The sequence below is a fragment of the Lytechinus pictus genome, chromosome 2, assembly GCF_037042905.1.
Source record: "Lytechinus pictus isolate F3 Inbred chromosome 2, Lp3.0, whole genome shotgun sequence".
In the NCBI taxonomy this organism is placed as follows: Eukaryota; Metazoa; Echinodermata; class Echinoidea; order Temnopleuroida; family Toxopneustidae; genus Lytechinus; species Lytechinus pictus.
This window is the reverse complement of record NC_087246.1, coordinates 32,562,067-32,690,000: the sequence shown is the minus strand read 5'-3', so window position 1 is coordinate 32,690,000 and position 127,934 is coordinate 32,562,067. Positions and strand designations below refer to the sequence as shown.

At 36.4% G+C, this 127,934-nt stretch overlaps 5 protein-coding genes across 6 annotated transcripts in view; 3 read left to right on the top strand and 2 right to left on the bottom strand.

The window, feature by feature from the left end:
- LOC129254387 (glutathione hydrolase 1 proenzyme-like) overlaps window positions 1-9,708 on the top strand; it is a 27,115-nt gene extending 17,407 nt beyond the window's left edge. Inside the window, exons 7-11 of the mRNA XM_054892850.2 lie at window positions 1,433-1,569; window positions 2,552-2,739; window positions 3,325-3,565; window positions 4,049-4,162; window positions 5,858-9,708. Coding sequence (XP_054748825.2) covers window positions 1,433-1,569; window positions 2,552-2,739; window positions 3,325-3,565; window positions 4,049-4,162; window positions 5,858-6,004 — 827 coding nt within the window. The 3' untranslated portion in view covers window positions 6,005-9,708. The remainder of the gene's footprint in view (window positions 1-1,432; window positions 1,570-2,551; window positions 2,740-3,324; window positions 3,566-4,048; window positions 4,163-5,857) is intronic.
- Window positions 9,709-16,118: 6,410 nt separating this feature from the next.
- LOC129272657 (glutathione hydrolase 1 proenzyme-like) lies at window positions 16,119-27,561 on the top strand. The gene is made up of 11 exons (XM_064115488.1): window positions 16,119-16,469; window positions 17,124-17,297; window positions 18,239-18,462; window positions 18,859-19,057; window positions 20,701-20,861; window positions 21,228-21,374; window positions 21,791-21,927; window positions 22,131-22,318; window positions 23,332-23,572; window positions 24,233-24,346; window positions 24,900-27,561. Exons 1-11 carry the CDS (start codon window positions 16,387-16,389, stop codon window positions 25,047-25,049), a joined length of 1,818 nt encoding a protein of 605 aa, XP_063971558.1. The 5' UTR covers window positions 16,119-16,386; the 3' UTR covers window positions 25,050-27,561.
- Window positions 27,562-34,729: 7,168 nt separating this feature from the next.
- On the top strand, window positions 34,730-54,759 carry LOC129272666 (glutathione hydrolase 1 proenzyme-like). The gene is made up of 11 exons (XM_064115487.1): window positions 34,730-34,848; window positions 37,958-38,098; window positions 39,953-40,176; window positions 40,718-40,916; window positions 43,300-43,460; window positions 44,933-45,079; window positions 47,166-47,302; window positions 48,007-48,194; window positions 49,927-50,167; window positions 50,479-50,592; window positions 51,330-54,759. The coding sequence occupies exons 1-11, from the start codon at window positions 34,841-34,843 to the stop codon at window positions 51,477-51,479; spliced, it is 1,710 nt and encodes a 569-aa protein (XP_063971557.1). The 5' UTR covers window positions 34,730-34,840; the 3' UTR covers window positions 51,480-54,759.
- An 18,540-nt stretch (window positions 54,760-73,299) lies between these two features.
- LOC129254388 (very long chain fatty acid elongase 6-like) lies at window positions 73,300-85,987 on the bottom strand. Its single transcript, XM_064115476.1, has one exon. It carries the CDS (start codon window positions 85,550-85,552, stop codon window positions 84,641-84,643), a length of 912 nt encoding a protein of 303 aa, XP_063971546.1. The 5' UTR covers window positions 85,553-85,987; the 3' UTR covers window positions 73,300-84,640.
- A 12,826-nt stretch (window positions 85,988-98,813) lies between these two features.
- Window positions 98,814-127,294, bottom strand: LOC129254389 (TRAF-type zinc finger domain-containing protein 1-like). Of its 2 annotated transcripts, none has more exons than XM_064115474.1 (15): window positions 127,227-127,294; window positions 123,778-123,868; window positions 121,083-121,218; window positions 120,434-120,487; window positions 119,269-119,788; window positions 118,107-118,370; window positions 114,965-115,044; window positions 114,359-114,510; window positions 112,443-112,563; window positions 109,630-109,840; window positions 108,596-108,727; window positions 107,298-107,423; window positions 105,579-105,966; window positions 104,780-104,915; window positions 98,814-104,197 (listed from the first exon to the last, which is right to left on the bottom strand). In XM_064115474.1, the coding sequence occupies exons 2-15, from the start codon at window positions 123,810-123,812 to the stop codon at window positions 104,156-104,158; spliced, it is 2,397 nt and encodes a 798-aa protein (XP_063971544.1). In that variant the 5' UTR covers window positions 123,813-123,868; window positions 127,227-127,294; the 3' UTR covers window positions 98,814-104,155. The 2 variants fall into 2 exon arrangements, with proteins under 2 accessions (XP_063971544.1, XP_054748827.2); XM_054892852.2 differs by having other exon boundaries at window positions 105,579-105,948.
- Between the last annotated feature and the right edge of the window lie 640 nt (window positions 127,295-127,934).

Here is a 127,934-nt window from a genome sequence, read left to right as displayed (position 1 = left end):
ACAATTTCTGTAACATATTTACTTATCAGCCAATCAGATCGAATGATTTCAGTAGCTTTTAACTTCTAGTTTTAATTTGTTATTATAACGATAATGAAGTGGACCCCTGATCTTTGTATATTTAAATTCTTGATGTTAACAAGTGTCTAAAATGCAAATTTACTTCTTTTTTTTTTAATTTGAGTTGCATTCATTGGAAATTCAGACTTGGAGCCTGACACGTAAATACTTATATTATTAGAGTAGCTTCATTAAATTACCATAGTAAAAGGGTTCTGCAGTCAATCACAATTAAAGGGGAATCCTACCCAAATAAAAACTTGTTTTTATAAGGAAAAGAAAATCAGCCAATTTGATAGGTGAAAGTTTGAACAATATTGGACAAACAACAAGAAAGTTATGAATTTTGAAAAGTTGTAATCACTATACCAATGGAGACTTCAAATTGGCCGCATATGGGATGTCATAGTGATGTAAGGCAAGGACTACTCTTCCATGTACTCCAATACATATTATGGCCAAAATGTCATTTTTCCCAAAAGTTTTATTTCAAATTATATTTTTCTTTCATGAGGACATAAAACAATATACTACCTGTGCTATATTTAGATTACTGCCCCAGGGTAATGGGTACTTAGGAGAAAATCCCTGGTAATAAAGTACATGGCCTATGGGAAAGTTGTCCTTGCCCCTTGTCATAATTTACTTACCCAGTTGCCAATTTGAAATCTACATAGAATTTTAAAGCAGCTATAACTTTCTTATTACTTGTCCGATTTCTTTCAAACTTTCACCATTCTGTTTAATTGATTTTTCTCCTTCCCATCACAATATTTTATGGCCAAGGCTGGATTCCCCTTTAAGGTTTACATAGTAGGTGGAGATAAGTAGGGGGGCAAATTTCAGTCAATCACCATTAACACAGCAGCAACTGAATATATATGCAATTAGCTTGTCTGAATTCATTCTTCCATATTTGTGCAGTTTGATTTGCATTCAAGGTGTAGCTACATCTTTCTGGAACTAGATAAATACAACGCAGTTTGATTCACAATTGAAGGACAGACTTCCATGTGCAATCTTCAAAATTTCCTAAAATGTCATTTTTCTCGGAAGATTGAAGGTGATTTTACCTCTGCACTCGATATACCATCAGACACGTTATTTCATTCATGCTTCACTGAAAAGGATATTTCAGTTATGAACCTTTGAGAATTTATGGAACTCACATGAGAAAATTGGGCAGCTGCTTCACATGAGACGTCACAAAAGATCCGTAACTTTTCCTTTGATGTATTTTTGTCAAACTCTCTTCTAATAATATGTAACGCTAATTTTTTGGCATCTATTAAAATCAACTTAATATAGAGTTTGCTCCCCCTTTAATCTCCTGCGATCTTATGATATGCCTCCACCCCCTCCATGTTCACAGGGTATGATTTCACCCCAGAAAGTCTACAATCCATTGGAGATGAGACTCTTACCTACCACCGAATCATTGAGGCGTTCAAGTTTGCCTATGCCAAGAGGAGTGCCTTGGGGGATGAAGACTTCGTAGATGTTGCAGACGTAAGTATCAAAGGGTGACTGAGCTCTAGCACTTGGTGAAACTCCAAGACCCGAATTTACAAAGGTGGTTTTTTAAATCATCGGTTGAACATATGGTTTATGCAGATTTCCTGTATGAATAACGCTTATTTACCGTGTATATTTAAAAATGTCCAATGCTGATGCGCGCTTTTGTCACAGTGTGCCAAATTGACGCCTCTTGCCTTGGTTAAATACGCTATTTTCTTCATGAGTCTTGGTTTGAAGAGTGGACTCATTAATTCAAAACAGTGGACTCATGAATAAAATAGCGTGGATAACCACAGCAACAGGCGTCAAATTGGTGCACTGTGACAAAAGCGCGCATCAGCATTGGACATTTTTAATATACGCGGTAAATAAGTGTTATTTATACAGGAAATCTGCATAAACCATGGGTTCAACTGATGGTTTTAAAAACCACCTTTGTGAATTCGGGCCAAAATGCCTGTGTGTTTTTTGTACTATAGATCCATATATCTTCTGCAAAAACAATCAGAGCTACTAGTACATGTGGGTCCACATTGTCTTTTTTTGTTCATTTTGAAAAAACAAATATGGCAATGCAATTATTGTTCTAAAACTTTCTACTCAAAGATTTATAATAATCATGGTAATAACTTGGTGAATACGGGGCAATTTTTATTATTTTATGATTGCAACATCTGTCACAAAAGAGGGGATGCGTAAATGCATATTGTAACTCGTATTCTGTACATTTTGGGGAGCAAAATGTGTTATGAAAATAGAGTGGAAAAAATGTGCTGATGCACAGTATTGCTTTTGCTCTGTCTACTAAATTTTGTTGTTTTTAGTATCAAGTTTTCTTTTCAGTTTTCCCCTCAAATTGCATTTTCAGTTGAGTTATTCTTCAATTCAGTTAAATTTGTGTGTATTCTGGGTTGCTAAAAACTGGGTACTCCTTATAATCAAAATTTTCTTTCACCTCCTTTCCTTCATTCAGCTTGTAGTAAATCTGACATCCCAAGATTATGCAGATAGTATACGTGCCAGGATAACTGATGATCGCACTCACGATACAGATTATTACGATCCGTCGTTCAAAATCGTAGAAGATGGCGGTACCTCTCATATTTCAGTCGTGGATCAGTTTGGAAATGCTGCTTCAATTACCAGTACTATAAATACATAGTGAGTATGCTGCTTCCAGCAGCAATTCTTGCTCTGTTTTTTTCTTCCTCCTTCTCTTATCCTTTCCCTTTCTTTCCCCCCTCTCTTCCTTATCCTCTTCTTCCTCCTTTTTTTCTTATGCCTCATTGTTCCTTTTCTTCTTTCTCTTCTTTCTCTTCTTTGTCTATGTTCTCTTCTTCAGTTTCTCCCATCCCCTTCTTGTTTCTTTTCTCTTCTCCCCTCTCCTCTCCTCTTCGATTTGCTTTTCTTTTCTTTTTTTCTTATAAAGTGTCTCCCTCTTTGTCAATGTTATTCTTGATCTTGTTATTTTTTTTTCTTTAACTTCTTGCTCTTTTCCTTGATCTCTTCCTCTTTTTGTCCTTATCATCTTTCCTTCGTTCCCCTCCCTGTCTTCTTCTTCTTCCTCATTTTTTCCCTTCATAATCTTCTTCCTCTTGATCCTAACTCTTACAATTTATTCCCATTATTGATTTCCATTTTTCACCAGAATTCTCAGATATATGGTACATTAATATTCCCACTCATATACCTATTCTTGGAACATGATATTCCTAACTCTTACGACATTCTCACACCCACTTCCAGTTTTGGCTCCAAGGTGCGAGGAAACACTACAGGGATAATCTATAACAATGAGATGGATGACTTTTCCAAGCCCGGAGCTGCCAACTTTTACGGAGTGCCACCGTCCCCGTCAAACTTCATCATTCCTGGAAAGCGCCCTCTTTCTTCAATGACGCCAGTAATCATGGTTGATGGGGAGGGAGATGTTCAATTGGTTGTGGGAGCATCTGGAGGAACCAGAATCACCACAGCAACCAGTCTGGTAGGTTTTCTTTTGTGTTGCGGATGTAAATTGATCATTCATAACTTTCCTTGGGTGTACCTTGCCCCATTTCCAAGCATCATATATGTTAATCTATTGACTGAAAGCGTAAGTTATTAAACCAAATTTGATGTCGTTATTTTGCATTCAGTTGCAACTCACCTTTTTTTGCAAGAACCTATAAATACGCTTGATTTGGGGACTTACACTTGATTTCCAATTGAATGTGATTTTTCCATTTCGTTAGACATATATGTAACTGATTAATCTTTTGTTTCCTTTGGCAATGGGTTGTAGTTCTTGTAGTTCACTATGACACTCATCCAAACTTTACTGTTCGCATTAGAAAAAGCTGTTTCACGATAGATGGAGCCACATAAATGCTATGATATTAGTATTTATTATATAAATGTCAGAGTTTTTAACCAAAATTCAGGCATTTTACAGGTTTTACATAGGGCATATCTTATTCTTTTCTTCCAGGTTACCATGGAAACACTCTGGTTTGGCTCAAGTCTTGAAGATGGCGTCGAGAGGAGACGTATTCACAATCAGCTAATTCCCAATGCCACCCGATACGAAGTAGGATTCCCTCAGGTGGGTGTATGTGTTCTTGGAAAAAATATATGGGTCTGGGCGATTATTCATAGTTAACCAACTTTTTTTTCATTTTCTGTAGTGGTAACATTTTTTTTCATTTGGTTGTTTTCAAAAGGTCTGCAAATTATGAATGAGTAGATAGAAAAATGGTGATAAAGCAGGTTAAATGATGCAAGGCCATGTGCTTTTTTTTTAGTTCATCTTGCTCTCATTTCTTTATTTCTGCATCAATTGTGTTCACACTTGGTACAACTGATCCTTGGGTAATACCCAGACGTGCCAACCTCTGGGAATGAAAAATCGTATTCTGTGATAAAAAAACTATTTTTCCCCCCAAAACTGTATTTCATTATAAAATGCATGCCGCGCACGCTCATCGCAGCAAAGCTGCATGCAAGCTAAAATGCGCACTGCTCTTGGAGATGAAATAAACAAACATTGAAACATGTGTATATCTCATCCTGGTTTTAACAAAATGATTGAAAAAAAAACAAGTTACCTGAAATTACATTGATCCAATAACCATATTTGTGTCAGTCTTATGAAATAGAGACATATAGAGATGATTTTTCTCAATAAATTACTATTTTGTAAAAAAAAATCATATTTTTAAACAAAAAAACTCACTTTCGTATTTTGGTTGCAAAAATGTACTAAATACGCCAAAAACGCACTGCTTGGCAGCTCTGTGTACCAAATGTGTGTTCACGAGTATAAAACCCCTTCTTAAGCATGGTATGGGCTGAAAATTCAGGAAATAATCTGTCAGTAGCTTTCTAATATCCAATTACAGAATATAGAAAGTAAGCAATCAATGGGCTATGTCAAGCAAAATAAAAGCATTGCCGAGAGAGTGCGCTAGGTGCCAAATTAAAATCCTAGGGGCTGAAAAATGCCAAATTTGATGATAATAATAATTGTAAATCTGACTCATATAGTGCCATAAATCCACGCTGTAGAGTGCTTTAAATTATAAGGGCTGAAAAACACATTCAATGACTTCTACATTTGAATGCAAGACGATACTGGAGTATGATCCACATACAGCGGTGCTCAAAAGTGAGTGAACCGCACCATAAAATGCACTCCTTCATGCTGCGTTTTGAATGTAGACCACATCACCAGAATTTTCGGCGAGCCCAAAGCAAAGCAACAAACTTTATTGAATGTAATATTATTATCACATGACTTCACAATTTTACATCTAAAACATGGCAGAAGTTGGAACACTTTAACTATGTTCATTTTCTGGTGGGGTTTCTAACTTTTCTAGCACCACTGTAACAGACCCTTTAGCAAAGCATTGGATAGGCTGTATTAACCAGATACAATGGCCCGTATTCTGAAGCCGGGTTTGATTTAAACTCTGGTTTTAGGTTTTGGTTTAACTATGGAAAGCCATTCGTTACATAAATCTCTAACAGTAGAGGTTCAATGTATCAGCTCATTTGGCTCCCAAAACATTATTAACTGCCTGGGAAGGATAAGTATGACAGTTGTCTTCACCATTTAAGAATTAGTAAAGAGCACAGTAAACATGAGGAGCAATCACTGTAAACAAAATTTTGAAACATTTGGTTTCCCATAATTTTAGCACAGAGTTGGACCATGGTCTAAGTGAAACCCTACTTCAGAATATGGGCCAATGTAATCTATGATTGATATTCTTGAATTCCTTCTGTTGATCTGCAGGAAGTTGTAGATGGTCTGGTCTTGAAAGGGCAGGATGTGGAGGAGAATTCAGGCATAGCTGTTGTCCAGGTGATCCATCGTCTGGAGGATCAGTGGTTGGGTGCTTACTGTGATAGCAGGAAAGATGGCAGACCTTCTGGATTCTAAATCTGGACCTCAGGATGGGGGGGGGGGGCACTTCCATCGACAAGTGGATATCGTGCATATCTCACGAAACGCGTATGATAAATGGTATCTATTTTGAGATACGGCATGTTACGTTTGGAACGTAGTATGGGTGTCAAAAACATTAAAATGCTGAAAAAAGGGTAAATATTTTCGTATGTCAATTACATGATTAGGGTCTGATTTGCAATGGTGAAAAAAGACTATAATGTGATTTTTAAAAAGGATGCAAATTTTGCGCCAGTATAATGTGTTGAGGGTCCGATCTTCACCTGAGCCGATTTTACAAGTGATGTACTGTATCCCAATACTCCTTGCAAGATGTCTACAATTATAAGGGGGAAACCTTGTTAAGGGTTACATGTATGTTTCGTTCCCATTAAAAGTGGGTTCTGGAGCTGATACTTGGTTACTTGTTTGTAAGGGCAGGGTTTTATATCCAATACTTGTTAAGGGTAGGGTATTACCCGACCCTTCTTGTTGAGGGGTGCATTTTCAGAGTTTAGAAAATATGTGTGTAGGGCCGTGCCTTTTTAAACCCCCAAGGAGACGCATGATATCCGCTGGTCAATGGAAGTGCCCCCCCCCCCCCCCCCTGCGACCTCACCCTGGGATATGGACAGGATCTGGCATCCCATTTCTTGAATACTATGATAATGGTAACTTAAAATGGAACTACCATGGGAACCTCGATTTCAATTAGCATCAGAGCCTTTGTACCATGGTATTATCATAATGGCAAATGATCATTATCATAATCATGAGTTCTTTCTGAAACAGACCCCAGGGTCCATGTCTTACAAACGTATTTGATGGTCCCATTCAATCTTAAGTATGGAAAGCCACCTACGTCTTAATTCTCTATAAAAAGTACATTGCGGTGTATACACTGTCCCTTCAATAAAATACAAAAACCAAAGAGAGATTACTTTGGAAAAGGGTATGCATTTCACATGATGATGTTGCTGGCTTTCCATAGTCAATATTGATTGGATCAATCCCATTTCTTGTAAAATGGGGGCTAGACTGTGTATGAATCTAGGGTAGTTCAGTAAAATTTACACCCTCACATAGGGCCTACTTGTTTATGTCAGGGCTCTCTTTGGGGGCAATTTAAGTTTTTTTTAAATAATAAAATAAAAAAATAGTGTGCCCAGCCACATTTTCTTTTTACTTCACAACTTCATCAAATACTTAAATCACAAGAATGTAAGGGAATTACACCTTTTCATATTAGCTATAAGCAAAATACAAATCATGTAAGGAAAGTCTACTGCGGGATGGAGTCATGTAAATTATGAAATTACCCTTGGTCGTTCAAATTATGCCATTTTAGAAGCTTACATACCGGAAGCTTGTCACCTATTCATTGATAGCAAATTTTAATGGAATGTGGTCCTGGGGTCATTTCATAAAGCTGTTTGTAAGTTAAGAGCGACTTTAAGAATGACTGGTTTCCTTTCTTACGCGCTAAACCATCGCCAATGAACATTTTGGTATATACCATTTACCACAAGAAATGATCACCAGTCGTTCTTAAAGTCGCTCTTAACTTACGAACAGCTTTATGAAACACCAACCTCGAATGTAGTATAGCAAAATAGTTAGCGCTTTCATGTAGAAAACTGTATCTCAATATTTGTGTATTCATGCAGTATTCAGTTTTGATTTTTTTCTGTAATAGGCCTTATGCACTACATCATCCATCTCAGAGGCTGAAGGCTTTGCATCTCTGTTTACACATATTCCTATATCCTCTGAGTGAGGGCGCTATGAGGTTATGAGGTCATATGCATGAGGTCTATAACAAGGAGATTTGGGAAATACAAGCTCTATAATGCACAACAGAACAGGCTTGAGAAGGGGGGGGGGGCAGGATGGGCACCCCCAATTTTCAGGGTAATGTCTGAATTTGTACCTATTCTCTTTGAGTTCCTTGGGTACCTAAACATGATTTTTGTCTGTTCTGCAAGTTTGTCTAATTCTAAACTTAACAGAACATTGCAATGCACATTCCTCATTCATCTGGTATTGAAGAAATTGTTTTCTACTTTTCTACTCACCTATGTTTTGGGTGCCTGAATCAAGTCAGTCAATTCCGAAAAGTTATGAATATATATCTATACACATGTACATATATAGTGTTTTTTCATGTATATCGTTAGATTTATTTATCAAACTGTATTCTATCTAGCGAAGGGCATTTATATGCTACAGAATTTTGTTTTTATACTGCAATGCAATCTATTCTGCCAAAGTTTGTTGAATGGGTAATTCATCTGTGTAAAACATTCCTTTGATTGGTGAAATCTCTTTAAATTAACTTGACTCTTCAATTCTTCTAGGATGCAATATACAAGTATAATTATATGTTTTGATTACTTACACATCACTCATCACTTGCAAGATGAGGGCTAATGTCTCTCTTGAAAAGTGAAATTTTGATTCATTGGAGTATTTTACATTGTGATAATATCGCTTTTACACAACACAAAAATGATGTTTCTGGTGTGAAGGTGCGCTTGGCAGTCATATTTTGTAACAATGAATTTTCATAGACTTGCTTATTTGTAGTTAGATTTGAGAGAAATGTGATTTAAAATACCAAGAAAGATTTTTAAAATGTTAGAAACAAATTTGTCCTGTGATGTCATGAAATTAAGCTGCAATATTTGCTACCTCGTGATTAAAAAAAAAAAAATTATGGGGCACTGTGTTACAAAGCGCTCTGATTAATTCAATCAATCTCAATTATGGAAAGCCAGTAACGCCATAATTTAGAATGTATATGAATGTGTTCTTTTAGATTGTTCTCTGAAGCAGGCAGCACACTTGTGTGTGCTTCATGATTGCTTTCACTACTAATGCATGCTCTTTTCCATTTTCAATTGGCAGAACTTATGCAATGGTGTAAAAATATGTTGTTGGTGGCTTTTCATAGTAGTGAGGGATTAGATTGATCATAATTCCTTGTAGATTCGGTCCTGGGCCCCATCTTACAAAGAGTTACGATTGATCCAATCAAATAGTAACCCTATGGAAATCCATCAGTGTCATAATTTTATCTACAGGAAATTTGCAAAATGTCCTTTGTAAATAAAGGAAAACACACCAAATTGTCAAGAAATCAATGACTTTATGGATATACATTCATATCTAGAATTTTTTTCTAACAAACATGCATTTCATATGTTGATTTTGCTGGCTTTCCATAGTTACGATTGATCGGATCAGTCGTAACTCTTTGTACAACGGGGCCCTGATGTATATTGACATTTGAATGAGGGGATGATGCAATTACAAGATTGTGGTACTGGTATAAGTAGCGTTTGGGATGTCTTATCTGTGTGTTTATTACAATGTTAATAGTATATTGTGTGTCTGTTTGTCATGAATGTTAGGTCATGTTGAGTAAAATTACTGTGTCCTAAATGTTATTTGACCAAAAATAGTCATATGGATTTTTATAAACTACGTTTTTAGGCTTTTTCTATAAATTTGTATATTATTTCAAGATGATTTTTGTGTGATCAGATAAATATAAATGCAGCAAACAAATTAGCCCTACTTGTAGCATTCTTTGATTAAAATGGGGCAAATTGCAAGTATTTGACTCTACATGTTAATGAGAATTGTGAAACACTTTGTCTTTGAAAAGCTTTAATAAATGTCGGGTAGAAAACATACTTGAACATACTTAGAACGACTCATTTTTCTTTTGTCTGTGTGCCACAGCAGTGACTTTGATAAAGTTTAACACAACACATTCTGATGAAGAATGAATAAAAAAAGTTTTTGCAAAGTTGTGAAAACAAGTCAACAGCAACTGATACAAGCTCTCATTCTGATTTATGTCAGACTAGTAGGCAAAAATGCGTAATAAATAAGTAATGATCATTGAAGCATTGCAAGTTGCACTAATAAATAAGTAATGATCATTGAAGCATTGCAAGTTGCACTCCAATGATCGAAGAAAGTATTTATAATTTACGTAATCGTTTATAATGATCGATACTCAGTTTGCAACTAGGTTAAAACCATAATGTGAAAATAAACTAGATTCTTGTTAGAACGAACAGAATACTTAACGGGATGGTCCGGGCTGAAAATATTTATATCTTAATACATAGAGTAGAATTCACTGATCAAAATGCTGAAAATTTCATCACAATCGGATAACAAATAATAAAGTTATTGAATTTTAAAGTTTAGCAATATTTTGTGAAAACAGTCGTCATGAATATTCATTAGGTGGGCTGATGATGTCACATCTCCACTTTCTGTTTTCTTATGTTATTACATAAAATCATAATTTTTTCATTATTTCATACTTGTGTGAATAATATGTCTCCCTTATAATGAAATCAGTTGCAGCAATAAATATCTAATGCACTAAATCAGTTGTCAATCCAATTTTTCTAGTTCTTGGAGGAAAAAAATTGAATAAACCTAATTTCATTTAATAAAATACAAAAGAACAAGTGGAGATGTGACATCATCAACCCATGTAATGAATATTCATGACGACTGTTTTCACAAAATATTGCTAAACTTTAAAATTCAATAACTTTGTTATTTGTTATCCGATTGCGATGAAATTTTGAGCATTTTGCTCAGTGAATTCTACTCTATTTATTAAGCTATAAATACTTTCAGCCTGGACCATCCGTTTAACAGCAAAATATGCATGCGCCAATTCGTTAAGTCAAACTGGAAATGTCGGAAATGGCTTGGATGGAATCAATACTTTTTACATTCTTTTTGTAGTCATTTTAATTATGCGTGTGAGACTTGAAACCTACCTATTTATTCAGGCATGGCACTAGCGTACCTACGGGGGGGGGGGGGACAGACTGCCCCCTGACGAGTCACAACCACTGAGTGGAAAGATCAGTGGTCACAACCCATACAAGGGACATATCCCTGCCCCCCCCCCCCCCTGACGAGTCTTGAAGACCTTTTTTTTTTTTTGCTTGTCAAATTGTTTTCTGGGACGAAATCCTTTATTTGTGGTTGAAGACCTTTTTTTTTTTGCTTGTCAATTTTTTTGGCGGACGAATTTGCCCCCCCCCCCCCTGTGGAAAATCCTAGGTACGCCACTGAGGCATGGGAAGAAATATGTATACATTTTTTGCCAAGTGCAAAACACTCAAAATGTATTGACGATTATGAAGGATTTGGAATGATGGAATGTGGTTACATGCAAGATGAATTTCTAAAAGAATATTAATCCATTCTGCGCCATTCAAATATTGTCATACAAGCAGTAGGCCTACACAGTGGCGTACCTAGGATTTTCCACAGGGGGGGCAAAACCGTCCGCCAAAAAATTTGACAAGCAAAAAAAAAAAAAAAAAAAGGTCTTCGATCACAAATCAAGGATTTCGTACCAGAAAAAAATTGACAAGCAAAAAAAAAAAAAAAAAAAAAAAAAAGGTCTTCAAGCTCGTCAGGGGGCATTGAAGGTTTTAAAGATCGTCAGGGGGGGCAAAAAAAGGTTTTTCAAGCGCGTCAGGGGGGGCAAAGATACGTTTTTGCATGGGTTGTGACTCGTCAGGGGGGGCAGAGAGCCCCCCTGCCCCCCCCCCCGTAGGTACGCTAGTGGGCCTACATCATATTCCTTTCCCCCATTTTAGTCTTGATAAGATAAGAGTTAAATCCGTTTGGGATTTCACTTGGCTCTGCTTTAAACACTAAGTGCTCTGCATTGTACATGTTTAAAGGACAAGTCCACCCCACCAAAATGTTTATTCGAATAAAAAGAGAAAAATCCAGAAAAAAGCATAACACTGAAAATTTCATCAAAATCGGATGTAAAATAAGAAAGTTATGATATTTTAAAGTTTCGCTTAATTTCACAAAACATTTATATTCACATCCTTGTTGGTATGTAAATGAGGAGACTGATAAAATCACTCACTATTTCTTTTGTATTTTATTATGTGAAATATCAAATATTCCAATTTTTCCCTACTGTCGTGTGAAACAACGATTTATTCCCCCTGAACATGTGCAATTAGCATTTGTTTAATACTATATGGTTCAATCAAGTTGGCCCTTATTGTCAAATCTGTAAAAATGAATATTGTATAATTCAAACAATAAAAACTGTCTCATTTTTTTTGCATGTCACTGAGTTGTGCATATCACTATTTGGGGAAAAATAAGCGAAAATTTAAAATGTCATAACTTTCTCATTTTACATCCGATTTTGATGAAATTTTCAGCATAATGCTTTCCTGATTTTACTCTATATATTCAAATCAACATTTTTCTGGGGTGGACTTGACCTTTAAAATCCCATGAACGCTATGGTTAGCAAAATGGGACATGACAATTTTGAAAAGGGGCCTCTGTCATTACAACATGGACACCATAATTCGTAGTATAAGCACATATATGCTTTCAAATGAACCCCGAACAAGTGATCATCATTCGAACACACATCATCCTTTCCCATAAAAGTGCATTAAAATTATGTCAAAGGGGGGGGGGGGGGTATCCTAAGGGCACACCTTAGTGATGTGTCTGCAGTCATGACAAGATAACTGATAATAATCCAGAAATATTTACACATTATCATTAAAAATTACCAGAGTGGATAATAATGATTATTATAAAACGTGTATCGTAAAAATGATAATTCTCATAATTTTTATGAACATTTTCACGATCATAAGTATTTGCCGTAGGCAACTATCATGTTCTTGGGGATAATGAATATCGTTGTTGGTATTCGCTTTGATAGTTTGTTTGTCATATTTTCCTAATTGTCAGTGCCATGATTATAGTAAACTTTCAATTATTATTTCTTTTAAGTGGGCTACATTATTACTAAATTCGGTGATGAAATCATGTACAAAATGAAATAATGCACATTTATGAGTGTGTAATGGCGATGCAGCACACTCGAGAGTATTTGCATGTTATTGCGAATACCCTAGATACCTGCATCGCCACCATCACGAACTTAAAATTGTGCGTTATTTGCTTTCCATTTCTTAAGTAGGGCCCGTGTAACAATAATTCAATTTTGAAGCGCATCGGGATTGCGAATATTTCTATTATTATTTATATTATTAAGCGGAAAGAAATGTTTCGACGCGGGTGTTTGAGACTTAATTTGGGTGTGTGTGTGGGTGTGCGTGCGTGTATGATGGCGTGTGAGGCCGGGGGTCACGGTGAGTGTGTATGCGTGCTGGAGCCTTTTCCTTTGCTTTCTTCGGCAGTGTGTGTGTGCGCGCGCGTGGGTGCATGTAAAATATACGCTGAACTCTACCACTAGTGGTAGTGTTCGGTGAAAATATATACCCTGTGGAGTGGGGCTAGGGTTGCCGCTTGAGAACGACACCATACACGGTGTCATGATTATTGTAATTAAAAAAATTAAAGTCACAACCAGGTGCCAGCAACACAAAGCTTAGCAATAATCGTAGAACACTTTTCTACGATTGATTCCATTGACTACAATGTAAATGTCAATCGTAAAAATCAAGCGTACGATTAATCGCTAATCTTTGTGTTACCCAGGAAGTACACCCAACTGGAATACTCATCTTTATGCTAAAACATAGATGAGTGACGGCATAGCATATCGCCTTACGACAACATCAGACAAATAATAGTCTAGGGCCTGCCTAGACACTTTTAAGTCCGGGGTTCGATCCCCTGTCACGGCACATATGACCGTGAGCAAGGCATTTAATCAGCAGTGCTCTTTTCCCTATATTCAATAAATGGAAATGCTCTATGTATTTTTGGTGACTCTGTGTGCACTTTTTTAGAAATCTTTCTTATCTCAATAGCGAGAATTTTCAGTCTACTTGGCGTCTATTAACCTTAATGGGATCTTATAACCTGGGTGTCGAAATTAAGTGAAATACGACAGAATAATTATCTCGTATTCTAGGCATTACACTCCATTAAAAACGCGTTCATAGCAAGGGGAATTAACTTTTGATTAAAAATCAACTGTAATTTTTTTAAAGATTAAAACGCTTATTGGGAGAAATTCCGAGACGTATAAATATTGTTAAGCCTACTCCATCTTTGGTAAATGTACGTAGCCATAATAAAATTATTATCTAACAATTTATTGCCTCAACCAAAGCAAATCGAAGTGATTATAAGTGTGTAGGACATACTTTATATATATATATATGTAATATCGATATCTTGCCTGTCATGGTTTTTTAAACAACTTGTCGGCGAAGTGACATCTCATGCAGGTTGGTCACCGCCATGAATAGTTCTTATGGAACTTCATGGAAACAATTTCTGTCATAATTTGGCTTTGGCTAAAAGTCGTTGATGGGGTTGATGTATGACTATCGGTGCTTTAATAGCGATTAGACAATGAAAAAAATGATAAACTGCTAAAGGTAGAATAACATTTAGAGAGATATTGTTATATGCACTCTGGATTAAGTATTCAACTGTTCAATAGGCTGGCTGGTGATGGTGTCTACTTTTGCTTTTTTTCTAATTTGATATTTTCATACATGAAGGCCTACATCTAGGCATATAACATGCCTCCATTTTATAGGCCTCCAATGTGAAATTCGTTTTACATGTATTGCAATCACACAAAAGTTAAGAATTTCATAGCTATTGTTATTCCTCGTTCGATTTTGATGGAATCGTCATTGTTGACTGTTTTTTTATCTGATCTTACGTAGGCACACTAGCGTACCTACGGGGGGGGGGGCAGAGGGGGCAGTCTGCCCCCCTGACGAGCCACAACCCATGCAAAGGACGTATCCCTGCCCCCCTGACGAGCTTGAAGACCTTTATTGCCTCCCCTGACGAACTTGAAGACCCTTTTTTTTTTTTTTTTTTTTTTTTTCAGAGAGGAACCTTGTCAAATTTTTTTCTGTACGAAATCCTTCATAGAGGAACCTTGTCAAATTTTTTTCTGTACGAAATCCTTCATTTGTGATTGAAGACCTTTTTTTTTTTTTTTTTTTTTTTTTTTTTTTTTTGCTTGTCAAATTTTTTGTCGGTCGGTTTTGCCCCCCCTGTGAAAAATCCCAGGTACGCCACTGCGTAGGCACTATTGGTTAAAATCATATTATTGTCAACAAAGAGTCCCCTGAAGGTAAAAAAAAACAACCTTGAACGTGTTCACTCAGTGGAAAAAATGGAATTATAAGTGTTGCTTGGAATTATTGCTAATTGAGAAGGAGAACGATATACATATCATTAAAGAGAAATTCAAGTTTTAGATACACACGGCAAAAAGTGACGTTTGAAAATCAATAATTTTTTATTTTAGTCGCGTTTCTTAATTGTGTGTGTGTGTGTGGGTGAGGGTGAGGGTGTTTGTGTGTTTGTGTGTGTGTGTAGTATATTTTTAAGGAATTTCATTCCATCGGCCTTTATTGCTTCAGTTTTTGGTAAATATATAAATATATTTTTTGCATATCCTTGCTTATATAAAATAAAGATTTGTAATTGTTTTGTATTTATCTTGAGAATATGTAATCCATTTGAATGAAATCCTTAATAAAAACATGGTGAAAAAAAAGTGTAGACCTAAATATTTAAAGTATTCTCATGATTCAAATCGCGATTCAAATCACAATTTATCTCAAGCTTCTTTTTTTTTTCAGGACATTTATGAATTTCATATTCAGTAACTTTAAAGTTATGAACAAAAGCGGGAATTATACAATTTACAATTGAAGAAATGATATAAGAATCAATATACAGTGAAATTGTAGAATTTGTTTGCCATGATCAATATTCATGTCTTTACTATCATGTTATGTCCCGGGGTTATGTCATTACTACAATTGTTTTGTTTTTTTAATTGCTCAGAATGTACTAATTTTGTGCTGTTTGTGTTTTATCATGACGAATAAAATATATCAACATGATTAATTAATCATTAAATAAATAAGATAATTCAATATACGTGTTCTTTCCCTTTTCAGTAATTTTCTTGAATTAAGTTTTCAAAAGTGTTTCAAAGATTTTCCCCGCGTTTGCAACCAAACTCTGTATTTACCTTTAACCTAGGTCCAACAAAGGCGACATTGATGCTGTTCCGCAAAGTTAATTCATAAGAATAGGCGTATTTTGTATGTTGTAGAATAATCAAAGCTTTTCATGTTTGTATTATTAGATTTCATTGGCAAGCTGAACTTCAGACTGAGAAGCAGTAGCTTTGTAAATTGGGGCCTAACCGCGATCCGATACGGGAAACACACTTTTCCCCATTTTTTCGTATACGACAGGAATATTTCTTGGACTTGGATCGACTGTCTTGATGTTTGTTGTTTGTTCTATATTTGTTGTGAGTGAAACAGAAGAGAGTGAATAACCATTAAGGGATCTTTAAAAAAGTTACAGTCTTTAGCATAATGACGTCACAATCGACGGCCAATTTGACGTTGTCTGATCAGTTGGAAGGACCTTCCATTAAACCTCTACCTCCTAAACATGGGTAGGTCAACTATTAAACCGTCGTGTGTGTGTGTGGGGGGGGGGGGTCCGAAATTCATAATGTAAGATGGAGATCATTATTCATAATCGACATGAAGGTCAATACTTATAAGATATAAGATGAGCTAGTGTTAATCAGCAAAGAGGGTCCCTATAGTCGTAATACTAGAAGAGGGTCTCGATTTATGTTAAATGGAAGTGGGTTCATTAATTATAAGGGTGGCTAGTCATAAACGCATTAAAGGGTCTCTACCAATAAAGAATAGGGTCGCTAATCATAATAGAAAAAGATGGTCGCCAGTCATAATAAGTGAAACGGGTCACCAGTAAAATCAATTCTTTTCAATTTAATGATGATGGTAAAATGATGATGGTAGTGTGGTGATGATCGATGATAAGAAGAAGAAGAAGGAGGAGGAGGAGGAGAAGAAGAAGAAGAAGATGATGATGATGATGGTGATGATGATGATGATGGTAGGATGATGATGATGATGGTGTTGGTGGTGGTGATGATGATGATGATGGTCACTATTTACTTTTTTTTTATTAGGTATCCATTTCTTCACAATCTATCCCAACTTAATGACCATATAAACATTTCTCCCTCCATAATATCTTAGTACAATAAATTATATTTTCCACCCTTCTCTTGAAGTCTCCTATGTTTGATGCTCACCATCGTCATCTTGGCTACTGCACTAGGATGTGGAATAGCTGTTGGTGTGATCTATTACTGGAGGAGTGGACCCGAGATTGAACCTTACACTGGCTATATCTTTGAGCATGCTGCTGTGGCGAGCGATCAAGCTCTTTGCTCAGAGACTGGAAAGTGAGTTTGCAGTGACTTTGCACATCGAAATTTTGACAAATTTCCCTATTTATACTGTAATATTAATTTGCATGTTACTACTTGTGTTAGTGTTGATTTATAATTATTATTAAAAAAAAATTGATTGTGATTTCTTGTAGTTTTTCTTTATTTTCTCTTTTCTTTCTTTTTCTTTTCTATTTCTTGTTTTTCTTTTTAAACTTAAATTACTTAGATTTAAAGTCGAGTAGCTGTGTCTCAAAATTAAACTAGGACTTTAACTTAAAATATACTTAAATATAAGCTAAAAAAAGCGAGGAGGGAGATTGCAGAGAAATAAATGTGCGACGTCATGATTAGTCTTACTAAAAGGTGCTTGCAATTTTGAAAATCTAGAAAAACTGTTGGATAAAGTGAGTAAAGACTCAGGTCACGTATGTGCAAAACTGTGATTTTTCGTGATTTACCTGCGTGCAAAATACACTTCGTAGATTAGAAGACGCGTTTTTACGAAAGTAATCTACTGCGCCGTGACGTGATTACGTGAGTAAACGTTGCAAGCCCTTTTAAGCATATCACCAAACAATTCAATATTTGAAAATATTTTTAATTCCTTGCTTAGCGCTCGATTTCAACAAAGTTTGTAGTCCTACTTATTTCCCTATTCTACCCCATTGATTTGTCAAATATTTAAGGAGTACTTCCTACTGGCTTTTCATCAGTTTTCTTCTGTGTTTGTAGATGAGATGGCTTCTCGATAGTTTCCCCCAAGTAATAAAATCCAATTAATGCAACATATTTTTTTTCATAAATTTGTCATGAAAGAGAGATAGCTCGATCTTCCAGCTATAAAACAACCCTATTCATAACTTTCATTTTGACCATGAATAAATTCACAATGGGTTTCCTGTGTCCCTTATCCATACCACAGTGCTTTTCTTGTCTTTTCTTTTTGTATTTAGTGATATGCTGCTTATGGGAGGTACTGCCATTGACGCAGCTATCGCTGGACTCCTCTGTGTGGGACTATTGAGCATCCACAGTGCAGGTATAGGAGGAGGAAGCTTCATAATGTACTATGACAGAGAGAACGAGACGCCGTACTTTCTAGATTCCAGAGAAGTAGCTCCTATTCTGGCATCGAAAGACTTGTACGAAAATGAAACGGACGATGCATCACAGATTGGTAAGATTAGATTAATGCTTTGATGTACATTGCGCAGGCCATTTCATCCTTTCCAAATGCCATTTAATTGTTAATATCACCAAACGATTTCTCAATATAAAGAAAAAAAAATGAATTCTTGATGTAACAATAAAAATCGATATTTTTACATCAAAAATCAATCTATTAAAGAGGATTAAATTAACTGAAGACGGTTTGTCTCCTGTGCGTCGGAAGATATGACAGTCCCTTGAGAACTTGTAATTATCTTTCTGTCATAACTGTACAGTAGAAATCTGGACAATATTCATCAACATTCAGTGCGAATCGATATGCCTTAATAAATGAGAATCCTAAAATGGAATTTTGTTTGGTCAATTCAGGCCACTGATTTTATCGTATTTTGTTTCTTTCAAGGTGGTCTTGCTATCGCAGTCCCTGGTGAAATACTGGGATACTGGGAGGCCCATCAAAGGTTCGGTAGACTTCCTTGGGGAGACCTCTTCAAACCATCCATAGAACTTGCGCAGAATGGTTTCGCAGTTGGTCCTGATCTTGCAAGAACAATAGCTCTCGAACAGTTTGTCGAGCTTGCCATGTCTAACACTAGCTTAAGGTATGGTATTTTCCATAAAACTGCCCAGAAAATCAAAATCTAACCCATGTAGGGAGATCACGTTATACAATTCTGAGTATCCAAACAGACCAGTCGCGTAAAGATGGGGGGAGTTGGGCAGTGGCGTAACTACGGGGGGGGGGGGGCCAATCGGTTGGCAAAAAAAAACTGGGAAAAGGAGAAAAAGAAGGAGAAAGGAAGAGAAACGTAGAGGGAAAGAAGAATTTATCGTTCATTATGATGTTATATTATAATTATATTACATAAGAAACATTTTTTTCATAACTTTATGAAACAAAATTTGCTCAAGACCTATTTTCATTGTTCCTAGTGCTATCCTGTTGTACTAAAACCTCCCGTTTTCAAGTCAATACACACCAAATATATTTCCTCGCACTTCGAGTTATTATTGTTTTATGTAGTGACATTTGCTTCTTTTTCATGACTACTTAAACTGATTGCCCCATTTTAAAGTCTTAATTCAAAACATTTACTGTCCGTGCTTATACGTTCGCATTAGTGAGTTGGTGAGATATGTCTGCTCTTCATGAATTCCTAAAATTAGACCTTAAAAATTTCCCTTTTTCTGATCTGAATATCAAAGATTTTCAGCTCGCGCTTCGTGCTCGCATCATTTGGTTAGTGAAATACGTGTGGTCTTATTATAATAGTGAATTCCTACAAACAAGCCTTAGAATGCTCTTCAGGTCTGAATTTTCTAAATTTTCAGCTCGCGCTTCGCGCTCGCAATATTTCATTAGTGAGATGCGTATGTTAATCATGATTACAATGAAAACAAGTGCTTCATGTGTTTAAAGTACTTCTAACAAAATCAGCAAGCGCTTGGCACTCGCATTAGATGACTATGGAGAGAGATGTATACTCTTAATAGATTCCTAAAATAAAGTCCTTAAAATGTCACTGTTTGGGGTCTATACAAAAATTTCAACTCGCACTTCGTATTGTTTGTTTAGCGAGACAGGTACGTATCATGATTACAAAAATTAGCTTATAATGTCCCTTTTTAGGTCTGAATATAAAAAAATTCAGCTCGCGCTTCGCGCTCGCATTATTCAGTGAGATACATATCCGTTCAGTGAGATACATGGCACTGTCCTTAAAATGTCTCTATTTGGTCAGTATACCTGGCAACTGAGCGCGCGAAGCGCGCTCACTAAGTGCCTAAAAATGTTGCTGGTGTTGCCCCCCCCCATATGACAGAACACCGCTAGGGTGGGAACAGAGCCACAGAGCCATTCACTGAAGTGGGACCTGTCTATACCATGATGGTGGCAGCATATATATATATATATAGTAGAAACGTTTTCTTTCCATACATTAGCAAAAGAAATATTAGAATTTTAATATTGAAAATGGAGGGCGGAACTCTAAGGTCGTTATATTTAACATCCTACTTATCATGGCGATATTCATATTTTGTGTGTATTGAATTTCGTGGGGAAAAATCACAATGATTTTCATTGTTATCCATGCACAGTAATATGGTAGCATTAAAAACATGACAACTGAGTGACAACGACGCAATGAAACCACTTTGATAGTATTTGATGGTTATTAAATCAATTGGTGTAATTATTATACAATTATTATCCAATGCATGATTTCTTTTTAATTCTGAAAAGCGAAATACTATTAGACGATGACGGGAGTATTCTACAAGAGAACGATATTATGTACAGACGGAAACTGGCTCAGACATTGCGCACCGTGGCCGACGGTGGCGCTCAGGCATTTTATAATGGACCACTGGCTGCTGATATAGCAGGAGAGATACAAGAAAACGGTAAATGTTGAACAGGTGCCATTTTTCGACAATTTTCCGCATAAATCTTGCTTTAGAAATGAGGTCGTGACATAGAATTTCTCGCTTCATGTCGAAGTCGTTGTGTCAGAGCGTATCGGGCCTATAAGTGTTATATTATCCGACGCGGTAAAATCTTATGAATAGGCTTCATATGAAAATGACATAATATAATTGTTTATTATCAACGTTTACTGTGTATAGATAAACACATAAGATGGTTACTTTAATGCGAATGAAGGAAATTAATCTGCTCTGTCATGTATTAAAAATGTATTGGGCATCAAGACTTCAATGGATTCTATTGAAATATCTATTTTTTTTCTTTATATGATCTTCGTTTTCAAGGAGGGATCGTGAGTGTGGAAGATCTTGCGCAGTATGAAGTGCCAATAAAAACACCTTTAAGTATAAACATCAGTGGTTTAACGGCTTATGTTTGCCCTCCTCCGTGCAGCGGACCAATCTTTTCTCTCATTATGAACGTATTGGAAGGTGAGTCAGTTATGAATATTACAGTAATGCGTCAAGCAAGGTATAAGACCTTAGAATATCGAAATTTGTTGTTTGACTATACACAGCAAAAACTGTGGTGTTAACCGGTGTACATAGAGGACCACACCAGTTATTTTACTCCGGTGTTAAATTGATGGTGTTAGTTTAACACCTATAGGTGTTATTACAACACCTTTGGTTGTTACATTTACACTCTTTGGTGTTATGTTCAATCTCTAGGGTGTAATTTTAACACCTCGGGGTGTGGTCCTCTATTAACACCGACTGGTGTCAGTTTTAACACCACAGTTTTTACAGTGTATGATAACCTTTCCATGTTTGTCCCATGCAGTGTCCAACAGTGATTCATTTCAACATCATCATACATATTTCTTGATCAATCTCGCCTCACTCAGGTTATGAATTTACTGATGAAAGCCGGAGATCTGTCCAAAATGAAACACTGACCTACCATCGAATCATAGAAGTGTTCAAGTTTGCCTTTGCCAAGAGGAGTGCCTTGGGTGACGAAGACTTTGTAGATGTTGAAGAAGTAAGATCTAAACATGTTCAAACTTAAAACTATCTAGTAAACGTTAATTGGTTTAGAAGTTTACAGAAGTAGTTCTACAACAATCAGATACAAAATTGTGTTTAATATCAAAAGAAAGGTTGATTTTTTGAGCCTCGTGCCATTCATTTTCCCTAATATAAACCCCTTTTAAAGATAATCATCCGGTTGTTCGTTTTCTCCAGCTTGTAGCAACGTTGACGTCTCAAGACTATGCAGATAGCATCCGTGAACAGATAACCGATGATAGTACCCACGATACAGAGTATTACGAACCATCATTTGAAATCGTCAATGACGGTGGTACTTCTCACATCGCAGTGGTAGACCAGTATGGAAATGCTGCTTCAATTACTAGTACCATCAACACGTTGTAAGTTGTCCTGTGTATAGTTCAATTGCCTACCGAAAATAGGCCCAAAAACCAGAAAACATAGTATTATAGTGATAATTAATATGGACCAATATAGCGCAGTTACATGTATATATGCATATATTCTACTGCGCTTGATACTTGGTATCATCATTCCCGCTACTGTAGCTGAACCGCCATATAGGCTCCAGATAAAGCGTTCAAGGAATAAATCCGACCGGGTACCCAATCACCTCGAGTGGGTAGAGTGTAGTGAAATGTGGGTAAATTTGTTGCTGAGGGAAAACACACCATGACTGAGATTCGAATCCACGTCCCTCTTATTTAAAAACGAGAGTCTTATCATTACTAGACCACTACAACCCCCCAAAAAAACAATTGGCAATGACAGGTTTATCTACTGTCTCTCCACCATAAACATGATCAAGGTTAATCTTTTTTTAAGTAGGTTCGTTTATTATATAACCACTGCTCGGGCCACTGCTCTAAAACACCTGAAAAAGATGGAAGCTATACATGTAAGTGCCCCAACCACTGTACCACTATACAGCTAAGTCCTAAACATTAATACCCCATGGTTACCTAGCCCAGATTAAGGATTGCATGAGTCCCGTTTCTCTCTATACTGTACACGACTTTCTGCAATACAAGGATGGCGATGTCGCCAAATTATTGGCCCTCCAAGCTAGCTTGCCTGATGATAAAGCCAGATTTGGCGGCTTCCAGCGGATGGGATCTAGACTTGTCCTTATAAGCCGGGTTGCAAAACTTAGGCCATGTAATCTGAAGCTCCCTAGAATGATTATATAAATTTTCTGCCGCTGTTTATTTTATTCATTCCACAATTTGAAATATACAGTAGATTGAACGGGAAGCCTACATACTGTAGATCAAAGTTACAAGTACAACAATTGAGCATTATTCGTCAGTGACAGAGCGCCTGTGTGACGTATGAATGAATTCCTGGGACGATGATTGTACTCATTATTGTAATTTGTCCATATTTTCATCAGTTTTGGTTCGACGGTTCGAGGGACACAAACTGGAATCTTGTATAATAATGAGATGGACGACTTCTCCAAGCCTGGGGTATCGAATTTCTTTGGACTGCCGCCCTCACCGTCAAACTTTATTGAGCCTGGAAAGCGACCAATGTCGTCAATGACTCCTGTCATAGTCGTGGATGACGATGGAGATGTTAAGTTGGTGGTTGGTGCAGCAGGAGGGACAACCATCACAACGGCAACAAGTCTGGTGGGCTTCTTTTAAACAATCTAATCAAAACAATTATTTCAGGCAAAATGACCGATCATAATTTCTTCCCCCTTTCACCATATATCAGCGAATAACATATTTTGTACAGTATTCTTTTTTCTTCCCTCTGCATCCTCAAAAGCGCAATAAGAACTTCCAATCCACCATCTAATTTTCGTATCCATTACACTTTCTAAGATTCTGTGATTTAGTTAAACATGGGAATGTATCAAACCATAGCATATTTTAATGTTTCTTTTTTCGGTTCACGGTTCGCCCTTGATGATTTACGGTAATTTTTGTATTTTATATTTTAACATTATCCCTGCGCTATAAGAGCATAATTTATTATTATCAATGATTATTGTCATCAATAAAAACAACATCGTGATCACAGTTAAAAAACGTTGTTTAAGCCTGTCACTCTAACAACAATTTGTTTAAACTTTTGTGTAATTGTTTAAACTTTTTAAACAAATTGTTTAAAAGTTTAAATAGTTATTTATAAAGTTTAAACAATAGTTGTTAGAGTGACGGGCTTAAACAACACGCTTAAAATTTTACAGTGTAGCGTGACGGTTCTACTATCAAACAAAAGATGTATTAACAAATCGATACAAAAATCAAGCTTGTTACCTTGTCTTATTGCTCATTGTTCAGATTGCCATGGAAAATATCTGGTTCGGTTCAACTCTTGAAAATGGAGGCGAAAGAAGGCGGATTCACCAGCAACTTCTTCCTAATCAAACCTTTTATGAACCAGGATTCAATGAGGTATGTAACATTATGATACCAAGATCTGAGCTGATCTTATCACTGATCTAGGCTTACGACTGATTGAAAATGAACCCTCACCCCAATCAATAGTGGGTTCCAATGGCGTACAGATGGGGGCCGCCCCCCCCCCAAAAAAAAAAAAAAGTGAAAGGAAAGAGAAGGGTGAAATATATTATTTTCTGAATATCATGTCAAGATCTATCACAAAATTTAATTTTTGTAATAAAAATGTCAAAATATTTGCTCACTCGCTTCGCTTGCTCGCAACTTAAAAAAAATTATATGCGATACGCCATATCTAGCCCACTCAAGATTTTGGCTCATTACATTTATTTGATTGTGTGTTTTTTCAATTTGAATTCTATCAGTGCCAACATCATTATCAATCGGGCTAAAAACAAATAAGGGCCTATGATACAAATATAATTACTAAAAAGATAAAAGTAAAGAATGTGTATCTTACACGTCTGTAATAAAATAAACCATAACCATTCAAAAAAAATTCAAGTTCATATTGTCTTTATTTGACTAGATTTAATCTTTTTTATAGGACGTTGTGGATGGTCTGATTGAGAAAGGTCAGGACATGCAGCCGATAGGAGCCGTCTACGCCATCGTACAGGCTATCGCTCGTTTGGAAGATGGTTGGCTGGAAGGCTACTGTGATAGCCGAAGAGACGGACAGCCAGCTGGATTTTAGAATTCTACAAATTCTGCAATTCTACAAAGTCGCCCTTTATTTACTAGGTCGTACATTATTATGCTTGACCCTCCTTTTTTATAATGGTTGCGTCAGTGTAAGTAGCCGGTCTTTTGAGTGGATTAGTATGTTCCTTCTTTTTATGAAAGTATGGTTTATTTAATTATCAAACAACATGTATTGGCTTGAATTTTACAGCGGGCTACTGTTCTTTGAAAAGGCATTCATTTCTCTGATTCTAGTTTTTGTTTATTTTATTATATACATATGAATATTGTGTGTCTATTTTCAATTGATTATGTGTAATTGTTTAAGAAGCTATATACGATCGAACCACACCTATCATTGTCTTTGTATATTTCAGGCCCAGATGTACGTTATCTTGATGTTCTTTTTTTATGATTTGAACATTTCCTCGATGATTATATGGAAAATTCACCTCAATTATATTCATTGACGTCAATGTGATTTTCACATAGGGGGCAGCTCCACAAGAAGGGCCAGGGGTTTCCGCCATCTAATATTTTTCAAGTAGGAAAAAAATAAATAAAAAGGAAGAAAAGGGTGAAAAGAAGACAGAAGATGAGAATACAATGTTGATGTAGTTTAACTAAACTTGTCCTCTTTCGCGTCTCCGACGATAAATGATGTCTTCAGACAAATACCGCAAGGTGAGTTGCGTTCTTCTAAAATACCCTGCTCCGTTCGACACAATGGAACAAATGGAATCATCTTGCACTCAGTACTACTTTGTTTAGCTGGAAACAGTATAATCGACTGTATGATTATACATGAACCTCCCGTTATAAATTTATTTATTCATTATCAATATTCAACACTGAAATCCCCATATGAATTAACAACGTAAGAATGTATTGTAGTGATCTGTTATAGGACCTTTGCTTTTTTTCTCAAAACGTCGGTACACAGAACCTCTATAACCAAAGAATGAAACTTTCTTTATCTTATTTATAGAATTTAAGTGAAATCATACAAAATGCTTGATATATTATCGTGGTCTGAGCTTTTTGTAAAGATATATTATCAGTAACTACGGGGGGGGGCATGGGGGCACGTGCCCCCCCCCCCAATCGGCTGGCAAAAAAACGGGGGAAAAGAGAAAAGAGGGAGAAAGGAAAAGATACGTAGTGGGAAAGAAGAAATTATTATATTATGTTATAATTATGTTATGTTATATTACATAAGAAACATTTTTTCATAACTTTATGAAACAAAATTTGCCCAGGGCCTATGCTTTTATTGTTCCTGGTGCTCGCATTGTTTGTTTAACGAGATATATAATCCTGTTGTACCAAAACCTCCCGTTTTCAAGTCAATATAAACCAAATATATTTCCTCGCACTTCATGTTATTATTGTTTTAAGTAGTGACATATGTTTCTCTTTCATGACTACTTAACGTGATTGCCCTATATGAAGGTATTAATATGAAATATTGCCTGTCCGTGCTTACGTTCGCATTAGTGGATTAGTGAGATATATCTGCTCTTCATGAATTTGTAAAATCGGTCCTTAAAATGACCCTTTTTCTGATCTAAATATTTAAAAAAAATCAGCTCGCGCTTCGCGCTCGCATTATTTGGTTAGTGAAATACGTATGGTCTTAATTAATTCCTACAAACAAGCCTTAGAATGCCCCTCTACAGATCTGAATTTCTTTAATTTTCAGCTCGCGCTTCGCGGGAGTGAGATGCTTATGTTCATTATGATAACAAAGACGACAAGTGCTTCATGTGTTTAGATGTATTTCTAACAAAATCAGCAAGCGCTTGGCACGCGCATTAGATGACTATGGTGAGATATGTATACTCTTAATGGATTCCTAAAATACAGTCCTTAAAATGTCTCTGTTTGGGGTCAATATATGCAAAACTTTCAGCTCGCGCTTCGCGCTCGCATTGTTTGTTTAGCGAGAAAGGTACGTATTACAAAAATTTACTTATAATTTCCCTTTTTAGGTCTGAATACCAAAAATTTTCAGCTCGCGCTTCGCGCTCGCATTATTTGAACAGTGAGATATATATCCGTTTATTGGCACTGTCCTTACAATGCCTCTATTAGGTCAGTACACTTTGCAACTGAGTGCGCTTTACGCGCTCATTAAGTGACTCAAAATTTTTGCTGGTGCCCCCCCCCCCATGCCGTGACCCACGGGACGCCACTGTATACTATTATTACTGCTCATTGAATATGTTGATCAAAATACTTTATGTATCTTATGAATTTGTATTGTTTCCGCTATATCGTACGTGTTGAGTTGGAAATCAAGAAAAAAAAATCCGAAGTGGAGAGAGTGGGAGGGGTTTGGATCCATACTTTACAAAAAATGCTTTCAGCGGACCCCTCCCCCTTATTACCTTTTCCATAATATGCTATATTTTATACTCTTTTATTCAAAATGTCAATCCGTTAATTTGTATCTGATTTATATTACTTTTTTTTATGTTTGAATGGAAGTAAACTATTGGCTTGACTATTGCTGGAACTGACAAGACGTAGTCCTGTGATATGTCATTATCATGAAATTTATATCTATATCGACTTCTTTAGCATCAAGGCCCGATAGTTAGCTCCTGATCCCATGGCCGTAGGCAGAAGGGGGGCGGTTGCCCCCCTCAGAAATTTCAAAAATCTAAATTTTTGGCTGAAAATTTTCACAAAATTCACCAAAAGTGTGCACAAAATCCTTCAGTTTCACTTATAAAGATGCATTTTAAGTGCCCCAATGATAAGCTCGATCGCTTCGCTCTCGAGGATAAAACTTTCTGCGTACGGCCTTGCGTAATCATACCTCATTGACTTAGCTTTTATTATTACCTGGGACGTTACTAACCTTAAAATCACACGACTTTGAAATACAGATGTCTCAAGGTGAAACCTGTTCAGTTGAAGTAGTTACCCTATAGCTAAGCCGTTGATATATTTTTATCATAATTGTTATAAAATTGGATCCCTCCTTTTTTTCTTATCAAGAATCCTCACATGACGAGAAGTAAAACCAATGACACCCCTTTGTTTATACCTGTATTTCTTTATTAGTGTTCTTATATAATTGAACACCTCTTATCGCAAAACCCTCTTAATATTTGAAAGTACCTTCACATTGTGCCATATCTATTTCCAAGGTTGTTCTACTTGAGAATGTTAAGGAGTCTGGCCTTGAGCATAGACATGACATTGACACATTGTGCCTTTCAGGTGGGCATGCCATGTCAGTGACTTTTCTCCTGATCCTTGCATATCATTGTATAAGAACAAAAAACTAGATTTTTCATGACACGCCCATCGGGGGCTTGTCTTACAAAGAAAGAGATTCAAATCAACCGTAAAATGAGATGGAGAGAATGATGATACTCGAGATAATATTCGATTGAGTTTTATTTGAATTTGCCGTAACTCTTTTTCAGACGGGTCGTGAGAATGACTTTTCTTTTTTCTTCTTCTGTTTTTATCATAATAAATTGAAATAAAGCACAAAATTTACAAATGATTATTAGGTGATTGCAAATCACATAAACACAAGTTAGTTACACACACAAAAAAATAACAACCATAATAATAAAAAAAAAACCTACCCACTTATCCTCCCCCACCCCCAAAAAAGGAATGTGGCAAAGTGATGAATTAATATCAGTGTTATCTAAACAAAGATAGGTGATTTGGTAAATAAAGTAGACAAAACAAAATATACAAGCTATGATTATAAAATGGTTTCCCAACAAATATTGGTAGGATTAAAAAACACAACTGGTTATCCAAGACGACATAATTATGGAGGTTTTTAAACGAACAAGTATATCAAGGAAACTGAGATACAAGTTGCATGAAAAAATGGGAACTGATGTTTACAACCATATAACCAATACAGTGCAGTATTATTTTTAAAAAATGGGGCTCTAAGCCTGTTATACAAAATATACATTGTTAGTTATCATGTAACCTGTTGACATTTTTGAAAACCAAATTATAAGGTGAATCGCCACTTCTTAAGGTGAGCGGGCAACTTGTTTTTTTTTCTTAGCTATCAAATATTCCAAGTCCTGTTGTTTTTTAACAAATGTTTTAAAAAGAGCAAAACTTTGAGGATTATTCTTAAATTTACATGTATGAATATAATACTTCAAAAATAAGAAAAGGTATGAAATAAACTTATCAGCTGGGAGTCCGAACATTTTTTCAAAATTAGAACCATTTATTTGAACATTATTTTGGGAAATTTTCGTTAAAAGGGATTGCCAAATATGAATTACCCTTTCACATTCGCAAAACAGGTGGACTATTGTTTCCTCACTTTTATCACAGAAATCCTTAGATTTAATCTTATATAAAAAAATCATTTAATGCTATGGCTTTATGAAAAATCTTAAAATAGAATGATCTTAATTTAGTATCGATGGTACAAAAAAAATTTATGTAGTGTACCTTTTCCCAATCGATAGATACTGGTATTGGGAGAATGACTTTTCTTGATAATCGACGCCTGATTTAATGAAGCTTGAGTATGAGGTATGAAGAAATAGGGCGATATCAATGTAGAAAGGAATTGAAGGAAAGAGAAATAGTTGAAAAAAGGTGACAGAAAGAGATAAAAAGAGGAGAAGAGATAATAGGGAAGGAGGGAAGGCAAGTTTAATAACGTAACAGAAACACAAAGAGAGAGAGAGAGAGAGGGGGGGGGGGGAGGATCTTACATATGCTTTTTTTCGCATACATTCGTAATTCCGAATCTTCGTTATTCCGAAGGTTCGGTTATTCCGAAAGTTCGTATTTCCGAAGGTTCGTTATTCCGAAGGTTCGTAATTCCGAAGGTTCGTTAATCCGAAAACGAAATAAGGTTCGTAATTCCGAAGTTTCGTTAGTCCGAAAACGAAATGAGGTTCATAATTCCGAAGGTTCGTCAGTCCGAAAACGAAATGAGGTTCGTAATTCCGAAGGTTCGTCAATCCGAAAACGAAATGAGGTTCGTAATTCCGAAGGTGCTTTAATCCGAAAACGAAATGAGGTTCGTAATTCCGAATGTTCGTTAGTCCGAAAGCGAAATAAGGTTCGTATTTCCGATAATGAAATTAATTCATTTTGGTAACTAAAACGATGTTGTCATTACAAGGTAAGACGATATTATGCAATAATAGTAATAGCATATAAGTGCCCTTTTTGGCTTTGCCCCCCCCCCCCCATACCCAAAAGGAAAATACGTTCCGCCGCCCCTGGTTGAAACATGCATCGTCTTCATGGCTAACTGCAAAAAGTCCTTAACATGTCCCTTTTAGATCAGGTCAGAGCTTATATTTAAAATTTCTGTTTGCGCTTCTTGCTCGCAGTTATTATCTAGTTACATAGGCATCTCGTTTTGAAGATCACAAACATATTGCGCATCATATTAAAGATTGAAAAAAAATATAGCTTGCGCTTCGCGCTCGCATTATTTAAAAAGGGCTTATGGTCTTATTACATATTTACTTTGAGCTGCCGATCAGGGAAAATATGGGTGAAAAAATCCCCCCCCCCTATTAGCGAAAGTTGGATCCGCCCGGGGGGGGGGGGGCAGGGGCCACTTGTACCCCAAATAGAAAAAAAAACAGGGAAATGCTATTTTTCCAAAATGGGAAATTCCCTTTTTCCCAAAAAAAAAACGTGCCGTTTTTCGAAATAAAATACTCTTTAAAGTATACATTTTAGATTAGTTTTCAGGCTGGAATATTACAAATTTTCAGCTCGCGCTTCGCACTCTCAATTATTCGAATGGTGAAATATGTATCCTAAAGAGGTCACTAAATGCTTTCTTTAACAGGTTCCTTTTCTCATCAGTATATTTAAGCTCGCGTTTTGCGCTCGTGTTAATTGTTTAGTTAGATGCACATCTTTTTAATGACAGCAGAATTTTCATTTCTTATTGAAATGCCCTAAAGTTTTAGCTTGTGATTCACGCTCGCGCAACACCTCGCAATAATGCCATTTTAAGAATAATTGACCCTGAAAAACGAGTTTTACAACTTCAGCTTTGAATTTTTTCCAAGCTGCTCGCTCATTATACTCTCTCGCGAAAAAAAGAGCCTAAATATACATCTTTCCATAATCAGAAGTCACTTCAAAAAGGCTTTTCTCTACTTAAATACTAATGATAATCTCAAGGTGAAAATATCACCAAAGTGCCCATTTTGACGTATGAGTTTCATTTTTGGCTTTGCCCCCCCCCAAACGAAAATTCGTTCGGCCCCCCTTGCCTTCCCATCCTCATAACAATTGAACAGCAACGGTGTTCCCCCCCCACTTGCCTCTGCCTCTGCTTTGCCGGTTTTCATTTGTCGGATTAACGAACCTTCGGAATAAAGAACCTTATTTTGTTTTCGGATTAATGAACTTTCGGAACAACGAACCTTTTTTTGTTTTCGGATTAACGAGCCTTCGGAACAACGAACCTTATTTCGTTTTCGGATTAACGAACCTTCGGAACAACGAACCTTATTTCGTTTTCGGATTAACGAACCTTCGGAACAACGAACCTTATTTCGTTTTCGGATTAACGAACCTTCGAAACAAGGAACCTTATTTCGTTTTCGGATCATCGAACCTTCGGAATAACGCCATAAATGTTCGGATTAACGCACCCTTTTTCGTTTTCGGATTAACGAACATCGAGGTATAGGCAATTTACGTGTTTCGGAATTACGAACCTTCGGAATAAAGAACCTTCGGAATTACGAAGTGTAACCCTTTTTTTATGGTGAAGAAGCAGTTGCGTAACTACGGGGGCACGTGCCCCCAAATATACTGGCCTAAAAATAAAAAATAAGACAATTGGACCAAAGGGAGATAGAAGGGGAAGTGAATGAGAATCACAGTTGTATGGGTAAAGGAAATGTTATTAAAAAAAAATCATAATTTGATAAAACATAATTTGCTTGTTTAAGAGATGATCTCCGTCAAGGGGATTGAATGGCCCTTGAAACAATCCATTTTAAGTCAATATGTAACATATATTTCTCCTTGCAGTTATACGTTTTATTATTTTTTCAGTGACAAACGTATCTTTTTCGTGAGTACTTAGAGTGCTTAAAATGGTTCATATCTGAATATAAAAAAATTCAGCTTCACGCTCACGTATGCTCTACATGAATTCCTAAAAAACAGTCCTAAAAAAAAAAATTCATATCTAAATATATAAAATTTTCAGCTTACGCTTCCCGCTCGAATTATTCAATTAGTGAGATACTATGCTTTTCATGAATTACTACTAATATTCATTTAAATATGTCCCCTTTTCAGTTCTGAATATAAAAAATTTCCAACTCGCGCTCCGCGCTCGCAATATTTGATTAGCGAGATATTTCGCCTGTTTATGATAACAATGTTTAGAAATGCTTAGGCTTTTCCTGTGTTTGGGACTCAATCTGAAATCATTTCAGCTCGTGCTTCGCGCTCGCATTGCTTATTTAGTGAGATCTGTGGCATGATTAAAGGGGGAAGATCACTCTGACGAAAAAGTTGTTGTAAAAAGAAAGAAGAAAAAATAACTGTAAAGAATAATGGTGAAGTTTTGCGGAAATCCATCAAAGATTAGGAAAGTGATTATAATTTACAGTTTTCTATTTGTGACGTCATAAACAATCAGCTGTATGTTATGTAATATAAAATGAAAAAAAAGGGTTCATGGTTACTTGTTTTTTATTTTCTTTTTAGGAGCGGGTGTGAAATTATTTGTGTATTGATACACTAAAGGTAAACAAAAAAAAAACATTTTCAATTTTCTGAGAAAATGAAATTTCATTGATTTTTTTACCATACGAGAAGTAAGAAAGCTGCTCGTCACAAATTAAATGATTAAAATTATAATAACTTGTTTAAACTAAGATGGATTTTCCTCAAACCTTTTCCAATATTTTTTTTTCTGCAATTACTACAACAAACTTTCCGTCAAGGTGAACTTCCCCTTTAAAAAAGAGTTAGTACTTAGAATGCACTATTTTCAGATCTGAAAAAAAAATCAGCTCGCGTTTCCCGCTCGCATTCTCTGATTAGTGAGACATATAATATGCTCTTCATAAATTCCTACAAACATTACCTAATTTTTGGTCAGTGTACATGGCCATTGAGCGCGCGCGCTTTATCAAGCGCTCAATAAGTGACTCACAATTTTTGTTCGTGCCCCCCCCCTCACTACTGTGGAGAAATATATTCTTCATTATTTTTAAGATGGTCTGTAGTACTAATGCACTCCACAAAATATTGGTTAAAAGTGCTCCATGGGGGTGATTATGCGTCCTAACAACATTGGGCATTTCTTTTGGTAATTTTTATTTATCCAGTGTGAAGAAATTTTTTCCCATTCTAAAGTAATTGCTGCTTACCTTACTGGACAATATGCTTCCCGCATTGGGTAAAATACTGCCCAAAATTGGTTGAAAACATAGTTACCGTCGTGGTGGTAAAACAATTTACCCAATATTATTTTCAGTGTGGTGCCAAAGGCGAGAACATATTGATTGTCTAGTTACGATATTTGCGTCATTCTCGCTATAATTAAAAGTTACATCACAACTCTATAGAACTTCATTGTTTTAGTAACACCGGAATTCAAAGTACGGGCCTCTGAGCTCGAATTAACTCGTAGGCCTATATATTGTGTACTTAGAATTTATTTCATATTAGTTTATTTTGATTTGATATGCCAATTATAAACCGAATCACTTCATCTAAACTATAAATTGAGTAGAACAGCTGAATGAAACAAATAAGAACAAATCAATTTTGAGAGGCATTTTAAACAAAATATTCGTTTACCAAAACAGCCACCAGGGTAATTATTTTAGTCATACATAGATCTTCTGACAAACAAGGATTTATTTCTCTTTATTTCATATTAGTTATTGCTTTCGTCAGTCCTCTAAACTTCCGATTTTCAGACTATATGATTCCAGGACTATTTTCTTGTTTGCTTGCTGTTAGAGTATAAGCCATTGATGTACCTAGTTTTACTGTAATATAATGATTCCCGTCATTTAATATTAACTAAATTAGTTTGGATGAGCTTTGACTAAACACATGAGTGAATGTGAAACTGAATTACTCGTGTATGCCCTAAAACTTTCCAACTTTGCAAGTGTTAGTCTCTTGTCGTTTCTCTGATTTTGTACAAACTTTCACTGATCTGTTTTTCTAATTTTCTCTTTTTTAATATCATGTTTTTTTTTTTTTTTTTTTTTTTTTTTTTTTTTTTGGGGGGGGGGGGGTAGATTCAATTTAAATACATCATATGTGTTACATTTTGTGCCATCATTTACTAATCAATCGATTCATACCTCGGGGTTAGAATTAGTCTAGAGTTCAACTTCAGAATAGAAGCCACGCCTACACTGGTGCAAGGTACTTTGCAAGGTACGCCGCTTCAACTTCTCGAGGTTCGATACTCAGACAGTCTGAAGATTGCAGACAGTGTAAGGTGGCAATAGCACTCTATTCTCGTTTTTATACTTATAAAATAAAAGTGATAATGTTGTTGAAGATAAGAAATCTGATCTAGTTCTTGAAATAAAATGATAGATCGATCGCAGCGACCTTGAACTCCTCGCCTGACATGTTCCAGGAGAGATTCCCGATAGAACTTTCTTATACATAACGATCGATCTTTGAAAGACATCCCAAGTCGTACCAGAGCAGCCACTGTTAACAAACGAAATCTTCTGAAAGAAACAGACGCCAGGATCGCCAAATATCATATCGCAAGAAGAAGAGGGGTTAGCTTTTCATAGCCTGACGGAGAAAGAAGAAAGAATGGACAAGTAAGTGATAAATGCATACTTTGTCAACTGAACAGAGAATCATTTTGTTTTAATTCATCTGGAAATTAAGTAGAAAATTTAAAATTTAATAGTTATTCTCAAAAGATAGTTTTTACTATGAAAATATTTTTTAGGCTTTAATCGAAAATTTGATGGAAATTCAGCAATCCATAAAATTCTGAACAAAAGATCGTTCTAATTGTGCTGTTGAACTATAATTTTACTGTCAATGGATATTTTTGTGCAAATAATGCTAAACTTTCTGTAAAGCTAGTCATAACAAACGTGACAAAATTAATAACTCAATCTATTTTTAGATTGGAGGTAAAGGAATGAAGCCTTGATAATTATTATCATGGACGAATATCCCTGATTTTTAAGCAGAAATGTATGTTGCTAGAGATCATTATAAGTTGGGAGAAATAGTAATTCTGAGAAAAAAAATGGCATTAATTTTTTGTTCTCTTCTGTATTTCTTTCCTTAAAATCAGTCAACGGTATTAGTGATAATGACAGCAAATCTGTAATATCGTAATATTTTCCCAACAATTCACAGGTTTGCATTTCAATAACTCTTTTTCTTTTATCTTGATCTTGTTCTCTTATAGAAATCTAAAATAAAATTATCAAATTCCTTGTTAATTATGATTAAAAAGTAAAAAGATTGACTTTCTTTGAAATATACTGAACAAATATGTATTTTACATGTATCTTCTATTGTACAAAGATCAAAAGTACATTCAGGGGGACCATAGTTTGAACATCCTATCCAATATCAATAACGTTTTCTCGTCAATTTGGGCATATTCACTTTCAACTAACTCTTAAATGGGACACTGACGATAAGTTGAGTTTAATAATGAAGTAATGATTTTCTAACGCTTTTAGTTTGTGACGTCACAGACAAGCAGCTCCACCATTTGTCGTGTGATATTAATTTAAACAAAATGTCATTTTCTAAAAAAATATTGAATTGATTTCATGTGTGCGGTTGATGTATCATTAGACACATCATTTCATAACCTTTCCTAAAAGGAAAATATTTTTATTCATCGTTTCCCATTCAAAAGTGGAATTTATGTAATTTACATTATATGATTAATGAGAGAGCTACATGCATATGACGTCACAAATCAAACCTCAAACCGTTTATTTTTTTTCTCTCTTTTTCTAGTTTAAACCAATTTATCGGCCAGGGTGAACTTTTCCTTGGATAAGATTAAGGCAACTTAAGTGTTTTAATAGCGTTCGATTAGCGATCGCTTTACGTCTGTCATGAAATCATACAGTTGTAAATGTTTTGGGGAATGAATTGGAACCATGCGGTTTCGTCGCTTTCAAATTATTCTCTTAAATTCTGACATGAAGTTAATACCCCTTTCATACTGCCCTCTTCATTTTTCACCGGCGAACTTCGCCTCGCATTCCTCACTTCCCCGGCGAAGAAAAAAATGTACCCTTGCGCACTGACATTTCTTCCCCGGCGAAAGTCAACGGGCGATTGCAGAACAAACGAAAGACATTTGTAAACATTACTTCTTACCTATTACAAAAAGGTATCAAAAAATTAATTACAACATATTTTGGAAGTATTACGATAAAAACAAACAATATCACATTGTTTCTATATTTTAGCGCATTTTATACATGTAAAAAGTGCTTTTTAATAAATATTGTTAGTAAAAAAAAAATTATGTTCGAGGGTATCTACTTGGCCATAGCATTCAGCTGAGCATGCAACTATCGCGCGCGGTACAGGGGACTTCGGGAGAGAAAAAAATTGGCATCTGACGTCATTAAAGAGGAGAATTTCTCCGGTTTGCTTTCATACTGGCGAAGTTCTCCAACTCTAGAGGTGGAGAAGTTCGCCGGCGAACTTCACCGGTGAAGTTCTCCTGTGTACCTTTCATATTGGACACTTTCCCCTTCGCTGGCGAACTTCGCCGGTGAAGTTCCCCGGTGAAAAGCGCAATATCAAAGGGGTATGATTAAACTGTGAATAATCTACTTCTCTTGTTGATATTTTTCAGTAATGTCGCTTCAAAATTCAATGTTCTTAAATTTTTGACTAAGAGTTCAAACTGTGAATTATTGACTTTTTGTATTGATAGTTTTTCAGAATACCCTGAAATGGTAAAAAAAACTTACATGATAAAAAAATATTCTGCACTAAGGGTAGACGAGATTGACTGGATGGATTTTAATAAACAGTTTCCAGCTCATGTCTATGGAGGTATAGATAATAATAATATTACCTGTCATTTAATGTGAAAACGGGATACGTTCGTTATTCCTAAGGTCCGTAATTCCGATGGTTCGTTAGTCCGAACACGAACTTAAAAAAGGTTCGTTATTCCCAAGATTCATTAGTCCGAAAACGAACTTTAAAAAGGTTCATAAATCTGAAGATTCGTTAATTCGAAAACGAAATAAGGTTCCTCATTCCGAAGGTTCGTTATTCCGAAGGTCAATCCAAAAAAAAAAAAAATAATAATCTGTGACAAATCAGAGAAAACAGGAAGGGCAAGCATGAGCGTGGTGCAGGGGGGGGGGGGTAGAAACACATTTGCTGTTCAATCGTTATGAGGCAATACTTGGTATCTCATTTTTTTAATGCGATTCAGTATCGTCAGTATTAATACATGTAAATATGTGGTTTATTTTTATTTGGTCCGATGTCAATTCGTTCAATTGTCAACTCGTCTACTAGCATTTGATCTACCATCAGTTCGTCCAATATCCACATGGTCTAATTGCCATTTCGTCCACTCACCATTTCGTCTAATAACCAGTTGGTCCAATAGCCATTTAATGCATATATCATTTGGTCTATAAGTCTAAGTGTTGATTGGGCAAAAGGAATGAAAATAAAACGAGTATTAGACCAACTGGTTATGAGACGAAATGGTCATAGACCAACTGGTTATTAGACGAAGTGATGATTGGACCAGATGGTTTGATTGACGGAATGGCATTATAGACTAAATGAAGGTAGGCCATGTGGTGAGTGGACGAGTTGGCAGTGGACGAAATGGCAATTCACAAAATATGTTAGTTAATCATATATGACCATGATGTGCTTTTTTTTTCAATCCTTTCTTTATAATAGGATTTTAGGTTTAATGTTCATCACCGTCATCCTTGCTACTGCTGTAGGATGTGGCCAAGCGACACAGGAGGAATTGACTAGATATATTTATCCGCATGCTGCAGTTGCCTCAGATCAGGAAACTTGCTCCGAGATAGGAAAGTGAGTTTACTAGTCATTGCTCCCAAGATATCAGATCGGGATTATCTTTCGTTAATCCTATGTATTTCTTCATTCCCCCTTCATTTTATTGATTTTGATTTCACTCGCTTCGGATTAGGGGTGAAATTTTCCGTTAATGAGAATACGTACTTTCAATTTCTTTTGATTGTATTAGTATCAATTCCGACCACTCCTTTCCGCCCCTCTAGGATGGAGTCCCTAATCTTCTGCGACACGGAAAAACGGGGAAAACACGGAATTTCACAGAAAATGCAATTTTCAGGCCGATTAAAATGTAATTATGATTAAAAAAAGTGAAAATCATGAAAACCATAGCAAGACCAAATAAAACATAACCGTGTATCAGTGAAACTTCGCCGATCATACCTGGTTTGGGACATTGTCACTCAAGAACACATGCACGCAATTAGCATTTAAGAAAACTGGGGACTCTGCTCTAGGATCTATAGGAAAACGAATGATACATCTTGTGCATCCTTTTACCGTTGAATTATTTGAAACGAACATAAAATGAAAAAAAAAATCAATACAGTGCCAAAATTGTAATTCTAGTCAGTTAAATCTATGTATAATTGGTTATGTGTATTTTGTTGCATTTTTTCACATCTTGTTTGAGCATTGACATGATTGAGAACCATTCTGCTGTGCGTCCCATGACAAAAGGAAGCAACACTTTTCGGTTTTTTTTCTACAAAATAAGCTCTCTGCCTTTTTCTTAATTTTGAATATTTTCTGGATGCTTTCGGCCCACATGATGCTAAAGGAATTGCAGTCACATAGCCCCCAATTTCTAAAATATATGCGTATCAAAAGCAAGTAACAATTATTTCCTCATAAAGCAATGACATTATTTTCCTATTACTAAGAAACTCATTCCATGGAGTTGCTTCCTTTTGCCATTGGACGGCAACACTATTATCTACTTATTCTGTTCACTTCCCTTGCTAATCATGTGCAAGTCTACTTCTCACACACTTACAATCGCCCAATACAAAGGCACACAAACACACACACCCACACCCTAATGAGCGCACACACCCCACACACTTCATGAAAGAAAATATACGCTCACATTTTAATCAATGCCTGCGTTAAAGAACATTCATTCATCAGTTTATGTTAATGTGTGATAAAAGAGCGCGAAGACAAAACGTTTTGAATGTATTGTTCATTCATTTGGGAGAGCGCCATGCAGCCAGAGATCGAACCCCGGACTTCCGACAAGCACTCAAGAAGCATCCATCTGTTAAGAACCGGTGGTTGCTGCATGGACCTATACTCTATGTTTTCATCTCATTATACTGTAGGGACTATACGCTCCACGACGCACAACGAATTCAAGAACATAGAAAATGTATTGTCAAAATGCCCTACATGACAAAGCACAACCAAGAAGTGTTTGTCGAAAATTGGCGAGTCAAAAGAGCACTCTTTCCTGGACTCCGGACATACGACATATTTCCAATTTTTTGTCAGCTCCGAGACTTCTTCTTTTTGACAAAGACCTTCCAGCTTTTCTTTGTCATTTTCTTGGCGTTATTTTCAATACATTTACTGTATTCTTAATTCCGTCGTATGTTGAAACTCCTTATTATATAGTGTTTTCGCTCATCGACGTACGGAGATGTCACCCGGGATGTCAGCGACGCCAATTCCTTTGGAAGAAACGTCTTTTGCATTCGATGAAGCCTCGCGTAGATTTCCATTCTGAAGTCAGACTTTTCTATACTTAACGGAGAAACTTACTAAAAATACTGAATATCATTACCCTGCAAAGTTTTGTTTCCCCCTCTCTCTCTTTTAAAAATCTCTTCTCATGTCCATCTTGGACAGTACTATGCTGCTAATGGGAGGTACGGCCATTGATGCAGCAATCGCTGGACTCCTCTGTGTGGGACTATTGAGCATCCACAGTGCAGGTATAGGCGGAGGAAGCTTCATAATGTACTATGACAGAGAGAATGAGACGCCGTACTTTCTAGATTCCAGAGAAGTGGCTCCCACTCTTGCATCCAGAGACATGTACGAAAATGAAAGGGATGATGCATCACAGATCGGTAAGCAAAGAAAATTCGTTTATACGGACTGACACACGAGAACGGTGTAACAGACATGACTGATGAATGAAAACGAAAATCCGAAATCACTACAGTGATTGTTGAGAATTGTGTTTCCCAGTTACCACACAATCCAATAAATGTTTAAAGTCTCATCATCATTCATACTCGGGACGGTAAATATTCAGTTCAATTCCTATCTGAAATCCAAAGAGTGCAGTCAAGATGGATTAACATTCGAACAGCGTTCGTGTAAGAGTAATATCTAATTAAATGCCTATGATCCAGGATCGACGCCTCTGTTTAGACTTTAGAGTGATATGACTCAATTTACAGGGCAGCGATCCTGGTCTCTCCCGTACACAATGCTGCCACGATATGTCATTTTCATCGTACTGAATAAATAAACCAACGTCGAAAATTTCTTAAGCCCCCAGAGCCTCCCCCCCCCCATTTTTTTGTCTTTGTCTATAGAACCGCGCCTGCTCTCATGAAACCAACTACACCTAAATAACAGGGTCTTTTCACATTTATCATGCAGGTGGTCTTGCTATCGCAGTCCCTGGTGAGATAATGGGATACTGGGAGGCTCATCAAAGGTTTGGGAGACTTCCCTGGGGAGACCTCTTCGGACCTTCCATTGAACTTGCAGAGAATGGTTTCACTGTTGGCCCGGACCTTGCAATGACCATGGCTATGAAACAGTTTTCCGAGCTTGCGACAAGCGACCCAAGCTTTAGGTATGATTTTGGTGGGTCTTTCCAGGGCCCTGGGAACGAATTTTTTTTACTGGGGTGCTGATGTAAATTTCACAAACAAAAAAAAAGTTTCACTAAATAATGAAGGTCATTTTGGTCCTGAGAAACTTGACAAGGAAAAAGGGAGTTTCACTACAAAATAAAGGTCATTATGATCGAGAAATTTGAAAAACAAAAAAGAATGAAAATAAAATAAGGGTTTCACTTAAAAAATAAGGTCGATTTGGTTACATTTCCCCATTTTTTGCATACCTAGTCCACGGGGGTGCTGCCTATGGAGAACAATACACGCAGCACCCCCTAGGAAAATCTTCCCAGGGCCATGGTCTTCTTTCCAAAAGACGGAAGGTCCACGAGACCGATTTTTCATTTACATCCTTACTACAGTTTATATAAATGGTCTCGTGTATATTTCAATTGATACCTATATAGATCTCACTGTCACGATTGAAAATGTGGTCTTTTTATAATCGTGGAGTAATCGTAAAGATCGTATCAGATATCATAATAAGATCGTATATCAGATCAGTCGAGGCAATCGTATGGATCATAGAAAAGTTTTGAATGGTTCAAAAAATTCGGAATCGGTTACGAAAGGGTCATCGTGGCGTTCGTAAAGGATCGCACGAGGTATTATACCCTGTTCCCACTCTCACGATTTACGCCACGATTGAAACGGTAGTTTTAATCGTAAAGTAATCGTAATGATCGTATTGGATCGTATCATATCTGATCGGTCGTGGCAATCGTATTGATCATAGAAATATTTTGAATGGTTAAAAAATCGCGATAATTAACAATTATGTTCAGGGGCGGATCCAGGATTTTTTGAAAGGGGGCCAAAGGCCCCGTAACACGCACCGAAGGTGCGTCATGACAGAGGGTCTGGGGGCCCTCCTCCAGATAAATTTGGAAATATTAAATCCCTTAAAAGCGATTTCAGCGTTTCTGAGGTCATTCATTCTATGTCAAAAATTGACTACAATTGGTTTCAATTGGTTTGAATGGTGACCAATTACCAATAGGTTTCAATTGGGACAAATGGCCAGTTGGTTTCAATGGGTACCAATTGTTTCACTCTCCATGTACTCCAAATTGAAACCAATGGCCAATTGGTATTCAATTTGGTATTCAATTCTGATATTCAATGGGCATTCAATTGGAATTTTGTCCTGGGAATTAGGCTATCTATTAAAATGCTCTGCATAGTCGGGCAGCCGCCAGTTTTTCATTGATATTGATATACATACTACTTGCTAATATGACCTACAGAGAGATGGACCATCGCCCACTTTTGGACATGGTGATCCTTGAACTAAGCTAAGCTAAGTTACTTTGTAGGAAAGCCTGGAACAAACTTTTTTGTGTGAAAAACTGTCGAAAAGTGTGAGTTGTTGCTTCCTCTTTTCTGCCATGTCAAAATCGGGCTACTAGTATTTCTTTGTCTTACTGCCTTATTGAGCGCACAATCCTCTTATGCAGGGCTACTCGGTCGTTGATGGCGTACTGGAAACTCATTTGCAGGAAAATGTCTTTAAATGTGCGCGCAGATAGACGACAAACTATATCCTAAAAATAAACATGACGGCGTCTGACTAATCATTTTAAAAAATGAAGGAGATGTAAAAATGTTTTTCAGCCTCGACATTGTATCACAGTAAAAACCTTCGACCTTTATCTCTATGTTATGTGATCAACAACAAACCGTGCCTCATGATCTTTAAGAACAAAATATTGAAATGTATGGCGTTATTTCTTACAATTTAGAATGGATTATGTTTTTGTTTCTTTGTTTTTGCTTTTTTACAGAATAAGCATCAAAGAGAGTTTATAAATGAGGAATTTCTTCATGGTCCAAATTTAAATTGGATGTTCCTCAAGGAACAATTATAGACCCACTATTGTTTTTTTTACATGCCTAGTAATATTACAGCAATTATTTGATTACTCGCGACAGTTAAACCGTCCATTTTTCAAAATGAATAATTGCAAGATATTACAACACGATTGAAAAGTTTTGAGAAAATGGTCTAGAAAGCATCACGACATAATTATGTAGGCCTATTAGAAAAGCATGGAAAATATTCATGTCTTGTAATAAACGATTCCAACGCCACGGGAACGCAAAATTTTGCGATTCTGAGAAGATGAGAGAGGACAATGTTACCAAGCATGCATTTGTCACCCTTTAAAACATGAAAGCTGATTTTAGTTTACCATTGGTTGGGGGCTGGTTTGGTGCACAATCCTCCGAAATTAATTCCTCCGCTTTTCTCAATAGCGTTTTTTTTTTGCGCTCTCTCAAATTGCCACCAAGGTTATTTACATTTACAGTATTTACATTTACATGTTCTCTATTTTTCAGTGAAATAATGCTAGACGAAGATTTGAGCATTCTGCAGGCGGGCGACACTATGTACAGACGGAAATTAGCCGAGACAATGAGAGTGGTAGCCGAAGAGGGCGCCCAGGCCTTTTATCATGGACCTCTAGCTGCTAAAATCGCAGCCGAGATTCAAGAAGTCGGTAAGGAGATTGTTTATACTCCACAAAGCTGTGACAGTCCAACCATTATGACCCATGTGATAGATAAGTGGAATAGTCGAAGCATTTCTTTTGACGAAATTATGAAAACATATACCTCTAGTATCGACTTAGGCAAAAATATATTTTAGTGTATTTTCTATATATGTTGCGTATACAAGCTTTGACAATAAATGTTTGAAAGTATTGCCAGAGGGTTTGTCGCGGATGTCTCTCAAATAAGAACAAAGTTGAGACAATCGGGCTTGACATTTATTTGACGATCAAGATAATTCCGAGATGTAATAATACAGGTAGGGGCGCGCCCGGGCGACGCCACGGGGGGGGGGGGGGGGGGGGGGGGGGGGGGCAGGGACAATCACCTTAGACTTCGTGAAAAAAAAGAAGGGGAGAACGGATCAAGATGAATAAAACAAAAACGAGAGGCAAAAAATATGCTGAGCCTGTCATACGTAAAGGAAAAGGAAAATATACCCGGAACCCCGGTTTTGTTTTTCGTGTATAAATCATAAGAGATCTCTGCGCCCGACCACACAGCAAAAACTGTGGTGTTAGCCGGTGTACATAGAGGACCACATCAGTTATTTTACACCGGTGTTGAATTGGTGGTGTTAGTTTTACACCTATAGGTGTCATTACAACACCTTTGGTTGTTACATTTACACGCTTTGGTGTTATTTTAAATCTCTAGGGTGTAATATTAACACCTCGGGTGTGGTCCTCTATTAACACCAACTGGTGTCAGTTTTAACACCGCAGTTTTTACAGTGCACCATCATCACAAATGATACCAGGGCCCCGTTGCAGAAAAGTTACCATTATGATAACTTTGCCATCCAATGGTAACTTGCATGGAAATCCTTGTTTTTGATTGACTGTTGATCAGCGTTACCACACAGCAAAAAGTGTGGTGTTAACCGGTCTACATAGAGGACCACACCAGTTATTTTACATCGGTGTTAAATTGACAGTGTTAGTTTAACACCTATAGGTGTTATTACATCACATTTGGTTGTTACATTTACACTCTTTGGTGTTATGTTCAATCTCTAGGGTGTAATTTTAACACATCAGGGTGTGGTCCTCTATTAACACCAAATGGTGTCAGTTTTAACACCACAGTTTTTACAGTGCATGGTAGTTACTATTGGACTGGCAAAGTTACCATAAAAATTGTAATTTTTATGCAACGGGTAATTCCTCTAGCAGAACTTTGTAATTTGTGCTGATTTCTGAAATAGACTGAAACTCATGGAAAATCATAACTGAAATACCAGATGACCTCACAGGACATTCAATGCACATAACTTGACAGTGCATGATGAATTCGAAATATTTTACGTGGGTTTTAATGGATACAAATGGGATCATGGATTCATTTTGCATTATCATACAGTAAGTCTATATCGCTCATTTCAATTTTTTTCAATTAATTTTCTTTTACAATTTGTCAGGTGGAATCGTGAGTGTGGCTGATCTTAATCAGTATCAAGTGGCCGTGAAAGAACCTCTAAGTATAGACATCAACGGTTTGACGGCATATGTCTGTCCACCTCCGTGCAGTGGGGCGGTGTTTTCTCTAATCATGAACATATTAGAAGGTGAGTTATGACACCCCAAAAATAGATGGGATTTATTGTCGCATGAAAAAGGGTCATTCCTTGAAAGGCAGCAGTATCCGTTGCCAGGGTAAGTGTAGCTAAAAAGGGCCACGACGCGCGATGGATTCAAGAATACAGTAAATGTATCGAAAATGCCCGTGAAATGAAAATAACCAAGATCGGAGGTTTTTGCCGAAAATTCGTGATCTGGATCAGCAGTTTCATCCTTACGTTCGGAGCTGACGAAAATTGCAAATATTTCGTTTGTCCAGAGTCCAGGAAAATACTTCCGTTTTGAATCACGTACCGATTTTCGACAAAGACTTCTTGGTTGCTCATTGTCATGAAGGGCATTATGGCGGTCGTGTAAGCGGAAACTACCTATATTATGCAATAACATAGAGCGCTTGAAAATTTCCGATTAACAAGACGGGGGAAATTCGCATTTACCTTGATCATTGTTTCTGTTTCAACACTTAAAAAGGCAACCTGTACAAAATTGTCCGCTTCTTAATTGTTATGCCACCGGGCATGGTGGCTCAGTGGTAGAGCGTCCACCTCATGAACGGGAGGTCGTGGGTTCGATCCCTGGCCGAGTCATACCAAAGACTTATAAAAATGGAACCTTCTGCCTTCTTGCTAGGCGCTCAGCATTTAGATTGGAGAAGGGTAATAATAATTAACATTATGTTAAGCAGGGCCCGCTGGAAGAGCAGTTTTCTAACTGAAGTGGCTACCCTGGGTAAATAAAACGTTATTATTATTATTATGTAAAGTTCATATGATCGAGAGTCAGCACCGATGCAGGAGGTGCCAAATGAATGCAGAGTTGCAGACGGTTGCTTTTGTCCAAGTTTGAAGACTAATGCTCTTGTAGTATCCAAGAGTGTTTCCTCGCTCGTTTGAGCCCATCTACTGCCTTATACTGATTCGGATTTTATTGAAAACTGGTACAAGTAAGCGTACAAGTAAGTGTAGTGCACAAAATATATCACGATTCGGTTCATAACGTGAAACAAGGTATGATTCCTTTCTGAACACGTGGAGTTGTCATCTCAGTGTTACCGAGCATATTTCGTTTATTGTCACATCTAAAAAAAAGAAGATATTCTGTAATTCACATATGAAATATGAAACCAGACTATACAGTCTGGTTTTCTACCCCCTTTCCTTTCGAGGCCTCCATCACTTTCAAGCTCCAAGCTTAAGATGGAGGTCTCCCACATTTCTATATATATATGTTCAGTAATTAAAGAAAATGTATATATAGATATAATTTCACAGTACAGTTGATATGTTATAATGATTTATGTGCATTATTCATTATGTTTAAAAAATATATTTGCCTATTATGTAATATTGAACAAAATATTATACTTGTATATTCTTTGTTTTTGTTTTGAAATGTGGAAATAAAATAAATCAAATCAAATCAAATAGCTTGTGAGGTGTGCGCATGTGTGGTAAGGGATGGTGTCTTTGTGTGCGATACCAACGGCCCTCTCATTCTCCTGCGTACAGATCGGGCTTGAAATCATGCCCCCCCCCCCCCCACGGAAAAAAAAACGGGGGAAGAAAAATGATGAAATGTGATATTATTTCATTAATGTTAAGAGCTGTCACAAAATTGTACTTTTATAAGTAAAAATGTTTGCTCATAATCCATGTCTGCACTTCGCAAAATATTCGGCTCATTAAGCCACTGCTCTTACCTACATACCATTCATATTTGTACATTATACAAGTTTTAGTTACAATAATTTCATAGTGCCATAACTGTTTTATTTTACATTGGATTTGATTGAATTTTCAGCATTTCTTTATACTTATCCAAATGAAATCATAATTTTGGTGAACTTTGAGCATCGAATTTTCCTGGTATATTTGTAAAGTGATTTTATTCAGTTGGTCCATTTTGTTCACTGCCTAGGCAGCCCAGCTAAAGCCGGGGTAATAATAGCAGAGCCCGCTGGGAGAATAGTTTTCAGAACTGAAGTGGCTTCCCTGGGTAAATATACCTTTATTATTATTATTATTATTATTCTTGTTCTTATTATTATTATTATAATCATTATGTGTACCTTAGGTTATGGATTTACTGCTGAAAGCCGGAGATCTGTCCAAAATGAAACACTGACCTACCATCGAATCATCGAGGCGTTCAAGTTTGCCTTTGCCAAGAGGAGTGCCTTGGGTGACGAAGACTTTGTAGATGTTGAAGATGTGAGGATTTAATAAGCATGTCCAAACTTAAGACAATCCACGTTAATTGTTTTTTATATTTATAGTAGTGGTTTTACAACAAGCACTGTGTTTATTATCAAAAGGAAGGTTGATGAATGTGACACACGGGCCCGTCTTACAAAGAGTTACGATTGATCCGATCAACCACAACTATGGAAAGCCAGCAGCGTCAACACCTAAAATGCATGTTTGTTCAAAACATATTTTAGATATGATGTAAATTCACACATTATTATTTTTTTTTTAAATTCAGTGTGCTTTTAAACACATTTACAAAGCACGATGGGCAAATTTCCTGGAGAAAAATTATGATATTATTGGATCAGATCAAGCGTAACTCTTTGCAATAGTCCGGGTCATGGCTACAGTTTTAATAAACCGAAATATTATTAGTGTATCAACAATAAAAATATATATTTTTTTTTTAAGGAATGAGATGAATAGTTGTCCTTTTCAATAGTTTAATAAATGATATGTGATATAACCCAACGACTGTACACATTAGTAAATATTTTCATGAGTAAAAATGTGTTTTAAACTATTCAAAACTGCAGTGTGATTAAAAGCCATAATCGTACTAGAGCAATGTTCCTACCAATTGTTGGACAACAACTACCCACCCCCTTCCCCACTATCTTTTTATCAAACCTAAAGGCTAATTTCTTTATTTGCCCTTTCTTCAGCTTGTAGCAACGTTGACATCTCAAGATTATGCAGATAGCATCCGTGCACGGATAACCGATGATCGTACCCACGATACAGAGTATTACGAACCATCATTTCAATTCGTCAGTGACCACGGTACTTCCCACATCGCAGTGGTAGACGCCTTCGGAAATGCTGCTTCGATCACCAGTACGATCAACACATTGTGAGTATCTTCCTTGATTATAATAAGTGTATTCCTTTCATTTGTATTTACACAATATAGGATCACAGAACAAAACAAATTTTGCATCAGACGAAAATGTTTGAGTGCAAAGATCTGGGATATAATATTATGGAAATACCCATTAAATGAATCGTATTATAGATATATATTTCCATCAATATTATTGCTTTACAACATATTAGTCATGACACACCCAAGGTCTACAAAAGCTTGCACGAAATACAACTACCGGACAATGCTGAAGCTTTAATGAACTGTTATAAACATGTTAAGTAGTACCTTAACAGAAAAAATAAAGAGTACAAGTTTTTTATATATATAGTGTGAGACATCTGAAACTAAAGGGTATTCGAATTCTACTTCTGATACCATGACAAATGCAGTGGCGTACAGATGGGGGGGGGGGGGGCTTGGGGCGCCTGCCACCAAAAAAAATCACAACCAAGAAAAAAAAGAGAAAAGGAAAGAGAGAGGGGTGAAATATGATATCGTGTCAAAATATATCACAAAATTTGATTTTTAAATAAAAATGTTGAATTTGAATATTCAATATTTGAATGGAATAAGCTTGATAATTCAATTAGAACAGCTCCTTATGTCATTTCATTTAAGAGAATGTTTAGAAGAACTTGTAATTTATAAATAACTTGCGGAACATCCACTGTTGTGCGTATTTTGTGTTAGCATGACCTTGATGATTTGGTGTATATTATCAGTATTTTTAAGATGTCGTTCGTAGTTAATTTGATTTATTGATATTTGATTATAGGTCAAACGAGTGCCCGTCTGCGTTTTGTTTGCTGCTAAGTTTGTTAATGTTTCGTTTTACATTCAAATCCTAATGTGAATCTTAATGCCGTAACATTCTGTACATACGTTATGCATTTTGTAAATATGTTTATTGTTATTCAGGGCCCCATGGAAGACCACTACTTATTGGTGAATGGGCTACCCTGTCAAAATATCAGAAATAAATAAATAAATGAATTAATTAATTTTGTCCGATACACCAGACTTAGCTCCCTCAAAATATTTGGCTTGATACGCCACTGTCTATATGTACGTTAAAATGTGCTTTTCAATTTTGTTTGAGGCTCCAAGATTTTTTTACTAGTAACGTTCCTGGTATACAGTCATGTTATAATTTGTCCAGCATATTCGCATTAAAGACACTTTACAACCACCAATTTCCAACGTTTCACTTTAATATTGACTATTTTGACATGATTTTATGGTCAGTCCAAAAAAAAAAGGAAATTAAGAAGAAGAGGTGGTTGACTGTTGGTGGTTGAAGTCCGAAAGCTCGTGTGTGTTCCCGTAAATGCTCGCGTAATCAATCATGCTCTTGTACTAATTTGACATTTTCTAGTTCCTCAAATAATTCATTTTTAATTAAATCATGATGGAAAATTATTCATTTCATATCTATTTTCTATCGGGTTAACAATCTATTAGAATGTTTTTTAAAGAATGTGTCGGCAATATAATCGGGGGTCTGTGCATGTTTCAAATAGTGAAAGTATGTCATGATTAAATACAAGACTGTACGCATGATATCGTAAATACAATAATCACACAAATAATATATATTTTAGAGGAGTTACTCAAACTGGACTGGCAGACTTTAACATTGTTGTCTTGTTGTCTTCATAGACCGTTAGAGGAAAGATTATATTTTCCTAACGGTATTCTTCTTTCTTTTCTGTAACAGTTTTGGTTCGACTGTGCGAGGTTCTCAAACGGGAATCTTGTATAATAATGAGATGGACGACTTCTCCAAGCCTGGGGTACCTAACTTCTTTGGACTGCCGCCCTCACCGTCAAACTTCATTGAGCCTGGAAAGCGACCAATGTCTTCAATGACTCCTGTCATAGTCGTAGATGACGATGGAGATGTTGAATTGGTGGTTGGTGCAGCAGGAGGGACAACCATCACAACAGCAACAAGCCTGGTTAGTCTCCTTCACGGCTACTCCAGGGAAATAAAGAAAACTTGTATATATTGGCAAATTGTCTTTATCATGTTTATCATCAAGTGTATTTATTATCAAATTCATTTACGCTGTTAATCGTCTTGTCACCTCTAATATGTTTTATTGCTTTTCACTTTTTTGGTTTAAAAATATTACTCATTTCTACTCAACATTTTTTTTCTTGGGGGGGGGGTGGACGTTTTGGTCCTGAATGTCCCCTGCCCACCCGAAAGTTCCGGTGCCCTTAGTAAATATGTGCCTTTTTTCACTGTCTCTCTCTCTCTCTCTAGATGGCAATGGAGGATCTTTGGTTTAAGTCAACTCTTGCATGTGGAGGAAACAGAAGTCGCATTCATCAGCAGCTTCTTCCTAGTCAAACATTCTATGAGCCAGGATTCAACAAGGTAGGTTCGGTATATATTTTTTCCTCTCTGTCTCCCTCTATCGCTCACCCTCTCACATTCTTTCTTCCGTCTTCTTTGCTTGCCTTATTCAATTTCTCCCAGAATTTCTCTTAAATTAATCATTTTGCTTTTCTTGTATTTATCTTTGCTCTCCTCCTTCCTGGGCGCCAACCGATGCTTTCCATGAGGCCGATAGTTACCATGGTTACTTCAATTTTTTGTAATAGGATAAGAATAGGATAAAACAATACTTGCTACGTTCTAAAAAAATATTGGGTAAAAATGCTCCACGAGGGTAATTATGTGTCCAATGAACATCAGGCATTTCTTTTGGGCATATTTATTTATCTAGTGTGATGAAAATTTTGCCCATTCTAAAGTAATTGCTGCTTATTTTTTTTAACCTTATACTGGACAATATGCTTCCCGCATTGGGTAAAATATTGTCCCAAATAGGTTGGACACATATTACCCTCATGCTGGTTAAAATTTTACCCATTACTTTTTACAGTTTAGTTTCATAAACTTATGGAATTTTAACATAAAAGTAACAACAAAACAATGAAAATATGTGAACCGGTCGATCTATTGTAAACGGAATTCTGGCTTTCGATGAATCAACGTAGTCAGAGATTTTTTATTTTGAAAAATTAAGACGATATCGGTGACTTTTTGCCTAGTAGGACATGTAGGAGGAGAGAAATTACTTTGTAGTCATGGATTCATCCTGTTTTTAGGGCGTTGTTGATGGTCTCATTGAAAAAGGTCAAGACATGCAGAAGATTGGAGGCGTCTACGCCATCGTCCAAGCTATCGCCCGTTTGGAAGATGGTCAGCTGGAAGCTTACTCAGATACACGAAGAGATGGACTGCCTGACGGATACTAGACATGCTAGATGAGGATGCGGATCATTGTGATTTTGACCATACGTAGCTTGGGGGGGCAAATGTGAAGGTACTCTTTTCTCAGTCGGAAGTATAAGTGAGAGTAATTATTCAACATGATAAGTCATCACTCTATTATTCTACTACCCGTTATTGCAGCCTTCTAGGTCTAGGATAACATAGTTAATACCTAAATCGTATATAATAATTAGGTTTATTGATGTATATTACACAATCCCCTCAAAACGGATAATTGCCTCACTATCATAATCGCATCGTAGGGGGCGGTGGACTGATTAGATCAGAGTTATTACTTGGAGTTTGGAGGGAAAAGTAATCCCATTATTTTTAATAACAAGCGTCTATGCCTTAATAATAAGACCTTTTTTTATATTGAATTATTTCAGAAAGGTATAGTTAAGGTCTCGGATATAATAATTGGAGGTAAATTAAGACCAGTTTCATACTGGTATAATCTGAAATTTTCATCTGAAAACTTGCTCAAAATTCAAAAGATATTTTCAGTAATAACAGAAGAGTGGATACAAAATGATTTTATGGAAATGGATACAGACAACTTTGAAATTCAATTGATGATATGTGGGCATGTTCAGAAACTATGTGATATAAAATCTAGACGAATATATGACCACTTCATTGAAAATTTTCAAATTGATTATGTATTTCATGTTACAGATGGGCAATCCGAATATGATTTGGGAATGGGGGAACTGAAAGAAGTATTTTGAGACTGAAATGTGCAATGCTATGCAATAAACACAGAGAATTTCAATACAAACCATTACAAGGGGCTGTGTACACAAAAAGGGAACTTTTTAAATTCGGTTTTGAGACAGATAATTTCTGTTCCTTTTGTAAAAAAGAAGTTGAGTCTTACCAACATTTATTTTTTTATTGTCCTGAAGTTAAGCGATTATGGGAAGAGATGAGTAAAATATTTCAACTGAATGAACTTGGCAGTGACGTTTGGAAAACAATTTTCATGGGGATATCTGGAAATACTACAAGAGTAGCTTTAATAAACTGTATTATATTCTTAATTAAGTATATCATTTTTAGTTCAAGAAAACAGGGAATATTGCCAACCGTACAGAAAGTGACACATTTGGTTAAAGTGTATAGAGATACGGAATATCAAATAGCGTTTAAAAAGGGGAAGCTGGGGGTGCACTTAAGGAAATGGGAACAAATCAATGCATACCTTTCTTAATACTATGGATGTATTGGTTGCTTCATTTTGTTTCTGTTTTGTTTATTTGTTCAAATACAGATAGTTGTACCAGAGCAGGATGCATTGTGTGTGGGTGTACGTGTGTAGATGGATGTGTGAGTTTTGTGACGGGGAAGAGGGGGGGGGGGGGGGAGCTGTGAGTAGTGGTGAGTTGAAGTGAGCTTGTGTGAGTGTCTGGGGAGAGAGATGAGGGGGGAGGGGGTATGGGGGTAAGGTGGGTGTGTAGGGACGTTTTAGGATAACCTTCCTCTAATTAACCTTTAAAATAATATTTTATCCTTTTTTTTATTTCTTGTACAATTGATATGTGCAAAAGAGATTATTTCTATTCTATTCAGGGAAAAAGTCATTTTTTACAAAGTACGTTTTTTTTTATTTTGTCGATTGATACGGGTTTTTCCCCTCTGCTTTCACATTGTTATAGAAGAGAAATTTGGCAGTTTAATTTCATTTGTAATCATTTTAAAAATATTCGTAATCTCATTGATATTGATATATTTATTTGTTTGATTGTTTATTGATTGTATACATACAAAGAATCTTTATTTATATGAATTGTGATTGTAAACTTATTGATTTGAAAGAGGAAGAAAATAAAATATTATTCAAAAAAAAAAAAAAATTAATAACTCTGGATTAGACCATTAGACTAATGCAGCTGCGGTCGAGACCAAGATCAATGACGTGTATACTGGCCAATAAATAGCGTTCTTTGACGCTAAATTACGTTCCATTTCTCATATTTGAAATTTTGATATTCGGGAATGATTGGTTTGCAATTTTCCAATATGATTTAAAGAATTGCGTTGAAATTGTATGTTTGTGCTTACGTTGTTTTATTATAAAATAAATTTCTCGAAAATTTGTTTTAAAAAAATTGTATTTAAACGTTATATTCATATAAGTATGAATGAGGGGCTCAGTGCAATGTAATGTGGTGTACTTTGATTTATGGAATAAATGGGTTATAGGCATACATGTATATTTGCATTTACATTTTCACTTCTATTGTTCCGAAAATTTTAGATTATTAAGTCTCTTTATTTTGTACCTAGCAATTACGAAAAACAGCAGCATGATGTCTATACCGTATCAGTTGACAGACGTAAACGTCTATATTCATTTATTATTATCATTTTTCTTAATTCTTATTCTGTTTTTTTTCTTAGGGGGGAGTCTGCAGGCACAAACCCTGCTTGAAAATTTGATCAACAAGTGTGTCTCCACGCAAAGACTAGCACACACAAAACTTGCTGTTTCAAATCAGCGAGAGGGTCTTCAGTACACAAGGCATGGGTAGGCTGCACATTCAGACCCTTAACTCGAGTGAAGGGTTTGCACACCAGACTAAGAGGGGGGTATAGATTTCGAAACGATGTGACTTTACTATACGTTATCAGACTTCGATAAAGTATTTCAATCTTTTCATTTTTTAATTATTCAAACTTGAAAGTAGGGTAGAGTGCCCATTGGCGTACCTGGGATTTTTCACAGGGGGGGGGGGCAAAATCGTCCGCCCAAAAATTTGACAAGCCAAACAAAAAAAGAAAAGAAAAAAGGTCTTCAATCACAAATGAAGGATTTCGTACCAGAAAATAATTTGACAAGCAAAAAAAAAAAAAAAAAAGGTCTTCAAGCTCGTCAGGGGGGGCAATAAAGGTCTTCAAGCTCGTCAGGGGGGAGCAGGGATACGTGTTTTGCATGGGTTGTGGCTCGTCAGGGGGGGGCAGACTGCCCCCTTTGCCCCCCCCCCCCCCGTAGGTACGCTAGTGAGAGTGCCCCTTTAAGAGTCGACCTTGTATCATCTCGATAATAGACATGATAGTCATCTCCGCGAAATTTGATATTTCCTTTTTTTGTAGTGAGACTTGTAATAGCTCTATATATGGTGAGACCGTATGTTTTAAGAAGTTTTCATATCATGTGTTGCCTGCATTTTGTATGGAAAGGATGGAGGCCTATCTGTTTTCATTGTATTTTCTTTGCTTAATTTTGCAATATTAAATGCGGTGATTGATATGGGGAAAATACTGTAGTGTTTGTGGTGTCGCTTTTCTGTTACTTTGTATTTTGTTTTCATGTATATCGTTTGAAAATAGAATGACTTATACGTGTATGAATATTTGATGGTATGATATTAAGCAGTTGTAGATAAGGAATTATAATATTGTGCTATTGATTAAGGAAGTATCAACGATCAGACTGCTTTCATGTTCGTATGTGATGATTTCGGAATAAAGATGCTTAAAGGTCAAGTCCACCCCAGAAAATCGTTGATTTGAATCGATAGAGAAAAATAAAAAAACATAACGCTGCAAATTTAATCGAAATCGGATGTAAAATAAGAAAGTTATGACATTTTTAAATTTCGCTTATTCTTCACAAAACAGTTAAATGCCCAACTCGGCGATATGCAAATAAGAGAGTCGATGATGTCCTTCACTCACTATTTCTTTTGGTTTTTTTATTGTTTGAATTATACAAACTTTCAATTTTTACAGATTTGACAATAAGGACCAACTTGATTTAACCGTAAACTGCTACAATAATGCAATTCCACATGTCAGTCAGGAGGAATAAAATTTTGTTTCACATGACAATGAAGAGAAAATTATAATTTTTCATATTTCATATAATAAAATACAAAAGAAGTAGTGAGTGGGTGACGTCATCATTTGCATACCGACCAGGATGTGCATATAACTGTTTTGTGTAATTAAGCGAAACTTTAAAATGTCATAACTTTCTTATTTTACATCCGATTGTGATGAAATTTTCAGTGTTTTGCTTGTTGGATTTTTCTCCTTTTATTCAAATCAACTTTTTGTTGGGGTGGACTTGTCCTTTAAAGGTCAAGTCCACCTCAGAAAAATGTTTCTTTGAATCAATAGAGAAAAATCAGACAAGCTTAATGCTGAAAGTTTCATCAAAATCGGATGTAAAATAAGAAAGTTATGACCTTTTAAAATTTCGCTTATTTTTCACAAAATAGGTATATGCACAATTTAGTCACATGCAAATGAGAGAATCGATGATGTCCCTCACTCACTATTCCTTTCGTTTTTTATTGTTTGAATTTTACAATATTTCATTTTTTACAGATTTGGCAATAAGGACCAACTTGACTGAACAATAAAACGTTAAACAATGATAATTCCACATGTTCAGGGAGAAATAAAAAATTTTTCACAGGACAATGAGGAGAAAATTTGAATATTTCATATTTCTTATAACAGTATAATAAAATACAAAAGAAATAGTGAGTGAGTGATGTCATCAGTTCCCTCATTTGCATACCGACCGGGATGTGCATATAACTGTTTTGTGAAATTGAGCGAAACTTTAAAATGTCATAACTTTCTTATTTTACATCCGATTGTGATGAAATTTTCAGTGTTTTGCTTGTTGGATTTTTTTCCTTTTATTCAAATCAACTTATTCTTGTGGTGGACTTGTCCTTTAAGAAGATACGATGTATTTTGATGTGATAGGGTATGGGATGGTACAATACGGTATGAAATAAAATGAGATGATATGGTATGATGGTTTTGAGAGTGATAAGATAGACAAGGATAATGTTGCAAGCACAGACTAATAAATAACGCGTCAAGAGTAAAGACTAGACGCCAAAGACTCTGTCTGTGTCAGACAGACAGTACAAAGTGAATAGTCTCACTACTTCAGACTCTGCATTATACAATATGCGAATTGCGGAAACCAAAAGTCTGTGCCTGCAGACTAATGGTGAAATGGTATGGTATGGTCATCTCCGTCCATGGTATATTGTATGACATGGTGTGTGATGGTATGGTATTCTTGTACTTTTTAAGCCGATGGTGTGGTATGGTATGATTAGTCTGCAGGCAAAGACCCTGATTGAAACTTTGATTAACAAGTGGGTCTCCACGCAAAGACTAGCACATATTTCGGGTCATAGAAATTTCGAAATGGAAGTAAAATGATAGGTATGATTGATCTGATAAAGAATAATTATCAGCATATCTGTTACTTGCATAAAATAGATGGGGGGCTAGAAAAAAGTGGCAATGTCTTCTTGATTCATCACACACTCCCTCACACACACCTACCCTCACACACACCCTCCCTCACCCACTCACCCACAGACACATTTTTAATTTTTGTCTCGCCTGCGTAGAGGAGCGAGACATAGGTATCACTATTTCCGGTGTCGGCGTCGGCGTCGGTGTCGGCGTCGTCGTCGTCAACAATTTTGTTGTACACCCAATAACTTTCTATAGCTTCGAGGTGGGATCACCAAATTCATAACAGAGGTCCATCTGCTGAAGGCACAGGTCAAGTTCGAATATGAGTCAAATTGGAAGAAGGTCAAAGGTCAAAGGTCAATGAACTTTCCATGACTGGCACTGTGCTGTGTTGTACACATAATAACTTTGTACACCCAATAACTTTCTATAGCTTCGAGGTGGGATCACCAAATTCAAAACAGAGGTCCATCTGCTGAAGGCACAGGTCAAGTTCGAATATGAGTCAAATTGGAAGAAGGTCAAAGGTCAAAGGTCAATGAACTTTCCATGACTGGCACTGTGCTGTGTCACATAATAACTTTCTATATCTTCGAGGTGGGATCACAAAATTCATACCAGAGGTCCATCTCCTGAAGGCACAGGTCAAGTACGAATATGAGTCGAATTTGAATAAGGTCAAAGGTCAATGAACTTTCCATGACTGGCACTGTGCTGTGTTGTACACATAATAACTTTCTATATCTTCGAGGTGGGATCACCAAATTCATACCAGAGGTCCATCTCCTGAAGGCACAGGTCAAGTTCGAATATGAGTTGAATTTGAATAAGGTCAAAGGTCAATGAACTTTCCATGACTGGCACTGTGCTGTGTTGTACACATAATAACTTTCTATATCTTCGAGGTGGGAACACCAAATTCATACCAGAGGTCCATCTCCTGAAGGCACAGGTCAAGTTCGAATATGAGTCGAATTCGAATAAGGTCAAAGGTCAATGAACTTTCCATGACTGGCACTGTGCTGTGTTGTACACACAATAACTTTCTATAGCTTCGAGGTGAGATCGCCAAATTTATTCAAGAGGTCCATCTCTTGAAGGTGCAGGCCAAGTTCAAATGTGAGCCGAATTTGATAAGGTCAAAGGTCAATGAACTTTCCATGACTGGCACTGTGCTGTGCTGTACACACAATAACTTTCTATATCTTCGAGTTAGGATTGCCAAATTCATACAAGAGGTCCATCTTTTGAAGGTGCAGGTCAAGTTCAAATGTGAGTTGAATTTGATTAAGGTCAAAGGTCAATGAACTTTCCATGACTGGCACTGTGCTTTGTTGTACACATAATAACTTTTTATATCTTCGAGGTAGGATTGCCAAATTCAAACAAGAGGTCCATCTCTTGAAGGTGTAGGTCAAGTTCGAATGTGAGTTGAATTTGATTAAGGTCAAAGGTCAATGAACTTTCCATGACTGGCACTGCTGTGTTGTACACACAATAACTTTCTATAGCTTCGAGGTGGGATCGCCAAACTCGTAACAGAGGTCCATCTAAGTCATATAGCATACATGTAGTTTTGACATGCACTCTCTTCATGACTGCAATATGCAGGCGAGACAACGCTTGGCGTTTGCCTTGTTATTAATGATATTTTTATATGACTACATCATCACCACCACCATCATCATCATCATTACCGGCGTATCAATGCTGTTACTAATATTTTTATTAATATATTTTTTTCCTATTATCGATATCACCGTTGTTGCTTTTGATATTAACATTGTCATAATTATCGTTTTGTTGTTGTGTTGTTGAATCGCGAAAGCTGAGAACAAAACGTGGCAACTTATATTTACATTAAAATTCACCTGAAAACGAACAAATATATTGTATACCTGCATCTGAGTTATGCTCAGATGAAAGACTTGTATTTCCGCCGGAGGGGGGGGGGTCATAAAATATATGCTGCGGTATACTCTGTGAAATTAAGCCGAGTGAGGGTGAAAACAGGGGGCGGATTCAGAATTTTTCAACTTGAAGGGGAACGCACTTTGGCTTAAAAAATCTTACAATAAAAAAAAACGTCCTTGCTCTAGTCAAGAATGAAGGTGACTTGTGTTCGAAAAAATGACTAGCAAATATTCAGTCGGGCATACGCAAGTTCTCCCGACTAAAATATTTTTATGGCTCTCAATTAAGGGAGGGGGCACGGTCTGGATGTGCCCCACTATGGATCCACCACTGATGAGAACCCCGAGTCCACTCCGCATTATCTGAGAACTATTCTTAAAAGGACTACCGATTCGCCCACTGATACTAGCTCGACCTTTAATTATTGGCAAATATGAATTTCTAATCCTGTTATGATCTCTCCCAAATCCTGATGATTCCAGCTGATAATCGGTATTTTCCATTTTCACGGTCGCGGTTATCATGTTTATGGCTTCATTAATACTTTAAATGGACTTACTCAATGATATGGGAGACTAATGTTTATCTTTATAAGTTAAATATGATTATTATATACATCCGTTCGCTCCTTGCAGCAATTAACAACATGTTTAAAGGGGTCTCCTAGCTGAAAATAAAATATTTTATATCAAATAAAATAAAATCAGAAAAAGACAACACTGACAATTTCATCAAAATCGGACAAGGAATAACACAGTTATGACATTTTAAAGATTTGTATTATTTAGGTAAAACAGTTCTTCACATGTCTTCATGAATATAAATACAATGAGCAAACTGATGATGTCATATCCTCCCGTGTTCCTTTGTGATTCATTACAAGAAATTATGTTTATTCAATGTTTGTCCTCCCTAGAGCTAAGAAAATTGGATTGACAACTAATTTATTGCATTATAGAATTCATTGCTGCAACTTATTTTATCATAAGGGAGACATATCATACACACATTGTATGAAAATATGAAATAATTATGATTTCATGTAATAGCATAAGAAAACAGAAAGTGGGGATGTGACATCATCACCCCCATTTAATGAATATTCATGACGAGGTGAATACAACTGTTTTTACAAAATATTGTTAAAATTCAAAATTCAATAACTTTTTTCATTTGTTATCGGATTTTGATGAAATTTTCAGCATTTAGCTCGGTGACTTTTACTCTATTTATTTAGATATAATTATTGTCAGCCCGGAGTACCCCTTTATTACATGCCAACGGATAAACATGATAAAGGTTCATAATAACTTAACGTTGCCTTAAAATGTACTTTGTTGAACAAGTTCGAATGACTGAATGTAATTTGTAGTTTTGAATATCAAGTATATGTACATCAAAGACACCAAAAGCTTGAGTAAGTAGACTTCAGTAGAATGTGTAAGTGAAAATACTTCTAAAATATAGACATACTGCCTTTTTGAAATGCAATCTACATAAGGGGAAACATACGAGAGAACATTTTTTTTTACCAGTGCACATTCATTCTCTCTGCTTTCGTATTTTTCTTCTTTTCCTGTTTTTTTTTCTTTGTTCTTCTCAATCATGTAAGATCCAAAGAGGACAGTTGCCCATGTTCCCCCCCCCCCCCGTATCGTTATAACTACCATCGCAACGGGTCTCATTTCTTTTCCTAATAAAAATCAGCGTTTCATGCACTAACCATAATGGCAAAGATAATTAATAAGGCAGATTAACTAAGGTGTCCGGTCAATAACTCCGTAATTCGTTTCAGAGAGATCCAATCAAGTTACCAAAAAGGTGCGGCGCCACATGGGTTCAAGGGGGGTCATGGGCGTGACCAGCGCAGAGGATTATCCTTTTTATCAGGGGGGAGGGGCGCAACTATAAATGCCCCCCCCCCCCCCATGGACAAAGGATAATTCTCCGCGCTGACGCACATGAAGGGGGCGATCGCGTTTAGTCTATGATTTTTTGAATAGTGAAGAATAAAAAAGATGTGAAACGTGCAGAAAAGAAAAAAAAGAGAAAGGGGGTAAGTACGGATCATTGTGGAAAAAGGGATTAACCCAGACTGGTACTTAATAGAGACTCTGGATATTTATTGTCATCACTAGCGTACCTATAAGGGGGGGGGGGCAGACTGCCCCCCTGACGAGTCACAAGTCATGCAGGGGACGGCCTGCCCCTCCCTGACGAGTCACAATGAGTCACACATATGCGGTTGAAGACTTTTTTTTTTGCTTGTCAAATTTTTTCGCGGACGAAATATCCTCCAAAAAATTTGCCCCCCTTTTGGAAAATCCTGGGTACGCCGCTGATTGTCACACATCTTTGGTCAAGTGATTAAGAGAAACAGAGTTAATTAACAAGCCCCACCCATCCCCATCTGAAAAATTCGCCAAATCATTGACATATCAACTTCTCCATGTAAGTTCATTTTATTTCAAGTAGATCGTTTCCATGGCAACTTGGCTCACATATTTTGAACGCTGTAAAACGCTACCGCTGATAATTTGGCTAGAGTACAAACTTTCTTCATCACTTGAATCGCTTGAATCATAGTTTGGATTTTTCCAATATACCTTGGCAAACACAATCATATACCTTCTCTGCACGTTCTAGAGTCGAATATTACCTATAGCCAAAAAAGGCTCAGGAACTGATGATTTTCCATTTGTTGTCAATTTACTGCTATTGGCAATGTTGGCATGATACCGTGTACCTCCACAAAATTAACTGTTTTAGACAGTGAAAGTTACATAGCTCCCGTTATCAAAAGTTAACGATTTTTGCCCATCCCAAAATAAGTATAATAAATATATGAAAGAAATATAATAGAAAATGACACATAAAATAATAAAATAAATCAATAAATAAATATGTAAATAAAATAAGAGTAAAAAATTATAATCTTAATTTTAAGTATGAAAAATTATTGAATGAATAAATAAATGAAAATATATGATTAAATATATAAATGAATGGATAAACTAATAAGGAACACGATTAATCGAATAAATAACATGAATAAATAAAAGATAATTGAAACAAAGAATGAAATAATCAGATAAAAAAAAGTATTTTTGAAAAAATAGGTACGATAGAGTCGTTAGAAAAATCATGCAAATTTATATAGATATAGTTTTAAAATCGACAGCTCAACATGCAGTTCCCTAGTGTCACAAAAATCATGGTTGGAAAGATAATAATGCATTGCCAGTGGTTTAGTACAACAAAACGACAGAAATTAGTAGGGCCCGGTTATGACGTATGCGCAGATGCAGATCTAAAATGAGCGGATACGAGGGTGAGCTATATCCTACAATGATTCACCAATACGTAATACGATTCTATCAATCATCAACTTATAAAAAGCATTCTGTTTGCTGTATTACGTCTTCGCGGCATCAGTCATTAAAAGGGTCGTTTATCATCAGTGGCGGATCCAGCCGGCCCGTGCGCCCCCCCCCTTGAGAGCCATAGTCAATATTTTTAATGTAAATATACCGCTCCTTCACACGTGTGCCCCCTTGAAAGTTACAAAATATATTTTTAATAGGAAAAATTAATGTCGTTCATACACAAGGGAGGACTTTTATTATTATTATTTTTGCTTATCAAAGTTTCCTATGGAAAATGTGCCACCCCCTTTGGAAAATCCTGGATCCACCCCACCCCTGTTTATCATGTTGTTAGAACATAGTGATTGAAGATCCTTGAACCCATCTCTGCTCGGAGTTTTCCGAGTTTATACTAAAAATTGATATAATTGTAAAGGCCATATGGTATAGGCCTATACTCCCGAAACCCAAGAAGAAAAGCAATCTTATTGGAAAGAGTAAAATAAGAGGAACAATATAAAAAAAGTTTCATCAAAATCGGTTATGAAATAAGCAAGTTATGGACGTTTAAAAAGTCTTGTTGTACTTTCCATGGGATCCTCAAATTTGCAAACTTGCTTCAAAATGGCTGATTTTGTGGACAACTCTCCATTTGTTTTGTACACAAATTTTCAGATTTTCCCCTTTATTTTACATATTTCACATTATCTCCTACTGACCTTGACATAGGTGGTGTGAATTATATCTTCCCATGACATATGTTGTGCTCAGAAGGAGGCAAGATGCAATTTGAAAGATAATGAGGAAAATCTGAAAATTTGTGTACATAACAAATGGAGAGTTGTCCGGGGAGTTGTCCACAAAATCAGTCATTTTGAAGCACGTACATGTATGCCAATTTGAGAATCTCCATAGAAAGTACAACAAGACTTTTTAAACGTCCATAACTTGCTTATTTCATGACCGATTTTGATGAAACTTTTTTTATATTGTTCCTCTTATTTTACTCTTTCCAATAAGATTGCTTCTTATCTTGGGTTTTGGTTTCCTTTAAGCCAACGACTGTGCTGCAATTGATGCCCGGAACTATAATTATCTCATATTGTCATATTGTCGCTGAACTTTTGGCCAATCGTCGGGCAAGGTATATAGGCATAGATACGTATTGCATAGACACATATTTTCAGTACCTTTATTTTGTCTTTTTAAAGCCATGAAACTGAACTGTTTTAATGCTTAGTTCGAGTACTGGTATAAATCTAATTTCGATATAGGAAATGGTTGGAAGCAACCCTACACAGCAAAATTGTGGTGTTAACCGGTGTACATAGAGGACCACACCAGTTATTTTACTCCGGTGTTAAATTGATGGTGTTAGTTTAACACCTATAGGTGTTATTAAAACACCTTTGGTTGTTACATTTACACTCTTTGGTGTTATGTTCAATCTCTAGGGTGTAATTTTAACACCTCGGGGTGTGGTCCTCTATTAACACCAACTGGTGTCAGTTTTAACACCACAGTTTTTACAGTGTAGTGTTTGTCATCATGCTTATTTAAAACAACAAAGTTAAAATTGAATTTAAACATCTTAATGAAAAGTCATTAAGCAGATATCATTCGATAATAATATAGCTATCATTTTCCCTGCAGATAGAAGCGTAGACAGAGGGAGAGTGGGGTGCATGCCCCAAATTTCCAAGTTTGTTGGGGCGGGGCGGGGGGGGGGGAGGTGTGCTTTTTACAATCACCCCATGTTTGAATGTACAAAGCCAATTCATTTAGAATCTGAATTACTCTCGTATAAATGAGTAACTATACTCAGTAGGAAAATGACATTCGTATAATGTAAATTGCTGAAAACGTATTTTGCAATGGATTATAATACAACCTATGTAGGATTATGACAGACATCTGGATTGATTCATTGCAGTTATGCCTTAATTTGGCGCAAACTAAAATTTACATCACTGCAAAGAATACACCGGGAGAATACATCCTGGTCATTCAAGCATTAACACATACCACTTTAATATGGTATCAAATTATTTGGGAGAATACACTCTTTCGGGTCAAATATAATAAGTATGTGTTCGTGACATACAGGTGTCATTTTTTTTTGGTAGTTGGCAACTTTTAACGATACGTTTGCACAGAGGTGTATCATTCTGTACGTTTGTATCGGTTAAAATATGCGAGAGTATTACCTACTCTGACTTCTTGACTTCGCATTTTACACCTCGTCTTTCCACTGATGTTTGATTCCATTCTGCAATTCTAAGCTATCAGATTTATGGAGCTTTTTAAGAAACTTATGTACATAATGAGTAGGCCTACTTGATAGAGCAGAGAATTCAATTCGACAAAGGTTTCGTGTTTGTGTTTTCCTGGACAAAGGACTAGGGTATATGCATATATAATTAGTGAGCTGCAAAAAGTATGTTTGACCAGTTTCTGCCCTTAACCATGAAGTGTTTTTGGCCGTGTATAGTAAAAGTGAATGGTCTCAATTTGTTTTCACCAGTTGTGACACGCTGATATTTAAAGTAAGGGACAAATGGGGGGGGGGGGGGTCCATATATATATTATATATATGTCAAAATGTACAAAACAAACTGTAATTGTTGAAAATGGAAATAAACGAAATGAAATGAAATATATGATTGCAACTTGTTTTTCCTATAATCTATGCGAGTGCGCTTCGTCACGAAAGAAAGAAAAGCAAGAAAAAATGTTCAAAGTTGAATTTGATAACTTGCTTAACATATTGATTAAGATGTTTATGACAATATTTTGGACCACTTGCATGACTTTATTTTTTTATCAAACATTTGTTCAGTCTTCAAAAAGTTTGGCGGGGGGGGTCCTGTTTTCCTTTTGGTTTTATCTTTATCACAAGCAGAATTAAGGATTATGCCCTATTTAAGTTTATATACTGAAATATGAAATTATCAACAACAAAAAAACACTCTGGCTTTGAGCACTTTCCAACAGCAGATATTGCATACTTGTTATAGCCCGGACTTGTAGCACTACAGTCTAAATCATGAATTAAGATCCTGCCTATATAAGAAGTGTCAAATACATTCCATTTTTCTTCTCAAAACCCATTTTGAAGATAAAACATTCCAAAGTCATAGTTTTGGTTTCAAGGACAGTTCTTATAATTTGTTCGTTTTCCTTATTAATCAGTAGTTACATGTACCTGTATTTTTTTTGTAATATCTGTATGAGCTCTGAATCTTGATTTCATGATCTAGTGAATCATACCCCCCTCCCCCCCATTCCCGTCTTTCTCGCCACTTTCCCCCGACTCATTCCTTCCTCATGTTCCTTCCCTCTTCATCTCCCCCTTATCTCCTTCTTTCCCTCCATTCGTCCTTCTCTCCATCCCTCCGGCCCTGTCTGGATTCGAGTTCAGTGTTGACCTTTTGGTGTTGGTGTTAGGTCAATTTTTACACGATTATTACACCAAACATAAAAATGAAGATGGTCCCGAAAAGTCACTCACTATATAGTTGTTGAGATGTCAATAATGTGATCTGGATCAGTTTTGCAAACTCTGAATAAGGTTTGGAGCTAGGGGAAGCAATCCAAATTTCAACACCAACAACAAGGCCAACACCGGACTTGAAGTCACCCATTGTCCCTAATGTGATCTGGATCAGTTTTGCAAACTCTGAATAAGTTTTGGAGCTAGGGGAAGCAATCCATATTTCAACACCAAGGCCAACACCGGACTTGAAATCACTGTCAGTGTCCCTACAATAAATCAAATCAAATCAAATCAAATCACCCTCCACCCCGCCCTTTCCTTCATACTCCCGACTCTTTTCTTTTATTCGATGTTGGCTATCCTCTTTACTCAGTAATCAGTATTTTATCGAATGACTATCATGAATATTGAATGGAACCAAACCGAACAAAACACACCACGAATGGTTTCTACAATTGAATGTATAAATTGATTAAATTCAGAACAGGAATATCCAAAGATGAAAGGACTATCGACTTGATCATGCTTCCAAAACACATAATAATACAATTTATATCAGTTCAAAAATACACACCTTACTAATTGACGACTGGGCGGTTACAATGCCCTCCTAATGTATTTACTGTTTACCGTCAGCCGCATTACTGCGTTGCCCTGTGTACCATAAATTGAAAAATTAGGCAAAATATTTTGTTTGAAGAGTGATTTGTGTGTGATAATGTGGGATGATGTCAAGTGCATGGGCGTTTCAAGCAATAATATTAGCACTCGCTCTACACCCACTTTGTCTATACAGGTCTTTCCTTTTCGTCTTTTTCGTCCACCGGCTAACCATTTTGATCTAATTGCCATTTAGCCTATTTGCCATTTAGCATATTCGCAATTCCCCCCTATTTGGGCCCCACAGACCCATACAAACATGCCTATCTTATTCTTATAAAATGTGGAAGGGAAACTACATGATCCAGGGGCCGCGGAAGCGGGGGGGGGGGGGGGCTGGGGGGCTTCAGCCCCAACTTTTTTTTCCAAATCCATATACAAAACGTAAAAAATGACCAAACGATTGTGATTTTTTTGCATGGTCAGCCCCCCCCCCCCCACCTTCGGCTCAGCCCCCCCCCCCACACTTTGAAAACCGTTCCGCGGCTCCTGACATCCATGCACTCGTCTCTCCTCGCGCGTTAAATTCCACGCGATCTCGAACAAAGGTCTTTATTAATACGCATACTTGTACTTTTTCAGGACCATATCATTACAAAGCGCTTAGGTATTATGGTACAGGAAATCCATATTCATCAGGATCAGGGAACAAAACGACTGGAACCACCTCTGAGCAAAAGAAATAAAGGAAATGCAAATATTTGCGGAAGGATTCTCGACTCTAGCCCATGTATGCTTCTCATCCCAGAGGGGTTTTTTTTCATAAAAGAAGACCACTGCCAAAATAATGATAATTGTATTTTCTCTCTGTATGGTAGTGAGTATGTTATCGACATTATTAATTAATCATCTCTCCTTCTGTAACAATTTTTCTACTTTGCTAAAGCGGGTTCTTTTTTTCGAAATCAAATCGAGGGCGGCACGGTCTACCCTTTATTCGCGACACCATGGTTAAAGGACAAGTCCACCCGAACAAAAACTTGATTTGAATAAAAAGAGAAAAATCCAACAAGCATAACGCTGAAAATTTCATCAAAATCGGATTTCAAATAAGAAAGTTATGACATTTTAAAGTTTCACTTTATTTCACAAAACAGTTATATGCACATCTCAGTTGGTATGCAAATGAGGGAACTGATGACATCACTCACTATTTCTTTTGTATTTTATTATATGAAATATTCAAATTTTCTCCCCATTGTCCTGTGAAACAAAGTTTTATTTCTCCCTGAACATGTGGAATTACCATTGTTTAACATTTTATGGTTTAGTCAAGTTTGTCCTTATTGTCAAATCTGTAAAAATTGAAATAATGTATAATGCAAACAATAAAAAACAAAAGAAATAGTGAGTGAGCGACATCATCGACTCTCTCATTTGCATGTAACTGACTCGTTCATATAACTCTTTTGTGAAAAATAAGCGAAATTTTAACATGTCATAACTTTCTTATTTCACATCCGATTTTGATGAAATTTTCAGCATTATGCTTGTCTGATTTTTCTCTATTGATTCAAATCGACATTTTTCTGAGGTGGACTTGACTTTTAACATACCTGTTCTTGGAGGTGTATACCGTAATCAAATACTGACCGCTCAATCGACCGGTGTGCGGTCACGTGCACCTGCAGTGACGAGGAATGCTGATATTGGAGCGGTGTGAACACTTCCCTGTTTGTACCTTGCTCGTACATTTCCCGTGATCATTGTGATGTTGCCATCAGCAACCAATGTATAACAACTCACGAGATAATAAGCCTTTTATTGATCATGTTTTTTTTACGATGCATTCATATAGGCCTAGGCTTATTTTGTAGTTCTGAATACCCTTCCCCGCCGAAAACATATCGAATGCAAATTGCATGTATATGTCGCACCACATTCCTCGTTATCATAATCATAATCATCATCATCATCATCATTATCATCATCATTGCCTTTTCCATATAAACATCTTCCTCATCAGTGGCGTACCGTGGGTCACGGCATTGGGGGGGCACCAGCAAAAATTATGAGTCACTTATAGAGCGCGCGAAGCGCGCTCAGTTGCTAGGTATACTGACATAATAGGGACATTTAAAGGACAGTGTCATTAAACGGATATGTATCTCACTGATCACATAATGCGAGCGCGAAGCGCGAGCTGAAATTTTTGTATATATTGACCCCAAACGGACATTTTAAGGACTATATTTTAGGAATGCATTAAGAGTATACATATCTCACCATAGTCATCTAATGCGAGTACAAAGCGCTTGCTGATATTATTAGAATAATATACATCTAAACACATGAAGCACTTGTAGTCATTGTAATCATGATTAACATACGCATCTCACTAATCAAATATTGCGAGCGCGAAGCGCGAGCTGAAAATTTAGGAAAGTCAGACCTGAAGAGGGATATTTCAAGGCTTGTTTGTAGGAATTCACGTAGATCATACGTAGTTCACTAACCAGATGATGCGAGCGCGAAGCGCGAGCTGAAATTTTTGTATATATTGACCCAAAAGAGGGATAAGGACTATTTATTTTTTTAAAGGATTCCATTAAGAGTACAGATATCTCACCATAGTCATCTAATGCGAGTGCCAAGCGAATGCTGATTTTGTTAGAATTACATCTAAACACATGAATCACTTTTTGTAGTCATTGTTATCATGATTATCATACGCATCTCAGAAATCAAATATTGCGAGCGCGAAGCGCGAGCTGAAAATTTTGGAAATTCAGACCTGAAGAGGGATATTTCAAGGCTTGTTTGTAGGAATTCACGTAGATCATACGTAGTTCACTAACCAAATTATGCGAGCGCGAAGCGCGAGCTGAAATTTGTGTATATATTGACCCAAAAGAGGGATAAGGACTATTTATTTTTTTAAAGGGTTCCATTAAGAGTACAGATATCTCACCATAGTCATCTAATGCGAGTGCCAAGCGAATGCTGATTTTGTTAGAATTACATCTAAACACATGAATCACTTTTTGTAGTCATTGTTATCATGATTATCATACGCATCTCAGAAATCAAATATTGCGAGCGCGAAGCGCGAGCTGAAAATTTAGGAAATTCAGACCTGAAGAGGGGCATTCTAAGGCCTGCTTTTAGGAACTCACGAAGACCATGCGTATTTCACTAACCAAATGATGCGAGCGCGAAGCGCAAGCTGAAATTTTTTACATTCAGATCAGAAAAAGGGACATTTTAAGGACTGATTTTAGAAAATTCATGAAGAACAGACATATCTCACTAATCCACGAATGCGAACGTAAGTACGGACAGGAAATGGTTTATATTAAGACCTTAAAATCGGGCAATCACTTTAAGTAGTCATGAAAAAAAAAGTATATATCACTACATAAAACAATAATAATTCGAAGTCTAAGAAAATATATTTGCTGTATATTGACTTGAAAACGGGAGGTTTTAGTACAAGAAGATTATATATATTGTTAAACAGACAATGCGAGCACCAGGAACAATGAAGACTATAGGCCCTGTGCAAATTATTTTTCATAAAGTTATAATTTATTTATGTAATATAACATAAGATAATCATAATATAATATAACATTATAATTAACAAAAATTTCTTCTTTCCCACTACGTTTCTTTCCCTTTCTCCCTCTTTTTCTCCTTTTCCCCGTTTTTTTTTTTTTTTTTTTGGCCAGCCGATTGGGGGGGCACGTGCCCCCCCATGCCCCCCCGTAGTTACGCCACTGTTCCTCATTGTCAGATCATTATTATCATCACCATCATCATTATTATCATAATTAAAATTAATTTCATCGTTAATGCCACTGCCAACAACAACCAACATAATTATGGACATCACCATCAACGTCGCCATCATAACGTGATCGAAGTAATCATATTCTCGTTCTCATCATCGTGGCATTCAATTATTGATCGAACGTTGTACCAAGGATAGTACTCGTTCTTCAAAAGCCCGGGTCAAAAGTGACCACTATCGTCAGCTATCAAATATTAACGATATTGGTCGACTTGAAAAAAAAAAATATTATGCATTTGAAATTAAAATGGTCCACCTATATTTTGTGTGGGTGTGTGTGTGTGTCTGTATTTGACTCTCGTGGTTTCATGTTTTTACACAACACTTTTGATGATATTTATGAAGATACATTGTGCCTCCCCACATTATACATATATTTGATTTTTCTTTACCTCCTCTCTCCCCGGTCCACACTTTCATAAAAGTCTACACACGCACACACACTCCCCTCCCCCGGGCCCCTCCCCCACTCATACACCCTCTCTATCACTGCACCTCCTCCTCTCATCTCCCCCTCTTAAAGGGATGCTCCGGGATGAGAACAATATGATTTAAACAGATAAAGAAAAATCACACAAACAAAACACTGAAAATTTGATCAAAATCGGACTAGGAATAACAAAGTTATGGCGTTTTAACGATTAGCATAATGGCCGGTGAACAGTTCTAGGCATATCTTCATGAATATTCAATGAGCGAATTGATGATATCATATCTCCACTTGATCTTTTGTATTTCATTATATGAAATTAGGTTTATTCAAATTTGTTCTACCAAGAACTAAAAAAATTGATTGACAACTGATTTAGTGCATAAGATATTCATTGCTGCAACTATTTCCTTATAAAGGAGGCACATTCACACATGTATGCAAAAATGAAACGATTATGATTTCATGTAATAATATAAGAAAAAAAAGTGGGTATGTGACATCATCCCCCATAATGAATATTCATGATGACGTGCATATAACTATTTTCACAAAATATGGCTAAACTTTAAAATTCAATAACTTCATTATTTGTAATCCGATTTTGATGAAATTTTCAGCATTTTGCTTTGTGGATTTTACTCTATTTATTTAGATACAAATATTTTAAGCCCGGAGTACCCCTTTAAAGCATGAATCACATGAAAAAAAATAAACACATCATCCACAAGCATTGCACGGAATGAATTGTATTGAAAGTTTGTTGACCCGATCTCTTGTATATTTGAGCAATGAAACCATAAAAATAGTCATGATGTTGACTTAATTAAAGCTCCGACTCCCCACATGAGCCTACCTCACACTAACCCTATATCAATATCAGTGCATAACATTCATGAGTGGTTTGGGGGCAAAAACCCCGGGCAAAAACTCGTCAGTTATAGGCCTATAGGTTTATATAGGCCCTAAAAAATTAACATTATGTTGGCGGAATAGTCAATGATGAAAGAATTATATATTTAACAAGATGGCTGGAACGTATAATCGCGGTTCATTCATTTTCAAAATTAAGTCATAGGCCTACTCTTCTGATCAAAATACGCCTACAGCAGTGACTTCTTATAAATATCAGTTATCAACATGAAGTTCAGGTTTACAAACAGATACAATTAAGTATCTTCAGCATCACCATCAGCCAAGTGCTATATAATTACCCTGGCCATAAAACTTCGCCAAGCGGCCCCGCCCTTTCGTGACTCAGAACTTTTCCTTTCCCTTTGATATCCCTTAGTGATTTCCTTTCCACCCAACCCCTCTTTTTCTCATTATGTTCACTACTTGAAATACCATCGGGAGGGGACGCCGACTGCCCCTTGTATTGCCACCCAGGCGTGCCCCTGCGTCTACAGCCATTCGATAAAATAACTAGTCCAATTCAAAGAAATTTCGACCATGACGGTCATTGGCAAGTACACAGTAGACCAAAGCCCCGGGGGGGGGGGCACTCGACCAAAAAAGTGGTAGGGGTGTGCCGCGGGCGAGGCAAAAAACGGGGGCCTTGGAGCGGGCTTATTGTAAAAAGGAGGGTCCTCGGAACGGGCTTCGGAACTACAAATGTTTGTGAAAACGGGGGTCCTCGGAACGGATCTCCGTATCTCTGTGAGTGCGTATGCATCCCTATGGAACGGGCAATCGTGCATGACGCAGCTAGCGCGGCCTCCCGCCGGGGCGTTCGGGCTTAGGCGATGATCGAAAAGCGCTCTACGGCCGCTTTTCACCAAAATTGCAGCTCCTTGTAGCAGATCAATGCGACCGGAACGGCGTAACGAAAAATATGCGAAGCTTTGGAACGGATTTCTTTCTTCTTTTTTCTCGATAAGAAGGAAATGCTATGCCTTGAAGCGGCTTTCTTTGTTCTTTTTCTCAAAAAGACAAAAATGCTATGCCTTGGAACGGAAATTTGAGTGTAAAAATGGGGGTCCCCTCCGCGGCACATACCCACTACGCATTATATACTGAGTGCCCCCCCCGGGACCAAAGCCAACATTCGGAGGCGAACAGTCCCCTCACTGCAAAAAGGACGGTGAGGAATCATGCAACGGAGTGCCGGATGGCGTTAGTTCCCTTTTTGCAGTAATACAACAGCCATATAGTTGTGAAGGGCACAGAAATAATCAAGTGTTCGTCAGGGCTGGAATGTCCTCGTCCAAACATCACCACCAGTCATTCCACTACCACCATAAGTTATCAACATCAGAGATCATCATTCATCGAAGGAACAGCGTTCATCACTAATGAGTAACGAGCACCCAGTTGTTTATAACGCCCTCCCCCCTCCCCATCAAGGGTTGGTAATATACGTTGTACCATGCAAATGGAACACCAACACCAGAGGAGCGGATCTTGATTAAATGAGCTACGTTTGATTGAAACTCCCTCAACAAAGGGACCCTGGGCCTTAGAAACTGTTTCATTAACTTTTTTTTAAGGTGCAAACGCCCACATGATCATCATGATATAGAGTACATAAAAATAACAGAACCTTCTTGCTGGGTGCAAAGTAGCTACAGACTTCTGGAAGCTCCTAGGTCCGACTCCCAACTCCCTGCTCCGACCATGAATAGTGAGTTACTCCATGATCTGACCATGGAGCTATAAAACACAGATCTGACAAGGCCTGGCTGGGAATGCAAGTCACAATTGGGGAATCGAAACAGAATCGGGGAAAAAGGGAAGTAATCGGATAAGGTATATACCACCAACATCATCATCCTAATCACATTCACCACCATCATCAATACTACCACCATCATCATCATGGTCACCATCTTCATTGAATTCAGCAACATAATTCCCTCTCCGTTATGCAAACTATACAGATACAGAACAAGTACAACAGCAGAGACACTTTTTCCCCTTAACCATCTGTTTTTTATTGAGCATTTGATGAAAAACAAAAGGATGGTCGAGCCCTTTCTCCTGTAGAAAAAGCCCCAAATACAGTTTCATCAAGCTGCTTGACATATATTTTATATATCATAGAAAACGTCTTTACCATGAATTCATTGTGTTCCATGCCAAGTTCTGGATAACATTATCACACTCATTTTTTTGGTAATTGCATGTACATTGTAAGTCATCTATAATTGTAAAATAAGATCATACATGTATATATCCCACCTTACATGTAAGTAAAGATCTATACATTCTTATCACAATCTTGATAAAATAATATATTTGAAATGGTACATCAATACAATTATAGGACACTGGAAATGATATAAAAAACATTGCATATTTTCCAATGTCACACCAAAGCAGAGAGGAGTGATTTCAAACATTTAACATCTTAAAAAAAAACTTCACAAGGCATTGTATGTTACATGTACTTGGTTTATGTTAAACATGAGAATCGAATTTCATGTACTTCCTTAAAAAATAGTCTTCAAATTCCATAATCCATATTGCTTCTAACTAGTTATAGATGTCAATCTACATGTACATCAATAGTAAATTCATCAACAGTGTATCAATAATCCTGAGCTGAATCTTAGCATGATCTCCCAATCTTTATCATTGATATTTACACACAGTTCTGTAAACAAAAATCAAACTAAAAAATATACCGGGATACATTATCATAAATCTAAAATCACAGAAATTATTTCCATAAATATTAAAGAAAATGTAAAGAAAAGGGAAAAAAAAGAAGACTAGTAAATAACTTAATGCATTTACATGCCAGGTAAAGTAGAAATAACCATTGTTGAAAAGGTGCATGGTGGGAAATGTTTCGGAAAGCCGCTTTAAAATTTAAGCACAAGCTTACTAACTGGAATAAGCTATACATGTAAGCATAACTGTATTCATCAACATTAATACCATTATAGTTTTTATAGCCGAATCTTAATTTTGACAATTTAAATGAGATCATTAGGAATAGTCATAACTCAGGTTTCATCATTAAACTTATTTCACTATTTTCTTATGATTGATTGCACCGACCAAGATGTACAACCAATGGTTGCTTGCAAAATATTATCTGTATGATCATCAGTCATCACCAAAGCTTTTGTATCACAGGACCTAGGGAATACATGTGGGCTCACAAGTTAGCATTTTATTAAAGGGATGCTCCAGGCTGAAAATATTTATATATAAATAAATAAAGTAAAATTCACAGATCAATCTGCTGAAAATGTCATCAAAATCTGATAACAAAATAACGAAGTTATTAAGTCTAGCAATATATTGTGAAAACAGTTCTATGCACGTCTTCATGAATATTCATTACATGGGCTGATGTCACATCCCCACTTTTTTCTTATGCTATTACATGAAATCATAATTGTTTTGTTTTATTATACATGTGTGAATTATGTGTCCCCCTTATGAAATAAGTTTATCAATGAATATCTATTGCACTTAATCAGTTGTTTTATAATATTTTTGGTTCTTGAAGGAAAAAATTTAATAAACCTAATTTCATATAATAAAACACAAAAGAACAAGTGGGGTATGACATCATCAGTTTGCTTATTGAATATTCATGAAGACATGCCTAGAACTGTTTCACGGGAATAATGCAAGTCTTTAAAATGCTATAACTTTGTTATTCCTTGTCTGATTTCGATTACATTTTCATTGTTTTGTTTGTGTGGTTTTTCTTGATCTGTTCAAATAATATTATTGTCAGCCTGGAGTACCCAATGTATTAAATGACTTTTTTTAATGACAGACCATCATGTGTCCTGCATAACACAAATGTTCACAAGAAAATAGTTCTGAGGGTTTTGAAGCAAATGCACATGTGACAATGATCTTGATTAGCGTTTGATTGACTGGACAATGAATGACTTAAAAAGCTATTTGATCAACCATTCAGGTAAAAGTAACTATAAAAATCATTCACTGAAATTATACACTCGATCATCTTCATTCTTGGAATATCTTGCACTTTGCATTCAAGTCAGTGTGAAGTCAAGCAAAACATCGCGGAAAGCTTTCTGAAACATCCTTTGCCATTCCTTTATTGACTCGATTTTCAATGCCATATTCCAATTCAAACATACAAGTGTACATTTAAGTAATAAAACTAAGTGTAAAGATAATGAAACACGAATACAAATTGAATCTTGCTTTTGTCATAAATCTGCACCAGCTTTTGGAATGTATAATTCACAATCTCCTCATTATATTAAGCAGACTTCAAAGAGCAAGATGACATGCATTCAACAATACAAAGGAAACATAAATATGAGGAAAAAAAGATCTTAAAGAATAAAGTAAGGTATGAGGAATCACTGTGAACTACAGTGCATTGAAAATTTCTTGCATAATCAATTCAAATTTGCACATTTTGTCATTATTGATAAAAATATTTGCATGTACATAATAAATTCTGATTCATAATTTTTTCGGGGGAGAGAAAATACTGCCCCTGGCATCTTTTAGGACAAGGCCAATCAAACTGCAAGATCAAACATTTAGTATAAAAATCTTTTTAGAAAATCATTCAAAATAGCACATATTTTGTAATATATTTTACATACTGTACATACGAATCTAATTCTTGAATTTTTGTACTACATGAATGTTTCACACATAAATATAATATTTTATTTAATGAGGTTTAATACTAATACGAGGAAGAATGTGGTTTGACACTGAAAATAATGCATACCGTTCTTACATTGAAACACACTTTAAAAAGCAGTTATAGAGTTATCAGCTCTTTCTCTCATTAAGCACTTACATGTATAGAGAAACGGCTGATATCAAATATTTTGTACACTTCAATGCAGGCATTTCATTTGTTTATCCACCGACATGTATTGTTACTGGGTACAAACCGTGAACATCATTATTACCAGTATGTATTTCATGACTCAATGCATGTCACCTTGAATAACCATGATACATTCAGGTTAAATATGCTTTCATGCCCACAATACCTCTAAATCTTAATGTACATGTATTCAGGCCTCAAATACTTATTTTAATGTTCACAACGCCCACCTAAACCAGATATAGTTCAGGACTGTAGATATGAGCAAACAAGACTGTCATGCATTCCTAAGCAAATCATCATGCACATTCTTTTTGCTTCATGTCATAAGTTCTCAAAATCTGCCTTCACAATGCCTAGGGCTGCGACCCTATGTAGGCCCTATGTACATGTATGTATTAGCAGGAAACAGGAACGTTTATTAGGGGATTACAGTAATTCTCTTTCACATTGATTTATTAGTTTTACGATCTGGGCACAATTACCAATAAAACTACCAGGTAGCATTTGTGAACAAGAGGTTATGAAATTGTAACAGTGGTGGGGGGGGGGGGGACCTTGGTGATTGGTTGGCCAGATTTGACTCTTTATTCCACTAAATCATGGATCCTACAAAATAACAATCATTATCATACCACTACAAATGTCATAATAACATCTACTACACTTATTTTTTGCAAGTCATGGTGATTACAGGTTCATGAGGGAAATTGGCATATGCTTGCCAGTGATATCTTGGAGGTTATATGTTGATAATCAAGTCAAGGAAATGTTGACAAAACAGGCCAAGTGATTTATGACCCAAATCCTTGAGAAATGTGTAGCTTACATTGCCTGGACTCAGAGACACTGATAGAAATATCATTTTGTTGGAATATTCTAGCAAGCCGCCCCTCAATGTTCATACCTCCTTTTTATTGAAAATTGTAACAAAATATTCGATGAAACCCTTCACTTAGAACCTTTAATTTGACAATGTACCCATTTAAAAAAAAATTCCACATGCATTATTGTGTTATAAGTAGTACAACTCATTACATAGTGAGCATGATCAACCATACTGTCAAAAGGATCTGATTTTAAGCAAAAACAAACAAATATTACCCTCAGATATTAAAAAAACAAACAAAAAAACATTGCTGATCTGAAGCATACAGACTCCACCACTGTACATCACAAGTGCATGTCGCAACAACGTGTGTGAACTTTTGGTGATTTTACAATAAAACAGTAGGCCCACTTGCAATATCATTAATTAATAATACATGTATGTATTATGTGCAGGCCTACTTGTACATGTATCTATAATAGACAAACCCAGTATCATTATCTATGAATTATTGATAATCAATGGCACTTGTGGCGTGATCTTCCACGAAGAGTTTATTTGCCAATCATATGAAGCCCTTGGACTTGGTGGTATATTAACAATGATGAGGTGATGTAGGATGAGTCTCGTAGTATTCAATTATTAATTTCTCTGCCGTGGATATATATATATGCCCTTCATCTATCAACTCCTGCACAGCTTAACACCCCGTCAGGTTACTTTTATGTACAATATCAACTCGGTCTATAACTTTGTCCTTTTTTTATTCTAATACCGATAAATGCACTGACAGGGCACTGGGGTTTGTGCAAATTACCCCAAATATACTGTATGTTCCAAAATTCATATCCCTCATAAGTTTCAAAGGCCCAATACATGGTGTCATTTGGTATATAAGGAGCAGTGGGAAATTTAACCCCTTTTCTGCACTGCAAGTACAGTGTCGAATATATTTAACACATAAGGTGTTGAATTTAACACTACCCAACATCATATAACTGGGCCCCGTCTTACAAAGAGTTACGATTGATCAAATCAATCGTTGGATCAATCGTAACTCTATGGAAATCCATCAGTGTCATAATTTTTTCTACAGGAAATTTGCAAAATGTCCTTTGTAAACAACGGAGAACACACCAAATTGTCATACATTCATATCTAGAAAATGTTTTAAGCAAACATGCATTTTATATGTTGACTTTGCTGGCTTTCCGTAGCTGCGATTGATCGGATCAATCGCAACTCTTTGTAAGACGGGCACCATGGGTTACTTTATAGTTTCAATGGTTTGACACTGGCCTAGTACCTAGGTATAAATGTGGTCACACTATTTCCATCATCGAGTCTTATAAATAATTGAAATCAACAACAGTGATCCATAGCTCACAATATAACAGACTTGCACACCACTGAAGCATAGAAAAAAATCACTGCCTTGACATGTAGATGGAACAACTATAGATATGTGTGTGAAAACCTTTTAAAAATCAATGGTTCTGTGACTTTGGAAGAAAAAAAATCTACAGGCCTAGAGTGTATGCACATTTATGCTGACTGGTGTGGCTATTGTGATCAAACTCAATTTGTCCTGCTTCAAAACGAGTACATCCTGGAATATGAAAATTATCTTTTCCTTTCAACCGGAATCTACCCCACATGCCATTATGACATATAAAGTGAAACTTTCAGAACTCAAATGGACCGTGAAAGGCATGCAAATACTCAATTTCATGGAATTACAACACTTCTCTTCCTGTACATGGACATGTATTTGCCCCAAAGATATTCTTTTAGATATAAAACCGGAAGCTCACAGATATTTGTGGAATATGAGCTGCGCTTTGAAATGTTTGTATAAGATAAAGATATCCTATATCATATCGATCCCGTGTGCATTTGAGACACATAGGCCTTCACACATAGCGAAAAAACAAAATGAAATGCATGCACAAAACAATAACATTGGGGGGGGGGGGGACTAGGAGAAAGTATTGGTTCCAAAGAATTATAAATTGAACAAGACATATACATGTAGGCCTACATGTACCACTAAAAAAAAATACCACTTGGCCAAGAAGGTTACAACTAGGCCTACATCATACATATAGCACTCAATGTATGAGTTAGTAGACAGATGGTTTGATAGTGTTTCAAAATTTTCGGTTTAATCACTGACAGAATATAACTTGAACATGGCCATGATTTATCAAAGGTAAAGTCTTTGATAGGAAATTTCAACTTCTCGTACGGTCAGTGATTTGTTTGTCCGATTTCGTTCTACTGTGAACAAATCACAGCCAGTTTTGGAATCATCATCCAAATCATGATCGCTACTGTGCATTCAAAATGCCTAAATGTAGGCCCTACATAAATTGACCATCAACAAAAGCCAATGTAATCATGCATATCGTATCTATCAAGCATGGATTCCGATCTATATCCGTGATGCAAAATACTCCCACAGAAACCATAAGTGATTTTCCAGGATTGGGGAATCTCCCTAAGTCCCAATACAGTCCGGTATGGATACAGGCCTTCATGTGGGCCTACCATACAGAAGGGTCTATAGATCTATCAAGGATACACACAACATGAAGAATATCCCAAATGTAACTTGCACTAGACATGGACATTAAAACACCATACATGTAGACAAGACTATCACTACAAATCAACAGGTCACTCAATGGGAAATTAACTGCATTTGCTACTCAGTACTCACATACTTAAAAGTTTTGGTATCTAAATATTGTCATGAGTAATGTAAAATCATGATACATGCACATAAAGTGGTTGTGCAGAATCACCTTTCGAAGCGCATCTTTTCTGCCTTTTCAAGTTGGGTTTGAATTCAAGGAAGTTTATACCTCCTTAATCTGATTGAACGCAACCAGGGTTTATAATGGTAAACAACGTACATGTATGTAGAACCAAGGAGTTACATGTACCAGCACTTGGTATCTAGAACATATTTCTAGCTATTTTACTGCACTGACTTCTGCTATTCATACATAGATTTGGTAATTCTACCTAAACTTTTGTCAATAGTGTACACGTAGGTAAACATACCGGATTTACACAGTGAAATCAGTGAAGCGGTCAAGAGTTCCCTTTGACGGTGAATTAATAATTGCGGAGCAGATTGCTTTATCCAGCCAATCATAACTGTGTGCAGGAATGGAATTCAGATCACTCAATATTCAAAGGAAAATAAACTGAATGGATTTTTATGCCCCATCACTTCTTTACGTGTACGCCTAGTCTACAAGCACTGACCAGACCTGCCAACCTCTGGGAATGAAAAATTATATTCTGTGATAAAAAAAAACTGAATTTTCCCCCAAAAAAGTGTATTTCATAATAAAATGCGTGGCGCACCCGCTCATCGCGGCGCCCAAGCTGCATGCAAGCTAAACTGCGCTCTGCTAATGCTATTGCAGATGAAAAAAAAACATTGAAACATGTGTATATCTCACCCTCGTTTTAACAAAATGATTGAAAAAAAAAAACAAGTTACCTGAAATTACATTGATCTAATAGCCATATTTGTGTAAGTTTTATGAAATAGAGACATATAAGATGATTTTCCTCAATAAATTAAGTTAAAATTTGTTTTTAAAAAAAGAAGAAGAAAAAAAATAAATATATATATATATATATATATATATTTTTTTTTACAAAACGTATTATTAAAAGAAAAAACGTACTGCCGTCTTTTGGTTGCAAAAACGTACTGGTTGGCAGGTCTGACTGACTCATGTTTGACACTTTAACCAATTATACCATGTCTAGAGTGAAGACTAGAGGCTAAACTTTCCTTGGGAGAGCCAGCCACAGTACATAGTGAAACTAGTCTCACTATTTCAGACTCTGCATTATTCACTACTGTACAGTATGTGAATTGTGAAAACCAAGGGTCTGTGCCTGCAGACTAGTACATGTACATAGGCCTTATGCGTGATGATACAAACTGTTTGTATCTCTATGGTACACATAGGGAGCAATCCCCTGGCCTATTTTGATAAGCTCAAAATTGTCCTAAAAAAGAAGGAAAAAAAAAACCTGCACACACTATTATGTACTGTAGTCTGTAGGTGGGTTGTAGGCTGATAATAATATGCTGCAGCCACTTTGAAGAGTACAGGTACCAGTTCAAGAGCCAAACTACACAAGTAGTTCCAGGATCTTAAACCCAGGTACATATACTCAGGATGCAACATCTTGGTCATTTTGGTCATCATTATACAAATACAAAGATACAATATTTGCCAAGAAATTAAATAATACCATCATTGGCAACGTTCCAAAGTACATGCAGTCCTGTTCTTCAGAACATTCTTTAAAAAAAATAATTTCACAATATATTTTGGATGGTTCAAGGTATGTATCGTAGAACATGTGGGGCCTCTGGCAGGATATTCACTGAGTTACATCCTTGTGGTTCAGTAACTTCAGTTACCCTTTGAAGTGGAATTTTAAATTGGCAATGAAAGATATTTCTTTAGAAATTTAATTTGCCCTCTTTTTACGGCACAGAACTCATTTAACTCTGCGCACACCACATGTCCGTATACATGTACTGTTAGTAGACTGTGCTATCCAGTCATCAAGATAAAATGTTAAGTGCTGTTTGGTTTTGTGCGAAGAATTACATGTACATGTACTCCTCACCTCCATACAGTTAACATACTACTTTACTTGCAGCATTATTCATATGGGTGCAGTTGACTCGTGCCATGTCAAATACTTGTGTAGATAAGCACAGAAGGCAACTTTGATAAGATAATGCTATCATAAACCCTACAATCGAGACTTGAGTAAGCAATGATTAATTTTGATAAGACAAGGATGTACAAGCCAGAGTATTGAAGCCTTTGTCTCCTTTCCAGTTCTTAATGCTGGCTGGTTTCAATACATGTATAGAATAATACGTAAGGTCACTGTGGGTGTATGTGAGGTTTTCTTGCAAATATTAGTTCAAGGTATTATTCTTTCACTTGCTCTTTTGAAATCTTGAGACAAGGATTTAAAATACATACATAGCCAGGCACAAGGTTGGGGAAAGGCTAATCTCTATAAATGTACCCCCCAAAATAAATAAAATCTTCATTCAGTAGAACTATGTGCAATTGTGCATGTACATGGAGAGACTCTGGATAACATGATTGTATAAAAATAACTTAGTATAACATTTTTCTTTAGACATAATTTGAATACTAAAATATTATATGCTTGATTGTACATGATTCAAGGTATGCCATTGCAGCATTGCTAGATTAAACTTCTTTTTCTCATAGTAAGCTCTTCTACAGTATGCTAACTTATGACTGAGCTGTGTTTGTTTGTTTGTTTGTTCTTTGCATTGAAAATATAGAACAATGACCAAACTATGCAAAGACTCAGTCTGCCTTTGTGAAAATGGTTTACAAGTTGTAAACAGATCACATCACGAATTACATGTACACTTTGCGTTGACGAATAAGACTTGAGATGTACCGTATGCAGCTGTTAGTTACAACACATAAATGATTCTTAAATATGGTTGGCCTTTAAAAGGCCTTATTTAAGTGGACCCCAACTTGCCTAGATGCCAACTAAAATGACGATGATGATGATAAAAATAATAACATTTACTGCATCTTATAGAGTAGCCACATGTTAACATGGCATACATACATGTACATCAAATTGTCGATCCCTCCAAAACATCTACATGGATCTCTGGAAGAGAATTTCTTTTTGTTAATACCCCGGTACTGGGTACTAAATATATATATAAAGGTATGCATTTAGATGGTTTTGTGTTTTGAGTGATATGGATATCTGCAGGCTCATATATTCAAACACAATGTACAGGTACAAAAACAGCAGATTTCATTAAAATGTATTTCAATTTACTGCCAGAGAAAAGAGAAGAGCCAAGAGAAGCCAGCCCCACACAACCCTCCCGCTCTCCATCATGTCTGAGACACTCATTTGTAAACTGAGCTGTGACCAATTCGATCTCATCCTACATGTATGAAAGTACAGGAACTCCGGAGCTGAAAGCATTTTGTCAGGAACATAATAAACACATGACCCTTGCATGTGATCACAATCATCACAAATCTTTGGTAAACATTCCCACTACCATAATTTCATTACTTAAAGGAGAATGAAACTCTTGGAGCAAGTTAGCTTTTGTGAAAGCAGAAAAATCAAAGAATAAGATCAACAAAACTTTGAGAAAAATAGGACTAGCAATAAAAGAGTTATGAGCATTTGAATGTCGAGATCACTAATGCTATGGAGATCCTCCCATTGGCAATGCGACCAAGATCTGTGATGTCACACACGTACAACTCTCCCATTTGGACACTGAAAATATACCCCAAAACATCTCTTTTTGCTCATTCTAATCATATGACAAACGATTCATCAATGATATAATGTTGTGAAACCTCTGTACTTGTCATCTCATAAAGAGAACACCTCACCTTGTGATAGACTCTATAAAAGTGAGAATATAAGTGAAATAAGTACTAAAGTAATGAGGGAGTTGTACGTGTGTGATATCACAGATCTTGGTCGCATTGCCGTTGGGAGGATCTACATGGCACTAGTGATCTCAATATTCGAATGCTCATAACTTTCTTATTATTCATTCAATCTTCCTCAAACTTTCAACAATATGTTTCTTTGATTTTTCTCTTTGATATGGATTCAGCTGGTTTCAAGGGTTTCATTCTCCTTTAATGGTCATATCAAGCTTTTCTAAAGAAAGGGGCTCATCCAAAATAAGCGTCCATAGAAAAGGACCATGGAGTGGCAACTTTGCAAGTAACAGGCGCCTTGAGTTTAAGTGGTCTGGCAATTTTTCTCAACTTAGCCCCTTTTGAGAGGGATTACTTTCCCTACTCAATTAACCTTCTTCGGTGTTGAGTTTATAGGGTGGGTGTGTGGTATGGGATCTTCTCAATCTGAGTCAGCAAATTGTACATTCTTCCATCTACAGAACAGATTACTCATGTACTCCGAGTCACATTTCATTGCTAAATAGTGCATTCTCGGAGCTTCATCAACCCCTATATTAATAGGTGGGATTTTCAAAGAGCTCAAAACTAGATGTTTTTCATAGCTCAAGAAAGGTCCTGTTTAGTACAAATACAGTATCCAACAGAACCCTTGCTTCTATGTGTACCTAGGGTGGGTCATTTGAGGCAATCATCACCATTCTAAAAATCTAAAGATTCAACCAACCTAAAGTACAAAATACCAGCTCCATTCTTTCAGATGGCTAAAATGTCAAAAATTTCAAGGCAAAGTGGAAACCTTTTTACCCCTCCCCTACATGTACATTCACTATAATGTACATTGGTAGTCAAATATTCAATAGTTGTAAACAGTTGTAAAAATTGTTTACATGCATACACTGTACACCTATATTCTCTACTGGTTTCTTTTCAAATTTGAGAACATTTCATTACCAGGCATCCTTAAAAAAGATTTTACATTAACAAGAAGCCACGTACTATGGTAATCAATAATCTCATAATATACTACATAGTCTACACCTGTATTATAGCACTATCATACATTTTGAAAGATCTCTGCAACAGTAAATAGGAAGTCAATCAAGGGGATGCATCTATTTTAATCCGTCTTGAGTGATGCTTTTCCATTGCTATAATGAGATTTGCCATTTTGATGTGCACCATTGATATGAACACCGTTTTGATGAACACCGTTCTGCACCTCCTTTTGCTTTCGGGGGGCCTTCTTCACAAAGTAGGTTTTATAGAAGTAATGAGCAAAGAGGATGAAATATGAAAAGTACATGAGTAACGACACCCTAATATTGTTGTCTGTCGTCGAACAAAACTCCCCTTGCGATCTAAACTTCCACGCCAGGGTGTTGATGACGCATCCGACGACCATCTGGGAGGTTTGGATTAAAGTAAGGCAGACATTGATTTGACGAGGTATACGAACAAGGCGAGATGCTTTGAGGGCATAGTAGGTATACATAAAGGCATGTACAAGGGCATTGAGATCGACGAAGTAGCGTCCGGGGGCCAACATGAGAGGATAGCTGTACCATGAATACACGAAAACGGTGATGTGGTGATACCAGTGGAGGAAAATGAGAGGTTGTTTGCGAAGAACGATGAAGAGCGTGTCACCAAGTTCCGGGAGCTTACTCCAAACGAATAACATAGACCAAAAGCCATTGACCCCATCCATTCCATATCGGTCATCACACATGGTTGCTTTCCATCCATAGTCCCGCGCATACATGACAAACTCCTGGGCGAGTCGGAAGGCACAGACGATGCTGAAGACGGAGAGGCTAGCGGACCATAGTATCAGGGGTCTGCGGAGATCGAAGGGAGGCCTGTCTCGCATGAGCCGCTGCAGCCCGAAGATGATCACCACATAGGCGATGCTGATGTATATTGACCAGTGCCAGTACTTTGCCATCCATGACGAGTACGGGCCGTGTTCAAAATCTTCTTCAAACCAGAAATAAGTCTGCTGGAACTTGGCTGGCAATCTGTCTAACATGATGGTATGTCGTTTGGAAGAAAAAAAAAAGGAGCCAGATATTCCACGAAGTACAAAAATCGTTTGCTAGTGGTACTGTAGTGGTAGGCCTAACTTACTCCCCTCGAAATCGACAATAGTCAATACGCCTCTGTCATGTGCTGTATAGAATATAGGTTGCTGTATGAACTTTGAAGAATGTCTTTGAAGAATGAAGACACAATTTAACTTCAAATTCTTCAAGGATTGGCAGATGTAAACGTTTATGTATCTTGATTGTAGTATCTTCTGCCGGGTTGAATTTAAAGCATTAGTTGCTACCGGATAAACACTAGTAAAAGTAATGTTCAACACGTTAGCCTACCACGTACCAATTAGGCCCCTATCTACATGCATATATATCCGCAAAATTAAAAATATCCGCATGCGATATCGATATGCAGTATATATACAGCGTTGAACGGATGCCCCACCCATTCGTGTAAAATGTGTAGTAGACCTGCCTGCCGTATATGGTATCAATGAGGTTCGTCCATTCTGTGATAGGTAAATTTTTAACATTCAGTGAAAAAATATAGAATATCAAGCAAATACTATCATAAGAAATTATTGTAAGAATTATTATAAATTTATGATGAATAAAAATACTTATCAAAGTTTTATCACACCTATCTTTTTTTATTTTTCAAAAGTACATAAAATCAAATTCCCCCTAAAATGTAAATGTAGGCGTCCGTTACTAATGGACCACAAAACTCAAAACGGTTAGAAGTGAGTCGAGTTAGGAGAATATCCGCACGAAAAGGTTTACTCCCGGGTTTACTGATGTATGAGTTAGGAAAAAACTAAAAGCAACAACATTAATTATCTATTTTATTATAAATGATATGGTAATCAAGCTACATACCATTGTGAAACTCTTTATGGCGGAATAGTTGCGTAAACATACACATATATCTTTATTAGCTGAAAATATTAATATACTGACATGTAAAAAGTACCCATTTGCAGTGACTCTTGAATAGAATAAGTATATTTCTCGCCAATACAAATACCGTGGGCGTGAAGCGCGAGCTGAAAATATGCAATTTCACGACCTGAATCTGGATATTCTGAGCACATTTTGTAACCATGAATAGGATGGATTTAATGGGCCCAACTTGTTGATGCAAAGCGTAAGCTGAAATTTTGATTTTTCGACCTGAAACCTGGACATTCGATCTGCACATCATGAACAATATGCGCATCTCAATAAAAATCATGCGAGCCTTCTGAGGAAGGAATTTTGTTAGTCTCTAATAATAGGTAAATCACCTGATTTTTATCCCTCTGTTATTTACATTCTTGCCTTTACTATACGATAGGGGATGAGGAATACTTAGAAGAGACAAAGTGACTGCTTTTACTTCATGTTTATCACTTATTATATGTTGCTAAGCTGTACTTTTTCTAATGTAAACTAATAATGTGTATGCTGCTTTTTTTTAATTTTTAATTTTTATTTTCAAATTACTTGTATTGTTTATATGTGATTTGTTACACAAAATCATGAAAACCCAATGAAAACTTTTTTTTTCAAGAAGAAAAGAAAGAGAAAAATCATGCGAGCGCAAAGGTGAGCTGAAAGACCTGAAAAGAGTTCTATTTATGACTATTTGCAGTGACTCACGAGCAGAGTAGGCCTATATACCTCACTAATCAAATTAATGCGAGCGCGAGCTGAAAATTATCGAAATTATATCAGTAGCGTACGAAGGATATTTGAAGGTGGGGGAGGGGGGGGGGGGCGTGCTGAATGAAAAGTTGACAAACAGAAAAAGAGTAAATAAACAAAAACGTCTTCACCGAAAAGTTGATGTCGTTTCATACCCAATGAATGTGACAAGCCACCCCCCCAAAAAAAAAAATGGTCTCCACCAAAAAATTTTGAGATCGTTTCGTACAAAAAAAAGGGTCTTTACCCAAAAGTGTAGGTCATTTCATCCCCCCAAAAAATTGACAAGCAAAAATATAATAATAGAAAAATAAAAGGGTTTTGAAAAAATGGGGGGGGGGGGGGTTGTTGAACCTCTGTGACCCCCCCCCCCCCCGCGTAACCACTTTTTACAATCATAATTAGGATGGGTATGTAATCAAACAATGTGAGCTCGAAACGCGAGCTGATTTTTTTTTACTTTAATTGGTATATTGCTAAAACACTCGGACATTCAAAGCAATGTAACCATGAACAAGATGGGCATGTATCTATAAATAGGCCGAGCGCGAAGAGCTAGCTGAAAATTTTTCATTTTCAGACATGAAATCTGGACATTCTAAGCATGTTTTGCAATCATGAACATCGGATGTGTATATGACTCAACAATATTGATGCGAGCGCGAATAATAAGCGTGAGCTAAAATTTTTGATTTTCTGCCAAAAACTGGACACTCGAACATGTCTACGCACATTTGGTCATGCACATTATTTTTTTACTTGGCAGCCCAAGGGGGGTAAGTCCCCTACCCCCCCCCCCCCCGTATGTCCGCCACTGTGAAATTATATTCATTAAAATTTTGCCCTTCCAGAATAAATTTTAAGAAATTGATTGAGAACTGATTTAACGTCTAATATTTACTGCAACACTTATGTAAGTCCATGTCAACTGCCACGCATCTTCATATCCAAATTCTATATGGGGTAGCGAAAACGGTCTTTTTGTCAAATTTCGGTGGCGGGGACACACGTATGATGGCAATATGGGTAAGTGTTGCCTTTAAAACCCATTTTCGCGCCTTGCCGGCCCTTCCTAAGCATATATTTTGCCATTTTTCAAGTCAGTTCTCAAGACCCACATTGCATTCTAAGCACCCCCATTATTTTGTAGAGGGTCAGCCCCTCATTTCAACAATCCGTTCTCAACAGTATGGTTTCAGATTTTACTAGATGCCCCTAAGTGCACCTCCCCCAGGGGTGAAAATAGCTGCCATTATAGGCCGATATGACTCGCTGGGTCAATCAAATTTCAAAAAGGTCAATGAGTGTAGCAACTTTTTTGGGTCAAAATATTTTGATTTAACATGTTTTATATATACTTCTAAAGGGAGATCGAGGGGGGGGGGTATTTTGGTTATGTAAATTTAGGCCCTCTATTGGAAATTGAACTCTGATCGGACATTCATGGCTCATTTGGGATATTCCAGGGGTCGAGTATTACATTCAATGCGTTGCATCAGTGTCGGACCCAGGGACGCACGATCCTTTTCAATGTGAAGACACTTGGACCAATCGAACTGAAATCCGATGCCTAGACCCCCTGGACCCCGCATCTGTCATGTCTGCGATGCAATTTCCTTGTCAGAGTTTTTTTTTTTTTTTTTTTTTTTGAGGGGGGGGGCGACAATTATATGTAACATCTTGTGAATAAATGCTATCCTTTTCTCTGTCTAATAATAAATATTTTGTCAAATTAAATCGAATTATTTTCTGGACCCCTATATAATTATAGGTTTAAGATTTCATCATGGGTCCCTCCATTAGAGTGCATGGCGCAATGGAGGGGGGGGGGGGGGGACGGCCCGATTAAAGGACAAGTCCACCCCAACAAAAGGCTGATTTGAATAAAAAGAGAAAATTCAAACAAGCATAACACTGAAAATTTCATCAAAATCGGATGTAATATAAGAAAGTTACAATATTTTAAAGTTTCGCTTAATTTCACAAAACAGTTATGTGCACATCCTGTTCGGTATGCAAATGAGGGGACCGATGACATCACCCACTCACTATTTCTTTTGTATTTTATCTTATGAAATATTATGATTTTCTCATCATTGTCATGTCTAACAAAGTTTCATTCCTCCCTGAACATGTGGAATTCCGTTATTTTTACATTTTGTGGTTCAGGTAAGGAGGTCCTTATTGTCAAATTTGTAAAAAATGAAATATTGTATAATTCAAACAATAAAAAACAAAAGAAATAGTGAGTGAGTGACATCATCGACTCTCTCATTTGCATATCACTGAGTTGAGCATAGAACTGTTTTGTGAAAAATAAGCGAAATTTTAAAATGTCATAATTTTCTTATTTTACATCCGATTTTGATGAAGTTTTCAGCATTATTCATGTTTGACATTTCTCTATTTATTTGAATCAACTGTTTTCTGGGGTGGACTTGACCTTTAAGAAAGGCCGAGCGCAGTGTTGTTACAAAAAATGATAGAAAGTTGTCTGAAGTTGAATTAGGAATATATATGAGATGCAATTACCCACCCCTTTCAACACATAGACCCGCACAGAGATTATACCTGTACCCATTCTGAGGGCTACGATGACGTTCCGACCACGCGGGGGCAATCTCTATATACCACCACAATTTGCCGCACTGTCTGTCCGGATTACATAATCATGTTTGCAACTACGAAATGCATCAGTGATTTCCTTTTAACGCCGGTGTATTGATGAAATAAACAAATCAATCGATAATAATGGTAGTCTGTCGAATGACCATAGTATGACCTCTAATCTCGTCGAATCTCGTCCATCCAAATCGCGCAAACTCAGGGCATGACGGGACGAAGCGGAAGAATACATATAAGGAATACAAAGTCCATAAAATTTGTAACCTATATAGATTTCACAGGAACCCCCACTTTTGGTGTCCTGGCCACAAGCATATAGCTTGGGGGCATGGGAGCCATGAATCCCAAAATTTTCACGACCCCCCCCCCAACAAACAAAAAGGGTTGCAAAAGAATGAAAAGGGGATGATGTAACTATGATCACAAACTTTGATTTTTTTTTAATTAAAAAGATCAACAATTTTGCTTGTTTGCTAGACTCGCACAGCTTTTAGGCAAATTTGCCCCCTAAGCCATGCCTGGCCCCCTCATTTTTGTGTGTGCTCATTATGCTAGTGGTCCTGACAATGTATGTGTACCCCCCCCCCTACCGCCGCCACCACCTAATTTCCAAAACCTAATTTATTACTGCAAATTTCACAACAAATCTTCTGCAGCTACCTCTACCTAAAACTGAAATTTTAATGTCCCGCCTGGCTGTAACTGTAAGGTGCCGGGCTCTTGTCCCATAATGAATTTACATGTAGCATTACTTCTGTTATCCTTTAGACCCTGTTGATATGTAACTCACATTCCTACTTACTTTACGTCAGAGTTAGCTCCCCTTTTGACTTTTTTGTGACAAATTTGAGACAAGTTAGTTCCAGACACTTCACAGCATGGATGGCTTGTTCAAGTTCACTTATTTTGGTTGCCGCCCATGGGTTGACATAACTGATACCACCATTGATATACAGTGCGTCCCACAAAAAACGAAACCGAGATTTATCGATGATTTATCATAACTTAATCAAAAATACAATAGACAAATGACCTACCATTGTAAAGCTTAGAATCTCCTCTTTCATCTGAAATTACTTAGATTATTTCTTGTTCACGCATGAGTGAGCAAAAACATTTTGAATAGGGGATACCAAACAGTCATTTGGCGGGCTGTATCTGGGTTTCAAAAAGAAAACCACATTTTTAAAAGGTTCAATATCTGCTCTTTAATTTGATACCTCAATTACAGAAAATTGTCAAGAAATAACAAAGTTCTGGTTATTTGAAATAAGGCTTGAATTTCAACAATTTCCTAAAATGAAGAGGTTTTACAGGCTAGCGTTCAAACTCACTCGACACTCCGTTTTGTTGACGATCAGCCATGCATTAAGTCTTTTGTTAACCATGTGATAGCTTCTGTTGGAAACCGGTGAAAATTTAATGAAATTATGGAAATACAAGCATTGTTTCGAGGGAACATAACTTTTTTAATTCTTGACCATTTTTTTGTGATTAAGGTATCAAATAAAAGAGCAGATATTGAACTTTTTAGGCATGTGATTTTCTTTTTGAAATTCAGATACCCCCCGCCAAATGAGTTTTTGGTTTCCTTTCTTCAAATTGTTTTTGCTCACTCATGCGTGAATGAGGAATAATCTAAGTAATATTAAATGAAAGAGGAGATTCTAAACTTTACAATATTAGGTCATTTGTCTATTGTATTTGTGATTAAGTTATGATAAATCATCGCTTAATCTCAGTTTCGTTTTTTATGGGTCGCACTGTAGAACCATTCAGTTCTTTGGAAATGAAAAAGCCAGTTAAGCACAGAACAACGGGTTCAGTGAATATGGTGAATTTAATCTATTGTTCTGTGCTTTTGAAAGCATTATCATGCATGAGAAAAAGAATGCTGGAAGATATTTTTGGTACGAAATCTGGTGACGTATTCAGTTTTTGCGCATACATTCGTAATTCCGAAGCTTCGTTATTCCCTGGTTGAACCATGTATTGTCTTCATGGCCCAATTGCAAAAATTCCTTAACATGTGCCTTTTAGATCAGGTCAGAACTTATATTAAAAACTTCTGCTCGCGCTTCTTGCTCGCAGTTGTTATCTAGTTACATAGGCATCTTGTTTTGAAGATCACAAACATATTGCCCATCATAGTTAGAAAAAAAATGATAGCTCGCGCTCGCATTGTTTAAAAAGGGCTTATAATATTATTACATATTTACTTTATTTTATAAGAATAAAACTCATTATTGACTGTTAGGACTACCCTTTCAAATTGATTTGAATCGATAGAGAAAAATCAACCAATCATAACGCTGCAAATTTCTTCGAAATCGAATAAGAAAGTTATGACATTTTTAAGTATCGCTTATTTTTCACAAAACAGTTAAATGCACAACTCAGCTTTATGCAAATGAGAGAGTCGATGATGTCCATCACTCACTATTTCTTATGTTTTTATTGTTTGAATAATTCAATATTTCAATTTTTACAGATTTGACAATAAGGATCAACTTAACTTAAACATAAACTGTTAAAATAATGGTAATTCCACATGTTCAGGGAGAAATAAAAATTTGCTGCACTTGACAAGGAGGAGAAAATTAGAATATTTCATATTTCATATAATAAAATACAAAAGAAATAGTGAGTGGGTGACGTCATCAGTCTGCCAATTTGCATACCGACCAGGATGTTCATAGATCTGTTTTGTGAAATTAAGCGAAACTTTAAAATGTCATAACTTTCTTATTTTACATCCGATTTTGATGAAATTTTCAGTGTTTTGCTTGTTGGGTTTATCTCCTTTTTTTCAAATCAACTTTTTGTTGGTGTGGACTTGTCCTTTAAGGATGCAGGGGATTAAAGGGGAATCCAGCCTTGGCCATTAAATGTTGTGTTGGGAAGGAGAAAAATAAATTAAACAGAATGGTGAAAGTTTGAAAGAAATCGGACAAGCAATAAGAAAGTTATAGCTGCTTTAAAATTGAGATCACTATATAATACTATGTAGATTTCAAATTGGCAACTGGGTAAGTAAATTATGACAAGGGGTAAGGACAACTTTCCCATAGGCCATGTACTTTATTATCAGGGATTTGTGGTTTTCTCCTAAGTACCCATTCCCCTGGGGCAGTAATCTAAATATAACCCATGTAGTATATTGTTTTATGTCCTCATGGAAGAAAAATGTAATTTGAAATAAAACTTTTGGGAAAAATGACATTTTAGCCATAATATGTATTGGAGTACATGGATGAGTCCTGGCCTTACATCACTATGACATCACATATGCGGCCAATTTGAAGTCTCCATGGGTATAGTGATTACCAATATTTACGACTTTTAAAAATTCATAACTTTCTTGTTGTTTGTCCAATATTGTTCAAACTTTCACCTATCAACTTGTCTGATTTTTCTTTTCCTTACAAAAACAAGTTTTTATTTGGGTTGGATTCCCCCTTAAGTGTGTTGGTCACATGCGAGTAACCTCCAGATAATAAGATTTGTATTGGAGTGGATGTCATTTTTAATAAGAGCTTCTGCTGGTGATAAAAAAAATAATACTAATGAAAACGATGATCATGATAAAAATGGTAATAAAGAATATAAATGTTGATAAAATTTTATTGATCGTTACGCCTAGTGTTAACAATGTTAATCCTTTTTTCATAAATTACAAAAATGCTCTGAATGTTTACTTTTTATGTGGGGCGTTGTGGCCCAGTGGATTAGTCTTCTGACTATGAAACAGAGGGTCGTATATAGGTTCGAATCCCAGCCATGGCGTAATTTCCTTCAGCAAGAAATTTATCCACACTGTGCTGCACTCAACCCAGGTGAGGTGAATGGGTAGGCCTACCCGGTAGGAAGAAATTCATTAAATGCTTTTCTTTTGGCGCCTAGGCAGCCCAACTAAGCCGGGGTAATAATAATAGCAGGGCCGCTGGAAGTACAGTTTTCAGAACTGAAGTGGCTTCCCTTGGTAAATAATACCAATATTATTATCATTATTATTATTATTATCATTATCATTATTATGTCTTATTAGGCCTACATGAAATTTCCAAAAGTTTGAGCTCGTGATTCGCTCGCAACATCTCACAATGATGCCCTTTTAACAGTAATTAGGTCTATTGACCAAAAAGCGAGTTTTACAACTTCAGATTTGATTTGTTTTTCCAAACCGCTTGCTCGCTACGCTTTCTCGCGAAAAATAAAACCTAAAGATATATTTTATCAATCAGAAATCAATTTAAAAAAATTTGCTCAACTTAATTACTACAAAACACATAACTTCTCTACACAGATGACAATCTCATGGTGAAAATATCCGTTTGCACCAAAATGCCCGTTTTGGCATATAATAGCACCTATTTTGGCTTTGCCCCCCCCCCCAGGAAAATTCGTTCCGCCGCCCCTGGTTGAAACATGTATCGTCTTCATGGCTAACTGCAAAAATTCCTTAACATGTCCCTTTTAGATCAGGTCAGAACTAATATTTAAAACTTCTGCTCGCGCTTCTTGCTCGCAGTTGTTATCTAGTTACATAGGCATCTTGTTTTGAAGATCACAAACATATTGCCCATCATAGTTAGAAAAAAAATGATAGCTCGCGCTCGCATTGTTTAAAAAGGGCTTATGATATTATTACATTTTTACTTTATTTCATAAGAACAAAACTCATTATTGACTGTTAGGACTACCCTTTCAAAGAAACAAACAAACAAAAACTCAACTTTGAGCTGCCGATCGGGGAAATTATGGGTGAGAAAAATTTCGCCCCCCCCCCCTATTGGCGAAAGTTGGATCCGCCGGGGGGGGGGGGGGGGGGGGCAGGGGGCACTTGCACCCCAAAAGAAATAACAGGGAAATGCTATTTTTCCAAAATGGGAAATTCCCTTTTTTCAAAATAAGTACTCTTTCTTAAGTATACATTTTAGATTAATTTTCAGGCTGGAATATTACAATTTTTCAGCTCGCGCTTTGCACTCGCATTATTCGATTGGTGAAATAATTATTATGTATCCTAAAGAGGTCACTAAATGCAGTCCTTAACAGGTTCCTTTTCTGGTCAGTACATTTAAGTTCTTGCTTTGCGCTTGTGTGAATTCTTTAGTTAGATCATGGACCCCAGGGGTCCATGGTTAGATGCACATCTATTTAATGATAGCAGAAACCTGCTCGGATTTTTTTTATTTTCAATTCTTATTGACATGCCCTAAAGTTTGAGCTTGTGGTGCACGCTCGCGACACCTCGCAATAATGCCATTTTAACAGTAATTGACCCCCAAAACGAGTTTTACAACTTCAGCTGTGATTTTTTTTCCAAACCGCTCGCTCATTATACTCTCTCGCGAAAAAAGCCTAAATATACATCTTTCCATAATCAGAAGTCACTTCAAAAAGGCTTTTCTCTACTTATTTACTATAAAACACACAACGACTTCACGCAGATGATAATCTCATGGTGAAAATGTCACCAAAGTGCCCATTTTGACGTACGATTGTCATTTTTGGCTTTGCCCCCCAAACGAAAATTCATTCGGCCGCTCTTGCCTTCCCATCTTCATAACAATTGAACAGCAACGGTGTTTCTCTCCCCCCCCCCCACCTGCAACCACACTTGCCTCCCTCTGCTTTCCCGGTTTTCATTTTTCGGATTAACGAACCTTCGGAATAAAGAACCTTATTTCGTTTTCGGATTAACGAACCTTCGGAATAACGAATCTTATTTCGTTTTCGGATTAACGAACCTTCGGAAAAACGAACCTTATTTTGTTTTCGGATTAACGAACCTTCGGAACAACGAACCTTATTTCTTTTTTTGGATTAACGAACCATCGGAACAACGAACCTTAGGCCCTATTCCGTAATCGGATTAACGAACCTTCGGAACAACGAACCTTATTTCGTTTCCGGATTATCGAACCTTCGGAACAACGAACCTAATTTCGTTTTCGATTTATCGAATCATCGGAACAGCGAACCTTATTTCGTTTTCGGATTATCGAACCTTCGGAACAACGAACCTAATTTCGTTTTCGGATTATCGAATCTTCGGAACAGCGAACCTTATTTCGTTTTCGGATTATCGAACCTTCGGAATAACGCCACAAATGTTCGGATTAACGAACCCTTTTTCGTTTTCGGATTGACGAAGATCGAGGTATAGGCAATTTACGTGTTTCAGAATAAGCCAGTTCACTGTTAGCTGATCAACTTCTCAAATGACCTTTGCGATTTTTCATTAGGATGAGCACTAACATTTTCAAATGAAGATGTCGCGTATATAGGTTTTCCCGGCAAAGCATTGAAATTCTAAGAATGAAAGGCATTGTATAGAGCAGGTGACTAGAATAATACATCAGGGGTAAAGTTTTTTTAAATCTGTTTGTTTTGTTGTCTGGTCCTGGAACATTTTGACTATAGTTTGGGCTACTGTCAAATACCAGTGATTAAGAAGACTTTGTTACTCTTCAGTTTGGATGTGATAAAAAGAATAATTTAAAAGGAATACCTGAATAATCATCAAATCACAAATGCCTTCGTCAGTGAATTTGAAAACCAACTTCATGGTTTATCTCAAATGACCTTTTACTGCTTGTGCGCAGTTTACAACCGTGAACAGGCTTATCACGAACCTTCGGGATAAAGAACCTTCGGAATTACGAAGTGTAACCGTTTTTTTACCAGTGCTACTTCTGCCATAACACTAACAACATGCGCTTTTCAAATTCGATCTTTTTTTTGTCAAACTAGCTTAATAAGACTAAGGGGAGGATATGGTGATAAGGAAATTAACGTGCAACGTTAAAGGTCAAGTCCACCCCAGAAAAATTTGGATTGGAATAATTAGAGAAAAATCAAACTTGCATAACGCTGACAATTTCTTCAAAATCGGATGTAGAATAAAAATGTTATGACATTTCAAAGTTTCGCTTATTTTTCACAAAACAGTGATATGCACAACTCAGTTACATGCAAATGAGAGTCGATGATGTCCCTCACTCACTTTTTCTTTTGTTTTGTATTGTTTGAATTATACAATATTTCATTTTTTACAGATTTGACAAAAAGGACCAACTTTTTCCTAATGTTCAAAGAGAAATTAATAGTTGTTTCACTTGCCAATAAGGAGAAAATGAAAATATTTCATATTTCCTTTATTGAAATACAAAAGAAATAGTGAGTGGATTATGTCATCAGTCTCCTCATTTGCATACCGACCAGGATGTGCATATAACTGTTTTGTAAAATTAAGCGAAACTTTTAAATGTCATAACTTTTTTATTTTACATCCGATAATGATGAAATTTTCAATGTTATGTTTGCTGGATTTTTCTCTTTTTACTCATGTAAACTTTTTGTTGGGGCGGACTTGTCCTTTAAGTCGCCTTTGGTATGAACGATCCCTATGCAGATGCCGTTGCTAAAAAAAATCAGATGGGTTAAATGCTTATTCAACGAAAAATTTATTGCACATGGAAAATAATTGAACTCTCTTTTTCGAAGAAATCTTATGAAGATAAAGATATTTTTTTATTCCTCATGCCCCCGAATCCATTTTGAGATTTTTAAATAACCCCTAGTTGGCAGATTTCTTTCAAACTTTTTTTAAGGAAGGGGCTCCTATGGATGTCTTGGGGGGGAGGGGGAATCAGATGTTTGGATTTGCCAATCCTTGTGGTTCAATAAGGGAATAAAATCAAAATCAAAGTACTATTTGTATTATGATGAATGGCTGGCAAAGAAAATGTTTGTAAGGCATCATATTTACAAGGTTCCCAGCTTTTCAAGAAAACAAAATTCCCTGATGAAGTTTAAAAATTCCCTGATAATTATTTAAACCCATTCCCAGTTTCGCATGTTTCTAAGTTGTTGCAGTGAATTGCATGATTTTCAGTATAAAACAATAATGTAAAACTAATCAGTACCACCATAACCAGTCATTCAATGGATGTTGTTTTGATATGCCACAAACTATAACAGAGTCTGACTGACTACTGTGCTTTCGACTTTTGGGCCGATCAAAATTCCCGGATTTCCTCCTCATTTGAGGCATTTTCCCTGATTTGAGGTATTTTTTCATCAAATTCCCTGATTTTTCCCTGACTGGAGAAAAGTAAAATAATTTCCCCTGATGGAGTGGGTACCCTGATTTACTGACTCCACATTTCCTGGACACAAGTTATTGTTTGAAGAATTAGTTTTAGATTTTGATGTCTCTTGTAAAGATAATGAACTCACGAATAATGACATGACGTATCATTAAAGGGGAATGAAACCTTTGGAACAAGTAGGCTTGTGTCGAAACAGAAAAAATCAAAGAAACGGATCAACGAAAGATTGAGAAAAATCGGACAAATAATGAGAGAGTTATGAGCATATGAATGTTGCAATCACTAATGCTATGGAGATCCTCCTATTGGCAATGCGACAAGGATGTGTGATGTCACATGTGAACAACTTTCCCTTTGATGGACTCTAAAATACCCCCAAAATGTCAATTTTTGCTCTTTTTTAGGGTGAAACAAACTTTTTATCCATGATATATTCTTTAAAAATATGTATTACATGCCCTCCTATAGAAAGAACACATGATCTACTGATAGATGTGATAAAAGAGGCAATTTAAATGAAATATATACTAAAGTAATGGGGAGAGTTGTTCACAAGTGACATCACATATCTTTGCCGCATTGCCAATGTGAGGATCTCCATAGCATTAGTGATCGCAATATTCAAATGCTCAAAACTTTCTCATTATTTGTCCAATTTTTCTCAAACTTTCGTTGATTTGTTTCTTTGATTTTTCTGTTTTCACACAAGCTATCTTGTTCTAAAGGTTTCATTCTCCTTTAAGTGATTATTCTAATGAATTTCAATATTTTGTTTCCTAATAACCCTAAAACATCAAAGTAAACTTCTTGACAACTGTATAACTTGATTTCAGCAATTTATTCAATGTAGGTTGAAGTCATTTATCACACAAGCACTCTTCATAAAGTCATCTTTTCACTGTACAGCTATATGAGTACAAGTAAAATTTTACATGAAAAAAATAGAAGTTTCAAACAATTTACAGCACATTTTGCAATCATTTCAATAAATCCAAAGAAAAAATGGCATACTAGACAAAGAAATATGTAATAAATCTGGCTACAATAGCTTTCTATAAGCACAGCTCTTTTTAAATAGATTATTTTTTTCTCCTTAAAGATCACACATGCCCCTCTATAAAGATTTTTGCCTCAACTTTGTCTCCCAAAAGGTCCTATTGTATAGACCCCTAAAGAGAATTAAAGGTATGTCTTATTAAACCTACCAAGAAAAGTCAACGTGTCCCAGTGTTTTTTTTTTTTAATCATAACCCTCAAAAGTTGGAGTGAACAGAATACGAATTAAAAAGGTAATCTAAATTTGAAGAAATGTCATTCAGGGATTATTTTTTAAATGCTTGAATATTAGAGCAACTCCTCTGCTATTCAAGGATACCTTACTTTTCCCTCTGATGCAATGCATTACTCAATATATCATTTTTTTAGCAGGCTTAAAAGGCAGGTAACATATTAAAGGCGAGGAGGAAAATATCACTCATGCCTTTAATAGCTGAATGATTTCTTTTTCACTGGACACCATCACTTTGAATCGCCCTTTTGCAAAATTTGACCATGAATACATTACTGAATAGTTTGCTTTCTATGACAGTATCACTGTCTTTAAAAAATTGTACCTGTTTTCTGTCGAATTCTTTCAAATTATATGTAGTCCTGCGAATGTCGAGTAAACGTGAATTAAATTTCTGTTTTTCTTCATCAACTATCCAGATTTTCTGGATCACCCTATTTTAACTATAAACGCTTCATACACCTTATAGTTTCAAAACACTATTATCAGTCATAGCTTGGGAGGCTTCAATACTGAAAAGAAACATAAAATGCAATTGAGTATGCAATTGCCAATGGGTCATGTGCGTTGCTATGTTGGTGCATGAATTATCTTATGTTAGGCATACCTGGATCTGCCAGCTAAAAATAAACAGCACCTAATCCAAAATCGTCTAACACTTAAGGATTATATAGATATATGGATATTCTTCATAAAAATAGAATTAAAACTTAGATTCGTAATAAAAGTTCTGCAGGCAATTTTCTTCACACATTGAAATGATAACTTCTGCATCCCTTGGCTAACAAGATACACAAAATGTAGTCAACTAAAAATGGCAATTTTCATTATGATCTTGAATGCAGTTCCGGAGCTATCGTGCATCTTGCGACAAACAGAGTTCAAATTGAAGATCAGCTTAAAGCTTGGAAGCTGTACAATTTAATTCATGTCATGATAATTGCAAATTCACATGAACAAAGGACACACTAAACAGTACAGTACTGGAAATAACTGCATCAGGACTGTCCTTAATTCCCGATATCAAATCAAAGATTTTCATGCTTGCTGGTTGAAGAGCACATCAAGTAAAAGAACAGCTGGCCTCTGAAAGTATTCTTTCTCTGTGTCTGCAAAATTAGCATTTTCCCATCTAAATACATACTTTTTCAATCGTTACACAGTGGTGCTAAAAAGTTAGTGAACCCCACCAGAAAATGAACATATTTAAAGTGTTCAAGTTCTGCCCTGTATTAGATATTTAATTGTGAAGTCAGGTGATGAGATATTACATCTAATAAAGTTTTATTCTCTGGGCTCAACGAATATTGTAGTGTTGTTGTCTTCATTAAACACTCAGCAATCAGCATGAAGGAGTGCATTTTGAAGTAGGGTTCACAAACTTTTGAGCATAACTGTATCAACCATTCCAATGCAGTGCAAATGCACATTTACCTTGCTCTACCAGCTACAATGTGATCTCCATCTAAAAGTACGACTTTACTAGATTCTCTTTGGCAAGTTTACCATGACCTCCGCTGCTATCGCATATGTACACAAATATCAAGCACTAAATCTCAAGCTCACTGACATGAAAGTGTGTTTCAGCACTTTGTTTACATATTTTGTTTACATACTTTGTTTACATTAAACTTTAAATTATGTGCATTCTCAAGAAAGTAACATCTTCATCCTCTGTTTCCCTTTCCTCTTTTTGGATGCCTATTCTCACTTTCCTATTCCTGTCATATTTTCATAACATTGACAAATACTTATTGCTTCTTAACAGTTGGCAGCTTAGCATCATTATATATTACTGAGTCAATAGATAAAGATCTCTATGACTTTTAACCAAAATATTGTCATTGATATCAGACTTTATCCTTATGGTATGAAGAAGTATTTGAAATAAAGTTTTAACCTCAATTTTAAGTGCAACCATGAAGAAAACAAATTAATAATATCACTTTCCTGTCCAAAATACAAAATGAATAAAAATTTTCTTCAGAAAACTAACCAGGGTCTTTAGATATGACTGAAGTCACACCATTATCAAGGTTCATGATTCTAATTGAATAAATGTTTCTAATAGCTGACAGTCCAGGGCCCTGTCTTACAAAGAGTTACGATTGATCCAATCAATCTCAACTGTACGGAAATCCATCAACGTCATAATTTTTCTACAGGAAATTTGCACAATCTCCTTAGTAAACAAAGAGAATCACACTGAATCTTCAAGAGAACGATGAATGTATGAATATACGTTATATCTAGAATATACTACTATTTTGAACAAATTTGCATTTTAGATGTTGACATTGCTGGCCGTCCATAGTTGTGGTTGATCGGATCAATCGCAACTCTTTGTAAGATGGGGCCCAGTTTTAGTAGACAAAAGAAGGGCACCTTGTCTAAAGTCAAAGCTGTGTCTTTCCTGGAGGAATACTGCAAGCAGCTTTTAATTTCATCAGTTTTTTCCACAAATTTTCACAATTCATCATCGACAACATAATGGGAAAGCACAAAAGCTGCGATGAAAAGATGCATATATGCTTTTCACACTGCACTTTTTTCCCCGGGGTTAAGCTTAGCCCACTTCAATTTCACACTACGTTTTAGCAAAGTGGGCTAGCATGGTAAATAGTACGGTACTATCTGGCCCTGCAAAAAAGCAGTATTAGCCGGCTTATTGTGGTGCTAGCCCCACAATTGCGGTGCTTAGTGATGCAGTGTGAAACGAAACTGGGCTAAGGAAAAGTGAGGCTAAGCATTAGCCAATCACAGAAGTCGAAATTACATGTTAATCGCGCTCTGTATGGTAAAATCATCAATTTTCATAAGCTATGCGATAGTCCAGGTTTAAAGGGGCTTTCACAATTGCTCGTGAGATCATTTTGGTCACAATATATGTTGCACAGAATCGTAATGGTTGTATGCAGTCGTACCACAAATTGTGAAAGGGGCTAAAGGCGTGAACCCCGGCTAAGCAAATAGTAAGGGCTTAAGAAAGACATCGTGAAACCAAAAAAAAAGATTGTATGGGGTTAAGAAAATGCAGTGTGAAAAGCATAATAGAAACCTTAAAGCAAGATACGGCACAGACTTTGAACAAGTTGCCTAACAGCCCTGCTTTACATAATTCATGAAAGACAAATTTTATACAGTACGCCAGTCAAGTTTTTAACCGTTTACTCTAAGTACAGAATGAAAGGATCATAGAAATATACACAAGCGTGTAAAATAAAGATTTCTGGTATTCTTAGAATATCATACCACATATTCAATATGAAATAAAGTAGCAATGTGTTCCTTTCAATTACACTTGATGTATTAGACATTCGTGTTCATGAATTGGTATAAGATAACCCAATGAGCCATGACCATTAAATTTGTTTAGCAGCAAAAGTATTATTTTAGGAGAACTTGGAGGATGTACTAGATATTTATTTCAAATTCAATAACAAATACTGACAATCTGTCTTTGTAGCATGATTTACATCAGAGCATCATCTCAAGTGCTTTATGCATACAACACACTATCACATTACCCCAGTCATTGGATACTGGTCTACCCATAGGAAATGATTACTCCACTCTTTGAAGAAAATTCCATGAATTCTTTGCCGGCCACAGACAGACATAGGATTAGATCATGTGGGACTAGACCAAACAGAGAGTTATAGACAAATTGCTATTCACCATTAAATTCAGAACTCTACAAAAAAGTCTCTAAGTAGACATAAATTATACCAACAAAACATGTCTAAATGTTCATAATGTCCCTCCATAAATACTGAAAGATTAATCTATGCCAGACAAAAAAATTCCAGCTTTCCTCTCAAAAGTTTGAGAAAAAAAAAAATCACAAATTAATATGATTACCGGTACCTCAAATCAACTGCAGATAAGTGAAATATGATACAGTTCAAGCAACTGATTGGAACTGACCACAACATAAGATTGTTGATCAATTGGATTGAATTTGCTATTATATATCCATATGCACTGGTATGTGTTCATAATAACATTGATTTTCAGCCAAAAAGGTAAGATTTAACTCAGGGATTGAAAATTGATCCCTAAATTATCATATATCAAATTAGCAATTGTAGTCGGTGAATTACCCCTGAGGCAGCATCTCAAAACATTCACATTAACAGAGTGAATCTAAAGGAAGGTTTTACAATACATGTACATAAAAGTACTTGTGAAATAATTTGGGTAATCCCAAGAAAAGATCACGTTTTAATAATAGATCATCACATCCTTCAAACACATGGTGGGATCTTCCTGTATTCCAATTTACACAAACACCATTAATATGTTTTTTCAAATGGGAAAGTCTATTAAATAATTAACATTACACCCTTTTCATCGTATATAAAAGTCCTTTGAAATTTCTAAGATTGTTGAAATACATGATAGATTGTGATAATCATATTTCTTAATCATTAGATTTTACAGGTTTCGATACTCGATTCTTCTATAATCGGACCTGGACCCTGTAACACAAAGTTGGCGATTAATCGCTACTACAATTTGAAAGAGCAATTCTGATTGGTTCCCAGTCAGTCTCCTGAGCAAATACCATATGCAACGATGACCCTGATAGGCCATACCATTTAGCAATTGATCGCCAACGTTTGTTTTACCGGACCCTGGAGGTGAATCATAAAGAGATATAAAAGAGTACCATGAAGAGATATGGCCAATATTTAGGATTGATTGTAACTTTGTGTACATGGTTTGCCAATACAGTTGTGCTTAATTGAACAATCCATTGTATCTTTTTGGTTACAGGGCACAGAGCACATAGCTTACTACAGATTTCCGAAGAGAAAAAAATCTTACCAACTTTTAGGAGATCAATGACTAATGGAAGTGGATTCAAGGTGCTTTCACGATGGGCCGCTGGGATGTCTTGTTACTTTAGGTCTTGTCTGAAATCAGAAACAGAGAAATACATATTGGAATCAAGGAAAGTATGTACAGAAGAATCAGACTCAGGGGCCCGTATTCTGAAGTCGGGTTTAACTTAAAGTTGTGGTTTAAGTATGGATAGCCAATTGTTACATAAATCACTAATAGTAGATATATAACATTTCAGCTAATTTGGCTCTCAAATCATTCATAATTGTCTAGGAAGTATTATAGGTAATTGTCTTCACCATCGATGAATCAGGAAAGAGCACAGTAAACACAAGAAACATACAACTTAATACAAAATTGGACACTTGGCTTCCTATAATTTTAGCACAGAGTTAGACCATGGTCTAAGTTAAATCTGACTTCAGAATATGGGCCAGGGAGGGGGGGGGGTAATATTAATAAACTGTCAACATGCCTGTAAAAACATTCTGTAACACATGATCAGCAGGATGGGGAATTTCGGAGTGGGGGGGAGGGGGTTCTAATCTTTGAAGTCTAGAATCTAGATAGTACTTGTCAAAGGCAGCTCCATTAATATGAATACACTCACCCCCCCCCCCTACGGTTCCTATAACGCTAGGACATGATCTCACCTTGGATGAAGGCCTGTTGGTTGTACCTCTGGGCCTGGATGATATACCTGAAGAGATTGCCGGTTCAAGCCCCGCCCTGCTGCCAGCAGGAACTCTCGTTACAGCATCGGTCGGCACAGTGAAATTTGCAGCAAGTCTGTTTCATAAAGCAGGGGAAAGCGATAAGACACCATACCAAAACAGAAGCGCCTAGAGATTGATATTATTTTTATTATTAGAATGTCAACAGGGACAATAAGGGGAGGAATGTACTAAAAACTTAAAATTGTGTGATATAGATGACATAGCAGCAATACGTGTAGTCATGGTAGTGAAAAATGGTCAGCAGAGGGGCAAACAGGGGGGGGGGGGAGCTAGGGTGATCAAAGTTACTCTCATGCTTGGTAATATTGGTAATGATACTATCTAGTTAAAAATCAATATGAGTTATTTTTTTATATTCAATCAGTTTGTACTTCTGAATTGCAAGATTTCCAATTTTCAGTGTCAAAACACCTCTGTGGTTTTTATCCATTCTTTTTTAATCATTGAGGAATTAAAATCTTACAGTCTATATTGGGGGTCTGTAAAGAAAAATAAATGCACATAAAGATTAAAAACAAAAGATAATATCAGGTATATACTTCAGGGAATAGTGTTTGTGGTATCGCATTATGTTTTTTCTGACTGCAACACATTTCTTTCGTATAGCACGTTTTTATATAGGACTGTACTGAATGGCAATGTCATCTTTTCCCCCACTGACCCTGACAAAATATGTTCATCAAATTGCTAAAGTAAGATTATTCCCTGTACTTACCTGACAGAATTTGGATTGGTAGTTTTCTTGTTCCTATTCGAATCAGTCCCAAAGCTTGGAACATAGCCTGTTGCACCTGCAACCCTCTCTGTGTTATACGCCCCCTTGTTGGGAGTCTTTCTCGAGTATGTCTTTTTCACACCGCTCCTTGAATCCCTGTCCTCTCTCATGTGTACAGCATCACTGTCAAATTGTGAAAGCAGCTCAGTAAAACTATCCTGCCTTTCGCTTTGTTTCTTCTGAATGTTATTCGGAGCTCTACCAGCTGCGGTGTTGGATTTGGATGTTGGCTTGTGGAGGCGTTGGAACGATGTCATGTCAGAGCTCAGGTTGTCGTTGGCATAGTCGCTGTTGGTGAATTTCTTTGATGCTGGTTTGGTTCCGGGTTCAGTAATAAGAAAGGAAAGAGTTTAACATGTAAATATCAATCTTTATGTATCAATTAAAAAGATTTTTATTTAATGAAATAAATATTTAACTTTTAGATTAGAACCCAAAGCTAAACATTCAAGTTCAGATCCAAGGGGAGGGTGAAGACATACAGGGCATGCGACACTCCTTTTTGGTTGAAATCATATGTAGCAAATTCCCATTTTTAGTGCCCTCTTTTAAAAGGAGTCATGCTAAGTATGCTCTCTTCTTCATAAGAATCTTTGTATTTTGTTGGCCTTTCTGATTTTCTTTCAGAGGTGAACATATGTTTCTTGGTATCTAAAGAAATCAATTAAGTTTTTCTGTGTGCTCCCTTTCATTAATACCCTGTACTCATCCTGTTATTAGGTGATATAATCATCCAATATAACAAGAACCTTTCTTTTTTTCTTTCAGTATTTGCCAAAACATTATTTATACAAACATGTAGACACTTATTTTCTGAATTTATCCCCAGACTGTTACAGGTATTATTCATGTCAATTTTAAAACAATTGAGATTCCAGAACATTTATCTAAACAGACCTTTGCAGACATCCTTTCTCCATATATATTGATCTGCAATAATTTCTGTCAACAAAATTAAAGGGATGGTCCAGGCTGAAAATATTTATATCTAAATAAATAGAGTAAAATTCACAAAGCAAAATGCTGAAAATTTCATCAAAATCTGATAACAAATGACAAAGTTATTGAATTTTAATGTTTATAAATATTTTGTGAAAATGGTTATGTGCACATCGTCATGAATATTCATTAGGTGGGCTGATGATGTCACATCCCCCACTTTCATTTTTCTTCTGTTATTACATGAAATCATAAATGTTTCATTTTTTCATACATGTGTAAATAATGTGTCTCCATTATGATTAAATAAGTTGCAGCAATAATTAACTAATGCACTTAATCAGTTGTCAATCCAATTGGTTTAGTTCTTGGTAGAAAAATTTTGAATAAACCTAATTTCATATAATAAAATACAAAAGAACAAGTGGGGATATGACATCATCAGCCCTCCTAATGAATATTCATAAAGACATGCCTAAAAGTATTTCACCGGAATAATGCAAATCTTTAAAATTCAATAACTATGTTATTTGTTATCCGATTTTGATCAAATTTTCAGCATTTTGCCCTGTGAAATTTACTCTATTTATTGAGATAGAATTATTTCCAGCCCGGACCATCCCTTTAAAGGGAGTGTGGGGGAAGGTTAATACAATCAAATAGAAAGAGAAGGGACACATGGATGTAAAGAGCGGGGTTAAAGCAGAATATGGTACTCACTTCTTAGATCTTTATTGCTAGATTTGAGTGGTAAAGTAGTCCCTCTATGATGTGATCCTACATAGCTGACATCATTTTTGGCTAGGTAGTCATCTACATCATTCTCCTTTACTCCAACATTCTTACCTGATGAAATAAACAAAAATATCAAAATAAAAAATGCTAACTGGGCATAAAACACAACATTATATATAAATTCACATGTTAAAATAATACAAGTATAGAAACATTTCACAGTTTCTATTGCTCCACTAGACAGGATCTTTTTTGCGTAATGTATATTCCTATAAAACTAAAATGTGCATGGGGATACATTACATTTACACAATGCAATGGTACTTGATTTTGGTGTACATGTACATACTCCTTTCACAGGTGACAATGCCATAATGACTCCAAATGTCCTTTTCCTACTTTCTGTTCTCTTTTGGAGTCTCTATCTTTCAGCAACAATATTTGACAAACCATGTTTACATTTGAGTTGATTAATGACCTGTACTTTACTGCTAAATGGAGCAATATTTTTTTAATGTTCATAATGATATTCCAATTTATTAAGTTTTAACCTTATCTGGACAGTCTACTTCCAGCCAGTTCCACCTTGGCTTAACGCATGGTTCTGATTATCAAATGAACACACTCACTTTCCTAGTCCAATGTTGACTTTGAGCATTAGAACAGCAAATTCAACCAAAATGTTGGACAATAGATATGATTTTTTTAAATATTTGAACTCTACTTTCTGATCTAATTTTGTCTTTTAATCATAGAATAAGGGCTAATATTAGCACTATTAAAAAAAACCCTCAAAAAACATATTGCATAAAAATAATAATAATAATATAGGGTATTTATATTGCGCACATATCCACCTTGTTAGGTGCTCAAGGCGCTCCTATATTACCCGGCTAAGCTAGGCGTTCATAGCGCACACAGCTTTTTAAGGAATTACTTCCTACCGGTACCCATTTACCTCACCTGGGTTGAGTGCAGCACATTGTGGATCAGTTTCTTGCCGAAGGAAATTACGCCATGGCTGGGATTCGAACCCACGACCCTCTGTTTCAAAGTCCGAAGACTAATCCACTGGGCCACACGCTCCGCATACCATATAAGGAATGAAAGCCATTCGATAGGATGATTCTACACTTGAGATTTAGGGGTACTCGCTTCAATAGATATGAAAAAATTTCATAGGGACCGTTTGCTGTTGCAATAACTGCGGCAAGTTCATGGTGCATCGCAATGGCATGACAATGGTCACAAGAAGGTCAGTAATGAAACTACAAAGGACTAACCTGAACGATTACTATTTTTATTCTTTGGAGGTCTACTGTACTGCGTCCTTCCTGATACATCGTCCGCTTGACCCAATGACCTCTTGAATTTAGATGAATGTCGATCATCTCCTTCATCAACTTCATCAAAGCCTGGAAATCAACAAAATGCAGCAATGGAAGAAAAAAAAAAAAATTCAGATATGATGAAAATGGTCATTTGCACGAACAAAGGCTTCTGATTTAATTTTATTTCAAGTGTTATGGGGCCCCGTTTGTTAAAAGTTACTATCGTGGTACCTTTGCCATCCAATGGTAACTTCTATCCAATCCTAGAGTTTGATTGGCTATTGAGCATCTTTACCATATGGTAGCTCATATACAATGGGGTCCTGATTATAAAATAGAAACATCAGAGTCTGTCTAAAGCTTTGGTAAAAGCTCAATAACGTGAAATACACTAAATTATCAGCCATTAATTGTGCTATAATTGTGTTCTCTTCCATTTTTTATAGTAAGACTTAAAAGAAATATTCACTAGGTAATAATTATGCTAATTTATGGGCAAACATTCTTTTTTTCCAAAAAATAAATGATGAAGCTCCAAATATCACAATTCTGTTTTGGAACTATTTTTTTAATTGTACAAATACAAAATATTGCATATTTTCTGAAGCACGCATATGGATGTCATAGATTTGGTTTCAAAAGATGCATAAGATTCTACAGAAAAGTGTCATGCAGTATTATAGTGCCATCACACATAACAAGTGGCTTTCTAAGAGTTAAGGATTTATAACTTTCTTCACCCATCTTTGTTAAACAGGATATACCGGTACTCATGCATTGATTGGGCACCATTTGCGTGAATTTTTTTTTTTTTCATATTTCCTCCAATGTATTTTGGATGACTTACATCGTTTCCACAATAGCAATATTCCACCAAACCTGAACCAAACTAACAATGTGATCACTTTGCCGCAAATCAGTTTTGATGAAGGGTTGCTGGCTGGCAGTCACATCAGCCAACGACCATCCAAAATGATCATTCCTACCTGATGCAGGGAACATGTTCCTCAGCATCGCATCCTCCTGTCTCCTCCTAGAACTCCTGCTCTTAGGAGGGCTCGATGATCCCATCGCGTTCCTGGTTCTCCCTATGGATCGGCTGATCAGGGTGGGACTAGGAGGGGTCTCCTCTAGGTCCTGGAGGGCAGACTCGACTTCATGGTTTGACCTCGTGGGTCGACTCTCCCTGCAGTGAAACTGTGATTTAAGAAATACAACAGAGATGTTGCAAAGTCAGTACAGGGGAATTTTAGCAAAGGCTTAATCTGCAAGAATTTTTTTTTTCATAATTCTGTTTTTATTGCAAAAAATCAAGAAAATCACATTATTTACAAGAATTATTACACAATTAGAGTACAAAATCAAAGAAACAAGAAAAAAATTAATAAAAATAATGAAACATTGGAGAACAAAAGACTAAAAACACCTCTCATTCAAGGGTGGGGCTCTGAATTCTGTATTGGATTTTAAGCCCTGAAGAAATACACTTCCCTTTCTTTGGTGTGCACAACCTCTTTGAAACAGATAATGGACTAGAATAGCTGAGGCAGGGCCGCATTGCAATCCAAGTACTACTATCATACCTTCCACATGCACGCAACATGGCAACATTCTCAATCCCCCCCATCCGACCCCCCTCTCTCTTTCTCTCATTTACTCACTCTCCATAAAAACACATCACTTGCAAAGTCTTTGAGTTTAATAGTAAATCACTCTGCGACCCCATCTCATCAGATCCAGTGGCACTATTATTAAACCAGGACCTTACATGCACCATGCACGAAAACCTGCGTGGAGTGTATGGGGTTAAATTGAAAATAGTTTTTTTTTAGTTGTCAGCTAACAATGGCCTTACAGGTCAAAAGTTCATATTTAGCAAAACATGGAGGTCACCCTGAGAAAGTAGAGTACAAGAACATCCAGTACATTATTACAGTGGACATAAACATACAATACATAAAGAGCAACTATTGTCGAGGGTTAAACCAACACAAAACATTCCAATGTACAGAGTATCATAGGCAATGGTGTTGATGTGAGTGTGCAAAGATCAACGCATATTCATACCCGATGACATACATAAGGTAATGCAATATACACATTGCATCATACATCAAATGCATTCATTGTGAACAATAATGAAGATAAAAATTACCGATACCAACAACTATAGCTTGGTAATACACATTAAATTGGATTAAGAAGAAACAGGGTAAATCATATATCAAAGCGCCATTTCTTAAAGTGAATGTAATTTGTTTCTTTTTTTAGCTGAGAAATACTCAATTTCTTTGTTTTTTGGCAAAGCATTTAAATGCAATAATATTGGGGAGATTGATTTTAAACTTACATGTATAAATGTAGTATTTCAAAAGCAAAAACAAATATTTAAGAAATTTATCATTGCAAATACCAATAATTTTTCAAAATTTGATACATTGATAGCCTTCTCACAATTCTGTGAAATTATGTTCAATACTTCTTGCCAGATTGGGATAACCTTGTCACACTCACAAAATAAATGAACAATTGACTCATCTTTATATCACACAGTGAACAATTTGGAGAATCCTGTTAATTTTATGAAGAAACCCATTCAAAGCAATAGCCCTGTAGAAAATCTTAAAGTAAAGTGATCTCAATTTTGTATCACGAGTACAAAAAAAAATAGAAGTACAAATTTCCTCCCAGTCCAAGGTTACAGGTACAGGAATATTATCACACCAATACAAACATCTCGTCTGGCACATTGGAGCCAATGCTACTTCTAGATTCCACTCCTGTTGAAAATTAATGTTTTTGTGATGGATCTTTTAAATTCTTAGCAAAATGTAATATCATACTGTGTTCTTAAAAAGTCTGCAGAACCTATATCTCTGTAAAAAACTCTTCTATGAGCCATTCATTACTGTGGATAAGGTAACCACTTGGCTTTCTGTTCCTTTAAAGGTTCTCTATTTACAAATTTTCTCTTAATCCTGAATTCAAAAGAATGTTCATCACTCTTTCGAGGAATGGGCCTTCCAGCCATCATATCTCCCTATTGTTGCCTCTTCAGGGACAAAAAGCAGGATATTCACAACGCTGCAGCATGGTCAAGTCTGTTTACATGTAAATGGATTACTACATGTTGAGAGAGCAAAGTTTTGTTTGAGAACATGTATGTATGCCTTTTTGCAAATACAGAAGATAATGAAATATCGCATAATAGTGTCCAATCTAAATCAACAAATGGAGGAACTCAATGAAATTATAATTATTTTTGTTCATCCAACCCTCATTTTCTCAATTCTTACTTCACTTCAAGAACTGCTTGAGCTGTGAAAAATTGTGAGCATTACATTCTTTCAAACACGAATGAACGAGAAAACTTAAAGGCCCGAATTCACAAAGGTGGTTTTGAAAACCCACGGTTGACGGAGTCCATGGTTTATGCAGATTTCCTGTATAAATTATGCTTATTTTAGCGCGTATCGGGCGCGTGTATAAAAAATGTCCAATGCTTTTGTCACAGTGCGCCAAATTGACGCCTGTAACCATGGTTAGATACGCTATTTTATTAATGAGTCCACTCTACAAACAGTGGACTCATGAATAAAATAGCGTATCTAACCATGGTAACAGGCATCAATTTGGCGCAATGTGACAAAAGCGTGCATCAGCATTGGACATTTTTTATACACGCGCCCGATACGCGCTAAAATAAGCGTAATTTATACAGGAAATCTGCATAAACCATGGATTCAACCGTGGGTTTTCAAAACCACCTTTGTAAATTCGGGCCAAAGGTACCACTGACCTGATGGTGGGGTAGGAACTCAGCGGGCAGAAGATCCCCACAGAATTCACAAGGTAGCATAACAGAGCCATCTTCTGATGAACCACTAAGATAATGGTGAAGGGGTTCAGGGCTTATTAACCTACATGAACAAAATCAGAAAGAGAGCAAGGAAAATGGCATTAATAAAGTTTCAATAGTGTGAATTACAATTTACTTGTTCTAAAATCCCAATAAAAAAAAAGAATGACCATTATACCTCGGTCACATTTGCTCTACGGCAGCCGTACGGCGAGTCGAAAACAGCTGTTTTATTCATTTTTATTCAAACCACCTATATGTAGCTGGTACAAAAAATGGCTGTTTCCGACTCGCCGTACGGCCGCCGTAGAGCAAATGTGATCGAGGTATTACACTCTGTAATATTAAAGGTCATTTGCTCCAGAAGAAAATCTGTATGTTAAACTTGAAACATACATGTACGTACCTTATTCAAACTTTAGAGTACTATTTTATACATGCAGTTCTATCCTTACAATCTTCTGATGACATACATGTACATGTATAAACTATCGCTTTACCACTTAAAGTAGACAAACAAAAATTGTAAAGCCAATTGTCAAAGGATAAAGTTTGGTCTCAAACTAGTTGTGTTACAAGATACATGTACAGCCAGAAGTACATTCTCTATGGACAGGCCACTGTAAATAGCAACAGCGGAAAATAGATGGTATGGTATGGTAACTAAATGAACAAAGCTTTCGAAAAAGGACAAAAAATTGAAAGTTGGGCTTTCTAAGAATTGGAAAGAGGACACACCTTTGAAAATTAGGCTTTCTAAGATTTAAAAAGAGGACAAACCTTTGAAGATTAAGTTTTCTAAGATTTGGAAAGAGGTCAACCCTTTGAAAATTAGGCTTTCTAAGATTTGGAAAGAGGTCAAACCGTTGAAAATTAGGCTTTCTAAGATTTGTAAAGAGGACAAACCTTTGAATATTAGGCTTTCTATGATTTGGAAAGAGGACAAACCTTTGAAGATTGGGTTTTCTAAGACTGGGAAAGATGTCAAACCTTTGAAAATTAGGCTTTGGAAAGAGGACAAACCTTTGAATATTAGGCTTTCTATGATTTGGAAAGAGGACAAACCTTTGAAGATTGGGTGTTCTAAGATTTGGAAAAAGAACAAACCTTTGAAAATTAGGCTTTCTAAGATTTAAAAAGAGGACAAACCTTTGAAGATTAAGTTTTCTAAGATTTGGAAAGAGGTCAACCCTTTGAAAATTAGGCTTTCTAAGATTTGGAAAGAGGTCAAACCGTTGAAAATTAGGCTTTCTAAGATTTGTAAAGAGGACAAACCTTTGAATATTAGGCTTTCTATGATTTGGAAAGAGGACAAACCTTTGAAGATTGGGTTTTCTAAGACTGGGAAAGATGTCAAACCTTTGAAAATTAGGCTTTGGAAAGAGGACAAACCTTTGAATATTAGGCTTTCTATGATTTGGAAAGAGGACAAACCTTTGAAGATTGGGTGTTCTAAGATTTGGAAAAAGAACAAACCTTTGAAGATTGGGTTTTCTAAGATTTGGAAAGAGGTCAAACCTTTGAAAATTAGGCTTTCTAAGATTTGGAAAGAGGAAAAACCTTTGAAGATTAGGTTTTCTAAGATTTGGAAAGAGGACAAACCTTTGAAGATTGTGTTTTCTAAGATTTGGAAAAAGAACAAACCTTTGAAGATTGGGCTTTCTAAGATTTGGAAAGAAGACAAACCGTTGAAGATTGGGTTTTCTAAGATTTTGAAAAAAGGACAAACCTTTGAAGATTGTGTTTTCTAAGATTTGGAAAAAGAACAAACCTTTGAAGATTGGGCTTTCTAAGATTTGGAAAGAAGACAAACCGTTGAAGATTGGGTTTTCTAAGATTTTGAAAAAAGGACAAACCTTTGGAGATTGGGCTTTCTAAGATTATCTAGTACTGGTGTTTGTGCTGGAGGTGAGCCTTGAGGACCAGTCTGTTGCTGATTGTTGGAAGGCACTGATGTTATTTCACTAGGATCAAGTACCTGGTCTAGGGATTCCATCTGACAGCCAGTCTAAAGAAAGAAACAATTTGTTAATTCTTTAATATGTATTCCTCTGTTGGGGTATGACCAGTCAAATAATACTGGTATTTGTGCCATAGCTGAGCCTTGGGGGTACATTCTATTTGATTAACTTTCTAATAAAAGGAGGAAATTATTAAGTATTTGCATGCTTTTGAATTAAAAACAAATGTATTTCATTAACACATACAACATTTATATAGTGATTAAATGTTTCTACAAAGCAACTATAACCAAGCTGCCTAAGAACAGCTATTAAACATGATTTAACTGATCATTGATCATGGGTACTTGTTCATTCAAGGAATTCCTTCCTACTCTGGTACACATTTACTACACCTGGGTACAAAGAGACACATGTATCTCTCTCAGTAGGATAAATATTAAAAAAAGAAAAACATATACTAACTGGTGCACATAAATGAATGATGAGTGAATAACATACCTGATGTAGTATAAGATCATCCAGAGGAAATGCTTGATTACAGAACTCACAGGGTGCCATAACAACCTCTCCTGAAATACCTACATTAGCAAATAAGATACATGAACTTATTACACAAAGTAGCCTTGGCTGCTAGGAACAAAAACCATACATTAAATCCCTTTATTTGATTGTGTTCAATATTGTTAGCCCTTTACTTTTGTTTGTGTGTTGTGTCTCTCTCCTGTAAGGTACACATGATTTTATGTACAACTGGTGAGCCTTTTCTGTTTTGATAAAATAGGACTGCATTTCCATATCCCTCATCACCCCTTTGAAAAGGTGTGATGATGGTTATAAACAATCAGACGCTTGTTGAAAATGAGAATCTCGATCTACAAAGATTGGATTTCAAGTGTATGAAATAATGATCTGGGCCCCGTCTGACAAAGAGTTACGATTAAATCGATCAACCGCAACTATGGAAAGCCAGCGATGTCAACATCTACACCCGACTTTTGTTTAAAATGATTTCTAGATATGATGTATAACTCTTGAATTCATTGTTTTCTTGATAATTTGGTGCGTTTCCTTTGTTTACAAAGGACACTGTGCAAATTACTTGTATGAGAAAATTACGACAATGATGGATTTTCATATAGTGAGGCTGATCGGATGGATCGCAACTCTTTGTTAGACGGGGCCCAGGTATCTGAGTTGGCATCAAAGAAAGGGTAATCCATCCAGACGTCCATAACCTAGTCATGCATAACTTACAAACAGCTTTACAGACTGGTTTTATCTTTCTCACTCAATGTTAAGGCGACCGCACACCTTACGACTGGTCTGCGACCCGATTTTGGAACAAATCGCATTTTGCTCATTTTCTGAAGATGTGAATGGAACATATCATTTTTTTTTAGGTTAAAATTAATTGAAATAATAATATTATAACAATTTTGAAAGATTGCAAGTCCTTATTTTGGTGTTAAGTCCAAATAAGTTTCAAATCATAGCCAATCGTATGACTGCTATGACGTCATTACGACTAGATATTAAATTCGCTTTTATTCTAAGAAGGATGATAGCATAGCCACGAATTTGATCATAGGTATTCGTACGATGATTTAGAACATTACACAGTAAGATATTCCAAGTCTCAATATTAGCATCAAATTCTATTACATTTTATTCTGAAATCGGGTCGCAGACCAGTCCTAAGGTGTGCGGTGGCCTTTATTGACATAGATAACAAAGAATTTATCAGAATTAAACATATACTTATGCAATCTTACTTTTATTTCATTGGAAATTTCTCATTAGATTTTTTTTTTCATTTTGAATGACATAATCTGTACATGGAGAATGACTTGGCAACATATACCCAATAAACCATGGTCTATTTTAGAAAACATACATGTAAAGTTCGACTTAAAGGTATTTGCTAACATTGATTTGACTTTCAAAAAATCTGAGCTGCGAGGTCCCACTTGTCACCTGCACCTGTGATACTGTATGTTACAAAAATGAAGCCCAGAAAAAAAATCGCGTCCGAAAATCATTATTAAGTGCTTCAAAAAAGTGAAATATAAAGTGACCGGAAATACCATCTTAATTTCATCCATACACTTATGTGTTCTATTATTATCGGCACGATAGAAATTACACAAAACCATCAATTATAACGTATATCGAAAGGATTTCTTTTGATTTTTTTTGTTGTTTTAGAGTTTTTAGGTTGACAGAAAGGCATTCATGTACATATTTCATCTCTCCTTTGATATTTTTTAAATTACATGTCTACAACGTTAGCATATGCCTTTAATCAATGAATGCAAATAGTTCAAAGTCTAGAGTACTGCACTAACACAGATCAATATCATCTTCAGATTCCAATTCTATTCGAGATCAGGCTGCGAGTGGTTAACCAGAAATAAAAATGGCTACAAAGAGCTGAAATCATGAAAGCTCCTAGTATAAGATCCAAGGTAAGGTTTTAGCAGGTTTCCCGATCAGCATCTCTCACCAAGCTTTCCAGCATCTTCCATTGCTTTGTGTGTGCTGATAAAGGAGTAGAAGTGAAGATGAGAGCAAGATTCCTGTTGAAAGCCATGTCTCAGACTAGTCTGCTAAAAAAATGCAGCATATACATTGGGTACACTGCCTTGAGTAATAATTATAACAAGTGGAATGCCTCTGGCCGTCTCACCTGCATCACGCGATTCAATATCCAGCAGTGCTGATTTTGAAAACTACTATAACTCGCACAAGATGTTCAGTGATACTTGGTTACTCTTATTTCCACGTTTTATGAACTAGACCAATACACTTATAGAGATATGATGGCAATTCAACAAATACCCCCAACGTGGCCAAAGTTCTTTGACCTTAACATGACCTTTGACCTGGATCATGTGACCTGAAACTCGCACAGGATGTTCAGTGATACTTGATTACTATTATGTCCAAGTTTTATGAACTAGACCAACACACTTTCAAATTTATGGCTGTAATTCAACAAATACCCCAATTTGGCCAAAGTTCATTGACCCTAAATGACCTTTGACCTTGATCTTGTGACCTGAAACTTGCACAGGATGTTCAGTAATACTTGATTACTATTATGTCCAAGTTTCATGAATCAGATCCATAAACTTTCAAAGTTATGATGGTAATTCAACAGATACCCCCAATTCGGCCAAAGTTCATTGACCCTAAATGACCTTTGACCTTGGTCATGTGATGTGAAACTCAAGCAGGATGTTCAGTGATACTTGATTAACCTTATGTATAAGTTTCATGAACTAGGTCCATATATTTTCTAAGTTATGATGACATTTCAAAAACTTAACCTTAGGTTAAGATTTTGATGTTGATTCCCCCAACATGGTCTAAGTTCATTGACCCTAAATGACCTTTGACCTTGGTCATGTGACATGAAACTCAGGCAGGATGTTCAGTAATACTTGATTAACCTTATGGCCAAGTTTCATGAACTAGGTCCATATACTTTCTAAGTTATGCTGTCATTTCAAAAACTTAACCTCAGGTTAAGATTTGGTGTTGACGCCGCCGCCGCCGTCGCCGTCGGAAAAGCGGCGCCTATAGTCTCACTCTGCTATGCAGGTGAGACAAAAACCAGTAACATCTGTTATAAGCTTACCATTTTCATCAAATGCACTCCATAACGATGGCTGAGACGTTCGGCTAGCCAGTCGTCTTCTTGATGGCGAACCTACATCTCTATCATTCTCCCACTGATCCAGCTCACTGTCATCAAAATCCCTAGGTTGGACACTGCAAAGGAGGGCATCAAAGCTGTTGTCCAGACCAAGGACCTGGTCATCCTCGTTCGAGATGCTGAGAGCTAAAAGGCGGTCAGCTTCCATCTGATCAGCTGCTTGTGTGTTAGACTGCTTTGTAGAATCTGGAAAACAAAATTAATCATGGATAACTTTTACTTCTCAAATATGATTTTCAGTTTAGGCTGTTGGGCAAATACATCAACAAACTTCTGTACAAGTAATATATTTTTAAAACCTCATTTTGTGTGACTAGCAATTATGATGTAATGCCAAAAAAATTATTCCCTGACAGTGGTGATACATTATGGTGTGGAATGTGACGCATCTGCTTATAATAATAAGAATTGTCACTGATTCTAAACTAAAATTGATATTGATCTCTACTTTCATACTAACGCACTACAAGATGGACCTGAGGCATACATGTACTTGCAGCAAACAAGTAAGTTTAATTTTACGATTATAATGCATTTTCTCCCCAATTTCACTTTTATCATCAAGATTTCTTGCAAGAAGTCAAGATGATCGGTGAGAAGCGCAGCACAATGGGCTATCAATAACATTAGTATTTTCCTCCTGAACCCAGTTAGAGCTCAATTTTAATAGCAGCCTTGTTCATGCTCTAAACACCAACACTCAACTTCAAATCTCACAAAATATGATTCTCCAACTGCACTGGACACACACTGAGAAAAACAAATTAGCAAGCTGATTTGATGCCCAAAATGTTAAATGAATGACTTATGTAAATTCATACTATTGAACTATGATATTATCTTTTAAGTAATTACAACCTGATCAAAGAATCAACAGATTCGTTTGATGACATCATTCATGTTCCTTCAGTTGATGAGCAAGTCAATTCTTTAGTGATTTTCTGGATTGTGTTGCCGCTTCAATGTCCAGCAATGGCAATATGCATATTGAGAAGTTTTTTTTATTTACCACTCGTGGGATGGAACACCCTATCAGCAAATGCTTTTTTTTGTAGGGGTCCATAAACATTATGGATTGAATTACCTTTCTTTTTGCTTGCTACAGGTTTTCTTTGGTTTGTATTCTTATAAATATTCTGCACTCTATCCTGATTCTTCCTCTGTCTCCTGTTGCGTCCTCCGGGATTTGCATCCTGCGCACTACTTCTATTGTCCTTGCTTCCCCCGTAGAACTGTGAGCTGCTCACGTTGACGCTCCTCACTGATGGCCTCGTCAAATCGTCGTCTCGATCATTGGGGTCAATGTACTCTGGAAACGCAAATCGATTCGTCACAGCATGATAGGTAGTCTCATCATAGTCTTCAAGATGGTTAAACAACGATTCCATGGTGGGTGGCTGCCGTGGGACGGGAGGTCTCTGGTCAGGGAATGCGCAGTCAGTGATGTCGTGCTGATCCCGGTCACGGTTCTGGATGTAGCGTTGGCACTTCGGGCAACATTCCGTGCGGCTTCCACAGTAGTTCAGGTGCTCAGCCATCTGAATGAAGGGGAGTTCTAGTTCACAGTATTCACACTGTTTGATTCTCTGTGCACACTCGTTCTTCTGCAAGGAGAGGATACATGCAAAAGAGGTTACATATCAAACTACACTTACATAAAAAGTTTAAACAATAACCAAAATACTTTTTAAAAAAGCAGTAAATAAATCAAACAAAACTTACATGCTTAAATGTAAATGGGGTTTAGATTAGCTTTTTAAAGTTTAAATAAAAACACATATCTTGCCTACATGTGCATGTAATATTGAAATCGTTAATATCAGACCAGAGAAATCCATGTATTAACTTCACAGGGCCATCATGGGAAGATGGTAGTGGGAGGAGTTATGACCTTCATGGTGGGGCAGTGAGCTCTATTGTCAATCTTATACAGCGTTGACAGAAGCCATACCATTCCCTGCTCCAGGTACTGCCAACCAAGTATTGATCATTTTTAACACTCAATGTTTAATGACACTTGTTTAGCACAAAACACGCAGCACATCTCTATATCTATATAGAGTCTATACTATCTTTTTAATATGCTTTTTAAGGGTGAAGGGATCCCAGACACAGGGAGGCATATTCCAGCACAGAAATGCTTTGTACATGTTCTCTCCTGAATGGTTCTGAAGTTTACGAACAGCTTTGTGGAACAACCATTTGGTACACAATTTATACTGTATCTTGTAAACATCAAACAGCCCTACCTCATGTTCTTCCACTTTGCATTTCTCCACTGTTTCTCCACACTTGCAGGTTATCTGAAAACAGAAATGAAACAATTACTGGTACAGACTTCGTTCATTCGCAGTCACTTTTTTTACCAGTCTAATGAGCTAGTTCAGTGATACTGTGCTTTATTGCCCGGCATAGCAACAAGCATCATCGAGCTGGACCGTTTGTTCTTTAGGAAAGTTTTGGAGAGTGTTCAAATGTTTGCATTTATTTGAAAACTGTACGTTTTCGTAAACAACCATCAATGCATGCATATTCATGCAAAGCACTATATAATTTTAGGTGAAGATCATTTCCTGGTATGGTTTCTGTTCCTAATCTTGTCTGAAAAACAAAGCGATCCAGAAGGCTTTTACTATGTGGTATTTCTTCTAGATTGGTTAAGGAATATGACGAGAAACTTTATAGCGGGCACATGCTACATGATTCACTGACCCTGTATTGGTCGATTCCTCCAATTAATCAAACATGTATAAAATGTATGAGAATGTCTCTGAAGCAGCAACCTTACCTGATATCATACAACAAATTATGCTCTGAACTCAGGGCAAGAAAACAATTTAAAATAAAATTGTGACGGATACTAAGTTAAATTTGATTTTATTTGTAATTTGTGCTTACTGGCTTATGGTATTCCTCAAAATGTTCTTCCATTTCTGATCTTGGTACAGGTTCTTGGCAGTCTTTGCACAAGGTGATGTTCCTTCTGCAATGAACTTCATGCATGATGAAGTTACCTTCTGCAATATCCTCCTTGCTGAAAGATTAGAAGTCAATAATATGCTGAATTAATTGATAATACTATTTTTAATGAAAATGATAGATAGATAGATAGATAGATAGACAGACAGACAGACAGACAGACAGACAGACAGACAGACAGACAGACAGATATATAGATACTTTATAGATAGATAGTTTTTATTATGATATAATTCAATTTGCAGCCATGGGGGCTGAATTACATGAATTAGTACAGAGTAAAACTTCAGTTTAAAAAAAAAAAAAAAAAAATCATATAACTGTATAATAAAGGGGGGGGGGGTAACGAGAGGAATGTATACAAAATAAGTTCTAGTAATGTCAGAAAGAAGAATGGGAAGAAATTAGAGGTAGACTAAGGTTATTTTTTAAATAATGAACATTTTTTACATGATAAATGAGAATTTAAGCTACTATGTTCTGTAGGACTTCCTATGCTATCGCCATGTACAAAAATAAATTTGTGTACAGCAGTATTAAAGAAAAAATTATGGAGCAAATTGCAATGCGATTATAAATACCAGGAAAATTATTTCCTGGTAAAATATAGAGGCTGATAATGATATACACTAATTTGATTAAGGTACTACAGATGAAGGGTGGCTAGACAAAAAAAAAAGAAAAAAGAATATGGACCTAGAACTACATGTAGGGTAAAACTGACACTTTTACAGTTCCATACATGTAGCATCAAATTATCGACATTTATATGTTCAAGATGTACTGGAAGGAAACCCAAAATTTCATGATTAAATGTGAGAACACTATGATTATCAAACTGATAATTTAGCAAATGACATAACAATTTAAGGAAATAATTGTCATTTAGAGGCTATCCCCCCCCCCCTACAATGGGGGGATTACCAATTATTACACATTGAATAGGCAAATTATGAGTGTGTGCATATGACAAATTGCAATTTAATCATTTGCTTTAATAACCAACAATGCTTCAAAAAAAGAGAGCACTTTATTTCACATTATTGAAATCTACTAAATATGTTTGCAGCAGAAGCTTGATTATTAAAAGTGGAAACAGTTATGTATTACAGGAAGAAGTGATAATTTCAATTAAGTATCAATTTTATTTAATGCTTAAAAAAGAGAACTTGATTTCATATAGATTGAAATCTAATGTATGTTTACAGTCTGATTAACAAAAGTGGAATTATAAGACAGGAAGTAGTGCAGTGATAATTTCAAAATGCTATTCTTATCATTTTTATATTGTTCATTGTGTCCAATTTGTTTAGCACCCACGATGTGTGAACCAAATGCATGTTTTGCATGATAGCCGTAGACTTTACAGTGTCATCCACAAATAGAATCACTAAATTGACACTACAGCGTGGTTTACATACAAAATTTAAACAAAGAGTTGGGAAATCCCAACTGAACATTAGTCTTTGTATTTAGACCCTAGATCCCTTTTATTCAGTTTTGTTATTCATTATTAAGTGATTTCCTTCCCTGATTTTTTTTCCCCCAGTCACTGATACAAAAACAGCTTGGAATATGAAAGAATTAAACTTATTCTAAAATCAAGATAGGCAAAAGGAGATCCAAGATTCAGATCAATGCCAGGCGATCAAAAGCATTATCCCAATCCTTGGCCTCTGGGTATTCCCGGTGTTTCATCATAGGGCTGATCTATTTTTATTACAACCATTGCGAAATGCCATTTCATTCCAAAGAGACCCTTGGCCCCTGGGTATTCCCAGCCCATTACTTATCACTGATACTTGTTTTTTAAAACGACTATTGCCAAATGCCATTTCAGTCAACAAATTTGAACACTACTATTGCAATGTAAACATATACCGATGAACAATCAAATCACAAACATTGATCCAAAGTCCAACGACTTATGATACACATTGTAAAAATGCATTATTTGAAAAGAAACGGACAATAATACATACAGTGTATGATTTTAAATTGATTCTTGCAACCGCCCATTTATTTTCCCTGAACAATAAAAGAAAACCCTCCTTATTTTTTAACATTTTAACACAAGACCTGTGAAAATGCAAGTGTTTCATAAGTACAGACATTCATCAATTTTACATAAAAATTCTCAAGATTTTCAAACTAATGCAAAAGCAGACCAGTTGCAGACCTTAATGTGTTGTGTTGTTACTCATATACCTGTCTTAACGTTGAATTGATTAAAATGTCCAGTCATATTTTCAATTATAAATTCCAATATAACAAATTACAAAGTAATTTTTTTACAATACATTTTCTGTTGTTGCACATATACGGACTGAATGTGGAGACATCTCTAAGAAAATATGCCTCATTTCAAAACAGACCATTGGCATAAATTTGTTTCTGAAGAATATTTTTTGTGTCACTTTACTTAATTACATCATGCATTCTGCACACTGTAACTGATGCAATGCATTTGCTTGGTTCCTTTTGAAATAATCATTACAAGAAATATATTTGAAAAATAACTTAATCCAAAGTAGACAAGATGTCTTACAACAGATTAGGTACTGTACTGTAAAATATGGAAAGAGAAAAGTGAAGCTAGATATAAGCTACTCACCAGTTGGTACAATACTTTGTGGCCCCTGGCTCCATGATAACTTGGAAATGGGCTGTCCTCCCCTTTTAACTTCTTTGAATAAAGCAGTTTTCTGCGGAATATAATAAAGTTATGAAAATTAAACATGAAACAAACTTCACATTTTGACTCGATACTTTGTGAATCACAAAGCACCGAGTCGAAATGGTTCGATTGGTAAATAATTTACCCAACCAAAACATGGCTAAATCTAAGCCAAAAGCTTCAGTCTATGTATTATAAGTCAAGTCACCCCAGAAAATTGTTGATCTTAATCAATAGAGAAAAATAAAAAGAAGTATAACGCTGAAAATTTCATCAAAATCGGATGTGAAATTTAAAAAACTTACAATTTAAAATTTCGCTTATTTTTTACAAAACAGTTATGCACAACTCAGTGACATGCAAATGAGAGTCAATGATGTCGCTCACGCACTATTTCTTTTTTTTTTTTATTGCTTAATAAATATTTTAATTTTTTACAGATTTGACAATAAGGACGAACTTGATAGAACTATGAAATGTTAAAACAATGGTAATACCACATGTTATGGGAGGAACGAAACTTTTCACAGAACAGGGAGAAAATTTGATATTTCATATATATACTAAAATACAAAAGAAATAGTGAGTGATGTCATCAGTCCCGCAAACCGACAAGGATGCGAATTATATATTTTGTGAAATTAAGCGAAACCTAAAAATGTCATAACTTTCTTATCCGATTTTGATGAAATTTTCAGTGTTATTCATGTTGGACTATTCTCTTTTTATTCAAATCAACTTTTTGCTGGGGTGACTTGTGGACTTTAGTTATTAGTTGTTCCGCCAAACTATTGGCTCCAATCACCAATAGACCCTAAATATCAGAAATTGTTAAACAAATCCCCAAGGCCCAGAATCAGAGACCTGTCTAACACTAGGCCAAATCTGGCTTTGTCTTTTGATATTTTTTATTAGATCTAGTCTCTAGAAAATACTCTTATTTATTCCACCAGCTGCCATTCATATGGTACTTGTTCCTAGACCAAAACAAAGCTTCAGTCTCTGTTATATCTTGTCTTGTCTTTCCATTGATGCCCACAATCAAAGTGTTGATTATTATGGCAAAGTTGAAAAAAGTTGACTTGACCTTGTCTGCGATATCCTACTGTACTGTTGAAACTTTTTTGTGTTTTTTTTTTTGGTTGTTCTGCTGAACTCCGTTGGCTCCACTCACCAATTTACAGAGACCGAAGTTCTAACTTGATCGACAGGGACTCAATGGCCATATGTTTATGTATTAAGTTTGGATGCACCCGGGAAGTGGGAGTTGCGCGACAGCCGATTTAAGCTCAGTTTTTTGTCCTTTCAAGTTTATTTTTCCCCGTTTTTTGGTGCATTTCAGGCCAAAACAGAATAATCTTTATTTTGGTCCAGTTCTATTTACATATTTTTATGAAATAAAGACAAAATCGATGAGCCCCGTCAGGAGGATTTTGCTAATGGGGGCTGCATGATCACAAGGCCGTCTGTGTCAAGGAGAAATTAAAAAAAAAAAATGTAGGCTAGATCTAAATTTAAAAAAATCCTCGAAACAGACGGCTGCCTGCTTAGCCAGGAGGCTTCTAGAGAGTAAAAATCATTTACTAACGTAAGGTCACTCTCATACGAAGCCAGGCCTTCTATCCCATAGACCCACACAATGGAAGCCAAAAAACCTGAAACTTTCACCCCCGAGATTTCTACTTTCCTTCTAAAAGATCTAGCTCTAAATCATGTACATGGGATAAAACTTCATTTCCGACATTTCTACGCTCTCGTTGTTATTTTTAAAACAAGAATTCATCAAAAAAATGAAAAAATATTGTGAAAAGACGGAAGAGACTTGCCTGATGTTTACGCCGCCATCTTGTTTCTTATTGTACTTCCCCAACGTTACGGACGCGAGCGTCGCGTAACGTTGGGTGAAAGTTTCAGGTTTTGGCTTCCATTGTGTGGGTCTATGGGATAGAAGGCCTGGCTTCGTATGAGAGTGACCTTACGTTAGTAAATTATTTTTACTCTCTAGAAGCCGCCTGGCTATGCCAGCTGTCTACCTTGTTGTTCCTTGCTAAAGCTAAATGTACATTTTCACCACAGCAAGAATTAGTAATGTTTGTGATATGGCCTCAAGAAAACCATGTCCATGGCACCTTGTGTTTGGTTTCCCGAAACGGGTGGGCTCATGTAATGTTTGGACCTCATTGGTATGGCAGTGTATCCTATTGCCGGACACCTTTATTTCAGTGCTTTAAAAATGACAACTAGAGGGAATACAATCAAGAAAAATTCGCACTTGCTATTCCAAATATTATGAAAATTATTAATATGATAAAATTATTTTATATTTACCAACCATTTTCTTTGCATCGCACTTGCCGCATACCCCTCCACGAAAAACAATTATTTTCGTGCGCGACAAATTACATCATGATTCCGGACGCGCGCCGGACGGGTAAAGATATCCTTGATTATAATGATGTAAGAATAAATTTCTGTGATTTTTTTCTTCTTATATCATATCATGAATAAATTCTAACTTTTTGTTTGCTTTTTTTATATCGAATCTGAGCAGATGTTGGTAATAAATTCGTGTTTGATAACTTAATTTATTTTTTATTTTTTGGTTAGCTGCATGCCGCTGCATGTTTCATGGCACTTTCCAGTGCTCGTTCGTATCGTGACGCTCATCAAGTTCTATCGATGCGCAGCCGATCGTCGACGGCTCTACTCACGGTAAACCTCGCGCACGGTACCTTGAGAACTAGCGGTCGACAATCACCCACAATACACCTCACCTCATCATTCGATCGAAGGAGCCGACGAGATTGAAATTCGGAAAATCAGGCCCATATTTCCGTTAGAAAATATATCAATTCATTCAATTGTTAATGCAAAACTATGTTATATGATATTTTAAGCATTTTCTGTCATTTTAGAGATAAATAAGGTAGAAATTTATTTTTTTCGCCTTGTTTTTGCAATCTTGTTCTATGTATTGATCTGTGAAAATGAATTGCGGAAGTCTTACGGTACGAAATTGTTTTCGAACGCATTTATATGCGCGTCCGGAATCACAATAGTGTCCGGTAATACAATACGTGACTATACTAGGAGTAGGAGTGGGCTTAGCCAAATACACACGTCGCGTCGCTTTTCACACCGACGGAGCCTGGTCGGGCTCAACAGGCAAGAGAGTGCCGCACTGGCACTAGCAGCTGAGCCTCCCGCGGAATGTCGAATATCGTCGATCAACAGTTCAACATATTACGAGTATAACTTACATTTCATACGTTAAAAAACAAAAATATGATACATAAAACGACCTTATATTGAAATAGATTTTGACAAAAGTGTAGGCCTATTACATTCTTTCACCCTATGAGATTTATATCATGAAATTATCTTACCTGCAGCAGTGAGTGAGAAACAATTCGGCTTAGTCTAGACTTTGCCTATTTCAGCTAATCATTGTTGTGGTTCGGTCGCCCTCTATCGTCTCGATCGAGCGTAGGCCTAGACTAGACCATAGAGATGTATACTAATAACGCCTATAGTTAGACCGACCTGAGATAAAGTGTAAATTATGTCATCTATTTGGTGACAGTGTGAAATCGACATACTTCATTTTAGTTCAATTCTTTCTTTTTATGCGGTGCCCCCTTCATTTGTAGCAGTATGCCTACTTCCAGTTGAGGCACTGGTCGATACTGTCATCTGTGTTGCACGTTCAAAACATCACTTCCTTGTGTACTGCTCTTGTTCTAGGTCCTATATTTCGCTATTTTGGTGGAATCTTTCTCGTGTTAAGTACACAGCAAAAAATGTGGTGTTAACCGGTGTACATAGAGGACCACACCAGTTATTTACACCGGTGTTAAATTGACGGTGTTATTTAAACACCCAAAGGTGTTATTACAACACCTTTGGTTGTTACATTTACACTCTTTGGTGTCATGTTCAATCTCTAGGGTGTAATTTTAACACCTCAGGGTGTGGTCCTCTATTAACACCAACTAGTGTCAGTTTTAACACCACAGTTTTTACAGTGTATATATATATTATACTTAACACGAGAAAGAACTGTCCGAAGTGTGTACATGTATGCTAAAAACCGT

Bases quoted from the DNA above. Each gene is read 5' to 3' on its own strand.
- LOC129254389 (XM_064115474.1), bottom strand. From the start codon at position 123,812: ATGGAGCCAGGGGCCACAAAGTATTGTACCAACTG. The intron at 108,728-109,629 runs GTAGGAATGATC...GTTGATTTCCAG, and splicing joins GAACATGTTCCCTGCATCAG to GCTTTGATGAAGTTGATGAA. The intron at 104,916-105,578 runs GTAAGTACAGGG...TTTATGAAACAG, and splicing joins ACCAATCCAAATTCTGTCAG to ACTTGCTGCAAATTTCACTG.
- LOC129272666 (XM_064115487.1), top strand. The intron at 40,177-40,717 runs GTAAGCAAAGAA...TTTATCATGCAG, and splicing joins GGATGATGCATCACAGATCG to GTGGTCTTGCTATCGCAGTC. The intron at 45,080-47,165 runs GTGAGTTATGAC...TGTGTACCTTAG, and splicing joins AATCATGAACATATTAGAAG to GTTATGGATTTACTGCTGAA.
- LOC129272657 (XM_064115488.1), top strand. From the start codon at position 16,387: ATGACGTCACAATCGACGGCCAATTTGACGTTGTCTGATCAGTTGGAA. The intron at 16,470-17,123 runs GTAGGTCAACTA...CTTCTCTTGAAG, and splicing joins CCTCTACCTCCTAAACATGG to TCTCCTATGTTTGATGCTCA. The intron at 21,375-21,790 runs GTGAGTCAGTTA...CGCCTCACTCAG, and splicing joins CATTATGAACGTATTGGAAG to GTTATGAATTTACTGATGAA.
- LOC129254388 (XM_064115476.1), bottom strand. From the start codon at position 85,552: ATGTTAGACAGATTGCCAGCCAAGTTCCAGCAGACTTATTTCTGGTTT.